The sequence below is a fragment of the Lithobates pipiens genome, unplaced genomic scaffold (genome assembly GCF_037356315.1).
Source record: "Lithobates pipiens isolate NorthernLeopardFrog02 unplaced genomic scaffold, aLitPip1_a1.2 Scaffold_8, whole genome shotgun sequence".
NCBI lineage: Eukaryota > Metazoa > Chordata > Amphibia > Anura > Ranidae > Lithobates > Lithobates pipiens.
In genome coordinates this window covers 561,049,714-561,193,892 of record NW_027507903.1, presented here as the reverse complement: position 1 = coordinate 561,193,892, position 144,179 = coordinate 561,049,714, and the positions used below count along the sequence as shown (strand labels likewise).

The window sequence follows — 144,179 nt, the reverse complement described above, 5'->3', positions numbered from 1 at the left end:
TTAAACAGGGACAGGAAGGAAGCTGTGTGTGGCAGTGAGGGACAGTCAGTTTAATCAGTAGCTGTTACTATTAGGTCCACAAAGGTTCTTTTCAGGACTGGTATGGTAATAGGCTTGTACACGTATAATATTCTTTCTTCCAAATATAGAAAGAATATTATACTTGACTGCTGCCCTTCTGCTGCAGCAGTCCTTTATCAGTATAGGGACTGAGGTACAGTCTGCTAATCATTCACAACCTACTAGTTCCACAAAGGTCCTTATAAGGACTGGTAAGGTATAGGGTACTACAGTACATAGGGTTGAGTGAGGTACAGTCTGCTATTCCTTAAGGACTGGTATAGGTCCACAATATATAGGGTTGAGGTGCACTACTGCTGACTGCTGCCTGCCCTTCTGCTGCAGCAGTCCTTTATCAGTATAGGGACTCAGGTACAGTTTGCTAATCATTCACAACCTAATAGTTCCACAAAGGTCCTTATAAGGACTGGTAAGGTATAGGGTACTACAGTACATAGGGTTGAGTGAGGTACAGTCTGCTATTCCTTAAGGACTGGTATAGGTCCACAATATATAGGGTTGAGGTGCACTACTGCTGACTGCTGACTGCCCTTCTGCTGCAGCAGTCCTTTATCAGTATAGGGACTGAGGTACAGTCTGCTAATCATTCACAACCTACTAGTTCCACAAAGGTCCTTATAAGGACTGGTAAGGTATAGCGTACTACAGTACATAGGGTTGAGTGAGGTACAGTCTGCTATTCCTTAAGGACTGGTATAGGTCCACAATATATAGGGTTGAGGTGCACTACTGCTGACTGCTGCCCTATTCTGCAGCAGTCCTTTATCAGTATAGGGACTGAGAGTTTTGTCACAGGGTCATTTAAAAAATGACAGGCAGAGGAAGAGGCAGGCCCTTCCGCAGGGGTGGTAGGGGTAGGGCAGGAGCAACAGGCTTGAGCCAAAGAGGGAAGTTGCAGAAGGTGCGTTCAATTACTTTAAAGGACGCACCAGACCTGGTTGAGTGGCTCACTCAGCCTTACTCTTCTGCACCCTCCTCATCCTCTCGATCTGCACCCTCTTCTTCACTCTCTGCTATGTGCACCCCCAAAGACACTACCACCAACAACACCACCACCACCACATACCTTCCCCTTGAGTCACAGGAATTATTTTCCAATCCATATCAAGACATTTCTGATGTGCAGCCACTCTTGGCATTGGATCAGGAAGAGGAGGTAGCAACAACCGCCACTCAACAGTCTGACGACAGTACCCAAATCAGCCCAAGGAGGAGGTTGGTCCCCGGTGTTGCTGCCTACTCCGAGATCTCTACTTATAGCGGTGGGGAAGGTGACGTCGATGATGACGTGTCTAGTGATGTCACGTGGGTGCCCACAAGAGAGGAAGAGGAGGGGAGTTCAGAGGGAAATATGGACCAGCAGATAGGGAGGAGAAGCAGGAATAACTTACATTGCACAGGAGGGACAAAGCAGACTGCTAATGTATCAGGAGCGAGTCATCGACCATGTACGGTCACATCTGGCGCTCCCCGGATGCCGGCACATGGCTCCGCAGTGTGGGCTTTTTTTAACGTGTCCGCTGCTGACAATAGCGTTGCCATCTGCAATCTTTGCAGTCAACGCATTAGTCGCGGTAAGCCCAACACTCACCTAGGGACGACTGCCTTAAGAAGGCACATGAGCAGCCATCACCGAGCCCAGTGGGAGCAACAGAACACACAAAGCCACACTCCAGGCTCTCACTGTCCAGCCTCGTCTTCTACTTCTCCTTCTCCTCTCTCCTCACAATTGTCCTCCACTCCACCTTCCATCACGCCAAGCTCACGTTTTTCTGCAAAAAGGCAGGCTTCCTTGGGCCTTATGTTCGAGCGTGTCAGGAATCCGTCCGTTCCGTGCGATCGGCTCTCCGTTCGCGCCGCGGGTCGTCGTGGGCACGAGCGTCTTCCGACGCGCGTGGGTGCACGTCGTTCGCGTGTGCGCGCGGTACACGCACGCACGGGTGAGCGTTAGTTCGTTTGGCGCCAGTGGCCCTTTTTAAAGGCACAGTTGCAGGGGTTCTGTGCTGTCTCGTCTGCAGCTTGTGCCTGAAGTTGCCTGTTTACCTGCCTGCTACCTATCTGATACCTGACCCGGCTCCGTCTGACCTCGTTGACCTCTCCTGCTCCGACCCCGACTTGTTTGACCCTTCTTGGACTGTCTTCCTGTTGCCGAACCTCTGCTTGTACCTGATACCTCTGCTGTCTCCTGCTTACTTCTGTGCCTGCTACCTTCGCATCCAGAGGATCCATCCATCCTGATCCCTCAGTCTGCGGTCTTCTCCCAGCTGCTGTCCTGCTACAGGGAGTTCCTGATCCAGAGGATTCTTACCTACCCTGCACCTGCTGCTGCACCTGGCTGGACTCTCCTACCCCGCTGCGCTCCGGTCTCCCTGTTCCCATTCCAGTGAGACCAGAACCAGAGCCGTAAGAGAGGTCCCCTTCCACTAAGTCAGACTCTTTACCTGAAGTTCTTAACAGTACGAGACAGCCATGTCTGAGTCTGCGGAAGGGGCCTCCGCCATGAAGGAGATTTGCTCCCACCTTCGGGTCTCACCCAGGCTGTGAAGTCTCTTCAGGATGGCTACACCAGGTTGGAGGAGCGTGTCCAGCATCTCTCTACCCCGGGGTCACCAGACACCGCACCTCAGCCTCCTCCTGCTCAGCCAGCTGCTCATTCAGCAATCATGATGCTCCCACCTGAACCTAGGGTTCCCATTCCAGAAAGATTTTCAGGGGACCGCTCCAAGTTCCGGGCTTTTCGCAACGCCTGCCAGCTTTACTTTGCCCTCCAGCCCAGGACCTTCTCCCTGGAGGCAACCAAGGTGGGGTTTGTCATCTCTCTCCTGCAAGAAGAACCTCAGTCCTGGGCCCACCACCTCTTGGAGAACGACAGTCCCCTTACACAGACTCTCTCTACCTTCTTTGAGGGGATGGCACAACTTTATGACGATCCCCAACGGGCTGCCACCGCAGAATCTGCATTAACTGCGCTCCAGCAAGGCCGTAGGACGGCTGAGGACTATGTCTCGGACTTTAGACGCTGGAGCGCAGATACCCAGTGGAACGAGTCGGCCCTTAGGCCTCAAGGACGAGTTAGCTCGTGTTGGCACTCCTGACGCCTTGGAGGACTTAATTGCTCTGGCCATTCAGATAGACCGTAGACTTCGCGAGCGTAGGGCCGAACGCTCTTCCCAACCATTGAGACCTGCCTGGATGACAGCCAGGACCCCGTCTTCCACACCTTTCTTCTCTCCTCCCCCTCAAAGAGGACCTGCCAGTGTGTCTCCTGCTCCTGAGGAACCAATGCAGCTTGGACTACTCCGACCTTCCCTGTCCCCTGAAGAACGAGCCCGCCGCCGTCAAATGAACTTGTGCCTATACTGTGGCGGCTCCGGACATTATGTGGCCAACTGTCCTGTGAAGTCACGTAAGTGCCTCTCTTCCGTGTCTCGCAGTTCCTTTAACCCGCCTTCCAACTCTCTCCATGTTGCCCTTCTGCTCTCGTTTCAGCTTTCGGGAAGAACGATCCACGTCAGCGCCATCCTTGATTCCGGAGCCTGCGGCTGCTTCATTGACGCGGCCTTCACCGACCTGCATTCCATTCCACTCCAGAAGAAACCTCATGGACTCGCTATCTTTTTGGCCGATGGTTTGCTATGCTAAAGCCGAGAAGTGTAAATTCGAGCAGCAGGAGATCCAATTCCTCGGCCTTGAAATCTCTCCAGCAGGCATCAAGATGGACCCGCAAAAGGTCGCCGTTGTCCTTGAATGGCCAGCCCCCACTGACAAGAAGGGCATCCAACGCTTTGTGGGCTTCGCCAACTTTTATAGAAAGTTCATTAAAGGATTCTCTGCCATCATCTCTCCCATCACCCAGCTCACCAAGCAAAATACGCGCTTCCTTTGGGGTCCTGAAGCCCAGGCCGCCTTCAAGAGACTCAAGGACTTGTTCACCTCTGCTCCTATCCTCAGTCACCCGGATCCATCTAGACCTTATATTCTGGAGGTAGATGCCTCTGAGATAGCAGTAGGGGCGGTGGTCTCCCAGCGCTTAGGTAAAGACGACCTGATGCACCCCGTGGGGTTCTTTTCCCGAAAACTCTCTCCGGCGGAGAGGAATTATGATGTGGGCGACCGGGAATTACTTGCCATTAAGTCTGCTTTGGAGGAGTGGAGATACTTACTCGAGGGGGCGGTACACCCCGTGCTCATCTACACGGATCACAAAAACCTCGAGTACCTCCGTACCGCTAAACGCCTGAAACCTCGGCAGACTCGCTGGGCCCTCTTTTTCTCCCGGTTCTGTTTTCACATAACCTATCGCCCTGGATCAAGAAACGTTAAGCCTGACGCACTCTCCCGTATGTTTGACAGTCCCAAGGACACCGCACCCCCGGATACCATCCTACCTGCTAACACCTTTTTGCTCATCCAGCCAGACCTGGTGTCTCTGCTTAAGAGTGTCTCCTCCATATCTTCCTGTCCCCCGGGAATCTCACTAGCATCCAGGGAGGGCCTGCTTTGGAAGGACAACCTGATCTTCGTCCCTGAAGATGTGAGAATTAGGTCTTGGGTCTCCTCCATGACCATCCGCTCGCCGGGCACTTTGGTGTCCGCAAGACTTTGGAACTGGTACAGCGCTCCTTCTGGTGGCCAGGCATGAGGGAGTTCTGTAAGCAGTATGTTAATTCCTGCCCCGTATGTAATCGGAATAAGGTCCCCAGAAATCGGGCTTGGGGGCTGCTTAAACCTTTTCCCGCACCCGACCGCCCTTGGCGGATGATTACTATGGACTTCATTGTGGAACTCCCCCCTTCTGAGAACTGCACTGCTATCTTTGTAGTTTGTGACCGTCTGACCAAGATGGCCCACTTCCTACCCTTAAGGGGAACCCCTTCCGCGACCGAGACTGCCCATATTTTTATCAGAGAAATAATCAGGCTCCACGGGGTACCCACCAATATTGTTTCTGATAGAGGGGTCCAGTTCACCTCCCGTTTCTGGCGAGCCCTGTGTGAATCGTTAAAGATTGAGTTGGCCCTGTCCTCTGCCTACCACCCACAGACCAATGGGCAAACGGAGCGCACCAACCAGACCCTCGAGCAATATATTAGGTGTTTCTCTTCTTTTGTCCAAGACGATTGGGTCTCCCTGCTACCACTGGCGGAATTCACCTACAACAATGCCAGCCATGCTACCACTGGGCAGTCCCCGTTTTTCGCCAATTATGGTTTTAACTTGTCTTTTCTTCCCGATATCCTTACAGAATCTCATGTCCCAGCAGTACAGGATACGGTATCCTTTCTCCAGCGGAATAACCGGACCCTGCAGGAGGTCATAACCAAGGCTCAGGCTGACAGCAAGAGGAGCTTTGATCGAGGAAGAAGGGGAGAATTGATCCTTCAAGTCGGGGACCAGGTATGGCTGTCTTCTTCTAATTTAAAATTAGCATGTCCCTCCAGGAAATTGGCACCCAAGTTTCTGGGCCCGTTTCCTGTTAAGAGGAAAATTAACGAGGTGTCTTATGAACTGTCCCTGCCTGATTCCATGAGGATACATCCAGTCTTTCATGTAGCTCTACTTAAGCCTGCTGTTCCTGATCCCTTCCCTGGTAGAGAAACTAGGCCACCAGACCCTGTGCTGATTGATGGCAGTGAGGAATTTGAAGTGGAGGCCATTCTGGATTTCAGAAGACGACGGGGACAAGGTCAGTTTCTAATTAAATGGAAGGGCTATGGCCCGGAGAATAATTCTTGGGAACCTGCTTCTAATGTACCTGCCGATAGACTGATCCAGGCCTTCTTTGCTGCACACCCGGAGAAAAGAGTCTCTAGGGGCACCCGGAGGTTGCCCCTTGTGGGGGGGCAATGTCAGGAATCCGTCCGTTCCGTGCGATCGGCTCTCCGTTCGCGCACGCGCGTTCGCACCGCGGGTCGTCGTGGGCACGAGCGTCTTCCGATGCGCGCGGGTGCACGTCGTTCGCGTGTGCGCACGGTACACGCACGCACGGGCGAGCGTTAGTTCGTTTGGCACCAGTGGCCCTTTTTAAAGGCACAGTTGCAGGGGTTCTGTGCTGTCTCGTCTGCAGCTTGTGCCTGAAGTTACCTGTTTACCTGCCTGCTACCTATCTGATACCTGACCCGGCTCCGTCTGACCTCGTTGACCTCTCCTGCTCCGACCCCGGCTTGTTTGACCCTTCTTGGACTGTCTTCCTGTTGCCGAACCTCTGCTTGTACCTGATACCTCTGCTGTCTCCTGCTTACTTCTGTGCCTGCTACCTTCGCATCCAGAGGATCCATCCATCCTGATCCCTCAGTCTGCGGTCTTCTCCCAGCTGCTGTCCTGCTACAGGGAGTTCCTGATCCAGAGGATTCTTACCTACCCTGCACCTGCTGCTGCACCTGGCTGGACTCTCCTACCCCGCTGCGCTCCGGTCTCCCTGTTCCCATTCCAGTGAGACCAGAACCAGAGCCGTAAGAGAGGTCCCCTTCCACTAAGTCAGACTCTTTACCTGAAGTTCTTAACAGTGCGTAAAAAAATGATGACGCCGGATAACCCTCTTGCCCAACGGTTGACGGCTGGCTTGTCAGAACTGATAGCCCGCCAACTACTGCCATATAAACTGGTGGACTCTGAGGCTTTTTGAAAATTTGTGGCCATTGGAACACCACAATGGAAGGTCCCAGGAAGGAAGTATTTCTCAAAGAAGGGCATCCCAGAGCTATATGGCCATGTTCAGCGGCAAGTGAATGTATCTCTGGCACACAGTGTCGGTGCCAAGATACATCTGACCACAGACACGTGGTCTAGCAAACACGGCCAGGGAAGGTATATCACTTTTACTGCCTACTGGGTGAACCTTCTGACGGCCGTCAAGCATGTAATCCGTGGCACCCGTGTAGATTTGGTTTTCCTGCCACGGATTGCATGCTAGCGTCTCTTCTGCTGCGCCGCCCAAGCTCTCCAGAACCTATTCGACATGCCAGGTGAGACGTTGCCATGCCGTGCTGCGTCTGTTGTGCCTGGAAGCCAAGAGCCACACTGGCCCGGCACTCCTTTCAGCTTTGCGTTCACAGGCAGATCAGTGGCTAACACCGCTCAATTTGACAGTTGGTAAAGTGGTGTGTGACAACGGTGCCAATCTGCTTAGCGCATTGAAACAGGGCAAAATTATGCACGTGCCATGCATGACACACGTCTTAAACCTGGGGTCCAGGACATCTTGCGGCAGGCAAGGAAAATCTCGGCCCATTTCAGAAGTCCTTACACGGCCATGGCTCGCCTTGCTGACATTCAGCAGCGACACAATCTGCCGGTCAGATGTCTTATTTGCGATTGCCCGACGTGATGGAACTCAACCTTCTATATGCTTGATAGGCTGCTCCAGCAGAAACGTGCAGTTAACGTCTACCTGTATGAACTCTGCGGCAGAACAGGTTCTTGGGAGCTGGGTTTTTTTCACCGCGCCAGTGGCTGCTCATGCGCGACGCATGCAGACTTCTGCGGCCATTTGAGGAGATCACCAAACTGGTCAGTCGCAGCCATGGCGCCATCAATGACATGGTACCTTATGCTTTCTTTATGGAGCGTGCATTGCGTCGTGTCATTGATCAAGCTGTGGAGGAGCAGGAGCGGGAAGATGAGGAAGTCGCAATGCTGGATGAATTCCCAGGGGGGGCTACTCTATCTGAGACAAGTGAACAACAGGAGTCTAAAGTGGAGTCAGAGGAGGATGGTGCCGGGGCGGATGAGGAGGAGCAAGAAGAGCATGCTTTAAACCTTTCTGGGATCCCTGTTGTTGTGCGTGGATGGGGAGAGGAGAATGAAGAGGATGACATTATCCTGGATGATGAACAGGAGCCAGGCCACCACACCGCTTCCAGTTTAGTGCAAATGGGGGCCTTCATGCTCCAGTGTTTTAATAGGGACCCCCGTATAAAAATCATAAGGGTCAAGGACCAGTACTGGGTGGCAACGTACTTAGACCCCCGGTACAAACACAAAATGGTGGAAATGTTACCGCCGTCACAGAGGGCTGTCAAAATGGAGCACTTCCAGGCCTTGCTTCGAGAAATACTGCATTCTGCTTTTGCGTGTGCTGGCAGAGGAGCAATTCCTACTCCCAGAGAAGGAGTTGCGGGTACCAATCCAACAGCGCCTGCAAGAAGAGGCCGGTTTGAAGATGTGTTGGTGACTTCTGATATGAGGTCATTCTTTCAGCCGACTCATCGACAGATGTCATCCGGATCCAGCATCAGGGAACACCTAGACCGTCAGGTGTCCGACTACATTGGGTTAACGGCCGATGTGGACGCTCTGAGGAGTGATGAACCCCTGGACTACTGGGTGGGCAGGCTTGACCTCTGGCCAGAGCTTGCCCAATTTGCAATCGAACTGTTGGCTTTCCCCTCGTCCAGTGTCCTGTCCGAAAGGACGTTCAGCGCAGCAGGGGGGATCGTGACCGATAAGCGTACTCGCCTAGCTCACGACAGTGTTAACTACCTCACATTTCTAAAAATGAATGAGGCATGGATCTTGGAGGAATTCAACACATGTGGCCAGTAGACCATGTATATGTCTATAAACGATTTTTTTATTCGAGCACACAGGCCTTCTTTCTTCATTTGGCTCACTTCCTTGTCCAAAAAAAGCACACCGTACTATATGCCCGTACCCTCCTGTTTGAAGAGGTTGAGCGGTGTCATATTTCTACTGGGGCTGCTTATTATGAGGGGCTCCCACCATCCCTGTGCTGTGCTGACTTCCTCCTGGGGCTGCTTATTATGAGGGGCTCCCACCATCCCTGTGCTGTGCTGACTTCCCCCTGGGGCTGTACCTCTGCTGTGCATATTATGAGGGGCTCCCACCATCCCTGTGCTATGCTCATTATGAGGGGCTCCCACCATCCCTGTGCTGTGCTGACTTCCTCCTGGGGCTGCTTATTATGAGGGGCTCCCACCATCCCTGTGCTGTGCTGACTTCCTCCTGGGGCTGTATCTCTGCTGTGCATATTATAAGGGGCTCCCTCCATCCCTGTGCTATGCTCATTATGAGGGACTCCCACCATCCCTGTGCTGTGCTGACTTCCTCCTGGGGCTGCTTATTATGAGGGGCTCCCACCATCCCTGTGCTATGCTCATTATGACGGGCTCCCACCATCCCTGTGCTATGCTGACATCCTCCTGGTGCTGCTTATTATGAGGGGCTCCCACCATCCCTGTGCTGTGTTGACTTCCTCCTGGGGCTGCTTATTATGAGGGGCTCCCACCAACCCTGTGCTGTGCTGACTTCCTCCTGGGGCTGTTTATTATGAGGGGCTCCCACCATCCCTGTGTTATGCTGACATCCTCCTGTGGCTGCTTATTATGAGGGGCTCCCACCATCCCTGTGCTGTGCGGACTTCCTCCTAGGGCTGTACCTCTGCTGTGCATATTATGAGGGGCTCCCACCATCCCTGTGCTATTCTCATTATGAGGGACTCCAACCATCCCTGTGCTATGCTGACTTCCTCCTGGGGCTGCTTACGGTGCAGGTGTCAGTACTGTATATCACGGTGCTGGTGTCAGTGCTGTATATCACGGTGCTGGTGTCAGTGCTGTATATCACGGTGCTGGTGTCAGTGCTTTATGTCACACTGCTGATGTCAGTGCTCTCGATCACGGTGCTGGTGTCAGATCACTCTATCACGGTGCAGGTGTCATTGCTGTATGTCAAGCTACTGATGTCAGTGCTCTCTATCACGGTGCTGGTGTCAGTGCTGTATATCACGGTGCTGGTGTCAGTGCTTTATGTCACGCTGCTGATGTCAGTGCTCTCTATCACGGTGCTGGTGTCAGATCACTCTATCACGGTGCAGGTGTCATTGCTGTATTTCACGCTGCTGATGTCAATGCTCTCTATCACGGTGCTGGTGTCAGATGACTCTATCACGGTGCAGGTGTCATTGCTGTATGTCACGCTGCTGGTGATCATCTCCTGCACCCTCTTCTTTGCCTACCCTGACCTTCCCTCTCCTCCATTGCCTTCATGCGCTCCACAGTCCTGAATTGTCACAACAATTTCCCATATAAAAAAAGAATGCTTGTAGTTGTCGATCCCAGATTCACGTCATACATGTGTTATGTCATTGGCCATGTGGTGGGACTATGTTTGCACAGTTAGTAATTATTTTGTGGCTGCAAATTTGACCTTTAGGTTTGTAAAGTTCGCCTCCCATTGAAGTCAATGGGGCCCACCGCGAACGTTATGGTTCGCGAACTATCGGCCGCGTTCACGGTCCGCCTTCGCGAAACGTCCCGTCGGAAGTACGTCCATCACTATTCATTTGCACTAGCTTGGTCCAAACACACTATTTAAAGTGACATGAAACATGGACATCAGCTTTACATTTTTTTTGTACATTTCTTCAGTTGCTTCCTGGTTTCTGGCCTAGGCCAAAATGATGTCATACATTTTAGGAGTCTTCCTAAATGGGCATTTTTTCTTTCATCTGGAGGAGGGGCTTTCTCCATTAAGCACATCCTTCTGGCTGTGTGCCTAAGGGCAGATGGATTCCAGGAAGTAAATGCTACATGAATCATCTGCCCTTACTTAAGATGGCCGTAGCTAGAAATGCTAGGGGGGTGTTTCAAAGTGATTCCTCAACAAAATAAAGCATTGAAACATTGATGGGTGCATTGAAAAAAAAAAAGAATAAATAGCAATTACAATGAAAGTGTTACTAACCCCAGGACCCTGCATTCACTATATCTGGTCTCCCACAGTACACAGAACATGGAAATGCAATTATTTTAGTAAATATAAACTGCTAAATACCTTTTCTTGTCAGCAGCATATAGCAGTCTTGTGACTTCCATCAGTGTTTTGTTAAAGCTTGTAGGAGAAATTTTCATTCTACTCTGACTGTCCTATGAGGATGCATGACACCTGTGTGGACAGTGCTGATTGGCCCAGTGGAAGAAGGGGAGGATCAGAGAAGAAAGGATCAAACAGCCTTTTTACACAATGCGAAGGAATAACCCCTTAGGTTCCACAGTCAGTATAACAAGCATGATTTATACAGGCTGCCTATACAGGCTGATTTTACTGTGGAGGGTTCAGTAACACTTTAAGTTCTGCTTAAAGGTGGTTGCAAACCTGAAATAATAAAATAATACATTACAGACCCCAAATCAAATGGGCCTTCCTATATATGTATGTGTGTGTGTGTGTATATATATATATATATTTCTGCTTTGTGGTAGGCAATGATCTGCAGCTTTGGCTTACTGTGCTTCCTGATGCTCCCAGCTGCCTATGTCACATTCAGCAGACCAGAGCACTTGATTGACAGTGTCTCCTATACAGAACCTTGCTGTCGTTTTTTTCTTGCAGCAGTCCTGTAAAGGTGATCCTCAGAACTAGGCTCACCCTCAGGGATCAATAAACGGAGGACAGATACTGGTCACTGGTCACATGGCTGCTAAAACATCTTCCAAAAAGCCGTGTCTTCTATTTCATTGGTTAGAGCGTAACTCCACTTTTGTTGAGAATAAAATAATTCCCCCCCCCCCCCCCCGTGTGACCTATGTACATTTCACATGGATTATAACAAACTTTGTTGCAGATTCCTACCTTTTGTTATTCTGAAGAAATCCCTGCATGTTCCTCTGTACCTCTGTGCCAAGTGGGTCTAATGGAAGTGTTTTTCATAATTATCAGTCAGCTGTGCAGCTGCAGGGCACTAATGCGGGAAGCTGCTGGGCCTGCATCCCTTTAGACGTGTTCCTATTGTAAATATCTCACCAAAAATGACATTTTTGTTGCAGGGGATGCCTGAAATCTGACTTGTATCTTAGGCAGACTTCTGGGAAAATGACGAGCCAATCACACAAGCAGGAAATGATGTCTCTGGGGAGTGGTCAGTACACATTCTGTGTACAGAACAACTCCAGGTAGCCATATTGCATTGCATATATAGAAAATTATAGCGGCTGCAGATTGAAAAGGAAAGGTCGTTTTTAATAACATTCAATTACAATATGACTTGTATCACAATTGTACACACACTTTTCTTTATTCACAATTTTTTTCAGCCCACAAAAGTGGAGTTACCCTTTAAAGGAAGGTGTGTAAAGGGTGCTTTCTAATTGCCACTCTCTGGGTTTACCAGGGTAGGTACCATGGTGGTTTCATCCACATTCTCAGCCGGGCTTTATGTACTCTGCTCCTAAGTTCAACAAAACTTTGCTTTGTATTAATAAAAAAAATATTAATAATGTTAATAATAATATATTGATCATGTTATTACTAAAAATAATCATTATTCTCAATGGACGTGACTGGCTTTCCAGGCTACCAACCAGTGGCGGAACTACCGCCATAGCGGCACATGCAGCCGCTATGGGGCCCGCAGCTGAGAGGGGCCCGTGGGAAGGATGAGGAATGCATACTGTGGAGGGGGGCATCACCTCCCGCATGTTCCCCCAGCCAGCGGAAGCGAGGAGAGGAAGAGGCAAGCTGTCTGTACGAGCAGAGAGCTGTAATAGCTTTCATTTGAATGTCCTGTGTTCCCGGGGCTCACCGTCACATAGCCCCACCTCTTGGCCCGGCGTCTTTGATAGACAGAACACCGGTCCAATGCGGGACATGTGACATCATCAAAGGCTGCAGGCCAAGAGGTGGGGCTATGTGACGGTGAGCCCCGGGAACACAGGACATTCAAATGAAAGCTATTACAGCTCTCTGCTCGTACAGACAGCTTGCCTCTTCCTCTCCTCGCTTCCCCTGGCTGGGGGACCGTGCGGACGGTGCTCGCCCTCCCCCCCCCCCCCCCACTCTGAGTCAGCCCCACACTTGCCCGCAGCCATTTGAGGGCTCCATACTGGACTGCACTCCACATCCTCCCCGGTAGTTCTGCCACTGGCTCGCCTCTTCCTCTGCACAGGTGAGGCTGCAATTGTGACTGCACATTCATTCAGCATTTCTCTAGTTGTTCTAATTCTAACATTAGTCATTGGTTACATAAAGGAAAATTACAAATGCTGATCTTTTAATTCGTGTTATATGGTAATTTTTTGAATTTGAATTGGCAAAGGAAACTAATGTTTGAAAAAAAATTTATGTCTAAAGAACATGTAATGTACAGTGCATTTTTGCATGTAGGAATTATCTTTACTACATATTTCTGATATCTAAGCGATCTAAGCGATTATTGATTGGTTTGCGCAAAAGTTATAGCGTTTACAAAATAGGGATAGTTTTATAGCATTTTTTAAAAATTTTTATTATTTATTTTTTTACTAGTAATGGCGGCGATCTGCGATTTTTATTGTGACTGCGACATTGTCGGGGACCCATCGGACATTTTTGGGACCATTGTCATTTATACAGTAATCACTGCTATATAAATGCAGTGATTCCTGTGTAAATGACACTGGCAGTAAAAAGGGTTAACCAGTGGGTGGCAGTGTAGGGGTTAAGTGTTCCTAGGGGTGTGTTACTAACTGTGGGGGGGTTGGGCTTTCATTTAGTGTACACTGATCTCTGCTCCAATCACATGGAGCAGAGATCAGCGTCACTAGTTGCTAGGCAGAATGGGAAAATGTTGTTTATACAGCATTTCCTCCATTCGGCCGCTCCGTGAGACGATCGCGGGGATGCCCGCGGCGATCGAGTCCGCGGGTCCCGCGACCGGACTCACGGGGGTCCCGACCAGCGCGGTCAGCACGTCCTGAGTAAAGTCATTCAGGAGGGATCCAGGCCAGGTGTCGGTGAGTGGAAATCACAGTGGAAAGCTCTGGAAGAGACATGCCAGGAGTTGGATGTAGAGCCAGAGCCCCCCCACTGTGAGGCAGCCCCACACTTGCCAGCAGCCATTTGAGGGCTCCAGTATGCATTCCTCATCCTCCCCGGTAGTTCCGCCACTGGCTCGCCTCTCCCTCTGCACAGGTGAGGCTGCATTGTGCTCGGGTCACGCTGCATTGGGCACAGGTGAGGCTGTATTGGGCATGGGTCACGATGCATTGGGCATAGGGGAGGCTGCATTGGGCACAGGTGAGGCTGTATTGGGCACAGGCAGGCCACGCTGCATTGGGCACAGGTGAGACCACATTGGGCACAGGGGAGGGTGCTTTGGGCACAGGCCACACTGCATTGGGCATAGGTAAGGCTGTATTGGGCACTGGACAGGCTGCATTGGGCACAAGTGGGCACAGGTGAGGCAGTATTGGGCATGGGCAGGCCACGCTGCATTGGGAACAGGCAGGCCACATTGGGTACAGGTGAGGATTATTGAAGCGCTAACACCAGCTGTTTGGAGTATCTTTATCTGTTGATTGTTAAACGTTCTGGAATATGTATATTGCTATTGTGGTGTAGGATCTGGGCCTGTTGTCCCTCCATCCCTTTGCTTCCTTCCTTCTTTCCTCCTTCATCTCAGACTCGAACCACACCCCCTTTGAGCCACGCATTTTAAACCACGCCCACTATTTAATTTAAGCCCCGCCATTTTTTTGTGGGGGGGGGGCTGTTTGAGGGGGGGGGCCCCATACAACATTTTGCTATGGGGCCCTGTGATTTCTAGTTACGCCCCTGCTACCAACAATACAGAATTTCCGAGCCGTATCTATAAACAGGCACACACTACAAGCAAGACTAGCATTCCCTCCCTCGTATATATATATAGAGCACGCTGACATCTATAAAATGTTTATATATGGCAAGTCTTGTCTAGTATATGTATGGAGTCAGGCAGCTCTACTGATCTCATTAAACATGGGAGGTCATGGCAGGATGGAGGGAGAGAATGAAATCTATCAACAGACACAATGTGGAATACACAGCCAGACACAACATCCAATGGAGTACACAGGAAATGCTTTATGTGCTTCAGACAAAACTGGGGGCTTCATACCACCGCGTTACACCCAGCCCAAGCCTGAAATAGCATGCCGCTATTACAATTAGACCAACAAAAATATTTCTATTATTGGGCATATGTAAGTAAAATTGTAAAATTGCATTTGTGTCAAGTGTTTCTTCAGATGCTTGAAGACTGTGACATCACTGCCACATATCATCCAATCAGAGAACACCTTGTATAAAAACAAAAAACAAGGTGTTTTGTGAATGGCGTCAGTGCTGAGCTAGCAAACCCCTGTGGTGACTTTGCAGAGGGGAAACTGCTTGACACAAGAACCACAAGTCAGCAGATATCCCTGTATTTTCTATTTCAAATGCTGCTTTCTTTGTGCATTGACATACCTCCTTAGACCCAGACTGTCCAGATAGTATGGTCACCTGCTGACTTGGCACCATCCACAGGCAGCTTAACCCTTTCATGACTAAGCCTATTTTTGGAATTTGGTGTTTACAAGTTAAAATCCATATTTTTTGCTAGGAAATTACTTGGAACCCCCAAACATTATATATATTTTTTTAGCAGAGGCTCTAGAGAATAAAACGGCGATTGTTGCAATATTTTATGTCACACGGTATTTGCGCAGTGGTGTTTTAAACGCAACTTTTTGGGAAAAGGGACACTTTCATGAATAAAAAAAAAACAAAACAGTAAAATTAGCCCAATTTTTTTGCGAAATGTGAAAGATAATGTTACGCCGAGTAAATAGATACCAAACATGTCACACTTTATAATTGCGCGCACTTGTAGATTGACGACAAAGTACAGTACCTAAAAATCTCAATAGGCGACACTTTATAAAATTTTTACGGTTACCAGGTTAGCGTAACAGAGGAGGTCTACTGCTAGAATTATTGCTCTCGCTCTGACGATCGCGGCGATACCTCACATGTGTGACTTGAACACCGTTTACGTACGCGGGCGCGACTTCCGTATGCGTTTTCTTTGCTTCGCGAGCTCGCGGGGACGGCGGGCGCTTTGAAAAATTTTTTTTTCTTTTTTTATTTATTTTATTTATTTTTAAATGACTAAATTGTTTAAAAAAAAAAAAAAAAATTGATCACTTTTATTGCTGTCACAAGGAATGTAAACATCCCTTGTGACAGTAATAGGTGGTGACAGGTACTCTTTATGGAGGGATCGGGGGTCTAAAAGACCCCCCACCCCTCCTTTACACTTCAATGTATTCAGATCGCCGAAAACTGCGATTCTGAATACCGGATATTTTTTTAAAACCGGCGCCATTGGCAGCCGAGTAAACGGGAAGTGACGTCATGACGTCGCTTCCGTGTTTACGATGAGGAGACTGGAACGAAGCCGATTACGGCTTCGTTCCAGTTCCTCCCCAGCAGCCAGAGCCGACGGATGTTTAATCGGTGCTCCCGATCGAGCGGGAGCACCGGTAACAGCGGCGAGAGGCGGCGGGAGGGGGGGACGTCCCCTCCCGCTCCTCCGGCATAACAGCCGAGCGGCTTTTAGCCGCATCGGTTGTTATGCCTGGATAGCCAATCGCCTGCTGTAAAAAACGGTACCGGGATGATGCCTGCAGGTGCGGGCATCATCCCGGTATACCCCCCGGAAGCCGAGTACGCAGATGTGCGTACGCTCGGCGGGAAAGGGTTAAAGTGGTTGTAAACCCTTACAGACCACTTTTACCTACACGGTTTAGGAGATATTTCCAAAAGACAGGTGCACTAAGCATGCCGCTGCTAACAGCGATCATGCAGTGAGTGGCAGCTCCCGTGCGCATGCACGGGAGTGACATCATTGCGGCTCCAGCCAGTCACAGCGCCGGAGCCGCGATACCTGGAAGTCACTCTGGGATAGGTGGCGGCGTCGGAGGAGGAGAATGAGGGTCACTTCGGGGGCTTTCATCTCAGGTAAGTTATTCATAGTGAGCAAGTATGCTATGCATACTAGCTCATTATGCCTTTATCTTGCAGGGTGTATTTTTTTTTTTTTTTGGCTTTACTTCCTCTTTAACTCCTCAATAAGACAAGTTGAATTCAACACCATATTATTACAGCTTATTGGAGTACAGAGGACGTTTTTGACATTTAAAAGAGAAATAAAGGTTTTGGGTTTTCTCCATATTCTTACTTACCTAGGTGGATGTAGCATCTGTCCCCAGCCGCCTCCACACTGAGAACTGAGCGATTGAACATTTCCGATGGCTCGGTTCTCACAGCACTAGAGCAGAGAGCTACTGACTGTCAGTCATAAGCTCTCCTTCTCTGCTACTCCGCGCTCATTGGAGCACTGAGCTGTGAAGGGGATGGGGAGCGGCTGTCTCAGCCTCTCAGCAGTTCGCTGAGAGGCTGAGACGGGTGTCAGTCCAGGACTCCAGGCACCTGGCGTATCCAGACTTTATTGTCGGGATGACGCGGTGCCTGGACTGATTTCTGTGACATCAGCAGGGAGCGAACTTCAGACTGCTCTCTGCTGAGAAAGGGTCACAGGAGTCCAAAACGAATTGCACTCCTGTGACCCATAGGAGAAGTCCAACCAAACGAGCTTAGGCTGGACTTCTCCTTTAAGAGGACAATTACTTTTCTGAGTCCTGTTTCTGGGAATAACTAACACTGACTGAGGGAGCATGGAAGAAATGGGGAGGGTCTAGATAGGACTAAATGCAATAAAGATCATACTTAGTCTACTTTCACACTGAGACGCTTTACAGGCGTTTTTGCTCTAAAAATAGCGCCTGAAAAGCGCCTGTAAACTGCCTCTTCTGCAGTCCCAATGTGAAAGCCTGAGTGCTTTCACACTGGGGCGGTGCGCTTGCAGGACAGGTAAAAAAAGTCCTACAAGCCGTGTCTTTGGGGCGGTGGAGGAGCGGGGTATACATCGCTCTTAAACCGCCCCTGCCATTGAAATCAATGGGCACCGCTGCGCCTGCAAAGCACTTCGGCAGCGGCACTTTGCCTTCGCTTTTAACCCTTTTCAGCCGCTAGTGGGTGTGAAAAGCACGGCTAAAACGACGGCCAGCACCTCAGTGTGAAAGTGGCCTTAGAGTTCAGGTTTAATTTTGTAAAGCACTGCGGTGCTATATGAATCCCGTATAATATTAATATTGGATATTACAATCTCAGAGATGGATGACAATTCAACAAAGTATACAAAGAATAATAAAATAAAATCCCTATGAGTCCCTCCAGAATTCTAGAATCTTCCACTTATGAATTCAATCATTCAGTATATTAGAATCCAGCCATAGCATATCTGCAAACTTCACTGGGACTGCTCATGAAATTAAAATGTTTGTGTAGTCCATTATAACAGCCAGTTGCTTCTGTGATTTGAGCCTCTTGTGTGGTTTCCTGGTTCCCATTTCCTAAACATATGTCTTATAATTGCACTGTGATCACACCATCCTGTAAATCACTGTGCACACCAAACAGCACTACATTAACAAATACAAGTCCATGCCAGGAGAGGGGCACATCGGAAAGGGAGGTGATGAGAAGCAGGTGAAAAGAGGCTGTAAATGTCACAGTGATGGAAATGAGGAGCTCCTTGTGAAGGGATTACAATGCATCTATACAGTGCCTTGAAAATGTATTCATACCCCTTGAAATTTTCCACATTTTGTCATGTTACAACCAAAAAACGTCACTGTATTTTACTGGGATTTTATGTGATAGGCCAACACAAAGTGGCACATAATTGTGAAGTGGAAGGAAAATTATTAATGGTTTTCAAAATGTTTCACAAATAAACATCTGAAAACTGAGGCATGCATTTGTATTCACCCCCCTTTACTCTGATACCCCTAATTAAAATATAGTGGAACCAATTGCCTTCAAAAGTCACCTCTGGTCAGATGAGAGCAAAATTGAACTTTTTGGCCTAAAAGCAAAATGCTATGTTTGGCAGAAAACTAACACTGAACAGACCATCCCCACTGTGAAACATTGAACAGACCATCCCCACTGTGAAACATGCTGGCGGCAGCATCATGTTGTGGGAATGCTTTTCTTCAGCAGGGACAGGGAAGCTGGTCAGAGTTGATGGGAAGATTGATAGAGCCAAATACAGGACAATCTTAGATGAAAACATGTTATGCCCCATACACACGAGCGGATTTTCAGTTGAAAAAACTTGGATGGTTTTTCAGATGGAATTTGACTCTAGCTTGCCTTGCATACACACAGTCACACAAAAGTTCTCTGAACTTTTTCAACCGCCAAGAACACGTGATGTACAACACTACAAAGAGCCGAGAAAATGAAGTTCGATGCTTACGAGCATACGTTGAATTGTTTCCGAGCATGCGTAGGAATCTTGTGCATTAGTATTTGTACATACGATCGCATTTTTGGATAGGAACTTTTCCTGACCAAAAAAATAGAGAACATGCTCTCAATATTTTGCTGGCTGGAACACACTGTCGCATTTTCCGACAAAAAGCTCTCTTCTGAGTTTTGCCGGCGGAATTTCTGGTCTTGTGTTCGCGGCATTAGGGTCTGCAAAAGACTTGAGACTGGGGTGGAGGTTCACCTTCCACCAGGACAACGACCCTAGACATACAGCCAGAGCTACAATGGAATGGTTTAGATCACAGTATATTCATGTGTTAGAATGGTCCAGTCAAAGTCCAGACCTAAATCCAATTGAGAATCTGTGGCAAGACTTGAAAATTGCTGTTCGCAGACACTCTCCTGTCAATTCTGACAGAGCTAGAGCTATTTTGCAAAGACGAATGGGCAAAAAATGTCACTCACTAGATGTGCAAAGCTGGTAGAGACACCCCCAAAAAGACTTACAGCTGTAATTGCAGTGAAAGGTGGTTGTACAAAGTATTGACTTAGGGGGGCTGAATACAAATGCACGTCACACTTTTCATATATTTATTTGTAACAAATTCAAAAAACCATTTATAATTTTCCTTCCACATCACAATTATGTGCCAATAATTGTCCCAATAAAATACATTTACATTTTTGGCTATAACATGACAAAATGTGGAAAAATTCAAGGGCTATGAATACTTTTTCAAGGCACTGTATGTGAGGCCACAAGAATGGATTGAGCGTAGATAGGATTTCATTTGCCCCAGCACGTCTTGTGAATACTGGAGTTTGGATTGTGCTACTAGCCAACCTTGTTCATGTGAGCAGTAACTATCCAAGCTGTCAAACACTCTTCCAGGCAGAAGGACCTTCTGGACTACCTGTAAGATCTGCTGAAATGAATGAGACTGAAACATAAGATTGAGGAACTATCTGCAGGCCGCAAGGAGATTCTATCCAACCTGTAACTATGGTCAGTGGCGTATCCTCAGACTAAAGCCCCATACACACTATCAGATTTTCTGCTGATTTTTGCCTTCAGATTTACCAAATCCATATAATATGAGGTCAAGCCTTAGGAGTTTAAATTTGTATGCAATCAGGCAGGCCCTTGCACTACATGGTTTTGGTAAATCTGAAGATAAAAATCAGCAGAAAATGTGATAGTGTGTATGGGGCTTTAGTGCATAGACTGAGAATTTAGATCAGTTGGTCTCTGCTTCTGATCGATACCCTGATGTAAAGAGGGACTCTGTTATGTAAGGGAGGGGGCTTCTTATGTGATGGTGGGCTTCAGATGTGAATGGAGGACTTCTGATATGATGGTGGGCTTTTATTGTGAAGAGAGGACTTCTGATATGATGACGGGCTTCAGTTGTGAGGGGGGGGGGGGGGGGATTTATGATGTGATGGCGGGCTTCAGATGTGAAAGGAGGACTTGTGATGTGAATGTGGGCTTCAGATGTGAAGGGAGGACTTCTGATATAACGGCGGTCTTCATATGTGAAGGAAGGACTTCTGAAGAGATTGGGGGGAGGGGGGGGGGGCTTCTTCCATTCAGAGAGATTTTCTTTCACTGTTTGTTTTGACAGAAAATGAGGGGGAATCTCCCCAATAGACTCTTACCCTAACCTGAGCTATGGAAAACATAGTAAAACATTGGAGTTGGTCTTGGGTGGCCCACAAACACATAGCTCCCAACTATCCCTGATTTCGAGGGACTGTCCCTGATTTCGAGCAATGCCCCTCTGCCCCTCATTCCTCCTCATTTGTCCCTCATTTTGGTCTGATCTATATAGATATATATATAAAATGCACTTTTTATCTATGAAAAGGTATTTTCCAGTGCTAAACCTTTCATCTGATTTCTAAATTGCTACATTTATAAATTCCAAAAGCCAATATAAAGGAATAGTAGAGGTAAAAAAAGCACTTTTGGGTTGAACCAATCTTTTATTTTTTGTACAATTCTCCTTTAAGGGGGTGTGGCAAGGGGTGAGTCCTATGCCTACTTACTTTTGTTGATAGGTGTCCCTCATTCCCATCTCTAAAAGTTGGGAGGTATGCAAACATAAGATTGTTGCCCAGTCGGACTTAACCCAGTCAGATTTGGTGAATGTTCTTTTCTGTCAGTAGACACCATGAGGCAAGTTCACTCTTATTTAGTCTCTGAGAAGTGATCCTCAGTGGATCACTTTTAGAGTTCAGTCAAGTGGCATGTCGATTACACAGGTACTGTCTGTCAAACTCAATTATTTAAGCCAATGGGGCCACATCACAACCGTGACCCAAACTCATGGTTGCCCGATTGACTTGAATGGGTGAGTTGAACAGGTGGTGGCACTTCCTAACTTGACTCGCCATGTTAAATTTGCCATGAAACAAAGCATGTAAACAGCCCCCTCTGGCTATATTGTAGGCTTTAGATGGACAGTCAGGTGGCAGTAAAACCATAGCTTGATTGCCTGGCTGCCCATGTGAAAGAGGCCTAAGATAAATAATAAAGAATAAAGAGTGAGGGTTGGTTTGTTGGAGGTAATTGTCATTGTGAATGTCACAGGTACGAATATGATGAGATATAAGTGGGATTGTATCTGAAGGGGCCTCACAAAAAAAGTAGGGAGATTAGATCAGCATTCATAACACTAAACACACATATTTGTGAAAAGGGTCATGGAGATGTGGTATAGGAATCTTGTCACTTACAGTATGTTACATATAGTATATACATACATACAGGTATATCGTACATACATATATGCAACAGCTGAATATCCCCATAAATGTAAAAACTACGATTTAACGTGCGTGTATTATATTGCTATAGTCTCATTCACAAAGATGCAAAGAGAGTGGTCATGAAGGGGTTAACGTCACTCATAAAGTTTATGAAAAAAAAAGTGTATTGGTTTTTATTCTGTATTTGAATTTTAGCCAATCACAGCATTCGCAGAGCAAATTAATCTGATGCTGCCCTGAACACACCTTCAGTGACTAATACACTACTACTGAAGGGAACAGTTATATAAAACTAAACCATCTAGCCCAACCAATAAAAAGAACACAAAAATATAAAAATAAAAACTCTATATACACTATCCTACAAGGTATGTCTAAAAAGTTTGGTGAATGGTCCAATATCTCAACGGCAACACAGGCCAGGTGCTCACACATGCACATGGCTATCCAGAGACACGTTGAGAAGCGCCACCTAGCGTGGAGTTCATGCAACCATTGGGATGAACCCCCCGCTGCAGGCAGTCAAACATAATCAGTCTGAGAGATAGGGTCACAGTGCAATGGAGCAACGAATGAACATCAAGTTCTGCTACAAATTAGGGAAAACGGTGATGGAGGCGCATAAAATGTTGGTGCAAGTGTACGGGATGGAAGCTGTGAGCAGAAAATGTGTTTACGACTGGTTCAAACGCTTTTGTGGAAGGAAACGACTGAGGACGAGCCACGTTCCGTTCGGCATTGCCAAGAAGAACGCCAGACATGATGAAGCAAGTGCGACAAATGCTGGCATGAGATTGGCAACCCAAAAAGATTCGCCTGCAAAAGTACAAAGTCAAGACAATGTTGATCGCCTTTTTTTTGACGATGGCATCATCCATACGGAATTCGTTCCTGTGGGTCAAACCGTGAACGCCACATTCTTTAACCACTTGCTTACTGGGCACTTAAACCCCCCTCAGTCCCAGACCAATTTTCAGCTTTCAGCGCTGATGCACTTTGAATGACAATTGCGCGGGCATACAACACTGTACCCAAATGAAATTTTTATCATTTTTTTCCCACAAATAGAGCTTTCTTTTGGTGGTATTTAGTTACAGCTCAGAGTTTTATTTTTTGCTAAACAAACAAAAAAAGATGCAAAAAAAAAAAAAAAAAAAAAATCATGTTTTAATAGTTTGTTATAAAATTTTGCAAACGGGTCATTTTTCTCCTTCATTGAAGTGCGCTGATTAGGCGGCACTGATAGGCTGCATTGGTGGGCACTGATGGGCTGCATTGGTGGGCACTGATGGGCTGCATTGGTGGGCACTGATAGGCTGCACTGGTGGGCACTGATAGGCATAGTTAAGGCGGCACTAATAGGCACAGATAAGGCGGCACCGATGGGCACAGATAAGGCGGCACTGATGGGCAAAGATGGGCACAGATAAGATGGCACGGATGGGTGGCACGGATAAGTGGCACGAATGGGTGGCACGGATGGGCACTGATAGGTACCACAGATAGATGGGACTGATGGGCACTGATAGGTGGCACTGATAGGTGGCTCTGATAGGTGGCACTGCTGGGCACTGATGGGCGGCACTGCTGGGCACTGATGGGCGGCACTGCTGGGCACTGATGGGCGGCACTGGGGTGCAGCACCTTTGAGGCAGATTTTGGGTGGCACTGTGGGTGGCACTGCTGGGTGGCACTGTGGGTGGCACTGTGGGCACTGCTGGGTGGCACTGTGGGCACTGCTGGGTGGCACTGTGGGCACTATGGGCACTGCTGGGTGGCACTGACAGGGGGGCACTTACTTTATTTCAGGATGGCACTGCGGGTGGCAGGTGGGCACTGGCAGGGGGCAGGTGTCCGTTTAAATTGCTGGCCGTGATCGGGACTGATGTCCCGAACACGGCCGCCGGCGATCGGCTTTTTTTTTTCTCCTCGCGCTGTCAGCGCGAGGAGGAATACTAGCCGATTACCGGCTCCGTTTTATCACATGATCAGCTGTCATTGGCTGACAGCTGATCACGTGATAAGGGGTCGGGATCGACCCCTTACACGGATCGGTGATCAGGCGAGTCTCACGGACTCGCCGATCACAGAGCGCGCCGCGCGCGCCCCTCAGGGGGCGCGCAGGCCGCTCGTATCCGGGATGACGTCAATAGACGTAGTCCCGGAAATGTGGGTCCGCGCTATTGCCGTCATTTTGCAATAGCGCGGTACCCAAGTGGTTAAGGAAATTTGGAAACTGTTGCTAGGCATTCGCTGTGCTCGGCCAGAGTTGCATAGGACTGGACAGTGGATGTTGCTGCAGTATAATGCGCCGGCGTACTGTGCGATCCATGTTTGCCAATTCTTGGCTCAGCACAGCGTACCTGTTCTTGATCATCCACCGTACTCCCCTGATCTGGCGCCTACAGACTTTTTTTTTCGCACCTGAAGAGTGTCATGAGAGGCACACATATTCGAATATATATACACCAGACTAAAAGGGACCAAATAAGACAAGTCCATTTTTAGGCTTTACATACACTCTAATGTAGTGTATATTAATGCATGTACAGTAACACACCACAATGCTAGTGTGTGAATCCAACCTTAGAGCTCATTCATACTGAAAAGCACATTATCATGCAAAGTTAATTATCGTATTTATCGGCGTATAACACGCACGTTTTTCCCCTTAAAATCAGGGGAAAATCGTGGGTGCGTGTTATACTCCGATCCCCTGCCGATTGTGAAGCTGTGGGCGGCTTTTGGCCGCCTTCGGCCATTCTCAGCGGCTTTTGGCCGTTCTCGGTGGCCCAGTGCGGGCGAAAGCCGCCGAGAACGGCCGAGAGCGGCGAAAGCTGTCGAAAGCGACCGAAAGCCGTCGAGAGCGGGCAAAAGCTGCCGAGAGCAGGCGAAAGCTACCAAGCGCCGCCGAAGTTACACAGGACATCCGGCTCTGTATTTAAATGACAAAGCTGAACATGAAACTGACAAGGCTGCAAATGACACTGACAAGGGTGCAAATGATGGACAAGGCTGCATGACAAGGCTGCATATGACACTGACAAGGCTGCAATGATGGACAAGGCTGCATATGACACTGACAAGGCTGCAATGATGGACAAGGCTGCAGATGGACACTGATAAGGCTGCATTGATGGGCATTTAAATGTAAGTTTTTTTTCCTTAACCACTTGCCGACCAGCGCACGACGATGTACGTCCCTTTAAATTTGCCGCCCTGCCATCGGGAGCGAGCCGCTGGCGGCACACTCCCGCGCTGGTTGGGACCTCCGTGAGTCCGGTCGCGGGACCCGCGGACTCGATCGCCGCGGGCATCCCCGCGATCGTCTCACGGAGCGGCCGAATGAAGAAATGCCGTTGTAAACAACATTTCTCCATTCTGCCTAGCAACTAGTGACGCTGATCTCTGCTCCATGTGATTGGAGCAGAGATCAGTGTTCACTAAATGAAAGCCCAACCCCCCACAGTTAGTAACACACCCCTAGGAACACTTAACCCCTACACTGCCACCCACTGGTTAACCCCTTCACTGCCAGTGTCATTTACACAGGAATCACTGCATTTATATAGCAGTGATTATTGTATAAATGACAATGGTCCCAAAAATGTGTCAAAAATGTCTGATGGGTCCCCCACAATGTCGCAGTCACAATAAAAATCGCTGATCGCCGCCATTACTAGTAAAAAAAAAAATAATAAAAAATTATTAATAAAAATGCTATAAAACTATCCCTATTTTGTAAATGCTATAACTTTTGCGCAAACCAATCAATAATCGCTTATTGCGATTTTTTTTTACCAAAAATATGTAGAAGAATACGTATCGGCCTAAACTGAGGGAAAAAAATGTTTTTTTATATATTTTTGGGGGATATTTATTATAACAAAAAGTAAAAAATAATGCGTTTTTTTCAAAATTGTCGCTCTATTTTTGTTTATAGCGCAAAAAATAAAAACCGCAGGGGTGATCAAATACCACCAAAAGAAAGCTCTATTTGTGAGAAAAAAAGGACGTCAATCTTGTTTGGGAGCCACGTCGCACGACCGCGCAATTGTCAGTTAAAGCGACGCAGTGCCGAATCACAAAAAGTGGTCTGGTCTTTGACCAGCAAATTGGTCCGGTCTGAAAGTGGTTAAACTTCCCTCCTAAAAAATGTTTTCCTTAAAATTCCCTCCTAAGCTTGGGGTGCGTGTTATACGCTGGCGCGTGTTATCTGCCAATAAATATACGGTACACCCTATCTCCAGTGCACTGCAACACACCTGCTATAAGCCAACCACAATGCACGGATACAAAAAATTGGGAATTTTCATCCATTGACAGAACATTCATTTTAATTGACTGCATAACACAATGCACCTCAATGCACAAAACGCATGCAAACAAGTGCACTGCATTTTGCTGTGAATAAGTCCTTAGCCTAGATTCGCACTGTTACGTTCGGTAATTTTTGCTATGATTTACTAAAATGTGACTCAGGGTTAACTAAAGTCATGTGAACGGGAAAGTCTGTTCAGGTGAACACAGATTCAGTTCACTACCCTCAACACTTTAGTAAATCATTCCCTATTGGTCTGATTTTAGTACTGTATCTCCATTATAACTGGTAAATGCAAATGTGTTTTATTCATGTAGTCATCATCCACATTTATTCTATCAGTGTGAAAGGGTCACCCAACAACGGGTGCTAATTTTCTGCATAGCCTGGGGCTGACCTGAAAGAAAACTGAAGAAGATTCATACATTTTCAAACTTTTATTTCACATTCATTGTGTATTGAAATAAACTTTTTAGAGTTATTCATCCTGTGAAACTTCAGGCACATTCATCTTGTGCAAATATGGGCAAAATTGCATGATAATAGTCTTTTTTTCTCTCCAGGTTCCAATGTTCTTCATAGCCCTTGTACACACGGTCGGAGATTCCGACAACCAAATCCGTCGGAGTAATTCCGACAACCAAATCCGTCGGAGTAATTCCGACAATCAAATCCGTCGGAGTAATTCCCACGGATTAATTCCAGAAGAGGTCCGGAAGTGATGTTGCATGCACACGGTCGGACTAAGTTGTCGGAATATCCGATTGTACATAACGTGATGACGTTATTTCGTTATGACGGGACTATGTTCAGGCTAGTAGCCAATAGCTTTGGTCTAGGAATTTGATCTGAGCATGCGTGCCACTTTGTCTGTCGGAGTAGGCTACACATGATCGGAGTATGTCCGATCGGAGTATTTTGTCGAAAAATTCTACCGGCAAGTTGGAAAAGTTCGTCCGTCGGATATTCAGACGGAAACAGTCCGATGCAGACCACACACAGTCGGAATATCCGACAAAACGCTCCGATAGGAAACATTCCATCGGAATCTCTGACCGTGTGTACAAGGGCATAGAGGGAATCAGGAAAATTCCACATTATGGCTACAAAATGGAAGTAATATAGTAAACAAGTGTTTATTTTTTATGATCATCAGCTTCATCTAATGCACATAATGAAGGATTTTCCTGATTTACTTTATTTTGATTGAAGAGCATTCAACCTGGAGAGAAAATAGGAGACGAACTACAATATTCTGCTGCAAGCAACACTCCATGCTAATCTCCCAACTCCCAAATCTCTCGTCCCTATGAGTAAGCACCAATTGGAATGAGATATGTTAGGGCTTACATACACCAGGTGTCTGTAGTAGACATGTGTATTCGTTTTCTTCAGAATTTTGGGGATTTTTGTGTTCGTTTTAACAAACGATAATGAACACTCAGAATCCGAAAGATCCGAAATGAAAAAATGCTTTATTTTCGTACCGTTGCGACAACAGTTCAATATAGATAGATAGAGGATTAAACATGAGGATGACAATAGCGATCTGTGTTTATCGAACCTGTGGTTAAATGTGCCTAACCTAACTCTATTAGTCCAAGATTATTCAACATAGAGAGAAAAGATTCGACATTATAGACACATGAAGATTCGACTAAGCAGCTAAAACATACGATCCCATAGGCTATAGAAGAATTCTAATGCTGTTTGACTAGTAATAATAATGAATAATTATAATTATTACTAGTCAAACAACATTAGAATTTTACTGTAGCTTGTGGGCGGAACACTCGACCGGAAATGTACGATCGTCGCGTCGTACAGTTTAGCTGCTTTGTCAAATCTTCTTAGAACATCCTACAGATGCCATAAGCCTTCAATGGACAGATTCAACCTTAACCCCTTGCCTCCGAGCGTACGCAGATGTGCGTACTCGGCTTTACCGGGTATACAGCTGCAGGCATCATCCCGGTACTGTTTTTTAGAGCCGTTGATCGGCTTTCCAGCGATAAAAACTGTTGCGGCCAAAAGACACTTGGCCATTATACCGGAGGAGCGGGACGGGACGCCCCCCCCCATCCCACCGCTCTTACCGGGCCTCCCGTTTCACAGGGAGCCCCCCGATCAACAATCCGCCGCTTCCAGCGGCTAGGGACAGACTGGAATGAAGCCGCAAGCGGCTTTATTCAAGTCTTCTGATTATAAACACGGAAGCCACGTCATGACATCACTTCCCATTTACTCGGCTGCCAATGGCACCGGTTTTAAAAAAATATACAGTATTCAGAATCGCCGAAAACGGCGATCTGAATACTTTGAAGTGTAAAGGAGGGATCGGGGGTCTTTTAGACCCCCGATCCCTCCATAAAGAGTACCTGTCACCACCTAATACTGTCACGAGGGATGTTTACATTCCTTGTGACAGCAATAAAAGTGATCAAAAATTCTGGGAACTATGTTTGTCCCAAAACACAGTCGGCCATTCACAAAGCATCGCACGCATGCGCAGTAGGAAACGGGCAGTGAAGCTGCAAGGCTCCACTGCCTGTTTCTCTTAGTTAGGATGGCAGCGCCGCCCCCCAATCCGATGGACGGATCAGCCTCGGGGGGCCGATATCGCGGGTTCGCTGAACAGGTAAGTGCCCTTATTAAAAGTCAGCAGCTACAGTGTTTGTAGTTGCTGACTTTTTTTTTTTTTTTAAATGGCTGGACCTCCACTATAACTCATATAAATTTGAGCCCACCTATAGACTCTGTGTTCTTCTTCCTATGCGCAAGTCCTAGGTGTGCTCCTCTACCTGGCTGGTGTAAAGGGCTGTCCGTCCGTCCATGTGTGTGGATTAGGCTGGACGCAGTCCCTGGTGTCTTGGCTAAATGACCCATAATCCAGGAAGCCCTGCTGCTGGTCCTCGGGGCAGCTTTTATCATGGCTAACAGCCTTGTCTGGGGTCTGCTGGGTCCATGTAAAGTGGGCAGCGGTGTTGGCAGAGTCTCCCCTATGAACCCGTGCTGTGCATTTGTATCCAAATGAATGCTGCATTGGTGGGTATTGTTGTGCCTTGTTCCCTGCAGCCACTATGCATAGCCTGAGCTCCTCCTCTGCATAACAGGTGCACAAAGTAATACTTTGTCTGTTCACACATGGCAATAACCTGTTGGTGGCTTCTTATGTTTGCTTTACTATTGTGCCATTGTGCCAACCCCCTCAAAAGACCAGCATTTCCAGAGAAGGTAGAGGAGTCACCTGCGGATGACTACTGGAGCCAGCTATGGCCTGTTGAGATATGGGATATCCTTTTATATTTCTATGTGCTCCCCAGTTTTTAACCAAAAAAAAAAAAGGGAGAAGCTTGTTTATGATGTCAATTGCCTTGGTTTGTGTACATTGCAGAATATTATTGTAATTCTATTGCAAATTTCTACCTTTTTGCTGCTGTTCTGAACAAACTATTTCATTATGTCCTAGCCTAGCTCCTATGTTTAGCTCATTAACCATCTGGTGAATCAGGGCTGTAGATGGAGGCTTCAGTCTCCCTCAAGCAGCAGTTAACCCTTTAGGGTTTGTTACTAAGCAAACTATTTTACTGTATTTGATTATTTTTATGGGCTGATTTTTTAAATAGCACGCAAAACCCTGTGGCAAGGTTATCTATTGGTTATCACCAGTCTCAGAGCAAACAACCCTCTTCAGGCTCTTCAATAAAGAAGATGTGGATGAACATGGCTGTATGGGTCTTGCTTTTATATGGTTATATGTTCTGGCAATGACCAGTATAATAGCCTTCCTAGGCAAATCAGCTTTTTCAGACTCTGCAAAGGGGAAGATGTGGAAAAACATGACTTGCTCTGATTAAGCAACCAGAGATGAGGCTGATGATACCTAACAGGTTGTCTTATTTATTAAACAAGTGGCCAATACATTCAAAGGAATTATTCCCACTTATCCTGCGAAGGGCTAAATTCTCTGGAAAGGAGCAGTCTCATAGCTTTCCGAAGCAAAACATCCCACTTCAGACTCTATAAGAGGACTACACGGATGGGCATGATAGGGTGTATCCTACTGGCTCAAGCAGCCAGGGATAAGTATGACACCTAATAGGATGTCACATTCAGTAAACACCTTGCCAATGCACTCTAAGCCCCTGTACACACGGTCGGAGATTTCCACAACCAAAGCCGTCGGATTTTGCCCGTCGGATTTTGTCCATCGGATCTTGTCCGAAACTACTGCATACACACGGTCGGACAACGTTGGAGAAAAATCCGATCTTTCAGAACGTGATTACGATGGGACTTTATTCAGGCTAGTAGCCAATAGCTTTGATGTAGGAATTTGATCTGAGCATGCGTGGCACTTGGTCCGATCAAAATTCTCTACACATGATCGGAGTATGTCCGACCGGCCCAGTTGGTCAGGTAATATTTCCAACATGTTGGAAAATTGGGTCCGACGGATATTCCGACGGAATCAGTCCGATGCATGCCACACACAGTCGGATTATCCGACGACACGGTCCGATAGGACACATTCCGACGGATTCACCGACTGTGTGTACAAGGGCTAAGGCCCCATTCACACCTGAGCGTAGCATTTTCAGGCAGAAAGTCGCATCTTTTTGCTGTGATTTTGTACAGGTCAAAAGGTCACCAATGTAATAAGCAGAAAAACACCCAAATCAGCCTAAAAAAAAAGTTCCAGAGCTTGTTTGAACTTCCCATCCCACTGCCTTAAGCAGCCAGGGCTAAGTATGACACCTAATAGGATGTCACAATCAATAAACGCATTGCCAATACACTCTAAAGGAGTGATTTCTGCTCACCCTTTGAAAGGGCTATCTGCTCTGGCAATGAGAAGCTACCCAGCCACTGCATAAATTCTGCTTTGTTCAAGCAACAAAGGATAAAGATGTCGACACCTAACAGGTTGTCACATTCATTATGCCTGTGGTCAATACGCTGTAAAGGAGTGTTTTCATTCACCCTGTGAAAAGGTTACCGAGCAGTCTCCAAGCCTTCCTAGGCAAACAATCTGCTTCAGATTCTTCCAAAGAGAAGACAGACAAACATGACAGCAAGAATATTGCCTTGTTCAAGCAACCAAAGATAAAGATGACAATGAAACCTAACCGGTTGTCACATTCATTAAGCATGTTGTCAATACACTCTAAAGGAGTCGTTTCCACTCACTCTGTGAAGGGGTCATATATGGTGCCAATGAGTAGTCTTAGGCCGCGTACACACGGGCGGATTGTCTGTCCAACTTAGTCCGCTCGTGAGTAGGCAAGTTGGACGAACTAAGTATGGCGCATGCTCAGAAAGGGTTTACACGGCCGAAGGTTGCATTGCAGTGTATTGGACGTCGTTTTTCTAGTCCCGTCGTACGTGCTGTACACGTCATCGCGCACGTTTTCAGCGGACTGTCTGTTCATCGTGTGTGGTCAAGTCCGTTCATTCAAATTTTGAACGGACTGTCTGTCGGATTGTCTGACGAACTTAGTTGGGCAGACAATCCGCCTGTGTGTACGCGGCCTTAGAACCTCCTCAGGCAAATTAACCCTTGTCAGCTTCTTTCCAAGCAGAGGTGAATGAACATGTGATTCCTACATTGTTCAGGCAAGTTGTGATTAAGATGATGGTGACCAAGTTGTCACAATTAAGCATATGGCCAAGACACTCTAAAGGAATTGCTGAATTCATCTTCTGCAAGGGCCATCTATTCTGGCAATGTCCAGTCTTCTATTCAGGGCCTTCTTAAGCCAATGAATCCTCTTCAGTCTCTTCTGAACAGGAAGATGAGGACAACCTTTGTCCAGATTGGTAAATTTGGTGAAATGCCTTTAAATAGAAGTGAAGCTTTGAAAGTATTTTAAGTACCTCCAGAGGACAGCTTATACCCAACAGTGCTGCCATGGAGCTGGTCAGGAAAGGAAAATTACAGTAAGTATTTGATATCAATTTTCCATTTTTGCCCTGACTTGCATAAAACAAATGTACATGCAGTTTTACAGGACAAAGAGATCTGCAAATTATTTTTGTAAATACGCCCCTAATGTACTGTCAGACAAGCATTGGAGATGTCTCTGGGTGGCATATAGATTTGCACATTTATGGATTACTTATATGAATGTGTATGTGCACATCAAGAAAAAAAGATTTAGTGTATATCATTCACAAACACCTTCCTGCTTTTTTATGTCTGCAGAATATGCATACACACATATAACATACCATGACAAAACAAACAATAATACAAATATACTAAAGTGGACCTTCTGCTCATCGGAACCCTCCCCCCCTCCGGCGCCACAATTGGCACCTTTCAGGGGGGAGGGGGGTGCAGGTACCTGTACAGTACAGGTATCTGCACCCACTTCCGGGATAGCTCTCTGCGGAAAGGGGCGTAGATTACGCCCCTTTCCGAAAGTCCCCCCGCTGCCTGCTGGGAAACACACAGATCCCAGAGGCAGCGGGTCCATCCTTATTGCGCAGCGCGACTCGCGCATGCGCAGTAGGGAACCGGGAAATGAAGCCTAAAGGCCGACATCGCGGGCGTGCTGGACAGGTAAGTGTCACTATTTTAAAAGTCAGCAGCTGCAGTATTTGTAGCTGCTGGCTTTTAAAAAAAAAAAAAACGCGGAGTCCCGGCGGACTCCCGCTTTAAGCCTTTTTCTTGTTCCTTCTGTCATCTGATCGGTCTACTGGATTCCAAAATGTTGGCCAATTTCCTGGATGATGTCAGTTCTCTATAGGTGTCTTCATACACAGAAAATAACAGATCTAATAAAAGCATCTGTTGTATCCCTGTTCACAGCGCCCAATGTCCTGCAATGAACAATTACATCAATTGGATACTGGGGATACTCTACTTTACACAAAAGGATGTCTACCTCTTCTCTACCCATACTCAGGATTTCATTCTACTTAATGCGGAACTTACCTGTATCTGAGTACCACAAACAGAAACATGATTCATTTTTATTTTTTAGAACTGACAGTTTTACTTTACTAATTTTTAACATACAGAAAAATGAGTACAGGACATTCAGGTCGCAGAAGTGCAAAATATCTGAGACACAAGCATTTCAGTAGAGGTATAGCAAAGGAACTGCTAGCCAAGGCACTCCAAAAGATATCAACTGGGATTATAGAAACAGAAGGAACTCATATGCCTTGTACACATGGTCAAACATTCCGACCACAAAATCCGTTGGCTCTTTGTCCGTTGGAATTGTCTCCACACGACCAAATTTATGCGATTGGATTTTGTTGTCAGAAAATTTAAGATCCTGCTCTCAAACTTTGTGCGTTGGAAATTCCAACGGAAAAAGTCAGATGGAGCCCACACGCGGTCGGATTTCCCGGCAACATGATCCGATCGCACATTTTACATTGAAAAATCCGACCGTGTGTACAGGGCATAAGGCAAGTTTAATCCCTACTCAGATACTGAATTTTTAATATCCAAAGAAAACTCACCCATCCATCCATGTCTCCATACTTATTTTGTTGAGAAAAAACACCCCCTAGCATTTCTAGCCGTGGCCATCTTGGGTAAGGGCAGATGATTAATGTTGCATTTACTTACTGAAATCTATCTGCCCTTACTGTTATGATGCCCTAGAAAATCAGTATGCATATGCTGCTGGTGCAATTTTGCAAGGTCAGGCGTTCAGGCAGGAGGATGTACATAGCTGAAAAAGTTCCTCCTGCCCTTCTCATGATGAAAAAAAAATGCCCATGAACCATTCCTGGGATGACATAATTTTGGCCTAGGCCAGAAACCAGAAAGCAACGGAGGAAATGCAAAACAAACAAAAAAAAAAGTAAGTACATATATTATCATCTCTTTTTACTAAAGCTGGCTATCCCCTTCCTGCCGAGCGGATGCAGATGTGCATACTCGGCTCCCGGGGGTTATACCGGGATGATGCCCGTACCTGCAGGCATCATCCCGGTACTGTTTTGCAGAGCTGGCGATCGGCTATCCAGCCATAACAACCGATGCGGCTAAAAGCTGCTCGGCTGTTATGCCGGATTAGCGGGAGGGGATGTCCCCCCTCCCGCCGCCTCCTGCCGCTCTTAGCGGTCTCACATCCACCGCTTCCAGCGACTAGGGAGGGACTGGAATGAAGCAGTAAGCGGCTTCATTCCAGTCTCCTAATAGTAAACACTTCCCGTTTACTCGGCTGCCAATGGTGTCAGTTTTAAATAAATATACAGTATTCAGATTCGCCGTTTTCGGCGATCTGAATACTTTAAAGGAGGGATCGGGGGTCTAAGAAAAGGAGTACCTGTCGCCACCTATTACTGTCACAAGGGAGGTTTACTTTCCTTGTGACAGCAATAAAAGTGATCAAAATAGTTTTTTTTTTTTTAAAACAATTTATTAATTTTAAAATAAATAAAAAAAATTAAAAAATTTTTTTTTAAAGCGCCCACCGTCCCCGCGAGCTCACGAAGCAAAGAAAACGCATACGGAAGTTGCGCCCGCACATGTAAACGGTGTTCAAATCACACATGTGATGTATCGTTGCGATCGTCAGAGCGAGAGCAATAATTCTAGCACTAGACCTCACTCTAACCTGGTAACTGTAAAAAAAAATTTAAAGTGTCGCCTATTGAGATTTTTAGGTACCGTAGTTTGTCGTCATTCCACGAGTGCGTGCAATTATAAAGTGTGACATGTTTGGTATCTATTTACTCAGCATAACATTATCTTTCACATTATGCAAAAAAATTGGGCTAATTTTACTGTTTCGTTTTTTTTAAATTCATGAAAGTGTCCCTTTTCCCAAAAAGTTGCGTTTAAAATACCGCTGCGCAAATACCGTGTGACATAAAATATTGCAACAATCGCCGTTTTATTCTCTAGAGTCTCTGCTAAAAAATATATATAATGTTTGGGGGTTCCAAGTAATTTTCTAGCAAAAAATATGGATTTTAACTTGTAAACACCAAATGCCAAAAATAGGCTTAGTCATGAAAGGGCTATACATGGATCAAAATTCAGCTGGTTCAGCAGGGTCTGGACAAATTTAGATCAATGTGTAGCCTTCCCTGTTCAACAGAAGTTGATTGTGAATGTTGGAAAGTTTTTGTTGATCAGTGGCTGCTGCTGCTGATCAGTGTGTTCTGACCTGCTATCAGAAATCAATGTCCCAGCAGAAGGGATTCTGCTATCAGCCTTGATTGTGTGGATGGGGAATATACTGTATATATATTTTTTTGTTAAGCATGTTGGCTGAATGAAAAAAATAAAAAAGACCCATCTATAACCAGCTTTAGACTAGCAGCATAGCTGCATGAAGATTAAAAGTAGTTCATGTTGAATGCGAGTAATACATTTTTTTATTTTTTTTGTTATTGTTTGTTTGTTGGCTTTCTTTTTATGATATTGTCTTGTAACAATGATTTTTTTCCCCCAATCATTAGATGATAAAATTCAACAAAACTAAACAAAACACACTTTTTCCTTTTTTTGAACAGCGTTAGTTAATTTAGTTAATGTTACTGCCCAGAAAATAATTTGCCCTGTTTAAAATTACACCAAAATCATGATTCTGGCATACAGCACTGCAAAGTTATTTACAAATGAAACAAAATGTGTTTTCCCATTTTGTGCTTTTTTAACGACTTAAGGACCAGACCTATTTTTCAAACTTGTTTACAAGTTAAAATCCTTTTTTTTTTTTTGCTAGAAAATCACTTAGAACCCCCAAGCATTCTTTTTTTTCAGACACCCTAGAGACTAAAATGGTGGTTGTTGCAATGCTTTATGTCACACCATATTTGCGCAGCGGTCTTACAAACATTTTTGGAAAAAAAAAAATTTTTTTTATTAAAAAATAAGAAAACAGTAAAGTTAGCCCAATTTTTTTCTTTATATTGTGAAAGATAGTGTTACCCAAAAGAGATCTTAAGTTTTTTTTAGAGGCTTGATGCCCAAAATACTTGTTAGCAATGTATGAACTGTAAAACATAAATAAATTAAATTTTCCCAGTCACTTGACCTATCCATTTACTGCTGTGTGCTTCACTCAAAGTCCCGTCTCTCTCTCTCCTCCCCTTATAAACTATTGATAGGGATGGAGGATGGTATCCCTTTAATGCTGGCCTCATTTAAAGTCCCAAAATGTACTTTTTCTTATTTGATATTTAAATATTAATAATTAATAAAATAGTAACAAAAAAATCAGCAGGAGAATAATAGTTGAAGGGAAAAAGAAACTAAGGAGTTAATTAGGTCTGATCAGAATAACCTAAGGGTTTTATAAGGGGTTAAACAGAGAAATATTTTTTCATTACATTTCATTACATCATCTGCAGACTGAAGTTCATCCTTTTGATTTGAAGATGAATGAACAGAAAGATACAAATGTGACACAATGTTACATTGTATAATTGGGTCTGTAACAATGTTGTTTATAAACACTTATTCAGACTGCTTTTTTGACAGCTGCTGCTACCATTACCTTCTCTGTGTATACTGTAATGCCAGCTATGATTAATCACAGCCGACAATTATGGTACACTGTAAGGGGGGGTCCCAGAAGATGGGCAGAGAGAATGGACATTCTACACACTCCCTGTGTACAATGATGGAGCTTCTTTTTGGCATGTGTAGCACGCCCAAAGTCTGCAACTAGTTAAAGTGGTTATAAAGGCAGAATGTTTTTACCTTAATTTATTCTGTGCATTAAAGTTGTTGTAAACCCCATTCATGAAATCTGGCCTGGGCACATATATCTGTAGTGCTGTCAGGGCTGGCTTAGCCCTTCCTTCTCTGGGCTGGCTGCTCAGCTGTCGGCTAATTGCCAGCTCTCATCTCTCTCCACAGTTACCAGCTGTTCCTGATCATGCTCATCTGTTCTGCCTACTTAAAGCTGTCCAGCTCACTTCACCTCTGCCTTCACCTTGGTCACATCACAAGAAACCATCTCCTGTGGTTCTGTTTAAAGACTGGCTTGCTGACATCCCTTCTGGCTCCTTATCCAGCTTGCTGTTGCTCTAATTGGATCCCTGACTTCTGGCCTGGCTGACTACCCGATCTGGTTATTGAACTCTGGCCTGGCTGACTACTCTGTCCGGTTACCAGACTCTGGCTATGCTTTGACTATGTTTTTCTATTTACCTTTTTATTTTTATTAATAAACAAGTGTGATTTAATTGTACTTCTGTCTCAGTCTGATTCATGGTTTCTGACAAGTGCTTACTTATCTCTCTCCAAAGTTCTAAGTGTCGTGTCATTCTGCTGCTCCATTTCTCTGTTATAAGCAGAGTTACTTCTAATAAGTTCTCCAACATATGAGATAACAGCAGCTAAACATTTGTGTCGGAGCTTAGAGGTAGATTAGCAGAGAGTTTATCTATTCAGATTGCAGCTCTGCATGTTCCTTCCTTCCTGTGCCTATGTGGAAGATGGCCGTGTGCCTTTCCTCCAATCAGCTTTCACACAGCGTAAGCCCAGACTTCACACCCACTGCTGAAAGAGGAAACAAGATTTCTAACACAATGTGCACATTTAAAGAATGTAGAAAGGGAAAGACAGCAGATATACATGTAAAACTTATGTGGGGAGATTTGTTTCATCCCTATGTATCATCTGAGGCTGTTCACTTCACTGGGTATATTTGAGGGTTTACATCCACTTTAAGGTAAAAAAAATCTTTCAAAAGCCCCTCCCCTTAGCCTCCCCTTAAACACTTACCTGAGCCTGATCTCAATCCAGCACTGTGCCCATCTGCAGCAGTTCTTCTCTGCTCTCTTTCTTTTCACAGGAGACTCAGCAGCAGCAGTGGTAGCCATTGGCTCCTGCTGTCAGTCAAATCCTGTATGGAGGGAGTGGGGTCAAGCTGTGCTGTGTGTATCTATGGACACACACAGCCCAGCTTGGGATCGAGCCCACACAAGTGCCCCATAGCAAGGGGCTTACTATAGGGACGCTCAGAGAAGAGGAGGTGCCAAGTTCCTCAATGGGGACCCCAGAACAGGAGGCTCTTGGCTGCTCTGTGCAAAACCATTGCAAAGACCAGATAAGTATAACATATTTGTGGAGCCAGGTGATTGGCTAGAGACAGAGAGTGATTTAGACATTGTTTTGCAGCGCTATCTCTGCTCCCAATAGACTTCAGCTAAATGAGTTAACACTATCTCGCTTCCATCCACCAGGTGGAGCTGACAAGTAGAAGGAGCTCGGGATACTTTTTGGTTGGCAGCAATGAATCATGAGTAATGAAATTTGGAAAAGAAATGTTACTATAGAAGTCTTTGGATTATTGGACTACAATTCACAGTACCAGTCAGGCCGCGTACACACGCGCGGACTGTTCGCCCAACCTTGTTCGGCAAACAGTTTGTCAAACAGTCCGCTCAAAATTTGCATGAGCGGACTTGCCCACACACGAGCGGACTGTTTGACGAACAAGGTTGGGCAAACAGTTCGCTCAACTTTTGAAATGAACGGACTCGCCCACGTAAGGAGGAGGCAAATCCGCCCATTTCGAGCGCGTGTACAGGTAGGCGGGGCCCGCGAAGGAGACGTCGCGGGCTCCGCCGCCTGGAATGGGCTTAAAGGGGAACCCCAACGCCGAAAAAAATCGGCGTGGGGGTTCCCCCCAAGTCCACACCAGACCCTTGTCCGAGCACGCTACCCGGCCGGCCAGGAAAGGGGGGCGAGCGAGCGCGCCCCCCCTCCTGAGCCGTACCAGGCCGCGTGCCCTCAACATGGCGGGGTGCCTTGGGGAAGGGGGGGGGCCGCACGGCCCCCCCACCCCAAAGCACCTTGTCCCCATGTTGATGAGGACAAGGGCCTCTTCCCGACAACCCTGGCCGTTGGTTGTCGGGGTCTGCGGGCGGGGGGCTTATCGGAATCCGGGAGCCCCCTTTAAGAAGGGGGCCCCCGGATACCGGCCCCCCACCCTATGTGAATGAGTATGGGGTACAATGTACCCCTACCCATTCACCTGTGAAATAAAGTACAAATAAAAACACAACACAGGGGGAAAAAATATTTTATTGCACAGCCGGGGGTCTTCCGTCTTCGGGGGTCTTCTCGCCGGACTCCTCCGCTATGTGTGTGTAGCTCTTTTGCCAGCGGAGGAGTCCGGCTTTCTTCCTCCCCGCCGCCGGCCTCTTCTTCCGACTTCGGGGGTCTTGTCCCCCTCTTCGGTTCTTCTGCCGGGCCACCGCGCCTGGTCCGGTGGCCCGGTCTTCTGTCGCCGTCTTCCGTTCTTCTGTCGCCGCCTTCGGTTCTTCTGCCGGGCCACCGCGCCTTCTTGTAGCTCTTTTACAGGCGGTGGCCCGGTCTTCTGTCGCCGTCGCCGCCTTCCGTTCGTGTTCTTCTTCTTGTTCTTCTTGTTCTTCTCCTGGAGATGTTGACTCGACGAGCTCTCCGGCCGGAATGCCGGGGACGCGCTGTGCGGTCACTTATATAGTGACAATGGGGCGGGGTCACATGGTATATGTCACATGGGTTGGTCACATGGGTTGATGTCACATGGGGACTATGACATCGTAAGGGGGCGGGGTCACCATGTGACATCAACCCATGTGACATATACCATGTGACCCCGCCCCATTGTCACTATATAAGTCACAGCGCAGGGCGGCTCTGGCATTCCGGCCGGAGGGAGCGACGTGTCAACATCGCCTGGAGAAGAACAAGAAGAACAAGAAGAAGAACACGAACGGAAGGCGGCGACAGAAGACCGGGCCACCGCCTGTAAAAGAGCTACAAGAAGGCGCGGTGGCCCGGCAGAAGAACCGAAGGCGGCGACAGAAGAACGGAAGACGGCGACAGAAGAACGGGCGCGGTGGCCCGGCAGAAGAACCGAAGAGGGGGACAAGACCCCCGAAGTCGGGAGAAGAGGCCGGCGGCGGGGAGGAAGAAAGCCGGACTCCTCCGCTGGCAAAAGAGCTACACACACATAGCGGAGGAGTCCGGCGAGAAGACCCCCGAAGACGGAAGACCCCCGGCTGTGCAATAAAATATTTTTTCCCCCTGTGTTGTGTTTTTATTTGTACTTTATTTCACAGGTGAATGGGTAGGGGTACATTGTACCCCATACTCATTCACATAGGGTGGGGGGCCGGTATCCAGGGGCCCCCTTCTTAAAGGGGGCTCCCGGATTCCGATAAGCCCCCCGCCCGCAGACCCCGACAACCAACGGCCAGGGTTGTCGGGAAGAGGCCCTTGTCCTCATCAACATGGGGACAAGGTGCTTTGGGGTGGGGGGGCCGCGCGGCCCCCCCTTCCCCAAGGCACCCCCCCATGTTGAGGGCACGCGGCCTGGTACGGCTCAGGAGGGGGGGCGCGCTCGCTCGCCCCCCTTTCCTGGCCGGCCGGGTAGCGTGCTCGGACAAGGGTCTGGTGTGGACTTGGGGGGAACCCCCACGCCGATTTTTTTCGGCGTTGGGGTTCCCCTTTAAGCCCATTCCAGGCGGCGGAGCCCGCGACGTCTCCTTCGCGGGCCCCGCCTACCTGTACACGCGCTCGAAATGGGCGGACTTTCCGAGCGGGAACAGTCCGCTCATTTCGAAAGTACAGCGGACAAGCCCACACACGGGCGGACTGTTCGCTCAAACACAGTTTCAGCGGACAGTTTTTCGGAATTTCCGAAAGACTTTGTCCGTCCAACTGTCCGCTGAAACTGTCCGCTGAAAGCCCACACACGAGCGGACTGTCCGCCCAAACACTGTTCAGCGGACAAGGTTGGGCGAACAGTCCGCCCGTGTGTACGCGGCCTAAGGTGTAAGGAGAGAGAGGATTGTATTTTTTCAGTCTAAACACTGAGGAACGTTCTCTTTTCTGCAAGGAGACTGAGGTGTTCACATCACTGCTCCTGTGTGCACATCAACCTGCCACAAGCCTACGACCATGTGCTGAGGACTGGAGTCATTTTAGGCAAATTCAGAATTGAGCTGACATCTAAACAGTAAGGCCTCTTTTGCTGTATCACTTGGACTGGTGAGAGGACACTGCTGCCATTAACCCTTTGCTGCTAGCAGAGAGACTGAACAAATAGGAACTGGCCATCCAACTAGCAGCATTCAGACTGCACGCATGCAGACTTTGCTGCAACTGTACTTATGTGCACCACTTTAAAGACTGGGCCCCAATGCTAGCTGGCTGAAGAACTAGTGATAAAGACCACTCTCTCAGATACCTGCTTTACAAGAGCTTTGCCTATTGCCCATAGTAAAAGGTACCTCTCTAGGGAGTGTTAAATGTAATCACTGCCATTGATATAGAGTACCTCTAAAGTGGATAGCCTACTGTTTACAGAAGAGTTATCACAGAATTGAGTATCATTGCTGTTACTGTTCTTACTTATTGCAGATTTTGTGGATTACCAAATTTACTCAAATTTAGCTGCATATAACTCCATTCTATGCTGTGTGATATTGGTGGTTGTTTATGTCAAGTGTAGCACCCGCTAGCGAGACCAATCCACACCAGAACTTCAATTTCAGGCCTTTTTGACCCATTTTTATTAAAGAAAGAAAATGTCCATCGAGAATTCCCACGCAGGGGTTTCAATTTCACAGCTGTAATAAAATAAAAATAAAAAGCCACCTGGCTCTATGGTCAGCTCTGCTGCTCAGGCTTTGCTTCAGCCCTCTTGACTTTATAACGGAATTACTGTACCTCAGCACTTTTTCCTAGCTTCCTTGCTGTTCCAGCCCACAGGCTTGGACCCTCTGTCTTCTCTGACAAACAGAACTGGACAGACATGCACACTTCTCCCTTGCTTGCCTGGACTCCTTGGGAGGGTGGAGCCAAGAACCATGGTCAGGTGTCTACAAATAGTCCAACACACATCTGACCAGTCAGTGTGCTGGTGAGTCCCAAAATCTGAACCAAGGACTGGGGATTTCATCCCACCCGGATCGCTACGAAATCCCTGGGCTCCAGATCCCAAAACGGATTTTAGTAAATAATGCGAAAACTGAAAAAGTCAGTTTCCTCCTAACGTTACAAGCTCCCTGGAGCCCCACAACCTGTCCGGTTGAGAATTCTGGATACATACACTGGTGTGGTACCACACTACCACAACTGCTATAGCCTAATGAACATATTGTCTATTGAACTGTGTGTGACCTAGTCATTTACTCCCTCATTTATCGGTATACTGGTTCTTATTGCAACTTGTGACAATTTATTAAGGTCATTTATCACATATATCAGTCTGCTGTTTGGTTTTTGATACTGAACCTTAGTTGTGTACAGGGTATATATATATTTGCTCCCAGTAGCAGTGCAGTACCTATTTGCTTAACCTGGTGTATCTATGGGGCTAAGGTTGGGGTAGAGTTCAGGCAGAAAAACAGAAAACCCAATCTACCAAGCAGCTCCTACAGCGGTAGTGCTACATTTTGGATTAAAAAAATAACCTTTACAACCAATTTAATAGTTCAGCTGCCAGCTACAGATTTTTTCAGGTAAAGCACGGACTATACAAATGATCACTGATGAACTGTGCGCTGCTGAACACGAATCAACAAGATATGAGGGGGAAGTTATTATGTACTCCCAAGGCTTGCTGGAAGCTATGCGTTTTTCCTTCTAGTCTGAGGAGTGTCTAAAAGAAACCTAATCACTAAAAATTTTAAGTACTTGAAAATCTCTATCGTAATTATTAAAGAGGCATTAAATCCAATGTAATATATTGTAACTTACCAATCCTTAAATGTGGTGATCCAGCCAGTAATGCGTTTGCTGTTCTAGGGTCTCCACTCCACCGGAGGAGCAATATAGACACCTTTTAGGTATTGTATTGTCAGTCTAGGGAGAGGTTAGTGGATGCATTAGCAGATTTAGATGGGGATTGAGATGGGGACGGCAGTAGTAGCCATACGCTTCTGCTCCATTTCTTCAGCTGGCTCATGTCTGGAAACTAAAAGTGATCCCTTTTACAGTGTGCATGGCATTTACAGTTAACTGAGCAGATCTGTGTTTGGTCAGCTGCTTGGAGAGCAGGGGAGACCTTGGGGCCAATAGACTCCCATTGTCTCCACAAAGAATACCTGTCACCTGCCCAATGCTATCAAATGGGGAGTTGTTAATCCCCTTGTGATAGCAATAAAGTAAAAAAAAAAAAAAAAAAAAAAAAAGTTAATAAAAACTTAATTATAAGAAAATGTATTTTAAAAAATAAAAATAAATGTAACACCTGTTGCCCTGCACGCACCCACAAATGCAAACACACGAGCAGAGTGCATATGTGTAAACCACAATTGCACCACACATCAAAGTATAGCACCGGATCTCACAGTTAACTCTAAAGTAATGAGCAGTAAAGGCTTTCAAAGCATTGCCTATGGAGATTTTTGGGTACCATAATTGTTTTGCAAAATATCACAGGCGCATGCAATTTTAAGACTTGACATATTTGGTTATTATATTGTGTGCGTTTGTACTAAATAACAGTTTTGTTATATTTTTTTCCCCTGAAAATATGTGTTTAATAAACATAGAAAATTGCAACTACTATCTTTTTATTTTACTGGTTCTCTACTTTCAGAAAATATATAATGTTCTGTGGGTTTTAGGTCATTATATGGCCATAAATACAAACATTTACAATTTATAAAAAATGAAAAAAATGCTCTGGCATCAAACTGGTTAAAACAAAGTAAACGAATTCAGCCACTATATGTAAGAATTTGTCATCTACAATATATTACTTTTTTTCATTTTTTGGGTTTATGGAACTGAACTCAAAAGTGAAGATTTTCTACGTTATAGGGAACATCTAGAAATATTAATTGCACCTATGCAGTATGCTGAAAAATGTGTACCTTTAGCCTGGAATCCCTCTTGAAAAAAGCAATGCCCTTCCTGGTATGTGACGCACCCCTAAGTTCAGCTCTATGCTGGGTGTCTAGTGGACCCCTTTGCTTTTAAGAAGAGGTGGGCTCCCTCCAGGCTCACCTGTCCTCTGCCTATCCATTATAATGGGATAAAATAAGAAATGTTGCTGCGCTAAACATAAATGATGAATAACCAAGTGTCCATAAAGTATGAATCACTTGTGCTGTTCTAAGTAATACAAGTGTAATGCTTGATGAACATTCAATTTAAGTAAATATAATAAATGCACATTCTGGTCACCCAGGTGCACCTCCACCAGTGATCATATAGAATGCCTCCTTATCAGAGGTCTAGACTCCACATTATAAGGGTCTAGACAAACATGGTATGTACGCACAGGAGATCCAATCAGCTTCCTCTATTGTGCTGCAGGTGATGGTACAACCATGGTTGATGATAAAGATTACTCCATAGCAAGGTCCATAAGAAAGATATAAAATGCCACAAAGTGTAAACCTGTTTGACATGTTATTAAAGGTAATAGTGCTAAACAAATAGAGAAATCCAGTAGAAATCAGTGATTTGTAAATCCAAAACATTCCTAGAAGTTGATCGACAAGTGTGCAGGTTTGGCGTGCGTAATAATCTCATGGACATGGACTCCAACCAATGCGTTTCGTTAGAATTAACATCATCTGCCCCAGTTTAGTTATTTATGTTTAGCGTGGCAACGTTTATTGTCTTATCAGGTTTATCACATATGGTCCTGTTGTGTTGTTGCCAGCAGCTTGTATTTATATATTTGGTTTGTCTATAATTTTTTTCTATCTATACTATCCATTATAATGCATGTGCTTCCACTGTGGAGGCTCTCAAAATTTAGAGTTAGGACTGCAGATAATATTGGGGTGCTGTGAAAGCTTGAAAAAGCTCAGTACAGCTTATTTTTTTACTGAGCTCATATACAGCCCATTCATTGTAATGTGCCTATACACACAGGTGCGGCAACAAGTAAAACTCTGCATTTTGGTGAGTAAATTACTACTATATACGCGTGAATGCGCACAAATGTGCACTAATGGACATTATTTACAGTCTGCAGATGAAGAACATGAGAATACGTTTGAGCGAAATTGTGTGGATTCTCTCAAAATTGCGCAAATGCAGATTCGTAAAAATACAAGCAAATACACTAAAAAAAAGGTCTGAAAAAGTAGATGCTCAATCCCGAGTATTGTGTGCAAGAACCTGATGGGTTTTACTTCCTCTTTTGCTCTCGCAAAGTAAAAGCATAATGGGCAAGTAATATGTGCCACTTACCTGCAAACGAAGCGCATCCATCTTCACCCCTCTTCTTTCCAGGGCCATGGAATGTGACTGGCCGGGGTCACGTGACTTCACTCCCACACATGCATGCGGGAGCCACCGGTCACAGCACGGGCCCTTTAGAACCGGCACAATCATGCCCTTGCTTTAGTGCGCATTCACCGATGACGCCAGCACAATTGAATATGGTAAATATCTCTTAAACCGTGCAGGTTTAGGAGATATTTCCAGTACGTACAGGTAAGCCTTATTATAGGCTTACCTGTAGGTAAAAGTGGTGTAACTAGGTTTACAACCACTTTAAAGACCGGCCAAAATTTGCTTCATATATGGTCAACTTAAAGCGGACCTTCAATGTCTCAATGAACAATTTTTAATCCTTAAAGGGGTTGTAAACCCTCACAGTTTTTCACTTTAATGCATTCTATGCATTAAGCCATCAATGAAATCCAGTGACACAGGAGCCTGGGGGCGGGGCTGAGTCTCGGGAGCACGCCTGCACAAGTGCCCCCATGACAAGCATCTCTCTGTGGGGGCACTCAAAAAGAGGAGGAGCCAGAAGCACCTTGGGGGGACCCCAGAAAACCCTTGCACAGAGGAGGCAAGTATAATATGTTTGTTATTATAAAAAAAGAACAAAGCTTTACAATCACTTTAGGTAACATTAGTAAATAGGTAGAGTAGGAAAGTATATCATATTTACGTATTTTAAACCTTTGTTTTTTTTTTTTTTTTTTCATTTCTTCTGTTACTTCCTGGTTTCCAGGTCTAGGTAACTAATGTGATACACCCCTGGAGTCTTCAAGAGTGGAGGAGGGATTTTCTCAGCTAAGCACACCCTCCTACCTGCATGTCTGAGCTAAGGGCAGATGGATTACAGGAAGTAAATGCTGCATAAATCATTTGCCCTTACTCAAGATGGACGCAGCTAGAAATGTGTGTTTTTTCAAAGTGGTTTCTCAGAAAAATAAATCATGGAGACATGGTTGGATGGGTGAGTTTTCTATGAATGTTAAAAATGAATTTGTGTTTTTGATTTGTGGTGCCCAGATGCAGTGTAGTTCCAGCTTTAGGGCTGCTGCCTCTCACTGTTAGTCTCAGGAGATCTGGGATGAGATTTGGTGATGCCACTGACCGATGTTGTCCTTACTTGAAGACTGTGATGAAGAACAGAATGCTTGCCTCTACCAGGTTGACACAGAGACACAGCCCAGAACAAGACGTGGTAGGTCAGTAATAGGGAAAAGATCGGTTGCAGGAAGACCACAGACAATACTGGTGAGTTTTCATTTTTCACCTTCACCCTCTGCCTGACTTTTTTGGGCACAGAATTCAGAGCTCAATTCTACTTCATGCAAAATAAAGATCAGCTTAGAATTAGTTGAGGGTTTGAACTAAGTTTTCTATGCTTAAAGCTGGACTCCAGGAAAAAAAACAATATTTTACTGCATGTTGGTTCCAAGTTACCTCTAATTCTTGGTATACTATAGCTGTCAGATTACAAGACTATTCTGGATGTACAAGAAGAGATCCTGACATTCATCTGCTCCTCCCCTCCTCCTGTCCATTCAGAGAAAACCTTGTATTTTGTGGAAAGAAGAAGACATTTTCTGAATGGCTTTCAAGAGCTGAAGAACAAGCAACCTCCTATGATCATTTTACTACAGATGAAACTCGCAACAACTGGGCCAGGAGATCAAAGCCAAAAGTGGAGTCAGCATTATACCGAAGTAATTAATGCTTGTAACAGACTTCTAGCAGAGGTAGTGAGTCAGTCAACGGCAAAACATTTAATAAAAACACTGGGTGGATTTGGTATTAAACATAGGGACACCACATCCAAAGAGCTTGTGAAAATTCCAAGAGCAACAGTGTGGACTCAATCACTCCCCATACTTTATTAGTATTAACAATAAAAACTAGACAGAGTCCAACTAAGTTGCTAAAAGAAGAGTAAACTTGTTACAATGCAGCTAAGGCCACTATGTAATGCCATTCAATATAGACCAGGGGCGGACTGACAACTCATGGGGCCCCCGGGCAGTAGGGGATCATGGGGCCCCCTTTGTCCCCACCCAAACACAAGCCACACCCTCACAAAGCACCACGTATATATTGCACTGGTGCATCATATGCATTGGTGACAGAATTTCTCTACTGTATGTTCAAAATAAAGGTTTAAAGAGTTAGGAAAAATAAACTCACATTAACCACGTACATTTACTGCGGGGCTGCGTCTCCTGTGAGCAGAATCACATACAGGTACTTGATTCTGCACTTGCGGGTCTGCGCGTTGTTTGATTGGACACACCGAGAGCTAATCAGAGGGTCCGGCGGGCCCCGACGATTGTTTCCAACAAAGGCAGAACGGGGGTCTTCCGATGTAAACAAGTCCCCAGAGAGCCTCCCTCACTTACATCAGGATCCTCAGAGAGCCCACCTTTACATCAGGGTCCCCAGAGAGCCCCCCATACATCAGGGTCCCCAGAGAGATCCCCCCTTACATCAGGGTCCACAAAGAGCCCCCCTTACATCAGGGTCCACAAAGAGCCCCCCTTACATCAGGGTCCACAGAGAGCCCCCCTCCATACAGCAGGGTCCCCAGAGAGCCCCCCACCATACAGCAGGGTCCCCAGAGAGCCCCCCTCCATACATCAGGGTCCCCAGAGAGCCCCCCTCCATACATCAGGGTCCCCAGAGAGCCCCCCTCCATACATCAGGGTCCCCAGAGAGCCCCTTCCATACATCAGGGTCCCCAGAGAGCCCCCTCCATACATCAGGGTCCCCAGAGAGCCTCCTCCATAAATCAGGGTCCCCAGAGAGCCTCCTCCATACATCAGGGTCCCCAGAGAGCCTCCTCCATACATCAGGGCCCCCAGAGAGCCTCCTCCATACATCAGGGTCCCCAGAGAGCCCCCCATACAGCAGGGTCCCCAGAGAGCCCCCCCCATACATCAGGGTCCCCAGAGAGCCCCCCCTTACATCAGGGTCCCCAGAGAGATCCCCCCTTACATCAGGGTCCTCAGAGAGATCCCCCCTTACATCAGGGTCCCCAGAGAGATCCCCCCTTACATCAGGGTCCACAAAGAGCCTCCCTTACATCAGGGTCCACAAAGAGCCCCCCATAGATGTGGGTCCCTAGAGAGCCCCCCATACATCAGGGTCCCAGAGAGCCCCCCAAAAATATGGGTTCCCAGAGAGCCCCCCATACAACAATGTCCCCAGAGAGTCCCCTCATAGATCAGGGTCCCTAGAGGCCCCCCATAGATCAGGGTCCCCAGAGGCCCCCCCATAGATCAGGGTCCCCAGAGGGCCCACCCATACATCAGGGTTCCCAGAGAGCCCCCTCCATACATCAGGGTTCCCAGAGAGCCATCTCCATACATCAATGTCCCCAGAGAACCCCCCATACATCAGGGTCCCCAGAGAGCCCCCTCCATACATCAGGGTTCCCAGAGAGCCCCCTCCATACATCAGGGTTCCCAGAGAGCCCCCTCCATACATCAATGTCCCCAGAGAACCCCCCCATACATCAGGGTCCCCAGAGAGCCCCTCCCCCCATACATCAGGGTCCCCAGAGAGCCCCCTCCATACATCAGGGTCCCCAGAGAGCCCCCCTCCATACTTCAGGGTCCCCAGAGAGCCCCCTCCATACTTCAGGGTCCCCAGAGAGCCCCCTACATACATCAGGGTCCCCAGAGAGCCCCCTCCATACATCAGGGTCCCCAGAGAGCCTCCTCCATACATCAGGGCCCCCAGAGAGCCCCCTCCATACATCAGGGTCCCCAGAGAGCCTCCTCCATACATCAGGGCCCCCAGAGAGCCCCCCCCATACATCAGGGTCCCCAGAGAGCCCCCTCCATACTTCAGGGTCCCCAGAGAGCCCCCCCCATACATCAGGGTCCCCAGAGAGCCCCCTCCATACATCAGGGTCCCCGAGAGCCCCCCTCCATCAGGGTCCCCAGAGAGCCCCCTCCATACTTCAGGGTCCCCAGAGAGCCCCCCTCCATCAGGGTCCCCAGAGAGCCCCCCTCCATCAGGGTCCCCAGAGAGCCCCCCATACATCAGGGTCCTCAGAGAGCCCCCTATACATCAGGGTCCTCAGAGAGGCCCCTCCATATTTCAGGGTCCCCAGAGAGCCCCCTCCATATTTCAGGGTCCCCAGACTTAACCCCCCCCCCGCAGGTTCCCCTGTACCTGGCTGTGCACATCCAACCCCCAGCACGGGGAGGTGGGAGGGGCGATCGGCAGCTCTATGGTGCCTGTGGACCGCGGGATCTCCCTGGGGTTTGTATTTCTCCTTCACAGTGTATAGAGTGGAGAGGGGAGGAGCCTCTGACCCGGGCAGCAGTCGGCAACAGTGTACAAGCCGAGCAACTCACTGAAGAGTGAAACTTATAGCTGCCCGGGTCAGAGGCCCCTCCCCTCTCCACTCTATACACTGTAATGGAGAAATACAAGCCCGAGGGAGATGCCGCTGTAACGACATATTCGATCGCCGCCTCCCATCTCCCAGGCCCCTACTGAACTGAAAGCTAGAGGTGCAGGGGAGATGCTGTGTCTTGCCCCCCCCCCCCCCCGCAGCGGCAGAACGGCTCCACCGCAGCACTGCCAGCAGCATAGGAGCTTCTCACGGGCCCCCTACTGGCCGCGGGCCCTCGGACGGCGTCCGAATGCCCGAATGGTCAGTCCGCCCCTGATATAGACATACATTACATCAAGGCAAAAAATATATATGTATGAGAGCAATAACTCTTAAGCCTAATACATACAGAAGCCAAATGTTGGGCAGCAATGGCCGTTTAATAGAAACCAGCCGACATTCGGCCCATGTGTACTGCAACTGGTCGGACAGAAGCCAGCTGTTGTTGGGGCATGACTGGAAAAGGTCTGCCGATCGTCTCCTGGTCGGTGCTCTCAGCCAATGGCCAATGTCAGAACACAATAGAACAGCAGAGGGGATCACTGTACTGACATCGGATTGTTAGGAGCTGTCAGCTTTTTTTTCTTTCGTTCAACCCTACATGGTAGAACAAAAAAATAAAAAAATAAATAGTGTGTACTTGGCTTTAGCGAAGTACGATATGGCTTTGATTCCTCAACATGTTTCGCAAAAGACTGCCTGCTTCCTCAGGAGGATAATAGCCACTACTAAAAGGCCTTTAAAAAAAAAACCATATATATATATATATATATATATATATATATATATATATATATATATATATGTATATGTATATATATATATATATATATGTATATATATATATATATATATATATATATATATATATATATATATATATATATATATATATATATATATATATATATATATATATATATATATAATATATATATATATAGATAGATATATATATATATATAAAATGATTTGGCATATATGGGTACACAAATATAAACTATGTGCTATAGTAGAACTGGATACACACAAATGTATGCAGTTCTACATCACTCCAAAAAAGAGACTTCCATGCGGTAAAGACCAAACCACAAAGCTCCTGATTCACTCCCTGGTTATCTCTCGCCTTGACTACTGCAACTTCCTCCTCATTGGCTTACCTTTAAATAGACTATCCCCCCTTCATTCCATCATGAATGCTGCTGCCAGACTCATCCACCTTACAAACTGCACAGTGTCTGCCACCCCTCCCGAGCCTCACCCATCCTCTGGAACTTACTACCCCAAGCTGTCAAAATGTCTCCAAATGTATCCACCTTTAGGCTCCCTGAAAATTTTCCTCTTCAGAGACGCCTATCCTGCCTCCATCTAACAACTGCACTATTTTCTCCATTAGCTCATCCCCCACAGCTATTACCCTTTTGTATAACTTGACCCTCCCTTTTAGATTGTAAGCTCTAACGAGCAGGGCCCTCTGATTCTCCCTGTCTTGAATTGTATTGTAATGTCTACCCTAATGTTGCAAAGCGCTGCGTAAACTGTAGGTGCTATATAAATCCTATATTATAATAATAATAATAATAAAGACCAAACCAGATGAAAAGACAGGGAAGACCCCAGTGAACCACCAAATCAGCCACATACTGATGCAGAGGGATTCAAACATGCTGGGCACAAACATGTCAATCAAAAAAGTAAGAAAAAAATGGGGCAGACTACATTGTCTTCTTTTCTGCTGTCACCCTTCTATGTTTCTATATGTTGAAGATTTTAGCATCCACAGCAACCCTCCAAATGTAGTATACCAAGGATTAGAGGTAACACCTCAAAAAATATATTTTTTCCTGGCATTTGGCTTTCGGGCTACATTCACACCAATGTGTTTTTTTCATGCTTTTTGCATAAACGCAGGACATTTTTTTTAAACATGGGTTCCTATGGAACGCATTCACATCAATGCATTTTTGTGCCTCTGCATTTTTGGAAAGGGTCAGGGACTTTTTAAAACTTTTTAACCTTTTTTTTTTTTTTTTGCGTTTTTGGTTCAATAGACTTAAATGAGAAGCTGCAGAAAAGCATGTAGTGTGTTTTTAGTGTGAATTTGCGGCAGTTTTTAATCTGCCCTACAAACAAATTAGCAAAAAAAAAAAAGCATACAAAAACGTAAAAAGCAAATGGCGGCAAAATCGAGGTAAAATCGCAGTAATAACTGCAGAAAGCACATCAAAAAGCACTGCAGAAACGCTTAAAAACAAACTACATAGGTGTGAATCGAACCTCAAAAAGGTCTACCCCACACCATTGTCCTTACTGGCTTCAATTGATTTGTTGATGTGTAGTCAAGGCCTGGACTCAAGCCTCTTTGCCACTAGACCTCAGATGAATGATTTATCCACTGCATAGGTTTCTTCAGTCTTCATGCATGGTGCTGCATAATTGCCGATGGACTACATCCTGCCAGAGTATTGCTATCACTTACTACATTGTTCATTGCTATGTCCAATATCTGTTACTACTTCTCTCATCCACATACCAATTGTGGTTGTCTTCCAGTTGGCCATATTGGACTAACTCATGTTTGAATGCCAGTCTACGTGTATTTGACTCTACTGTAATTCTCAAAAAACTTTTTTTCCATAAAAAGACACAAAACTAAAGTGTCATTTATTTGGATGCTCGTATAATATACAATAAGCTGTATATACGTATGTTTTTCCAGGTGTTTTCTGATATACCACGACTTTCACCGAGCACTATATCACTCTCTGTTGGTCCAGCTAAGTTTTTCGTTAGAATCACTTTGTGAAAGAATGTTTCTTCTTGGCAGGTCTGTGGATTATAGAAGCCAGGGAGAATTATGGCACAGTGTGTTGGAAGGGCATGGATAAACTTCAGAGAGCTCAGGGTGAGGGGAGGGCAGAGGAATAAAAGAGAACTTGTTGTGGCCACTTTAGATTCCAGCATCCTGACCACAAGAACAGGCATCACTCTGTGCTATTATCTCCTGTACTCTCCTCTTCCTCCTCCGACACACCTTCCTCCACCCCTCCTCCTCTGATCCATCCGTTTACTTTTCCATGTGCGGAATTTTCCATGTGCATACCAGAACAGCCACTAGATGTCCTATAAATTCCCACACAGAGCGACAACGACTCTGTACAGTGCAAGGAGCAAAGCACTATGTGCAATATACAATACCAATAGCAACCAATCTGAATTCACTGTACAATACCAAAAACAAGATGTAATCACTTTATTTTGCCTTTTTTTATATAGTGAATAAGGCGAAATATTCTACAGGTAGGGCCTGTATTTTTTTTATCTATTAACAAAATTGAAAATAAATGAACAGAACAGAAATCCAAATCAAATCAATATTTGACCATCCTTTGCTTTCAAAACAGCATCAATTCTTCTAGGTACACTTGCACACAGTTTTTTGAAGGAACTTGGCAGGTAGGTTGTTCCAAACATCTTGGAGAACTAGCCACCGATCTTCTGTGGATGTAGGCTGCCTCTAAACCTTCTGTCTCTTCATGTAATCCCAGACAGACTCCATGGTACTAATGTCAGGGCTCTGTCGGGGCCAAACAGTGCCAGGACAAGGTCATCTAGAGCCCAGGGCAAACATGCCAAATTGCGTCATCCCCCCAAGATTTATGAGCTTTATTTGTCAGCAAAAGTCCCCTCTCCCAAAAAAGAAATTGAACACCAATCTGCATGCTTACCCCCTAAGCATACCCCCCCCCCCATACAAATCTGCACCCTGCTGAAATCCCCTTTCCCAACACGGATCTTTGCCCCCAGCACAAATCCACCCTGTCCCCCCCCCAAAATAATCCCCCTTCCTTAGTACAAATCGTCCACTGTTAAATTTCCTCTGTGAGCACAAATCCTCTCCCCCCACTCCAAACTCCCCTCCCAGCACACATTCTCCCAGTTGCCCATCCTAGCACAAATCCCCCCTAAATTTCCCCTCCTAGCACCAATACCCCCAATCATTCTCACTAGCACAAATCCTCAACCCCCCCCCCAAAAAAAATCCCTCCTAGCACAAATCACCTCCCACCCATCATCTTACCTTTTCTATTACAAACCCCAAAATGTCCCCCTCCTAGCATAAATCTTCTTCCCCCATCCTCCGTCCGAACACAAATCTCCCCAAATCACCACCCCTAGTACACTTCCCCAAATTTCCCCTCTAAGCCCCTGTACACACGGTCGGAGATTCTGCCAACCAAATGCGTCGGATTTTGTCCATCGGATTTAGTCAAAACTGTTGCATACACACGGTCGGATAAAGTTGTCGAAAAATCCGATCTTTCAGAACGTGATGACGTAATTTCGTTACGATGGGACTACATTCAGGCTAGTAGCCAATAGCTTTGATGTAGGAATTTGATCTGAGCATGCGTGGCACTTGATCCGATCAAAATTCGCTACACATGATCAGAGTATGTCCGATCGAACCAGTTGGTCGGGAAATATTTCCAACATGTTGGAAAATTGGGTCTGACGGATATTCCGACGGAATCAGTCCGATGCATACCACACACAGTCGGATTATCCGACGAGGCGGTCCGATAGGACACATTCCGACGGATTCTCTGACCATGTGTACAAGGGCTTAGAACAATTCGTATCCCCTGCTGCCCCTCCAAATTTCCCCTCTCAACACAAATCTCCTCCCCCAACCTTGTTGTGGTGCGCACCCCCCACCTCACATGATACCACAGTGCCCAGGGCAGCCGTCCCTCCTGCCCACCCCTTGTCACGGCCCTGGGGCCAAACCATCAGTTCCAGGACTCTTTGTTCTTCTTTATGCTGAAGGTAGTTTTTAATGACATTGGCTGTATGTTTGGGGTCATTGCCCTGCTGCAGGATCAATTTGGGGCCAATCACACTCACTCCCTGATGGTATGGTATGATGGATAAGTATCTGCCATTGAGGATTCTGGCCAAATCTTTAACTCTATTTGCAGAAATGCAGCCCCAAATTTGCAAGGAACCTCCACCATGCTTCACTGTTGCCAGCAGACCCTCATTATTAAAAAATTGGGGTTCAGTCAGCGCAAAATAAATCCAACCCTAAAAAAACATGCAGCTGAACACTGAAGGCAACTATAATAAAAACCTCAGAGCAGTACTAAATATGTAACAGTGCAGCGCTAATAAACATGTTACTGATGACATATAGTATTTAAAGTCCTTTGCAAAATAAAAGAAGCAAATGGATGGAAGAGAAAAGGTTGATAGTGACGTTCTCCTCTGTGGTGGTAAGCGTGATCACAGATATTCCTATAGTGCAAGCTTAATCAGTGATTCCACCACCAGCTATCCAAACCGCTCATCTCAGGTATCAGACCCCTGAGCTAACAGATGGGTCAAATATGCATTCTCCACTAAGCCCTTGTACACACGGTCGAACATTCCGACCACAAACTCCGTCTCATTTTTTCTGACGGATTTTGTCCGAAACTGGTGTTGCATACACACGGTTGGACAAAGTTGTCGGAAAATCTGATCGTTCAGAATGTGATGACGTTCATTCGTTACGGCGGGACTACTTTCAGGCTAGTAGCCAACAGCTTTTGTCTCGTAATTTGATCTGAGCATGCGTGCCACTTTGTCCGATCGGAATGCTCTACAAACATTCGGACAAAGTCCGAACGGATCATGTTGTCGGAAAATTTTATATCCAGCTCTCAAAATTTGTTGGTCGGACATTCCGACAGAAAAAGTCCACACACCGTCGAAATTTCTGACCGTGTTTACAAGGGCTAACAGTGGTCGTGACTGGAAGTCTGGGTAGGCAGATGGATAGGATGAGACGTCTTGCCACTTTGCACAACCTCATGCTGTTAATCTCACTTTCCAACCATGGGGCCATAAAATACAGTAAAAAGTATATAGTGCACACTGTATGGCTAAAACACTTATTAAACACATTAAATGAATTATTAAACACATTTATTAAAATGACAGGTACTCAAATACATAGCACTATAACCCTAGTACTGGGGTGAATGGCGTACAGTTTTATGTCTGGAAAGACTGTACTCCAATCACTCCAGCACTAGGGTTATAGTGCTATAACCTCGATGGTCTCCTGCGCCCCTCCTGATATCAATATTGAGTATTACATATGTATTGATGTTTATACATTTTTGCATTATGCTTTGATTTTAATTGTATGTCAATAAATCTTCTATATTTGTATATACATGTTAGAGGTGTGACTAATTGGGACTCAACCCATCTCTCTTTCTTTTTATCTATATTTTTTATTGTTTTCGGTGAATGCCATATTCACCTGACTGCCATCCCAGGCCTAAACATGACCTTAACCATATTCACCGACTCTTCAATCTCTCACTAGAATACTGACAAAGACTGGGTACTTTTTTGTGTGGGGCCCATGTATCAATTCCCTGCCTCTCACAATGCAGCCAGCCAATTGCTGGAGCCAATCATGTCATGTAGAGGGTGGAGGGTGCAGGGTGGAGGGAGCAGGGTGTGCTTTGTCTTTTGCAAATATCGACATTTGGAAATGGGAGACTTTGTATGTTTCCTCTGCTGATTTTCTTGGTCTGGTCAAAGATGCTGAACCCAGAACACAAGTAGGCAAAAATGTCAGCAACAACAACTTGCAATGAAGGAAATTTGGGCTTTCAGATCAATGCGGAGGTGGTGGGGATGGCACTTTTTTTGCAGGTAAGTCTGCCAAAATACGAAAAAATGCTTTAACCACTTAAGGACCGGAAAGATTTGCCCCCTTATGACCAGACCAGTTTTTGCGATATGGCACTGCGCTGCTTTAACTGAAAATTGCGCAGTCGTGCAACATTGTACCTAAACAAAATTGACGTCCTTTTTTTCACACAAATAGAGCTTTCTTTTGGTGGTACTTGATCAACTCTGCAGTTTTTATTGTTTGCGCTATAAAAAAAAAAAAGACCGACAATTAAATAAAAAAAACTAATATTTTTTACTTTTTGCTATAATAAATATCCCAATATTTTTTTTTTTAAAACAAAGAATAGGTATTCTTCTACATATTTTTGGTAAAAAAAATAGCAATAAGCATATATTGATTGGTTTGCGCAAAAGTTATAGCGTCTACAAAATAGGGGACAGATTTATGGAATTTTTATTATAAATTTTTATTTTACTAGTAATGTCGGCGATCTGAGATTTTTTAGTGGGATTGCGACATTGCGGCGGACAGATCGGACACCTTTGACACTTTTTTGGGACCAGAGACATTTATACAGCGATCAGAGCTATAAAAATGCACTGATTACTGTAGAAATTTTACTGACAGGGATGGGGTTAACACTAGGGGACGATCAAGGGGTTAAATGTGTTCCCTGGGAGGTGTTTCTAACTGTGGGGGGGGGGGGGAGTGGACTGACTGGGAGTAGAGCGATCGCTGTTCCTAATTACTAGGAACAGCAGATTGCTCTCTACTCCCGTGTCAAAACGGGGATCTGTTTGTTTACATTGACAGATCTCAGTTCTGCCTCTCTGTGGAGCAATCACGGGTGGCTGGCGGACATCGCAGCCGTCGGCTACATGCATCGGCTCTGGCGGCCTGCACGCGCCCACTGTATCTATTAGACGGACCGCCCTACCAGTACGGTGATTTGCTAAATAAAGTCGACCTGCCACCATATATCGATGGTGGCTGGCCAGCAAATGGTTAACTAACAAAGTTGTTTATATTGTACTAAACTGTCACCCATCCTTCAAATTTATGTCCTGGTTATTTATATATGCTGTGCACCCCGGAGAATGGCATTCCCATCAGTGCTGCTATCCCTCCGTTCAGCGACAGGAAAAAGCGCTTTTTCCAGTCTCTAATGCCTTGTACACACGGTAGGAAAGTCCGACGGAAAAGGTCCAATCAGATTATATTATATTTATATTGTTGGAAAATCCGATCATATGTGGGCTCTATTGGACTTTTTCCGTCAGAAATTCAGACGGAAAAAAATTGAGAGCAGGATCTCAAATGTTCCGACAAAAAAATCAGATCGGACTTTTTCCGATCGTTTGTAGAGAATTGCGATTGGACAAAGTGCCACGCATGCTCAGATCAAATTATGAGACCAAAGCTATTGGCTACTAGCCTCAACGTAGTCCCGTCGTAACGAACGAACGTCATCACGTTCTGAACGATTGGATTTTCCGACAACTTATGCCGCGTACACACGATCAAACTATCGGGCGGAAAAGTCCGGCGTGTGGGCTCCGGCTGACTTTTTTTACCCAAAAGTCCGGCGGAAAGTAGTTTTGACTCAAAAACTGTCCGCCGGACTCGGTGTTCTGTGAATGGCGTCCATGTTGAGTGAGCGATCCCCTGTGTTCACTATGCAGAAGGGCAGCTTCCATTGCCACCTTCCATAGCAGTCCCACTTTGTGTGCGTCCAACCACAATCACTGCAGGTAATCCATGGCTGTGTGAACAGTCACAAATAGCTGTGGCTACCGACAGCCTGTCATTGCACTGTATGGGCTTGGCAGCCACCCCTTTCCGCACACCGCTGCCAATCCCAGCTGTGGGAATCCCTAGATTCTTACTGCTGGGATTGGCAGCATGGCTAAATGCCCATAAAAGTGAAGCCTTATGCCCCATACACACGAGCGGATTTTCCGCCGGAAAAAACTTGGATGGTTTTTCTGAAGGAATGTTTTTCTGACAACAGAATTTCGCTCAAGCTTGGCTTGCACACAAAAGTTCGCCAAACTTTTGACCATCAAGAACGCGGTGACGTACAACACTATGATGAGAAAATGAAGTTCAATGCTTCCGAGCATGCGCCGAATTGTTTCCTAGCATGCGTAGGAATTTTGCGTGTCGGAATTTGTACAGACGAACGGAATTTCCGATCGGAACTTTTTACGACCGAAAAATTGAGAACCTGATCTCAATCTTTTGCTGGCCGAAATTCCGCCAGCAAAAGTCAGATGGAGTATACACACGATCGCATTTTATGACCAAAAGCTCTCATCGGACTTTTGCTGGCGGAATTTCCGATCGTGTGTACGTGGCATAAGAAATGATTCTAAGGCTGGGTTCACACAATTGCGAGTTGGATGCAGATCCTCCACATCCAATTCGCATAGCAGGAGATTTTGACCGGCTCTCTGTGAAGCTGGCTCACACATCTCTGCTGCAGCTCCAATGTCAATTTTCACAGGAGCCTTTTGCGTCTTTTGGTCCATTTCAGGTCTGAATTCTGCCAAAAATTCGGACCTGAAACGGTGAACGGGATGCACAGGACCCCTGCTGGGAGCCGCATTGGTATTAGGTGTGCACTCACCATAGAGGTTTACTTTTCTTTTCCGTAAAACAACATAACCATGTTATACTTACCTGCTCCCTGCAATGATTTATTGGGCCCCCCACCTGCGCTCCTGGTTCCTCCCCCTTCTAAATCCCCCCAGAGCAAGCATGGTTTTTGGATGGAGTGATTATTATCAGTGAAAGAAAATCACTAATTTGGGTGGTCACCAGAAGAGAAATAGGGGGGAAATCTTCCAATGGGGACACTAATTATGGTGACAACAAGGAAGTAAGTCACTTTGGAGGGATTTTCTCTCATATCCTATTTTGGTTACGGGATCAGAAGTGAAAGGAAATCTCCCAAATGGGCCACAGATAAAAGAATAAATCTGTACAAGGTGGAGAACACATTGAAATTTCTTTATATTATCATCAAAAATGATTATTACAAAATCTTGGAAATCAGCTACCTTGCCATTTGAACAGCTCAAGCATCAACTTTCCTGGATTACGGTAAATGAGCGCATGGCGGCGATCCTGCATGATAAAATATGGGTGTTTGAGAGGGTTTGGGACCCATGGGTCAGATATTTGAATGGAGCTCCTCGATCCATACTGGTTTAGCTCAGACTCCGGATGATGGGATTCGGCACGCGCTGACATACCTTATTCCTTTTTCTACCTTTTCTTTCTCTCCCCCCCCCCCCTCTCAGGACTCTTACACACAATCGTAATTCCGGCCAGAAAAAGACTGATGAGAGCTTTTCATCGGAAAATGCGACTGTGTGTATGCTCCATCGGAATTTAGCTGTCCGAATTTCTGCCAACTAAAAATTGATAGCATGTTCTCAATTTTCCCAACGGAAAAACGTTCTATCGGTAATTCCGATCGTGTGTATGCAATTCCGACACGCCAAAAATAACGCATCCTCAGGTTCAGCTACAAGACGAAAGCTATTGGCTACTGGCTATTGAACTTCCTTTTTCTAGTCCCGTTGTACGTGTTGTACGTCACTGCGTTCTAAACGATTGGAATTTGGTGTGACCGTGTGTAGGCAAGACATCTTGAGCAGAATTCCATCGGGAAAACCATCAGAGCTTTTTCCGACGAGAATTACGATCGTGTGTATGCGGCATCAGTCTTTGCCACAGTCTTGAGTGGGTTTCTTTATTTTTATTTTCTTTCATTTACTTTGATAGTGAGGAATTTATTCCTTGTGAGAACACACAATTTATATAAATACGGTCAAGGTTTATTAAGGTTCTGCCAATTCAATATGTATTTCAATGAAGAGTAATATGTGTTCTATGTTACAACTTTTGTATACCCTTTTGTGAAATACTTCCATACAAATAATGAGACAGAAGAATAAATCTGAGAGGGGTTATAATCCTCCCTTAACTCTATCCAAAATGAAAAAAATAAATAAATACATTTTACCTTTAGTTGTACTTTTATTTAAAAATATGGTCAGGAAAAAAATAAAACGAATGCACCCCCTACATGCAAGAACTGGTTAGTTGTAATCTTTGACGCTTCTGTTGTGGGGTGTACATCCCCTTTAAATCTCTCTGCTGTCTGGGATCTCAGGGTACACTGATTTGTGATGAGGACAGAGGATGTGAACACATGTGTTGTACACCCCCTCCTCTCCTCCTCCTCCTCTGATTACACCGGGTATAGGTTTGCAGTGCTCCTCCCTGGAGTCTCCTCACCTCCTCCTCCCTCCTCTCCATTCTGAGCTCAGCGCAGGACGCTGGGACTACCCTGCCTGGATCCCGGACTCTGCCAGCGCTCCCAGCGCTCCCAGCATGGTCCTGCTCTGTACAGTGGGTGGCATGTGCTCAGTGTTGGGCTGAGATCACAGGTAAGTGGCCCTACTCTCTGTGTATGGGGTGTCCTAGGACCGTGGGATGACAGTCCTCATTTGTCCCCCTCCCTGTACAAAACTTACTATTTACATTGCATGACTTGGAGGAGTTTGTGTGGCAGCCTCCAACTCCATTATATAATGTGTATGGGAAGTTCCTGATCAGGAGGGCCAGTCCTACATTGTGCCTGCCAGGTCCCTGAACAAATCCACCTTCCCTGCTTCATCTGGAGTTATATACGGTGTGTCCTATAATTATATATACTATGGATCCTGAGTTATGCTATGGGGGGGAGAAAGAGGGACTGTGGGTACTGAGCTGTATGTGGACTGTGGGTCCTGAGCTGTATGTATATTGACACACACACACACACACACACACACACACACACACACACACACACACACACACACACACACACACACACACACACACACACACACACACACACACACACACACACACACACACACACACACACACACACACACACACACACACACACACACACACACACACACACACACACACACACACACACACACACACACTGTGGATAGGCCATGGAGGGTTTATGGTTCTTTCATAGGATGCTGAACGTTTAAATCAAATATTTATTCTGTTCCTAAATAATATTTGTATTGTGCATTACAAAGAAAACATTGTTGCAGCTTGTGTCTGCTCTGTAGCTTTGTTTAGAGTTGTAAATATTTTATACAGAAAGATCATTATTTATGGTGATGGAATCATAGGAGACTGCACTGTACTTCCTCCAAGGACTACAACTCCCAGTGTGTCCGCTGTGCAGTGCCTCTCTGTACCGGTCACATTGGTCCAAATCTAAGATCCTGGATACTTCCTGCTTGAGTCATGACAGTCGCTGGATTAGAATAACTGTTTATGTCCTGTACAGGATTAAGTATAGTATGGCTGATAACCTTTCTTGTTGAAAGAAAGTCCCATTTGTAGTTTGTGAGGAGCCATGTGGGGGTCACAGCAAACATGTGGAAGAAGGGGCTCTGGTCAGATGAGACCAAAATGTAACTTATTGGCATAAAAGCAAAACGCTATGTGTGGCGGAAAACTAACACCGCACCAGTGGCGGCCCTTCTGTTGTGGGCGCAAGGGCGCCACCCTCCCTGTACACATGCCCGGCCCCTTTCACGATGCCAGGCGCATGAATTACTATGGCAGGGAAAGGCAGGGGTGTGTATTTTGAAGCACCTGATTAGAGCCAGAGGCTCTGATGGGCTTTAAAATAGGGCGGGCTTGGGGCACAGGGCACTACATCCCAATCCCACCCTGATGTGTGACGATAGCGAATTCATTTTCGCTATTGTCACACTACAGTTCCTCCCTGCCAATCGGGAGGCAGGTCGTGAGACCTGTTTCCCAATTAGCCAAAGCACCAGGCAATCCTAAAGGAATGCATGCCACACTTTTCCCATATTTATTTGTAAAAAAAAAAAAAAAAAAAAAAAATTATTTTGAAAAATCTTCTCCCCCTTTTTTTTTTTTTTTCATTAACTGTTTTTTATTAATCATAAAAACGTATAAATGGACAAAGAGTTGACACTGTAATACACAAATTTCAGCATAGCAGCAGTAAAACCAGTGTATATCCAATAATGTTGAACCATAAAACAAATAATGAGTCACTGTTGGCTCCACATAGAAGTCCCTAGGTATCACATGGGATCCGCTATGAATCACATCAGAATCTAGAGAAGAAAGTAGCAGGTATTCCTTCCACTTCACAATTATGTGCCACTTTGTGTTGGTCTATCACATAAAATCCCAATAAAATACATTTATGGTTATAACATGATAACAATTGGGAAAAGAGGTATGAATACTTTTTTAAGGCACGGTGTAAAATATATATCATAAATTAGCCATGACCCATCACCAAAAAAAAAAATCGTATATTGGGGGCGGGCTATCTGAGCACCTCTGACCAATTCTTTTTTTGCGGATGTTTTATTGCATTTGTATCCTCTAAAATTCACTTAAGTGTAGTATTAAAAAAATATATATTTTCTGACCTTTTGCTTTTCCTAATCCCGAGACCTTTGCGGTAATATCACGTGACATTTTTTTTTTTTTTAAATCATGCGTGCAAAACCAAATGCACAAAAAACATCTCTGGCAGGGATGCTAGCAGGCTTCAGCACTTTTTAGGCCTCATGCACACTGGATGTTTTTGGAGATTTTTACAGCAGCTGTTTTTGGCAGTAGACTTATTTTTTTTTTTTTTCCCCCCCTCCTAGTTTTTAAGCTCTCCATGTTATCCTATGTATCCATGCACACATAGGCTGTTTATCAGCAGTTTTGGGCAGTAACGTTTTTGAGCAGTAAAAAAAAACCCAAAACTAGTGGGTTCTGAGAGATGTTTTTCAGCTGTAAAAACGCTCTAACGCTGATGAACGTTGTTAAGTGCTCAAAAACATCACTCATCGGCGTGTTTTTTTTTTTTAATACAATGGATCAAAAAATATAAAAAAAAAAAAAAAAAAAAGTTTAAAAACTCACTGCAAAGCTACTGACGTTTTTATAACATAACATTATTTTAACATCCAGTGTGCGTGAGGCCTAAAGGCTTCATCAAGTTTGCTGAAACTCCTGCAAATGCTTTGGCAAAACTTGCTGTTCACACTTCTTATACAAGCCAAAGCCCATGTGAAGCGGGCCTTACTGAGTTACCAAGCAAGTTAATACTGTGCCAATCGCCACATTATGTGATTGGTTCTCCCATCATTGATACGAGGCCAGTAGCACGCTTCCATAGCAAATGCTCCATTCACATCAATGTGTTTTTTGGAAACAGTCAGTTTTTGGTCCAATATGCTCCAATGGAAAAGCTGAAGAAAAGCATGTAGTGTGTGTTTGTGTTTTATTTTTTATTTTTTTTACCTTGATTTTGCAATTTATCTGCAATTTATTTCTCTCCAAGGAAGGTTTCCTTCAAAAATAGATGTAACAGGCTTTAATGCTATTACTGTAAACTTCCTGTGATTCCTACCCCCTTCATGCATGAGAACTGCTTCAGTTCCTGTACATGGCCTTTAAAGTAAATCTGTCATTTACTTGAGCCTAGTTTACACCATTGTGGTGCATCATTGATAGGCATAGTGCCCCGTCATTGGTATCGGTGGGAGCAATAGGGCCCCATTTTTGGTGTAGAAGGAACAGTGCCTTGTATCAGCAGAAAGAATAGTACCCCCAGGGGCCTGATCAAACTGCAGCCTGGGGGCCAGATGTGGCCCTCTGCTTGCCTTTGAGATCACTGGTCTGGCGGATCGGATTGGATCAGATGAAAATGGACAGGCGGTTGGTTTTCATTCGATCTCCCATAGAGGAGAGCGGAACTCTGACAAATCCACCTCTGCACAGGGATCAGCGGATCGATCCCTTCCCTCGCTGAGCAAAGTGGAGTCCACTGGGCGGATCGACCGTGTGAAAGGACCCAAAGTGTTCCAGTCGCCCAATATAATGTGTACTTGCCCATACTCTGGCAGATATTTGTTATGCGTTATATCATTAACCGTACACCGGTTACCATGGTTCAGGTTACCATTCCTTTGTCTTTGTACCAACTGGAGTTTGTCACAGCTCCGTTAGGCCTCTAACACTGGTGGCCAAGGGGTAGTTTAAAAAAAGGCGGTAGAGGCAACTTAAAGCCCACAGAGTGGGCTGTTCACATACCATGGCCACCAGTCTTCCGTGCAAATAATTTGTCCTATTGTGAATTGCCAAAGAAAAAGAAAATGCATGCATTTAGAAGCTGGAGGATCTGCTTGGCCATACTCTGAAAAGTGATTCACAGTGGATCAAAGAATGGACATTAAAACCTGACAGGGGTTCTAATCCTTCCCCCACTCCAGTCAAACCTAAAAATCTTTGTCTATAGATGCATTTTAGGTATTGACATAGGTGACAAGGGCTGTTAGGGACAGATGACAGTCTTCATTATTGCTGTACAGAAATTCACGTGTTTCAGCACCAATAGTCTCTCTGACCAGGGAAGAAACATAATCTGCACTCCCATTGGCTTCAGTAGAAGACAGGCAAGACATCCGGGCTGCTAAATAGACCCCTGATGTCTTATTAAAGAAGACCTTTCTAAACAAAATGTTATTACATGGAGGACTATTGGTCCCCTATATGAAAATAATGAAGTGGTGGTCCTACATATTGCTGCATGCACAGGAGCAAAAGCAATTTTATTCTAGGCCCATTATTCATGGTTTGACTGTAAACTGATGACTGGTAAATTCTTTTAAAGCTCTGCCTGTTTAAAAAAAAAAAAAAAAAAAAACAATAAAAAAAAAAAAAAAAAATGGGTGCCAAAGACCATCCATCCTTTCACAGGCACATGCAGTTTTAAGGCTTGACCCTTTCCCTTTTTTTTTTTTTTTTTTTTTTTTTTCCCTGATCCTTTTATTTGCTGCAATCTCATCTCTTATATTTTAGTGCAAATTGGGTAACAAATTGCATTTCATACCACAAAGCTATAAATTGGTAGATCAGCTTTTTTTATTTTTTTTGTCTATGTGGGTAAAACCCCACTCGGCTTCCCCAAATAATAAACTTTAAAAATAATGAAACTGAGGCGTAGTGGTGGCACCCCCCTCCGTGCCTAATTATCTTCAGTAATGTACCGTTAAACCCTAAGAGCCCGTTCACACAGGGGCGGCACGACTTTCAGCGTGACTCAGATGCGACCTGCAAACGACTTCAGCGGCGACTTGCAAAACGACTTCTGTATAGAAGTCAATGCAAGTCGCCTGAAGTCGCCACAAAAGTAGTACAGGAACCTTTTTTTCTAAGTCGGAGCGACTTGAGTCGCTCCTATTAGAACGGTTCCATAGAACAGAACGGAGCGCGACTTGTCAGGCGGCTAAGTCCCCTGGACGAGTCGCCCCTGTGTGAACGGAGCCTAAAGGCCTCATGGTCACTGCTGCTGGTAAACAGACGTTTAGGAGCAGTTGGGGGTTTTTTTTTTTTTTTTTCAGTTGCCCCTGAACTCTCCTCTGTTACCTTTATCACTACATGTACACAGGGTCGTTTACAGTCATTTCTAGGCAGTTGAATTTTTTAGAAGCATTTTTTTTTTTTTTTTTTTTTTTTTTTTTGGAAAGCAAAAAAAAAATGCATTCAGGACTGATGTTGTAAAGCGCAGTAACTTGCATTTAGCCGCATTTTCATTTTACAGGTGTTTTTTAATGGAGATACATTTTTGACTATTTAACTTTTTTTTTTTTTTTTTTTTTTAACGTCCTCTATCTGTAAAGTTAAATCGTTCAGGGGAGGTTGTAAATCTTCTTGTGTACATTAAGCCTAAACATGCTTGCGTATCAAAGTATTTTTGTGTCAACTATAATATTTTACAGCAATAGTTTGTGTGTGTGTGTATATACAGTTGTGCGCATAAGTTTACACACCCTGACAGAATTTACGATTTCTTGGCCATTTTTCAGAGACTATGAATAACACAAAAACTTTTCTTCCACTCATGGTTGGTGTTTTGGCTGAAGTCATGCAAGTGCTTTTAGCCAATTTTGCACAAAACACACTACCAAGTTGACTATTGTAACAAGAATTGTAACCCAATTAGGTGTAGGGTGACAATGCTGGCAGCTACCCATATTAAGGAGAATGGTAGTTTATTATTTAGTTTTTTTTTTTTATTTTGCATTTTATTATATTGCATTTGTGTGCCCCAAAATTAACTTAAAGTGGTGTTGGGGGGGGGGGGGGGGGGAGAATTTAAAAGCCAGCAGCTACACATACTGCAGCTGCTGGCTTTTAATAAATGGACACTTACCTGTCCTGCAATCCCTCAATGTCGGCACCGCAGCTGATGTTTTCTTCAGATGTCGGGTGCTGCCCGGCAGTGTAGGATTTCGGCTTCACGCCGGGAACCCTACTGCGCATGCACGAGGCCCCGCTCCTCTCTCCTATTAGTCCACCGGCCGAGGAAGGAGGAGGAGCCGCAGCTGGACTCCCGGAAGTGGGAAAGGATACCTGTCAAAGACCGGTAACCTGTCGTCTTCCTCCCCCCGAAATTTGTTAATTGTGACACCGGAGGAGGGAGGACTCCGATGGGTGGAACTCCGCTTTAAATGTATTATTAAATTAAACATTTAGAATTACCACTTCTTTTTTTTTTTTTTTTTTTTTCTCTCCAGGGTTTCTACTTTCATAAAATATATACTGTTTGGGGGTTTTAAGTTATGTTGAGGCCTAAAATAATTTTTTTAACGTGCAAAAATATGCTGCAAGGGTTAAAGTGATTGTAAAGTATTGTTTATTTTATTTTTTTTAAATAACGAACATATCATACTTGCCTCCACTGTGCAGCTTGTTTTGCCCTAAATATTCTCTTCTGGGAACCTCCGGCGGCTCTCCCCCACATCAGATAACCCCCCTAGGAGAAGCGCTCTCCTGGGGAGGTTACTTTGTAGGCACGATCCCGAGTCCAGCATTTGCGTCCACAGACACGAATGCTGGACTCGGCCCCCGCGATAGCGATGGTGGCTGCATTCATGGGTGTGGTGGGGTGTGTTTTTTTTATTATTTTTTTTTTTGTTTGTTTTAGGCCTTTTCCCCCTCTGTTTTCACCTGCTGATCTGGCCTCCTGTATTAGAGAGCCTGAACTCTGGGTGAAGGAGCACAGGGGACACCTTTTTGGACAACAATATTGTTAGTCTGGGGAGAAGGGGGAGTATTAAATTTACTAGGAGATTTAGATGCACTAACAAATTGAAGCTGAACTCCAGTTAATACTTTATAATCAGTTACATCAACAGTTTGTTCCTTTTTGGGATAAAGGTTTTACGTAAAAGCTGATCATTGTAAGCATCCCTATCGGTGTTAAATGGTTTGTCTCATCCCTGTAACTTATAACTTTTTTGGAGGAGAGCTGGAACAGATCCCCAGACAAAAATGAAAAGTAAGAAAGCATAAAAAAAAGAAAATGCATCCATCACATTTAAGAATTCGAGAATTGGTAAGCTCCATTACAATGTTTGTGGTGTGTGTGTGGTGGTTATTTTTTTTTTTTTTTTTTTTTTCAGAAAACAGACACGGCAGCCCATTCGTTTTTAAATGAGGCACCATGCCTGCAAAAATGCTGAATGGAATGGTGATAGAAATGACATGCTAGTACTGGTCACACCTCTGACAGAGGCCTTCCTACATGTGTACAGCTATGTGCGTGACTGCTTTGTGTAACCAGACACTGACAGTCTGCTGCTAATGGGGATGACCTGATTTGTCAATAAAACCGAGCTGAAAGTCTTCCTTATATTCAGGTGTACTGATGTGACACCGAGGGAAAAAAAATCTCTCCGCTGACCTATAAACTAGCTGTGATTCAACAAAAGGCTTTGTATGTAGTCTGTGGGTGGGGTGGAAGCTGCTAAAAGTCAACCCGTCCTTTAGTTCTACTTTAATTTGCAGTAACAGAGGGCAAAACTTATTATATATTATTTATTTCATTTTGGATATAACTTTTCAGTGTTTCTGTTTTCCATCTCTGTCCAATTTGTGGAGACTTCCTTTCACTTCCTGTCCCATATCCTAAACAGGAAGTAAAAGAAAATCCAATCTAGTGAGGGAATCCTGTGGTATCACCAGAACTAGTGTCCCTATTGGAAGATGTGCCCTCTATTCCTGTTCTGGTGTCAATCCAAATCTTCGTTTTTTCGTTTAGTTTCACTTTTGATGATATTGGTAAATGGCACAAATGGAGTGAATCCTCCTTTTCCTGGACTTTGGAGATATCTGAATGTCTGATGCCATGATATATATTGTGTGTGTGTGTGTGGTTTTTTAATTTTTTTTTTTTTATGAAAATTTAAAACCAGAACCCTTTTTTCTCTTCTTTTTTTTTTTTTTTAACAAGTGCCCCTATACCCTCATCTTTGCACACAGAAGCGAACACATACGTAGCTCGCACCCGCATAATTTAAAGGACGTTCAAACCACACATGCAAGGTATTGCAGCGAACGTTGCAGTGAGAGCAATAATTCTACTGCAAGACCTCCTCTGTAACTCCACACGGGTAACCTGGAAAAAATGTATTAAAGCGTAACCTACAGAGATTTTTAAGTACTGAAGCTTGGCGCCATTACACGAGAGTTTAAAATGTGACATGCTGGGTATATATTTACTCAGCGTAACATCATATTTCATATTTATTAAAAAAAAAAAAAAAAAAGTTGGGCTAACTTTAGTGTGGGGTGTTTTTTGTTTTATTTTATTTATTTTAATCAATGCAGTTTTGTGCCTCTGAATTTTTGGAAAGGGTCAGGTACTTTTTTTTTTTTTTTTTTTTTTTTTTTTTTTTAACGTATCCACAGAGAAAAAGACCATGTAGTTCCCGCACCTGTGATCGTGCTGCAGCCTGGGATGCATTGGGGTGACGTTCAGAATGAAAGGCAGCCCAGCGCGTCTCCCAAGAGCAGCGTGATTCAGCTGCGGGTGCGAGAATTTATGCGATTCCCGCAAACTGTAACTTACGGCCCACACTAGTGTCAACCGAGCCTAAGGTAAGTTAAAGTGCTTTTAATGGGTACCCTGTAAAAATGAGTATTTAACCCTTGCAGTGCAGGGGAGCCTCACTACAAGGGTAGATTTTTTTTTTTTTTTTTTTTTTATTTCCCTGGAATTCAGCTTTCAAAGAAACAGGTTACTTGCCACCCTCTCCAAAGCCCATATTTTATTGATCTATTTCTTTATTACAGTTCTTTCTATAGCACTGACAATTTTACACTGTGCTGTAAATACTTTACTTTACATTCACATCAGCCTCAAGGAGTCTATAATGAAAGACTTGCATGCATACACGGGCCAGTTTAGACAGGAGCCAATTACATATTACACCCATATTTAGGATGATGTGTAACGTGGTCCGAAAAGTGGAATTGACCTTTAAGGGTGCTTTTAAATCTGTGTGCATAGGGACCTTTTTTTTTTTTTTCCCCCCTTGTAGCGTTAGGAACATTGTCATGTGTCAGTGAATATTTCCTTTGTGCATTGGCATGCATTATTGATGTGCGTTGACATGTTTTTAATGTGTTTTTACTTTAGGATTAGGAAAACATGGTTGTCAGCCTTGGCTTGTTAAAACCTGTTGCCAGCACATTAAAACGCATGTCACATGCTTTTTGAAGCATTGCTGTTGACTTCTATGGGCCTCCCAATGCACTAAAACACAGAAAAAAAATGATGTATTTTTCAAGCACTCTGCATTGCAGAGATCAGGTAATTCTGATCTAGAGAAGTTGAACACATAAAGCGTGTTGCAGTGTATTCATACAGATACTCCTTCCTCACAGATCTCTCTCCATATTGACATGATAGGATCCAGGGGCGGACTGACCATTTGGGGCCACGAGCCACTAGGGGGTCCCATCAGGGTTGCCAGCCTCAGTAAAACCAGTGACAGTATGTAAAAATCTTTTTTTTTTTTTTTTTTTTTTTTTTTTTTTTTTTTTTTTTTTACATCTGTCTCTCAAATGTCCCTTACCAACATCCTTTTGGTCTAAAAATCCCAAGATTATAGCTGCCCACCTCTCCAGTACCTTCTCAGCCAATAGAAACATGTCTGTGTATACTGTGTGTGTGTGTGGCCCCATAATCTCGGATTGCCTCGGGGGGCCCCATAATCTCCTATTGCCCGGGGGCCCCATGAGTTGTCAGTCCACCCCTGATAGCTGCACATTTGTCGCCTGCAGATCCATGATGCGAATCTCCCTTTCCATGCCATCCCAAAGGTTCTCTATTGGAAGAGATCTGGTGACTGTGGAGGCCATTGGAGTACAGTGACCTCATTGTCATGTTCAAGAAACCAGTGGTGAGATGAATGGAGCCATTGGAAGATGGGGACACTGTAGTCATAAAGGGATGGACATGATTAGCAACAATACTCAGGTAGGCCGTAGCATTTTAAACCGTGCTCAGTTGGTACCAAGGGGCCCAAGGTGTGCCAAGAAAATATCCCCCACGCCATTTATACCACCACCACCAGCCTGAACCACTAAAACAAGGCAGGATGGATCCATGCTTTCATGTTTATGCCAAATACTAACCTACCTACTGAATGTCGCAGCTGAAATCAAGACTCATCAGACCAGGCAATGTTGTCCAATTTTGGTGATCCTGTGCGAATTGTGCCTCAGTTTCCTGTTCTTAGCTGACAGGAGTGGCACTCGGTGTGGTCTTCTGCTGCTGTAGCCCATCTGCTGCAAGGTTGGATATGTTGTGCATTCAGAGATGGTATTCTGCATACTATGGTTGTAACGAATGGGCATTTTCATCCACACAACTGCCGCTTGCTTAATATTTTCTCTTTTTCAACCATTCTTTGTAAACCCTAGAGATGGTTGTGCGTGAAAATCCCAGTAGATCAGCAGTCTTTTGAAATACTCAGACAAGCCCATCTGGCACCAGCAACCGTGCCACATTCAAAGTTACTTAAATCCCCATTCTTCACTATTCTGATGCTCAGTTTGAACTTCAGCAGTTCATCTTCACCGCATCTAGATGCCTAAATGCATTGAGTTGCTGCCATGTGATTGGTTGCATTGCCAAACAATTGAACAGGAGTACCTAATAATAAAGTTGCCGGTGAGTGTACATATTACACAATATAGCTCTACCCAATCAGTGTATCGTAAATTACCAGTGTTTAGAGGTTCCAGAGCCCATTGGTGGAGAAGATGTTATTGGTAATACCTGACCAGTAAGCATTAAGTTCATAAAATATCTGCCTAAATAATGGTCATGATTACCATTGGGGTCCTGTTAACTGAAACTCAAAAGTAGCACATAGACAGCATTCTGTTATTGAAGTAGATCAGTGCTTCCGCCCCTGACTTCTTCAACTTCTGTATAGACGTTCCCTCAGGTCATATAAAGTTGTATGGGGGAAGGTAAATTGATTATAATTCCATACACACTGAGATCACATTGGGGGTTCCTAAGTGCGATCTCTGGGTTGATAAGGATTACCTTGTGGCGTCTCTCTTGCCTCTTTTGGCAGGATATTGATGGATGCTTCAGAGATTGGGGCACTGCTTCTAGAACAATGTCCTGTCAATGGTTTGGACATTGGAATGGTAATAGCAAATCGAGGATCAGCCATGTATATGTGGAAGAGGAGGGTCCTTTCTTATGTAAATCCCCCACCTTTGTGTAGGCTTTGTGGCTTTCATTCCTATTATCACTGCAGATATCCTTTGTCTGATAACAATGCCCACCATTCACCTATGGCGGAGTGTCAAATGGCTCCTGTTTAGCTCTGCTGGGGGGGGGGACATATGAATGGGATTATTCAACTATTAAAGGAAATTTGCACTGAGAAAATAAGTTGGGTACATTTTGGTTAAAAAAATAAATTAAAAATCGAATTTTGAACATCCTGGTTGCTTGTGGTAATTCATTCGCTTCAATACCTTTTAAGTCCCTGACCTGGGCATGGAGGCAGATCAGGAGTTTTGACTTTTAGGATTTGTTATAGGTCTATGAATCAGAATATTCTGTGGACAACTCCACAAATGCCTCCTGTCTAAGTGACCGTAAATCCATGCCCAGAGTCTTCTCTCTTCCTCAATGAGGCGAGGGAAGGTCTTCAGATGTCCATGTTGCTGCTTTGTAACATGGACCCTTCCATTAGCAGAGTCTTTACAGGTCCTGAACGTTGTGTCCATACTGCGGTGCTGAGCTACTGATTTCTTTTAGCAAAAGAGGTTTCAGAATGGGCCATCTAGAGTTGGATATGGAGGGGAAAAAAGCACCCTGGAGGGCTAAAAAAAAAAAAAAAAATAGAAAAAAGAAAAGAAAAAAGTGGGACGGGTGGGGGGAGGGGATTGGGGTTACGATGAGTGGAATTTAACCACATGCATCAGATTGTAATTGAACACCAAAATAACATTGTAAACACTATTTCTGCCTTTCTAAAGCTGGCCAAGATGGATGTAAAGTTGGCTTGTTCAGCAGGGACCAGCTGAAATTGAATCCCATGTGTGGCCATCCCTGTTAGACAGAATCTGATGGATTCCTGTTGAATGGACAACTTGGAAAGCTTTTGTCAATTTAGCGGTAGGAATATTCCTTGATCCGCCTCAATTTTTCTTTTTTTTTCTTTTTTGTGTGACTGGAGGAACTCCTGTATGGCTAGTATTGTAGGCCAGGATTGTAAACTCTTAGGCCCCATTCACACCTGAGCGTTTTGTAGCCAGAAGCTACAAAACGCTGGAGGGTAAAAAATCTATTCTCAATGGAGATGGTTCACATCTCCACTCCAAGTCGCCTGAAGCTGAACACCTGAAGCTCAAACAAGTTCTGGACCCTTCTTTATCGCTGAAATCGGGCAGATTTGGGCATTTTTTCTTCTTTTTAAATTGGTGACCTTTTGCCCTGCACAAAATCGCGGTAAAAAACGCTGTAGAAACGCATGATTTCCTGCCTGAAAACGCTATGCTCAGGTGTGAATGGGGCCTTATGAGCAGGACCCTCTTGTATTTTACTGTATGGTAACTATACTGTCTCCCTTTATACTGTAAAGTGCTGCTTAAACTGTTGGCACTATATAAATTATGAATGATACGATCTTGAAAAGGTGCTTGTAGATCTCAGTGAGTAATCACAGCGGAGTGCAAGGTTTCATTCATTCAGGCACATGGAGCCCAAAAGCTTTAGCTTAAAATATTGTACACAGAGGGCCCAAAAACATGTTAGATTTATATAAACATTAAAGGGTAGCTGTAAGTCATGTTTGAATTATGCAGTCCCATAAGTACTCAAAGTGGTCACCACTGGCGTCCAGACACTTTTTTTTGATTTTGGAGAACTACTGTATGAAATAACATTGACCGGAGTGTCCACAGGAATTGCTTTGCATGATTTTTCAATTTCTTCCCCCTAGTACAGGCAGTGTAGGTGGCTTTCTATGGTACACCGCATACTTTAGTGTTCCCCACATATAGAAATTGAGGGGTGTTAAGTCCGGTGAACGCAGAGAGAATTCAACAGGACCACTACATCCTATCCAACGTCCTAGCAGAATGTCATTGAGAGAGGCTCTCATGTCTTGGCGGTAGGGTGGTGGTGCACCATCTTGCTGAAGAAGTAAAATTGCTCAGCCGCACAAGATGGCACAAGCATGGCCGGTAAGATGATATCAACAATGGTGCGACTACTGACATCTTTAGGGGAAACCTAATACAATTTGCTGCCATACTTGAATTTGAAGAATATATATGTGCCAATAAAGCTCATGTGTGTCCCAATGCTTTTGAGAAAAATATTTTTCTCAAAAGTATTGGGACGCACATGAGCTTTATTGGCATCCCAGTCTTGGTCCGTAGGGTTCAATATTGAATTGGCCCACCCTTTGCAGCTGTAAAAGCTTCAACTCATAAAGACACGGATGAGTGATTTGGGGTAAAGGAGCTTGACTGACCTCAACCCGAAAGAACACCTTTGGGATGAATTCAAGCGTAGACTGTGAGGGAAGACCTTCTCGTCCACATCTGTGCCTGATCTCACAAATGCGCGTCTGGAAGAATGCCCAAACATTCCCATAGACACACTCCAGAACCTTGTGGACAGCTTTCCCAGATGAGCTGAAGCTCTTTATAGCTGCAGATGAACCCTACAGACTAAGACTGGGATGTCATTAAAGTTCGTGTGTGTGTGTGTGTGTAAAGGGAGGCGTTCCAGTAGTTATCTTAGTCGATTGATAGAAATCTATTGGTTTCTCCCTTTTGTTTGGCCTTGTTACACTTTTCTATTCTACCACTAGGTGGCCAGGTACTTGGTGGTACTAGATAGAAGGGCAACCCAAGGTTGGGTTATGGGTTATTTTTGGAATCCCTTGGTTTGCTAGGAGAACCTATATATTTGGGTAGAGTCAGGTGATCTATGTTCTGTGCCACCTGGACGGTTGTCTGGGTGGACCTGTGTCATACGCCCCGGGCTGCTAGGCTGGAGATTGGGCCTATCCTGGGGACCTCTAGCTTCTAGGCTGTGTGAGGGCCTATCCAGAAGTAATGTGAGCAGCGCAGTGTTGGAATTGCTGCTTGCAGTCCAACCAGAAGTGAAGGTTCCACCGGCTGGAGAACCTGTCAGTGGTAGAATGGAAGCTGTCGCCACAAATGGCCCAACCACCTTTACCAGGGACCACAGCGAGTAACTGAAGCAAGTCCTGCAACCACATTCTCACTAAAAGGGCATGTTAGAGAATTGGGAAACTTCAAGTGGTGATCAAGTCAGGGACCCAACTCGTGGAGGAGACATTTGCAGAGCAGCCTTGTGACTCAAGTCATGGACCTTGCAAGTTAGGAGGCAGGGGTGAAGCTTGAAATATCTGGAGTGCCAAGCTAGGGACCCAGCAGGGAGGCTTGGGTAACGCTTGAGGGGATACCACCGCAAACCTTGGAGAAGCTCAAGGGATTCTGTGAATCAGAGGCTCTGAGAGGCCGGTAGCTCAGTGTTGAACTACAAGAAGCAGTTGTGGTGAAGCTGAAAGGACTGTTATGTTTGAGTTAGGAACTGTTAAACATTCCTGCAGGTACAGATTTTTATTCTTTTTGCTGGAGGCCTTTCCCTGCACGGCTGTGCTCCTATTGAAGTCTCAGTCTGCCAATTTGAATTAGCAACTATCTAAGTGTGTCCTGGTCCTAACCCTCTTTTCCCCCCAAAAAAAGACTGTTAAAAGAAATAAAACCTCTTTTACATCCAAGAAGTGTCTGGGGCCCAATAACTATGTCCACCTTGCACCCACTATGCCTCAAAACCCACCACATACAGGAGGATCTTGGCTATCTTTTGGCTTGGAAAGTTCTCATTAGACTGGACGAGGCCAGAGACCTTCTACATATACATAGCTCCCGACTGTCCCAGATTTGGAGCAATGTCCCTCTGTCCCTTATTTTGGCCTGATCAATATAGATGTGTATAAAATGCACTTAGTGTTTTCCAGCACTAAATATTTTTATCTCATTTCTAAATTGCTGCATTTGTAAATTTCAAATTCCAATATAAAGGAATAGCAGTGGTAAAAAAAAAGCACTTTTGTGGGTTTAATCAATCTTTGTTTTGTGTGTGGTTTTATTTTTTTGTACAATTCTCCTTTTTAAGTGTGTGTGTGTATGTATGTGTATGTATATGTGTGTGTGTATATGTGTATATATATATATATATATATATATATATATATATATATATATATATATATATATATATATATATATATATATATATATATATATATATAAAATTTTTATTTACTTCTTTTTTGTATAGGCGTGTAGGTTAATATTTGAGAAGTGATATACAGAGTGCTACTCGATAAGAAACAAAGGTAATAAATGTGGTCTCTAAGTAGAAAGGTCTTTGTGTGTGTGTGTGTGTGTGTATGTATTATGACAAGTGTTTTGTATTCAAGCACATTAATAATTTATGGTTAGTGGACCACACCCATTGGTACTAGTAAGACTCTGATCCTATACAGGTCACAATGTTGGGTTTTGATCAGTGACTCACACTGATATGCTTTGGTAACTGTGTGCATACATCCATTTATAAGATTAGCACTTGAATTAAAATATAATTTACCCGACCTATATAAACCTATAGCATCAACTGCTATTTTGGGTGCATGCTCATGGGAGATTGTGTTCCAAACAGAACACAAAACCATAGGAGATTAGGCACCGATAAAAGGGCTCTGAGTCTTTTGTTCCCCTGAGATAAGAGCACACCATGGTTTGCTGCAGAGCACAAAGTAATCTCTTAAAGGGTCAGTCCACTCTAACTGAAATTTTAGTGCTTTATTAAATGAGTTAAATGAGTTAAAAGAGAAGCATGGGTTTATTTAACTGACAATTGCGCGGTCGTGCGACGTTGCTCCCCCAAAAAAAATTTTTCCTTACAAATAGAGCTTTCTTTTGGTGGTATTTGATCACCTCTGCGGTTTTTATTTTTTGCGCTATAAACGAAAACAAAATTTTTTACCTCCGCACTTCAGCCACTTCATTTTAAAGTCCCAACCTCCTTTCAAATTTGCCTGATACCGGGATGGAGGCGCTAACCCGTGCCTCATTTAAAGTCCCAAACTGTTTTTTTTTTTTTTTTTTTATTTAAACAAAAATAGAGCGACAATTTTGAAAAAAGCTGTATTTTTTTTTTTTTACTTTTTTCTACAATGAATATCCCCCAAAAATATATAAACATTTTTTGTTTCCTCAGTTTAGGCCGATGCATATTCTTCTTCTACATATTTTTGGTTAAAAAAAATCGCAATTAGCGATTTATTGATTGGTTTGCACAAAAGTTATAGCATTTACAAAATAGGGGATAGTTTTATAGCATTTTAATGAATATTTGTTTTTTACTAGTAATGGCGGCGATCAGCTTTTTATTTTTTTGTGACTGCGACATTATGGCGGACACATTGGACATTTTTGACACATTTTTGGGACCATTGTCATTTATACAGCAATCAGTGCTATTTAAATGTACTGATTCCTGTGTAAATGACACTGGCAGTGAAGGAATTAACCACTAGGGGGCAGTGTAGGCGTTACGTATGACGGTATGTGTTTTATTGTAGGGGCATGGCCTGGCATGTGATGTCACGGATCGTCTTTCCCTATAAAAGAGAAGAGATGATCAGTGACAGGCTCGGTAGGAAGCCCAGGGAGAGGTTTGTTTACACAGGCCTCTCATTCTTCAGCTCTGTGACCTGATCGTGGGACACCAGCGGTGATCGGGTCCGCTGGTCCCGCGGCCATGGTCACGGAGCTCAGGACCAGGACCCACGGCTGGGCACTTAAAAAGCAACATGCAGGTACATGCTTGTGCGCAGCTGTGCCATTCTACCGATGTACATCGGCGTGAGGTGGTCCTTAAGTGGTTAAGATTCATATTTTGCCTATGTTGATGGAGCATCAGCCCGATGCTGCAGCTGTCCCCCGGCATCTCTTCACTGAGAACCAAACCTTGCCGATGGCATTTCTCACAGATCTGAGAGAAGAGCTGCTGACTGTCAGTCAGGGTCTCTCCTCTCTGCTCCTCCATGCTTATTAGAGTGCTGAGCAGTGGAGGGGTGGGGAGCGGCTGTCTCATCGGCTCGCTGAAACTGCCATTGGTCAAGGCAGCTGGGGGATTGAGAATTCTGAAGTCGGGATAAAGCGCTGCCTAGACTGATATTGGTGACGTCAGCGGAGAGCCCACTTCAGACTGCTCTTCGCTGAAGATGGGCCCCAGGAGTGCAATTCTTTTTAAAAAGCTCAGGCTGGACTTCTTTTTTTAAGTGTATGTTACCTCAACACTTCATCTTTCTGATCAGTGGCGGCTGGTGCTAAAAAAATTTTTTTGGGGGGGGGGGCAAAAACAAACTGAAAAATTCTGAAAAAAAAAACAAAACCCCATCAAACGCAGCCCCACTGTGCCATATCGCTAGATTACTTGAAGTAACAGCAGAACTGAGCACCAGCCAATACAATACTGTGGGTCACTCATACAAGTAGCAGCAGACCTGGTAAACTAAAACTCATCATACAAGCAATGGAGTTTCGGGGAGAGAGCTACAAGTACCAGCAGACCAGTTATGACACTATTGTAGACTATGAATAGTAACAGTAGGTTTGGTGAGCTCAGTGTACATCAATGGAGTACTTGCTGTGCGGATCGGAGGGGAGTGCAGCAAGGTCTGAGAGACCGAGAGAAGAGTGTCACTGTCTGGGGGTCTGCAGCGCCAGGCCAGCACTTCCCTTTTAATGGCGCCGCTCATCTGGGCGGGCCCCCCACCTGGTGCACGCCATTTGACTCCACCCCCACTGTGGCCAGGAAACCGGAAGTGGCTAGTGTCCTCTCCTTCGATCCCAGTCAACTCCACCCCCACATGTCAATGATGGGGGGGGGGAGGGAAACACCACCCACTGTCCTCTCCTCCAGTTCCTGCTGCGCCAATCCTAGCCAGTTAATATGGTATATTAACCAATTGGAGTAGAGTGGAAGTGTTTGTGGGCCTATTCTGAGCCACATTCCTGTCTGAATAATGTGTCCGGGTTTCAGGTGGACTGAAACCCAGACGCATGATTCAAAACCTGGACTGTTCAGGTGAATCCCAGACAGGTGGTAATACTAGGGTAGGTAACCTTTTGAGCACAGTGTGCCAAAAAAATGTTTTCAAAGAAATTTGACCGTGACTATTTTATAACAAAGATTTGTCAACTTCACACTCTCAATCACAGGATTTTTTTATAAAGTAAATGTTGTAAACTACTTTATTAGTGAGAAATTAACATCCCGCACTCTCACTCCTCAGATCACTGTACCCCTGCAAATCTGCCCCACCGCCGTATCCCCATGCTCTCCTGTCCTAACACTGAACTCATCTGCCCCACCACTGTAAACCACTTTCTCATCTGCCCCACTAATGTACCTCCTGCATATCTGTCCCTCCACTGTACCCCCCCCCCCCCCCCCTCTCTTCTGCCCCTCTGCTCATTTATGATATACAATATGAAGAGTGGTGAAAGGAAGCAGAGCTCAGACACATCTACCAGTCCTGGCAGACTCACCCTGCTGATCCACCTCTTGCATCCAGCCCATGTGCTTGTATACAATGTATGTGATGTCACATACAAGCATCTGGAATGGATGCACAATGATGAGCTCAGGTCAGGGGCATTTTATGAAAGCAGTGGGCCCGTGTGCAGGATCATAAGTTGGGCCTCTGCAGCTGAGGAAAGGTGCGGTGCTCTGCACCGCAGCAAAAGCTGGATGTGCGATTTTCATTGTGCTGAATACTGGCTGAGACTTAAAGGGACACAAAGTGCCGGGGTTCAGTAGTAAGTAGTAACTTTCAGGAATAATTTCAACAAAGTTCCCAGAAGCTCAACGGTAATTCCATAAACTCACCTGATTGTGGTTTTCTCAATCACAGTAAAATCCCTTCTTTCTGAGATTGGTAGTGGCAACCAAGCAAGTTGCCTTCCTCCAGATGGTGTTTGGGGCTAGCAGGACTGTGATTGGCTTTAGTAGTGGCCAATGGCAGTCCTCCTGGAAATGAGGGCCTCCCCCCCCCCCCCCCCCACCTTAGCAGAACTGCACCCAATTTCTTACCCATTTCCGAGAGCATCTTTTACAATGTGTGAGAGGCCAGTGCCCCCCCCCCCCCCCTCAGTGCAGGTGCGGCGCGAGGAATTCTGAAATTGGAATGCATTTGTGTCTCGCTGACACTTCCCTGCGCTGCGCTGCTCTGCTGATGGGAAGGGAGTAGAGTGCCGGCAAGAGGCTTTGTATGCCACTTGCGGCACCAGTGCCGGGGGTTGCCTACCCCTGGACTCTAAATGTGAGAGCGCATCCATCCCTGTGTGATCAGTTTTCTGGCTGTGCTTGATGCATAGCCCTGCTGTCCTCCAATGGCCAGGACTTGTGCTGACACCTTCCCCTGCACAGCCATTCACTGGGAAGATCAATGTACTTCTCTTTCTTGTGCAGCTGTTGACACCCTCCCCACACACTGTATCCACCCAGCTCTCCAAGCCCCTTTTTTATGTAGCTGATAACGTGATCAGATGTGATCAAAAAAATGTATTTATGTATGAATGTGAATCGGGGACCTTTTTTTTTTTTTTTTTTTTTTATATTGTAAGCTTTTTGAGGGGAGCGACTGATGTGAATGTATATTGCTCTGTGATTATTGATGGTGACCTCCTAGGTCTGTACACTTGCTGTGCTCATTATGAGCGGATTCCACTCTGCCTGTTAGATTTTCCTTTTTTTTTTTTTTTATGGCAATGAAAGGGTGATGATCACAAGACTGCAGTTAGTTAGTTGTCGATCGGCATGCTCAGGGCTGTAATGTAAAAGTGATCTGGGTGCTTTATAGTCATCTGATCACCTTTTACAGAGGGTGTGTCTGTGTTTTGATTTTGCTGGAGCAGAGGGCAGACAAGACATGAAGGGTCTAATAGACCCCTATTGTCTCCTTCACCAGTACCCGCCACCTGCCCAATGCTCTAGTCCAGTGGCCATCAACCCTGTCCTCAGGGCCCACTAACAGGCCAGGTTTGCAAGATAACTGAAATGCATCACAGGTGATATAACTTTCTGCTCAGTGATTGCAGTATTCTAGTCTGCATCTCCCCAAGGTAATACATCAAATCTGGCCTATTAGTGGGCCCTGAGGACAGGGTTGATGACCACTGCTCTAGCCCTTCTGCGGTTGCAAAAAAAGTTTAACTGGGGGAAAAAAATAGCGTTACAAAATGTAAAAGTTCTGCCTCATGTGCACACAAGAATGCAAACCTATGTGTTGCGCATAACACAAAATGGGGATACTTGTACAACCTGGAATGAGAAACAATTCTAGGTTCCTTTTTTACTTTAAATTGTTGAGTTGCAAAGACACGAAGTGTTGCCTGTTGCTCATTTTGGGTACAGTCATTTTTCACCATTCTAATTTACTTAACACACCCTCATCTTCTGTGTGTGTGTGTGTGTATATGTATGTATATATATATATATATATATATATATATATATATATATATATATATATATATATATATATATATATATATATATATATATATATATATATATATTAAATTTTTTTTTTTTTTTTTTTTTTTCTCGCACACACTAAGACCTTGGATTGAGAGTAACGTGTGTGGGGTTTTTTTATATGAATTTTTACTTTGATAAACGAGTCATGTCACAACTGAGTATAAAAGGTTAGAGACGCCTCTAAGTGTAGCAATACGGTTACATTTAATGATGATTAAAACAGGCACATCTAAGTATGCAGGAATTCGGGGTAAAGCTGTTCACCTAGACTATCCCCCGCACCGCCATTGACATCATCCCTTCCAAGCTGCGCTCTACGCCTCACTTTTAGATCGCTCTACTGCAGGGTAGTCCTCCCAGTCACGATTTCAGACTGACAGCCATGAGAGCTGGTGGTGCGGAGGACGATCTATGCACTCTATGCTTAACCCCGGATGCCTGCATACTTCGATGTGCCTTGTTTTAGCAACTCGCATGGTTCATGATTAATGTTGTACCTTCGTTAAATGTAACCATATTGCTACACTTAGAGGTGCCTCTCTTCTCTTTTATACTCTGTAGCTCTTGCTGGATTTTGCTTCTAATCCCCTTGTGGAGGCTGCTATTTGTGGATGGACATTTTATGGTTGCACAACCTTATCACATCGCTATAATCTTTTTACATGGACTATAAACGGAAGGACTTATGAATAAATGGTTGTGGAACAAATCATCTGAGTTTCCATTATTTCTTATGGGGAAATTCACTTTGATATACAAGTGCTTTGGATTACAAGCACGTTTCTGTAACATTATTATGGTTGCAATACAAGTTTTTTTTACTGTGTGTGTGTGTGTGTGTGTGTGTGTGTGTGTGTGTGCGCCTCTGTTGTTGTTGTTGTTAGTGGGTGATCTCGGCTCCTCCCACTGTAGCCTTGGATCGGAGTAGCAGAGCAGCCGTGAGTCACGTGACCAGCCTGATTTTAGCTGCAAAAGAAAGTATTTAGAGGCTTTGTTTATTAAAAACACTTCTATAGTGCATTAAGTTTTGTGCCCATCTTAAAGTGAACCTGTGAATAAAGAGGAATGCTGGGCATGGATATTTTATTCATGGTTAGACTGGATTTTCATGGCTTTTTCTGAATAAATGCAAAGTTCTCTCTACTTGAATAAGAGAGGTTGGTGACTTCACACCTCGTCTCATCAGAGAACGCTTTGCATTCATTGAGAACATTCAACGCATTCTCTGAATGGTTCCATGGGCCTCAGAAGCAAATGGAGATTGGCGTAGTGGTGTCTACTTCAGTGATCTCCAGATTCCAGGGGCATAAGCTGTGTGTGTGGTGTGTTTTTATTTTTTTTTATTTATTTTTTTCCCTCTTCTTGCTTTTGCAAGGTTTTGCCCATTCACAACTCCTATCCCAAAAAAAATAAATAAATAAATAAATAAAAAAAAATGGCAATAGATATACCGTATATACTCGAGTATAAGCCGAGATTTTCAGCCTCTTTTTTGAGGCTGAAAGTGCCCCCCTCGGCTTATACTCGAGTCATCGCTGTCTGCCCGCTCGATCAGCGTGTCGAGCAGACAGACAGCGGCCATTCTGATTCAAAAGCCGCGCCTCCGGCTCCCCCTTCGCCTGTGATAGGCGGAACACTGAATTTCCCAGCAGCCTGTGTTCCGCCTATCACGGACTTCGTATCATCCTCGTACTACGGACGAGGATGATACGATGTACGTGATAGGCGGAACACAGGCTGCTGGGAAATTCAGTGTTCCGCCTATCACAGGCGAAGGCGGCGGCGCAGCTTTTGAATTTTACAATGGCCGCCGAACGAAGAGGGCACGGGACGGAGGCAAGGCACAGGACGGCACGGCACGGCACGGGACGGGACCGGAGGCAAGGCATGGCGGCGAGGCACGGCGGCGAGGCACGGAGGCAAGGAGGCTCGGCACGGGACGGAGGCTCGGGACAAAGGCTCAGGACACAGGTAGGCTGGACACACACACACACACACACACACACACACACACACACACACACAGGGATGGATGGATGGATGGAGACACACACACACAGGGATGGATGGATGGAGACACACACACACAGGGATGGATGGATGGATGGATGGATGGACACACACACACACACAGGGATGGATGGACGGACACACAGGGATGGACGGACACACAGGGATGGACGGACACACAGGGATGGACGGACACACACACAGGGATGGACAGGCATGTCTTACCCTCGGCTTATACACGAGTCAATAAGTTTGCCAGTTTTTTTGGGGGTAAATTGGGGGCCTCGGCTTATATTCGGGTCGGCCTATACTCGAGTATATACGGTACTTCAATCACAATAATGGACATTCTAGCATTGCAAATCACTAAACTCAGATGTGGAGAAAACCTTTGTTTTCATAGCTGGGTACAAGCCCCATCATTAAAGGTCCATATAAATGAAGGGGAATGGGGGAAAAAGTGTGTTTGGAGGAGGTAAATACTGGTTTAGCCCCCCCCCCCCCTTTTTTTTTTTAAATATATAAGTAAAACCATTCTTATTGATTTCCCCCCCCCCCCCCCCCCACCCCCATTCCATCTGACATAGGATGTTGCTAAATGTAATTGTCTCCTTCCCGTTAAATGCTTTCAATGCACACATTGTTCCTTTTTAAATGTTATGAGACCAATTAAATATCTCAGGTTACAGGCCCCTCCAGCTCGCTTTCGCTCCCCACCTACAATAAACCAGGAACTGTAATGGTTTGTATGAGCGCTCTGTACTGGGCATGTTGACTTTCCATACTTTGACTACTATTCAGTAAAACAGAACAAAGGACAAAGGTATTTTTTCAGTGAATCGCTGGCAGAGTGAATTAAAAAAAAATATATATATATATAATATCTTTAATGTTCTGTGGGGGTGTGGTTGCTGTGTTTATTTGTATACAGTGTAAAGCTGGCCATAGACGGTTTGAATTTTGGCCAGTTCTTGCTGAACCAGCTGAGATTTGAACATTTGTATGGGCAGGCTGATGGCACCCAAGCTTATAGGTTTAATAAATTTGGGTACAACCAGCCTGTTGGATTTTTCATGTGACTTATTGCCAGGGCTATAGCTTCTAGCAATAATCACTGTGTTGTCCCAGTTGAGAAGGCTCCCCCCTTCCGGGAGAACACAATGGCTCTGCAGGAGGGTTTCCCCCATCAACACAGTCACTGAATCGAGCAATTTGTGTTTTTGTTTTTTTTTGTTTTTCCTTTCCTGGAACCCATGGTTGCAGGAAAGAAAATCGCTCCATTTATGGCCGGCTTAAGTCTTGGTTCAGATGGTGGATTTTGCATGTACGTCAGAGTGTGTGTGTGTGTGTGTGTGTGTGTGTGTGTGTGTGTGCGCGCCACACTGAACAAATTGAAGTAAGTGACCTTGCTGATCCAACAGACCATGGAAGTATTATGATTGTATCCAGTGGTCGGGTCATGATGGAAGTATTATGCCCTATGTCTGTACAGAACTATCAGACTTTTCTGTTTATAACTGTATGTCTGTACTCAATTGTATGATCATTTTCTGTTTATAGTGTCCTCGCGTTGTCCTAGGCAATTTCATACACCCCAATCCCCAAGCGGAGGGGAACAATTCCTGTTTATATCAGATATTTGTAGTGCAGTGGTCTCCAAGCAAGATGAGGCTTTTTTGCTTACCTTTTATCCAGCCCTTGGGCGCTTCTTCTCCCATTTGATACGGCACTATTTCTCCTACTGACCTCAAAGATGAGGCACCATTCCTCCCAGTGATACCAGCAATAGGTAACTATTCCTTCCACGAACTCCTACAATATTGCATATTTCCTCCTCCTAATATAAACAATGGGTAAACTATTCTTTCAACTGACTGGGCACTATTTTGTTCCACTGATGCGCAATGCCAGGGCACTATTCCTCCTCCTACTGACCACAGGCACTATGTCATAATTTTTTTCACTATTTGTTGGACTGGTTCCAATGATGGGGCACTATTTGTTGGACTGGTTCCAATGACGGGGCACTATTTGTTGGACTGGTTCCAATGACGGGGCACTATTCCTCCTCCTACTGACCACAGGTCCCATGTCATATATATATATATATATATATATATTATTTTTTTTTTTTACTCCCACTGATCACAAAGCCTGAGACGTTTACTCTGACAAGGTCTGGGGTATTTTCTACTCCTACTGTCCACAGTTCAACTCCCCCTTAAGTCTAAAGAACAGTAAACTTTTCCTTTCTGTAAAAAGTTTGGAGGCATCTAGTGCATTAGGCACTGTGTTACTGCAATCAAAGCTATCAACATATAGCGTGCTAACACTCGCATAGTAAGAATTCTGAGGCCTGCAACAGCTGTACTAGAAATATAATAGTCTATGTAAGGAGTAGCACAGATTGCTCATGTCAGGCTATCCATTGGCGGGACAGCTGTATAGAGAGCTGCAAAGGAAACGCTCCTATGGAATGGATCCCATGCTATGCAGAATGTATTTTATAGTTAACCATCAACACTGATTTGATGGAAGTGCTGGTCTCCATGTCTCATGCCGTAAAGATTTATAGAGGGGCTGTGATGAAGAGATTTGGAAGGATGTATTTTTGGGATGTCCTAAAGACTGGCAGCTCATGGTGGTAATTATAGATCTGTGGAAATAAGTGATCTCCAGGTTTCCCTCTACATTACCCTGGAGTGGATGATTTGCTCCATGAGGTGCAAGTGCCTTGACAGTTTAACTTGCAAGCTCTGTATTATATGGGGAATTTACATTTCACAGCAAGTTTTAGAGGTTTTTTCAGACTGGCAGGCCATGCGCAAGAGGCTACAGGCTACCCTGGTGTCCTACACAGAGCAAAATGCTATTAGCCTGTCCTTTTTATGCTACAAATCAGTTTTGACTCCATTGAAGTCAATGTAAAGCAGGAGTGCCGAACCAGTGGCCCATGGAGCCCTCTGATGTGGCCCGCAACCCCCTGCTCTGAGATGGTATAGAATACTGTTATTAAAGGTAGGTTTATTACTAAAATCACAGTGTATATTTGGGCATATCTGTTTTGCAGTAGTTACTGGACTGTTTTCAAACTGATCCACAGGTACAGAGAAGTTCACCTGCAGGTTACCTGCACTGAGCCATAGACTTCTATTACCTGCGAGTTTGGTGTGCTTTCTGAAAGTGCACCACACCTACAGGATATAATAGAAGTCTATGGCAAAGTGCAGCTAACCTGCAGGAAAGCCATAGGTGACCTGTGCTGCACCCGTGATACGGGTAAAAAGTGCATCAGTGTGAATGCAGCCTTGGACCCCTCTTCACACGGTCAGTCCAACCCAATCAGACCCTCCATTCACCTCTAAGGAGTGAAAGATGTAAATTGACTTGTGTCCGTTTACAAATTCCTACCTCCAGTCCAATCTGCCATCCACACGCTCCCCTCATTGTGGCCTGTGACCATTTGCCAAGTCGCTTAAAGAGGAAGTAAACCCTGATGAGTTTACTTCCTCTTTGATTCCCTGCAAAGGTAAAGCATAATGGACTACTATGCATTGCTGTCCCTTTATCCTGAATGAACAAGTGACAGTGTCTTTCAGCTAGCCATACGCAAGAGACTGATGGGAATGCAGGGAACGACACTCTCCTCTGCGGGAGACTGATGGGAATGTGCCCTGAGCCCACCCTTTTTTAAAGGCAATTTGAGCCTCAGGCTCTAATCGCGTGATAAAAAAACCCATTGGAATCCATGCATCCAGTGCCCTGCATGTGGTTTAGAGGGGCGGCAGCCCATGTGGATTGGCTGCCACTGCAAACATGGTATAATTATCTAGTTTGGTCAATTTACCAGATTCATGTAATGGGAGTTTTTAGTAGTTGTAAAGGAGATTGTAAGCTTTAAAGTGGTTGTAAAGTCAGATTTTTTTAATGCATTAAGATTAAAAAAAATCTTCTGTGTGCAGCAGCCCCCCTAATAATTGCCTGAGCCCCATCTCAATCCAGCGATGTTGTACGAGAGTTTTGGCAGTCTCCCTCATTTGCTGAGACAGCAGCGGAGTGCCATTGGCTCCCACTGCTGTCAATCCATGTCAGTGAGCCAACTTTGGATAAAGTCAGACAATTAAAAAGTGGTATTCAAGTTCTGTTCCCATTGAGTCATATAATGGAGCTTAGTAGTCAGGTCGGTAAGAGTGATGTACACCAAAGATACCAGTCCCCATAGAAGGCCTTTGGTTTAACAAGATCATTCAAAATGTGAGTGTAAGGGGTCCCTCTAGCAAATTAGGTTTTAGAGCGTACAAAAGAGATCAGCTGATTGTACTGAAATGTTTCACTAGATGGCATGTGCAACGTATCTTTAAAATATTGCAGAGTATGGTCGATTACCATTGATGTAGTCCACCTATCGTAAAAAGCCCCTTCTTAAGCCACCATAGGAATTGCATTGGAGTCAGTCCGGAGAAAAACTTGGGGTTGTAGAACAAGCGGGCCAACGGGGTATGTGGGTATGACACGGGTTTTCGATGTTTTACTCCATCCTAAATCTCTAGTGAATGAAATAGAGTAGGATACAAAATAGGGGGGCGAAGATGGCTAGGAAGCCACGTTGGAGAACCAATGGCAAGTGAGGGCTTAAATAGAAAAGGAAAGTTGAGTTATTTTAGGCACTTGAAAGTTGGCCTGTAAATTAGGAAGGCCAAGCCCCACCACTTGGTTTTGAAGCATACAATGTCACTTTATTCATACTGGGTTTTTTATTGCCCCAAGCGAAGGACTTCTGACTGTAAACGCTGTAGATCACACCTTGGAACAGCAATTTGGTAAAGTTCTAAAATCGTAACATATCCTAGGTAGAAATGTCCTTTTTTAATGGAGTTGATTCTGCCAAACCAAGATAAGGGATAGTCTGCCCATTGTGAAGACTTAGTATAATTTAGTATAATTTTATAATGTCTGTAAAATACAATTGGGGTATATATGGATGTGTATATGTGGTGGCAGGAATCTTACGACTGCTGGGGGGGGGGGGGGGGTTGTTTTTCTTTTTTCGTTTGTTTGTTTTTTGGACCCCCCTCCACACCAGCAGTATGCTGTCTAGGTCTTTGTTGTGGTAATGTTCCTGACCAGTTGGACCTGTGATAAGTCTTCCATAAGATTCAATTGGGTACAGTTGGACAGTGCTTTATTACAGGCTCAACTGGTCAGAAACAAAATCACTACAAACACATATCTAGTCTTAGTTGGGCACCCAAGGATGGCTTAAAGCGGAGGTTCACATAAAAATTGAACCTCATATTTTCGTAAGCTTCCACTCCCCCCCCCCCCCCCCCCTTCAGTGCCACATTTGGCACCTTTTCAGAGGTGGGAGGGGGTGGAGATAGGTATTTGCACCCTCTTCCGGGCATGGAGGAGTCTACACCCCCCCCCCCCCCACGCTGTCTGCTGGGACAGACATGGGTGCCAGGAGACAGCAGGGGAACCGGGAAGTGAAGCCGCAACACTTCACTTCCTGATTCGCTCACCGAGGATGGTGGAGGCAGCAGCCGAGAGCCGAGAGATTGATCGGCTTTGACTGCTGACATCGCGGGCATCCTAAGGTCGCATCTACAAGGCCCTTAAACATCTGGAGGGATGATCTAAAAGGAAAAGCCTGGGAAGGGGAGTGAGAGCCTTGCTGTGATGTGCCAGGCTGAACTGTACCAGACTGGGCTGTGCCAAAACTAAAGAATGGACTTCTGTACTGGATGCCAGGCCTGGGATTTGATCGGGAGCATGGGTATCCATAGCTCCCAACTGTCCCTGATTTCGAACAAAGTCCCTTCTGTCCCTCTTTCCTCATTTGTCCCTCATTCGATTTATGTAGTTGTATATAAAATGCACTACTTGTCTATCAAAATGTGTTTTTACAGTGCTAAACCTTTCATCTAATTTCTAAATTGTTGCATTTGTAAATTTCAAAATTCAAAATAAAGGAATAGTAGTGGTATAAAAAAAGCACTTGTCGGTTTGTACAATTCTCTAAGGGGGCATGACAGGGGGTGTGTCTTATGCCTACATACTTTTGCTGATGGATGTCCTTCATTCCCATTTCAGAAAGTTGTGAGGTATGGATATCTCACAACAAAAATTTTGGTTTGGGAACGTTACCCAAAAGAACTTGATACAAAAAAATATTGTTCTTTAGCAAGGAACCATACATGGGACAGCAGGCCGGAATTTTTTTTCCATAACTTTTGAAATAAGACAAGAAGACAAGTGTTTGGATAATAATGGCCGCGGTTGTTTATTATTGGTTTCAAAATGTTGTACATAACTCATCCAATAAACTTAAAGCTAGCCCAGTCACTACGGCTCAGGCAGCAACACAAAATCCCCAAAAGGGGCTTGTAGTACATATCACAACAAAACTCATCCAATAAACTTAAAGCTAACCTAGTCACTACGGCTCAGGTAGCACATATTTGAACACTATAATTAAAATTCTTAATAACTTGTCCCCCTTTGCTGTTATAATTCAGTATTATTATCATTATATATTTTTTATTTTATTATTATTATTATTATTATTATTATTATTATTATTTTTTTTTTTTTTTTTTGCAAAGGTGACTTACCACATAACAACAACCGCGACAGAATAAATTAACATAACCATACAGAATTAAAATACAATTAAATACAAATTTATTTATAGGGAGGGAGGGAGGGGAGAGAACACCACAGCTTTTTTTCTGAGGCGAATGAGCCCCCTCAGAGGAACCTCCTTTTTATAACCCCAAGAAAACTGGTTTAAACCAGTTCTTCCTGGGCTTTTCACATGTCATGAAGAGAGGTCACCTGTACCCCTTCTCAAAACATGTGACTAACAGCTGTTTCCCCGCTGGCCACAGGCTCTGCGGGGGAACTTGAAACAGCTGATCCAGCCGCTCTCCCATGAGGAAAAGGGGGGGCAAGAAACTGCCCTCTCCCTTTTCCTGTCATGGGACAGCAGGCCGGAATTTTTTTTCCATAACTTTTGAAATAAGACAAGAAGACAAGTGTTTGGATAATAATGGCCGCGGTTGTTTATTATTGGTTTCAAAATGTTGTACATAACTCATCAAAACTCATCCAATAAACTTAAAGCTAGCCCAGTCACTACGGCTCAGGCAGTAACACAAAATCCCCAAAAGGGCAGGAGGACCTAAGGCCAACTGCCCACAGAACCCCAACCCGCGGCCATCTCAACACAGTAACTTAAATTTACATTGAAAATATCCAAGCCAATATCAGACAGATGGATGCCATCCTGTCTGAAAAGGCCAGGGATACCCCCCTCCAGCTCAGTGTGCCTAAAGGATAGCATTCCCAATTTTGATAGCAACTTGGATACTGCCCTATTCACTCTCTTCCTGATTTTTTCAAAAGGACGTACAGAAGGATGAGAAAGCCAACTTATCCTCTGCACAATTTCTGAAAAAAACACTACTGAATTGGGAAATGACAACTGTATCCTCTGTAAATCATCCCTAATCTGAAAAATAAGGTCTAAAGTTTTAAAGTAACCAATATCATTACCACCTAGATGAATAATTAAGATATCCGGAGAGGGAAAATGAAGAAAAAGCTGAGAAATAAAAGAATTTAGGTCTGACCATAACATTCCCCTCTTTCCACACCAAAAAATCTTAAATTTAGAAGCATCCAATCCTAAATTACAAGTATAAACTCGCTGCTGAGCTCTCAAATTCGCCCAATAAATTAAGGAGTGTCCAATCATCCACACAATGCGAGTGTTACCTGAAATAAATCATAGCATTGCGTTAGGACGAATATAAAGCAAGTACCTATCTGACTTCCATCTACCAATTCGCTTAATAGATCTAACATCAAAACCCAGTCTAGCGGCCTCTGTTGCTGCTCCAATCCGAAAAGAATGCGACGTCAAATGTTCTTGATCTAAATTTAAGGCCTGTAAACAGCTCCTAAAAAACGCATAAGAACTGATATTTAGTAAGGGGTAACCCTGATTCATGAATAAAAAACTTGGAAAACCCCAAAGGCCTAATTGAATAATATTGACGTATTAGAGCCACTGGGCAAATGCTAGTACTCATACACATATCTAAAGTTAACCAATTACCTTTTACCTACCTGATCCGTTTTGGATCTGCTAATTAAAATTTTTAATGAACTTTCAAAAATAACAACTTCAGACATGTGTATGTGAACCAGCTCAGATACCCTAAGCGCCGCAAAAAACATGACCGAAAAGGCTGCCCGAAAAAGAACCGATTCAAACTGAGAAAAACTAATTTTATCCGTCACGGAGCAAAGCTGACCCAGCACTAGAGGAGTGATGGGCTTCCTTGAATCAGGCCTAAAATTATTCCTTTTGTAACCTTTTAAAGCTTGTTTTATAGAGAAATACTGCATGCAAGACGGCATGTTATTTAGTTTCAAGAAAAAAGAAATTCCTGACAGTTTTATGTATGTACGACCAAGAATAAGTTTGTTCAAACAAAGAACCAAGAAACTTTAATAACAGTATTTCAGACACCGAACCCAACGGTTCACCTAACTTGTTGAAAAATTCTTGATACATAAACCAAGCAGACTGATATCCTGCCCAAGTAGAAGGTGCCAAAGAATTGATAATAGAGACAGAAATGGGCCTTAGATCAGGTCCCATAAATTGATTGGACAGGAGTGTCCCACTTGATCCGCCTCCGGAAATAGCTTGAAAAAACGCTCCATCTGTGAACGAGACAACGCATCCGCCAAATCATTGTCCTTACCTGGTACATGTACAGCCTTCAACCATATATTCAAACTTAAGCATTTAAATATCAGGTATCTCAAAAGGACAATGACTGGCGGAGACTTAGATGTTAAACAATTAATGGCATACATCACTCCTTTTATTATCTGTACGTATCAAAATTCTTTTATTTTGGAAGAAAGCACCCCAAATTTCAAGTGCAACGATGATAGGAAATAGTTCCAAAACGACTATATTTTTAGTGTAACCCTTCATTACCCAAGAGACATGCCAGCGTTCAGCGCACCAATGCTTCTGCCAAATTGCGGCAAAGCCATGTGACCCTGCGGCATCAGTAAAGAGAAGGAAATCAGAATCAAGAATGAAATCCTTCTGCCACAAAGCCCTGCCATTGAAATGAGAAAGAAACTGCCACCAAACTAGCAAGTCCTTTTCATATCACTGGATAAACGCACATGAGAAAAGGGAGACTTTAAACCAGAAATAGCGATGTAAAATCTCCTGGAAAATACCCTACCCACTGGCATGACCCTTGAAGCAAACGCCAGAAGGCCCAAAAGAGACTGTATCTCTTTCAAGCAGGCTTTTTTTTTTTTTTTTTCTTCCTTACCAGTTTTAACAATAAAGAGCAAATTTTTTTCAATTTTTCTTCAGGTAACCTAAACTCCATTAATTCAGTATCAATAATAATACCTAGAAATTCCAGACAAGTGGAAGGCCATATAGTCTTCTCATGAGCCAATGGGATACCAAAATGGTTGCAAACCTCAAAAAATGTCTGTAATAAGTTAGCACAAATAAAAGAATCCTGAGGGCCTAAAAATAAAAATCGTCTAGATAATGAATTAAAAATGGAGACCCGGAAACGGCAGAAACTACCCACTCTAAAAATGAAGAGAGAGAGACTCAAAATAAAAACAAGACAAGGAACAACCCATAGGTAAACATTTATCAAAATAAAAGTTACCATTAAAGAAAAAACCAAGGGAATTAAAAGATGAAGGATTAATGGGAAGTAAGAAAAAAGCTGACTTGACATCCGCCTTGGCTAAAATAGCTCCCTTCCCCAATATTCTCAATTTAACTAAAGCATCTTCAAAAGAAGCATATGAAACTGATGACATGCTCTCATCAATTTGGTCATTAAGGGAATCTCCTTTAGGAAAAGGTAAGTGATGAATTAGTCTAAAAGAATTATTTTCCTTTTTGGGCACTACACCCAAAGGGGAAATCCTGAAATTTTTAAACGGAGGGAAAGAAAAGGGGCCCGCCACCCTTCCTTCTAAGATTTCAAAATTAACCTTATCTAATACTACCTGGGGAAATTTAGATACCGATTTCAAATTTTTAACTAAAGTACAACCTTGACCCTGAAAGGAAGGCAATAAAAAAAACATCCCTAAAACCATCAATGAGAAGATTTGCTTTCAACTTGTCTGGATACACCTGAAGCCACGGAAGCATTTTTGCTATACTCACTGGTGTGTGTGTTTTTTGAAAAAAAAAATTTCCAGCTTGCAAATTTGCTGCTGACATTTTTTTTTTAAACATTTTGAAACTGAGTGCGCTCCAGCACAAAAGGCGCATTCATGCTTGTATTTACATGAAGTGGGCCATTTACACTGACTATCATTGAAGTTGAAACAAATTCCTCTTTTGTAACCGGACATGTATTGAACTGTTGGTGCTGAAACCGGCCTAGCCACTGTTGGCCTCTGTGGCAGAAAAAGATTCAGCCAAAGGCCCACATCCTTAGCTCCCCAGTGCAATCTGGGATGAACTGATAATTTCTGACGAAATGCTTCATCATAATTAAACCACGCCACTCCACCAAAATTTTTATATGCCTCAATTATAATATCTAAATGCTGAAATAAACCCGTACTTTTCTCAGGTGATTTTTCACAAAGCACACTTGCAAAAATACAAAATGCTTGCAACCAATTATTGAGGTTTTTTGCTATAGGTCTGTGTCTATCATCATCCTCTTTCTTCTCTGACTTATTAATGAAATCTTTAGCGGAAGGGAGAAGAGACAAAATATCCAAAAATTCCCCTCGCCAAATTTTTTCCTTAACAACTGGAGATAAATGTTAACCTAACGGAGAAATATCACAGGGCATGGATTCCTTTAAACAAATTTCTGGCAAGTTCTGTGACCTAGCATTGCTATAAGAAATATTACTAAAATGTTCTAAATTAATTGGTAAATCCTGGTCGCCATTAGCATTAACGCCACTAGGTGGCGACCAAACTCCCATAGCTGAAACATCAGAAGCTAAAAACATTATTAATAGCTGGCTGACAAATCGACTTTTGACTGGCTAATTCCTTAGACACCTTTGTTAATAAATCCACAACACTATTCAATAAAACATTAACAGAAGGATCAGTCATACCTGTATTACCTTGTTGTAAAGCAGGCTCACTATCAGGCCCTGCTTCACTGATATTCAGCATTGACGGTTGCCTAGGAGATGCTTGACGCTGAGGAGAGGGAGACCACTCCCTCAGAGAGGTTGCTCCGCCTCCCATACCGCCTTCGACCCTGCCCACTGTTTCAGTCAATGGAGCTCTGCCGCTCAGCTGGCCGCTCCGCCTACCTGCTCCAAGCCTTCCCCCGCCCGCCTGCCCTCTGCTATGGTCCTGAGAAGGACCAGCTCTTTTATGTACAGCAGGGCGCGTCTGGGTAGGAGAATAGCTCCGGCGGGGGTTGCGCTTTCGTTTCGCCGCCCCATTCGACCGACCTGGGGCGGCGCTTCCTTGTTGGCGCGACGTCTCCTCCTCCACACCTTCGGAATCCTCTTCACCCCGCAGCGACATCTCCGTGGCTTCCACCGCTGGCCACTCTCTTCCTCTCTCCTCCGGACCCGGATAGCTGACAGGCGGTGTAGCTCCCACCGGAGCTTCTTGACACGCTGCGCGGGGTAATTCTAAGCACTGGCGAATCCAGGCTTCTCCGCCGTCCTCTCCCGCCCGCTCTATCAGTCGCCGAAGAAGGCTCATCTGGCCACAGAAGAGGCTGTTTGTTCAGGGAATAATCCCAGAGAGAACACCACAGCTTTTCTTCTGAGGCGAATGAGCCCCCTCAGAGGAACCTCCTTTTTTATAACCCCAAGAAAACTGGTTTAAACCAGTTCTTCCCGGGCTTTTCACATGTCATGAAGAGAGGTCACCTGTACCCCTTCTCAAAACATGTGACTAACAGCTGTTTCCCCGCTGGCCACAGGCTCTGCGGGGGAACTTGAAACAGCTGATCCAGCCGCTCTCCCATGAGGAAAAGGGGGGGCAAGAAACTGCCCTCTCCCTTTTCCTGTCATTCTACATTAATAATGTGGTGTCATAACTGATCACTTGTGCAGCACCATGGCAACCACAGATCAGAGGCTAAGATAGCAGCTTCCTTAGCTGTAAAGGAGGATAGGAGGGTCCAATTCCGCTTCAAGGCTGTCAGCAGATTGGCCTCTACAAACTTGGCAGTGCCCTTAAAATGGAGAGCAGCTGAGCATGTACAGAGAAGGGTGAGATGGTGTATTACTGGATTTTAAACCGTAAAGACACTCTTATTTTTAATGTTTTACATTGCTATACCTGTAAAAGAGGCCAGTCTGAAGTCTTCTAATAGGATTTAATTATTTCATTAAAAGTTCCACTTTTAACTCTGAAAGCACTGACAGCCAGTAGACGTGTGCACTGCCGAAAAAATGTTTAATTAGTGTGTTAATTTTTTATAAAAAAAAAAAAAAAAAAAAAAACTTTTTTTTCGGGTCATTCATTATGATTGCAATTGGTAAATTAAAAAAAAAAATCGTAAAACTTGGAAAGTCGAAAAACCTAAACCTAAAAATTAGAAAACCTAAAACTTAACTATTATAGGTGTTGGCATTTCCTTTCAAATGTGAACGCAACAAATATGAATTTATCCAAAGTTACGAAGTATAAGAAATAACGAATACTGCATCTAAATAAATAGAACGGAACAAATTAAAATTAATTAAACATTATTATTGTAATTAGTTGTTACGATACATTCGTTTAGATACGGCATTCGTTATTTCGGATAATTCGTAACTTCGGATGAATTCATATTCAAAGTGTATGTATTTTTCGCAGTATAGATTGCCGAATGACGGCTACAGCGCGGACCTGCTTTGCCGGGACTATGTCTATTGACGTTGTCCCGTGCACGAGTGGCCTGCACGCCCCCCTGAGGGGCGCGCTCTGTGATCAGCGAGTCTATGAGACTCGCCTGATCACGGATCGGAGCAAGGGGTCGATCCCGACCCCCCTTACCACGTGATCAGCTGTCAGCCAATGACGGCTGATCATGTGACACAACAGAGCCGTAATTGGCTATTTTTCCTCCTCGCGCTGACAGCGCGAGGAGAAAAAAAAAGCCGATCACCAGCGGCCATGAGAGGGACTTTGGTCCCAATCACGGCCAGCTCATCAGTGCCCATCTGCCCCCTGCCAGTGCCACCTATCAGTGCCCACAATCTGCCTCAACAACAGTGCTGCACCTCAGTGCCCATCCATGCCGCCCATCCGTGCCACCTTATCTGTGCCTATCGGTGCCCACCAGTGCCGCCTTATCAGCGCAATTTAATGAAGGAGAAAAATGACCTGTTTTTTTTTTTTTTATAACTATTAAACATTGATTTTTTTTTTTTTTTTTTTTTTTTTTGCATTTTTTTGTTTATTTAGCAAAAAATAAAACTCCCAGCTGTAATTAAATACCACCAAAAGAAAGCTCTATTTGTGGAAAAAAAATGATAAAAATGTCATTTGGGTACAGTGTTGTATGCCCGCGCAAATGTCCTTCAAAGTGCATCAGCGCTGAAAGCTGAAAATTGGTCTGGGCAGGAGGGAGGTTTAAGTGCCCAGTAAGCAAGTGGTTAAAGATGTTAAAAGTAGCCGTGCACCAAGAGCTCCATGTCCTACAATGTCTGTGACAGTCACTGAAAAGGGTTCGTTCTTCAAGGCTTTGGCCTGAACTCTGGACTTATTTACAAAATGTTCTCCAGCCTTTATTTCCCCTTTTATGCCTTTTAATTCTAATCTATAGTTTTGTATGTTTTAAAAGTGTGCAGAAGATAAGTGGCTTTGTTGCCCTTGCAAGCTTGGGTTCCTTTTTGTTTCTAACCAATGCTAGAAAAAGTCAGCAGCGGTCTGGTCACTATGGTAGTCGAGCATTTTTACACATTACCCAATGAAATCATTTGATCAATTCTTGCGGAGCTCCACTGTCTGGAGGTCACCAGATCTGGAATTTGACAGTCCAGCTCATTGTATACCGTGCTGATGATTTGTAGTGCTTTAAAGTTGAATGGCAGTTAAAATGCATATAAGCATGCTCCCCAAATCATGACTGACTGTGGAAACTTCACACTGGACCTCATGTAACTTGGATTATGTGTCTCTCCACCCTTCCTCCAGACTCGGGGACTTAGATTTCCAAATGAAATGCAGCATTTACCACAGTCAGTGATGATATCGGGAGCCATGTCATCTGCTGGTATTGGTCCACCGTGTTTTATCAAGTCCAAAGTCAGTGAAGTCCTCTACCGGGACATTCTAGAGCACTTCATGCTTCCCTCTGCTGACTAGCTTTATGGAGATGCTGATTTAATTTTCCTATTTTTATTTTATTTTTCTCAAGTATTGAGTGCATATTGTACATACATATCTGTATTAAAAATCCTTTTTTTTTGGTCTTATGTAATCAAATTTCCTGAAATACTGAATATTGGGTTTTCACTAGCTGTAAGCCACAATCGTCAACATTTAAAAAGAAATGCTTGAAATGTATTCCTCTGTGTAACGCATCTATATAAACTGAGTTTAACTTTTTGAATTGAATTACTGAAATTTTCGCTTTTTGATATTCTTTATTTTATGAGATGCACCTGTATATGGATTTTAAATTCCAAGTGATTTTGTAATTCTGTTCAGCCAGTATCTCCTCCAGTCTGCACGTTTGTATGTGCTCCGCGCCACGATCCAAATATCGTACGACAACTGTCATCCTAGGAAGCATTTACGATTTTCGGGTCGTGTGTACACTACTTTCGACAGCCGATCACGACAGTTCATCCAATGATATTCGATCGGACATGCAGAAAATTTTCTCGTACGATCCCAGATCATCCGTTTTTTTTTTCTTTTTTTTTTTTTTTTCATTTAGTCAGTATAGTTGTCATTTGAAAATACAATACAAATACATTACAACACATGACATCACTTCCGATTATATATTTTTTATTTTTTTTCTGTCGTACGAGAATTTTCGGGACTTTATTTACCTATTCAATTTCTACTTGCGACTATTAAGGGAAAAAGGTCGGAAGATCTGTTGTACGATATTCAGATCGTGTACGGGCCATAAGACTTTTTCTGACATTTGTTGCTTACAAGTTTAAAATCAATATTTTTTGCTAGGAAATTACTTGAAACCACCAAATATATATATTATTAGCAGAGACCCTAGAGATTAATATGGCGGTCGTTGCAATATTTAATGTCACATTGTATTTGTGCAGCAGTCTTTCAAAAACACTTTTTGGGGGGAAAAAAAAATACACTTCAATGAATTAAAAAAATAAATAAACGGCAAATTTAGCCCAATTTTTTTATATAATGTGAAAGAAATTACGCCGAGAATCGTGATCTTTTATACTAAGCAAAAATTTGATTCTCATTTTATCCAGAATCGTGCAGCTCTAGTTTCTGATATTTTGTAAAGGACTCCTTCACCGAGCACTAATGAGGCAGCACTGATAATCTGGACACCTATGTTCAGTGCCCTGATTATCTGTGTGGATTGCCGCTTACCAGCTCTTCTCATGCGCTGTCAGCATGAGGAGAGGACTACCGATAACCGGCAAATCAATTTTTAACACTGTAGACAGCTGAACACATGGTAAAGAGCCACTGATTGGCTCTTTACCCCCATTTGTCATAAGCTGTGCCCGAAGGACGCAGCGATCACTGTTCCCCCAACGATGGGTGCCACAGAGGGCATGTGGAAAGTGCGATCACAGGAGTACATCAATAGATGACCTCCCGGAAATGTGCGACCACGCTGTAGCCATCATTTGACTGTAGCGTGGTTGAGAAGAGGTTAAGATTTCCTTGGAGTTCAACTTGAAGCTCAACTCTGGGAAACTTGAAAATGATCCCTCTCAGTGGGGTTGCACCTATGCTACATGGGTTAATTGCTTCTTTAGTCTCAGGGGGATAGATGCCTACCTGATCCTCCACTCCCACATGCTCCAGTCGTAGACTGTCCCTTGGAGTCCTCGCGTTCAGTGCAGGGCCATGGACTCTGTATTGGTCTAGTGATCTTGGACTATTGGAGCATAGGAGAAAATACTCTGCCAAGAGCAGTCTAGCAGCATTAAGGATTGAGTAAATCTACTTTTACTAGACCTAAACAAGCCATTACCCCTTGCAGTGTGGGCACAACCCAACTGCAATGAAAATTTTTCAAGCTTCCATGGTTGGACTTTAGTCTTAGTTTAAAATATCAGTGAAACACTGCCTGCTATACATACAACTGAAAATTGTAAGGGAGAGGCAGCCACTATGAATCTTGCCAGACGTTTATGTCTTTAATTTGTTTATAGTAAAGAAGAGATGTCCTGCAACACAAATAGGCTAATCTCTGCATACGGCACACAATATTTCTGCAGAATGGGATTAGCAAAGGGATAAAGAATTGCATCAGAAGTTCTCTCTAACCTGCAATGAAGATGTAGTGAGAAGTGTATGCATGTTTTTAAATGGACTGGATAGTACGGAGCTCTCATTTTAAAGCCTGACTTCAGATCAAACTCTTTATATTTTGGAAAGGGGAGAAGGAGTTTGGGAAAAGCCTGACAATGACTAGTCTCGCCCTTTGTGGGAAATCCCCTTGAATCAGTGGTAGGACTAATAAAAAAAAATAAAAAATAAAAGTTTCCTATTATTCGTGTGAGCGGGAAGAATTGTGCCCCATAATTTGTCATTGTGAAGAATGCCTCCTTTTTGGTGATGTTGGGGAAGAATGGTGCCCCCATGTTGGTGGGGGCAGAATGGTGCCCCCCTTGTTGGTGGGGGACAGAATGGTGCTGGACTGCATGCACTGCTGTACAAAACGCAGAGCAACCGGTGCTTCTGTGGCCATTCATTCTGGTGTCGCCAAATGCATTATTTGCAACCTGTATTTGGGGTGTCATTAACAGCACTTGCCTCCACTGCAGAAAACAAGTGCAGTGCATTTCGGCTGTTGTGCAGGAAACTAGCATGGAACACGGGTTTCCCGCATCAAGTTCTGCACTGCATGTTCAGAACTGCATCCAAAAACAAGAATATAAATATGAATGGCCCGTTTAAAAGTTAAAATGAAACCAGATTTTCCTGCAATATTCACTTTCAATCCTAGAGATTTCCCCCACAGTATCAGATGTCCTCAATTTGGTGGTGGGATCCCCAGCTGTTCAGCCTCCTATGAACTCTCCCACTACTGAAACATGCTGATTTTATTCCAGTAGAAGTTCTGAACTATACATCTATATATATATATTTTTTTTTTTTTTTTTTATTATAATCCGATCATGCCACTGCTGTCTGTATACAGGCATGTACTGGCCATTGGGACTACCGGGAGTTTCCCGGTGGGCCGATGGCTCAGTGGGCCACTCTGATGTAAGGGGGTGCTGATGGGACACTCTGATGTAAGGGGGTGCTGATGGGACACTCTGATGTAAGGGGCTGGTGATGGGACACTCTGATGTAAGGGGGTGCTGATGGGACACTCTGATGTAAGGGGGTGCTGATGGGACACTCTGATGTAAGGGGGTGCTGATGGGACACTCTGATGTAAGTGGGCCTGTCTGGATGAAGTCCAGGGCCGAATTTCTGTCCCAGTCCAGCCCTGTCTGTATAGTTCATTCTACAGGCAATCAATGGTGGGCCCAGCAGTTGCCTGGTCTACTATGGCTACAGTTGTATCCTTGGATTGGTTTCTAAAGTCTAAATCCAACTTGGAGGACTAGGTGGACACCTAGGTTTATTCGCTGCTCTAGATGACCAAAAGCTTACAGTATATAAAAATAAGACCGCTGCTTCCTCTAGGGAAAACCAGGCAGAGAACCAAGGAAGATTGCAACTTAAAAGGGGAATATAAACTTCTCTGGGGGAACAGGAATAGAGCCTTAATTAGTGAACCTTAACAGGGAAGGGGGTTGATTTGTGTTTTTCCAGGGGATTAGAGTCCCATGACTGATACTACTTACTACTGCTGCTTGGCAGACAGAGGTGAATTAACTTTCCAATTCATTAAATCAATTAAAATATCCATAGTGATGGTAAAGACTAATTTTGATGGTTTAATGACCCTAATCCCTGTTCTTGCAAGAGAATAAAAAGCCAGGATGTTTTCTAGATTTTGAGATGCTATGAATACAAACACATGTAGCATTACTGTTGCATGAGAGGTGATAGGTGCCTTTTTAGTCTGCCTTTATTTACATGCCACCCTAGAATTATACCAGTGTTGCCAACCCCCCAAAGTGAAATTTACTGGCAGAGCGCCAAAATTTACAGATTGCACCAATTTTTTACTGGCAAAAACCATGAAAGTTACTGGTAGAGCTGCATTTTATACTGGCACTGCAAAATAAGTACTAAACAGTGCAAATATCAATATTTAAACTATAAACATGTTGCTAGTGCTATTCGCAATGTGTTTAAGTTAAACCAAAGTCAAACATATTTCTCCATTGACATGGTACAGGCGGGGGTCAGCGGCTGTGCGACATGGTACAGGCGGGGGTCAGCGGCTGTGCGACATGGTACAGGCGGGGGTCAGCGGCTGTGCGACATGGTACAGGCGGGGGTCAGAGGCTGCACGTGTAGTGTTCTCCTATTTAATGGATCAGCTCTGCTCTAGCTGTCCTCCCTCCTTTGGCTCAGACTGATCAGCACAATACAGATCCAGTTTCTGATTGACCTGGAGTGGAATGGATGGTCAGTCAGCGGCGCTCTGTTCAGCACTTCCTCCGTTCCTCCGAGACAGACCGACCAACGGAGTGCCTGACGTTCAAAAATGGTGCCAGGCAGCACCATCATGTCACTGCGCATGCACCCACCTGGCTGAGCATGTAAGAGTTTTCCCAAGCTCAAAGGCTTCGGCGCGGCGCATCCGCAGTTGCACTGTCGTGTCTTCTCTCAAGGCCTCTGGTGAGCTTTCTGGTCAGTTTGTGTCTACACATTTTCTGTGGCCATTAAAGGGGCCTCAGGTCTCCCTGTTTGGGTTTATATTTTAGAGTTATTCAACAGGTGGAGTTGGAACATGGAAAGGTGGGAACACCCAAAACTCTCTCTATGGCAGTGTTTCTCAAATCCAGTCCTCAGGCCCCCCCAACAGGTCATGTTTTCAGGTTTTCCATTATTTTTCACAGGTGATTTGATCCGTTTCACTGCCTTAGTAATTACCACAGCCGTTTCATCTGAGGGAAATCCTGAAAACATGACCTGTTGGGGGGAGCCTGAGGACTGGATTTGAGAAACACTGCTCTATGGTGAGAATTGAGAATTTTGACAGTGAGACTCCACATCTGGAATATCCAACACACTTAAGTCAGGGGCTAGCCATCAGTGTTCACCTATAATTTAAGATTACATTTCATTGGATGAACTTGACCTATTAAAGAAACTAGATGGTTGGCCTAGTAAAGAACTTCCAACCACTGTTGAATTTCTATGCCAATCCTAAACATAACCTGTTATGAAAGAATGGGGCCTACCATTGTTGGCTTATCAATCTTGTTCTCTTGGTGGTTTGTACTTAATGATCTGAAGCAAATATTCAGGTCAGGAGTTCCAACCTTGGAGTACATGTTTGATTTGAGTTATTTCCACTTGATCACATTTTGAATGGACTGATTTACTAAAGCAGTGGTCCTCAAGTAGGCCATGTTTTGGGTAGTTCTCTAAGGATCCATGCACACTGGGCTTAAAAAAAAAAATGCCAGTTCCCTTGGCAGAAAAAAATGCTCATTTAGAATATAGAACACGGATGCAAAGAACGACTTGGTGAGCACGTTGTTGAATCCTGGGACAGGTGAGTGTCAATTAAAACTCAGCTACAGTTTTTGTAAATAAAACTTTTAAAGGGGTTGTTAACCATTGTGGTTTTTCACCTTAATGCATTCTATGTATCAAGTTGAAAAACCTCCTACGCTGCAGCTGCCCCCCCCCCCCTTTTTACTTGCCTGAACCCGGTCTTTCCAGCAGCGGAGACGAGCCAGTGTCTCTGGTCCTAATTGGATAGATTGATGGCAGCGCAGCCATTGGCTCTCACTGCTGTCATCAAATCCAATGACACGGGATCTGGGGGGTGGAGCAGAGTCCCTCTGTGTCAATAGATGCAGCAGCGGGGCACAGGAGAGCACCCGCACGAGTGCCCCGAGGTAGAGGGGCTCTCCAACAGGGCACTCCAGGATAGGAGGAGCAAGGAGTGCCGCTGAGGGAACCCAGAAGAGTAGGATCGGGCCACGTTGTAACACCAACTGCACAGAGGAGGCAAGTATAACATTTTTGTTTTTTAAACCAAACCTTTAGTTACCCTTTAGGTAAATCATGTCCATTGTCCTGTGCAAGACATGCTTCACCCTGCAACAGGGTAAGACATGTTTACACTGAGTGCTGTTATGTCACCCCCCCCCCCCCACCATAAATTGGGCTTCTTGGGAGGCCAGGCAGCTAAAAACAGAAGAGGGAGAGGCCGTGAGAACAAGTGCCCAGAGCATTTTATAGAATTATAGCTGCTAAATATGACCTAATGAATTTTTATTAATGGTTGAGAGGTTTACATCTAGCTATTACAGGATGGCGTCCTCTGGAATTACACCTCTTGCACATGGTTAATGTTGACCAGACCTATTGCCGTTCTATGTGATGGTTTATAGCTTGATTGTGATGCTTCATTCTTTCCTTGTAATATGGGCTTTTGTCCTTATTTTTTCAGTTGGAACTGATGGGGAAACGTTTACTTACTATGTCTCTAGCAGAGAGAAATAATTTGACACATGCATGCTACAGTTGCAGATCCAGGCATGTTGGCATTCAAACAGACCTTTTTCAGATTTGAACTCCTGTCCTCTGTTCAGTCTGAAAAATCCCATTCTGATTTAAGCCAGAACCATTTAACGTCTTCTTCACGATGACAGTTTTCAGGAGCACACTCTGCACATAATTTCCTTATCGCCGCTAAAAACTTCTCTTCTGGGTTGACGGCTAAAGAACATGGTCACAGGCCCCAGCTGTAGACACATACCCCCATAGTGTGTAGCTTGAGAGAAACCAGAGCACCTCCATTTACTTTTAGGAAGTCTGCTTTTTGATCCTAATCTGCCCACCGCCCCATCCTTATTAGAGAATCAGTCAATGGTCAGGAATTCATGCTTCCTAGCACTGGAGGGATATGTGCTGGTGCCTGCGCTGTGAAGAGGAGGCCAAGGAGCTGTGATGGTGGGCTCAAGTGCTGGGAAGGAAAGATGGCATTAAGTGGCTTCTAACAGAATAGAACCTTCCTTTTTCACCCACAGTAACCAATCCAATGGGCAAATTTCAGAATGACGAAAGAGTTCTGTAGGATTGAAGTGTTCATCTATCTAAATTTTTACGAAGTTCCTAACCAGAATAGGGCTGTCACTTATTTGATCAGGTCCCCCCATGAAAAGCTCCCTTCTTTACCTTTGCGACTCTTAGGCGAGAGGGGTGTCATGATCCTTTCAGCGAGATCCTGGAAATGATGGGGATCCCAGATCTTGCAAGAAGAAGCTCCTGAGCTATGATAAAGGGTCTTCCCATGAGGATTGGAATGTGCATCATTCCCAGGATCTCATTAGAAGCACCATGGTGGTGCACACCAGTGGCGGTACACCCATAAGGGGAGCAGGCGCACTGGCCACCCCCCCCCCCACACCAAAGCTACTCATCAAAAAATAAAAAATAAATGGGTGGGAATTATTGCCCTTTTTAAGTGTATGCAGGGCCCTGGACATACAGCTGCTATGGGAAGCATGACATGTTTGCAATCACATGATTGCAAACAAGAAGCTCTATTGGCTTCCTTTAGAAAGTCCTTGGGCACTGAGCTCTTCACCCTGAACACTCTCTAGCATTGTTCCATCCTGTGGTGTGTGATTGGCGGGTCCTGTGCCTTCACTTCTGGTTTCTCTGACTCATCCCCGCAGGTCCGAAGGTGGGGGCTCTGATGGGGACATCTGCTGTAAAGGGCTACTCTGATGGGTACATCTAAGGTAAAGGACTATGATGGGGACATCTGATGTAAAGGAGGGCACCTGCTGTAAAGGGGGACTCTGGTTGGGACACCTGATGTAAAAAGGGGCTCTGATGAGGACACCTTTTATGTTAAGTGGTTTTATTTTACTTGCAATGTGCATGCGATTGACCTACTGGTGATGGGCACAGTGATCCTGCATATGATGGGCATAGTTTTATCTAGCAGTAATAATGCATAATCACCTTATAAATGACTATTTACAGTCCTACATTACCAACAGTTACATTTTTCAGTTTGTTTTTTGTTTTTCAGACTAGGTGTATGGGTTTTTATTTTTTATTTTAGAGGAGGGGTACCTGTGTAAGTTCACCTTTTTAGAGTTTTCTGTAAAGGTGAACTTGCACTTTAACTTCAGCTCTCCACCCCTGGCTTCTCGGAGCTAAGAGATCCTGTGTAAATTCTGCACTTTCAATGGTTCTAGGGTAATCGTAGCTGTAGATAAACAGGTACAAGTTTTGTAGGAGGATTTGTTTCATCTCTGTATATTACCTGAGGCACTTCACTTGTTATATGGGAGGTTTTACAACCACTTTTAAGTTTTTTTTTTTTTTTTTGATATCCATAGATGGAATAATTAATAATGGATGGAATAATTTGCAGTGTCATCTATTGTATTCTGTCAGCCAGCCCTGTGGATGTCGGAATACCCAAACCGTGCTTGCATCTGATTAGATATGATCTGTTCAGCCAAGATTTTTTGCTGGCCAAATTAAAAATCCACATTTGTCAAGCTGAACGCACCTCATGTGGCCAGCCTAAAGAGCCCATAAATTAAATAACCTGGGCCAAAGCTACATATAACCCATGACGGACATGTGCACTTTAAATATGTCTGTCTCAGTCCTTCTGCCATTTACGGAATTGGAAGCGATCACATATAAAGAATGTTAATCTTTTTGAGATTGGATATTCAGGGTTACTTAGTAAGCTGAGGCAGAGCACGGTAATATTTAAAGTATAACTAAAACAAAACTTTTTTTTTTCTTCAGATTTAGCTAGAGCAGCAAGGTTAGAACCACTGTTGGGCTTTATTGTGACCTGTGTCCTCGTTTGCGAGATTTGCTCTCTGTAATTGTCCTGATTGCCAACTGTAATGGGTAAATACAAATTTTGAGTTGTCACCAAAAGAGGAATAGAGTGTAAATCTGTCTTTGGGTCCATGCACAATATAGGGAGATTGTAAATGGCGCCAGTATTTCTTTTTCATAAATCATGGAACACAGAGTTAGGCTAATATTCATTACCTGCTGGGTTATACTTTCACCTGGAGATAATGGACATTGGTAGACCAAAGGTCTTTAGACAGGAAGTGATCCCTATATAATCCTCCCATACAGGAAGTACTTCAGTTTTTTTTTTTTTTTTTTTTTTTACCAGTGTCTGCAAGGTAGATGGCATGGTTGTTTGAGCTCTCTGAGCTCCAGGTCTCTAGTCCCATAAACGGTTCTTAAATGAATCAAGGGATTGACCGATCGGATCCATTTGAGACGGGCTTTATATGCTTAGATAAATGTTACCCGAGCCTCGCAAAGAAGACTCAAGATCCTGTGAGGTTTTGTCTGTAATGCGGCCTCTGGGCGTTGGACCCTGCGAAGTGGAATCCTGGACACCACAGCGCTAAGGAATTCCTGCAGGGTGCTGTACAGGTCTAAGGAAGTAAACCTAAACATTACCCTAAACATGAAAAGGGTACCCAGTCCTTGAAGGTCCTCAAGTGACAGGAACCCACCATGAAGGGTCAAGATTGGTCTATTGGTTTCTAAGCTGCCCTGCGCCTGGACGGGTAAGTAAAAGCCCCTTTTTTATTATTATTGTGGGATGTCAGAGTGATTTTTACAATCAAGCTAGCTAAAGGCTGGACACCTGTGTGCGGTGACCCAGTTGATGTCTGTCTCTCAATCTCAAAGGCTTTTGATCCTGACGCTTACTGAAATGGTTCGTTCTGCCTTTATGTTCCCTCTTGCAGAGGTTACAGAGCCTCCCTGGTCCTCTTTGGGATCCTTGAGGCCACACAGGCTTTCCCTTTACACCCTATTTTCGAATGGGCGGTGTATGCTGATTGGGAACATCCTGACAGGATTTTTGTTCCCTTAAGAGGTTTTCCCTTTTATATCACATGGATGAAAAGTTGAAGTGGAGCATGCCAGCTGTAAATGCAGCAGTGTCTTCCTTTTTAAACAAGTACTTGAATTGTCCGATAACGCACAGGGCTTGAAAGACCCTGTTTACAAGAAATTTGAGTTATTAAAGGCTCCCTTTTTTCTTTGGCCGGTTCAGCTATTCAGCCAGCTGTTGCAGCATTGGTATCTGCCAGTCTGTAAAGGATCAGTTTAGACTGCCTTACAGGTCTAACCAGGAGGATGATCTGCCTGAAAATAAGGCAGATATTCCTTGAGCACTGCGTTTTGCTGTTGACTCCTTTTTAAAGGATTAGATACAGCAGGTTCTCTGTTCTGTACATATGCACAGACTTTTGTGGCTTAATCACTGGTCAGCCGGGCTTCCTTGTAAAAACTTTTGGCAGGTTTCCCCTTTCATGGGGAATGTTTATTTGGGGATCGCTTGGACAAATATATCCAAAATATTTACGGAGGGAAGAGTTCTCGACTTCCCATGAAGAAAAGCACCAGGCTTCCCTCATTTAAAACCTAAGGGACTGCTTCCTCAAACGTCTCAGCGCCAAGGCAGTTCTGCTGCCAACAGGGCGCTAGAGCCAGGGTCAAGCCGCAAGGCCAGGACCAGAAAAAGCCTTGGGCCCCAAAATTATTCTAAACCCAGGCACCAAGCTCTACTTATCAGGGGATGCCCCCACTCCATCGGGTGGGGGGAAGGCTGTGGCACTTTTTGGTGAATATTTGGAGAACAATAGTTCAGGATGCGTGGGGGTTACCTCAGCTATATCCTGCAGTTACAAGCTGGAGTTGCAGGGGGTAATTACACGTACCTCTTTCAGCCTCATCAGAGGTTCCTACGATTTGCAGTAGAGGAACATCATTTTAAGTTTGTGGCTTTACCCTTCGGGCTTGCTACAGCTCCCCGGGTGTTCACAAAGGTCCTAGCACCAGTACTGGGTCTTTTAAGAGCCCAAGGGATCCGGGCATTAGGGTATTTGGACAACCTCTTGCTCAGATCACTCACTACAGGCTCTAGAACAGAGCATAACAGTGCAGTATTTGGAAAGCTTAGACTGGATCATAAATACCGAAAAGTCAACCTTGAGACCAGCTCACAGTCTAAAGTATTAAGTTCTGATCCTAGATACGTCCAAGCAAGAGTAATCTTGCCACCCGCAAGGATCTGTGCCCTGAAGAATCCGGTGCATCACATAAGGGGCATCAGACAACCCTCCATTCGGCTTTGTATGAGTCTTCTAGGGAGGATGGTATCCTCCTTCTTCTTTTTTTTTTTTTTTTTTTTTTTTTTTAGCGGTGCCCTATACCCAGTTCCATTCCAGGCCTCTACAACAAGACATCCTGGCTTGGAACAGGAGAAGACAAGCCCTGGATTATCCACTGTTCTTATCTCCTCGGGCACGCTTAAGCCTAAACTGGTGGTTGCAGGATCAGAACCTGCGAAAAGGAAGTTCCATCCTTCCTGATAACTTGGAGTACAGATGACAATCTCTGAGGCTGGGTACCAACCCTAGAGGGGCTCACAGCGCAAGGGAAATGGTCAAGGACAGAACAGATCCTGGAATTACGGGTAGTACGTCTGGACCTACGGTCATGGATGGTGGAGCTTCAGGACTGCCCTATCAGGGTTCAGTCTGACAATACCACTACAGTGGTCTATATAAACCACCAAGGCAGTACCAGGAGTCATTCAGCTCTGAAGGAGGTGAACCGCATACTAGCCTGGGCAGAGGGACATGTGCTGATTTCTATCGGCAGTCCATATCCTGAAAGTAGAGAACTGGAAGGCAGATTCTCAGACACCAGCAAATCCTGCCCAGGGGAAAGGTCCCTACACCCAGGAGTGTTTGTGGAAATTTGCCAATGTTGGGGATGGACAGAGATCGACAACAAGCTACAGCAGTTTGTGTCCCGAAAAAGAGATCCTCTGGTGTTCTTTAGGTGATGAGTTGGGTTTGCGCCAGGCATAGCATTTTCTTTGGCCAAAAAGTAAAATTTTAGCCTCATCAGACCAGAGCACCTTCCGCCATACATTTTGGGCGTATCCCACATGCCCTTTCGCAAACTCTAAACGTGACGATTTGTTTTTTGCTGAAAGTAATGGCTTTCTTCTGGCCACACTGCCATAAAGCCCAACTCTATGGAGCGTTCAGATACTCCAGTCTCTGCTGTGGAACTCTGCAGCTCCTCCAGGGTTACCTTGGGTCTCTGTGCTGCCTCTCTGATTAATGCCCTCCTTACCAGGTATGAGTTTTGGTGTGCGGCCATCTCTTGGCAGGTTTGCTGTTATGCCATGTTCTTTCCATTTGGTTATGATAGATTTGATGGTGCTCCTAGGGATCATCAAAGATTTGGATATGTTTTTATAACCTAACCCTGACTTGCACTTCTCAACAACCTTGTCCCTTACTTGTTTGGAGAGTTCCTTGGTCTTCATGGCAGTGTTTTGTTAGTGGTGCCTCTTGCTTAGGTGTTGCAGCCTCTGGGGCCTTTCAAAAAGGTGTGTGTGTGTATGTAATGACAGATGAGTGGATACTTAAGCCGCGTACACACGGGCGGATTGTATGGCCTACTTGGTCCGTCATACAATCCGACGGACAGTCCGTCATACTTTCGAATGAACGGACTTGACCACACACGGATGCACAAACAGTCCGTCGAAAGCTTGCGCGATGACGTGTGCAGCACGTACGACGGGACTAGAAATAGGAAGTCCAATACACAGCAATGCAACCTTCCGCCGTGTAAATCCTTTCTGAGCATGCGCCATTCTTTAGTCCGTCGAACTAGCCTACTCACGAGCGGATTGTCCGCTGAAACCAAAGTATGACGGACAGTATTACGGAAATACTTAGTACGCCAGACTGCACGCTGAAAAAGTCCGCTGAAGCCCACACACGAGCGGACTGTCCGCTGAAATGTGTTTCGACGGACTAAGTTGGCCATACAGTCCGCCCGTGTGTACGCGGCTTTAGATTGCACACAGGTGGACATCATTTCATTAATCACGTGACTTCTGAAGGTAATTGGTTACACCAGGGATTTTTATAGGCTTCATAACAAAGGGTGTGAATACATACACACATTTCAATTATCAGTTTTTTATTTCTGAAAAATGGTTTTATGTATATATTAAGTTTACTTCACCAAATTAGTGTTCTGATCCATCACATAGAATTCAGATTGAAGAATATTGACCTAAAGGCTGTTATGTAACAAAGATAAAAAGCACTGTATATCCTGCCCCTTCCTGTTGAGTCTACTGGACAGAAAGTAAAGAGAAATCTAATGTTTTGGGGAAAAGTTCTAACCTTCCCTTGCTCCTATCCAAAATTTGGGAAAAGGTGTGTTTTATTTTTTTTATTTTTTTATTTTTATTTTAACAGCTAATCGGAGATCACCTGTTACAGCAGTAAGCTAAAATCTGATTGCTGAGTTTCTGAATTTTGCCTATAAATGTTGGAGGGAATTTATCAACCCTGGAGCTGCTGTGTATGACAACCAATTGGCTTTGATCTTTCATTTCAAGGCTTGACTGAACAAGCTGAAGATGAAGAAACTGATTGGTTGCCATGTACCGTTGCTCCAATTTTGAAAAATGTTCCCCCTTGCACTGCCTTGTTGGCTGTTAGCCCAAGTTTACCTTATTGCGGTTGCAAGAAGGCTGTTTCCATGTGGCTGTGGCCTTGGTCAGGGATCGTTTCTCTGCGTCTCCCGCAGATACAGCAGCCCATTCAAATGAATGTGCTTCTGTGGCCACACAAACGCAGTCGCAGAGGAATCTCGTTGGCGTGAACCTGGCTTTAGGGCTATTTCAGACAGGCAGCAGCAGAGTGGTAAAAATAGGCAGCTGCGGTCTTACTGTTGTCCCCACTGACTGCTCGTGCCCCCCCCCCCCCCCCCCAAAAAAAAACTTTTAAAATACAAATAGCTAGGTCTGTACAATTGCTGTGGCATTTATAGCTCTGGGTGCAGAGTTTGACAGGTTGACACCTGTCAAACTCGCCCATTGAGTTGTGGCGTGATCCCGCCATGTAAAATTTGGCAATTTTAAAAGTCAAAGTATTAAAAAATAAAATAACATAAATAAAAAGCGTTGGAGTAAGCAGTACTGCCTTCTGAACAATTGCCGCACGTCTGAAAGAGCCTGGGTACTAGACATGCTGGTAGGTTCATTCATTGGCTTATAACTAAATTGGCCCCAGTGTGTGTGCATGTGATAGTGGCCTTAGATTGTAAGCTGTTTGAGGGTGAGGGCAAGGACACATGTGACTGTACAATTTGTAAAGCCGTGTGTGTATATGTATATATGTGTATGTGTGTGTGTGTGTGTGTGTGTGTGTGTGTGTGTGTGTATATATATATATATATATATATATATATATATATATATATATATATATCTATCTATCTATCTATCTATCTATCTATCTATCTATCTATCTATCTATCTATCTATCTATCTATCTATCTATCTCAGAAACATGCTTGTAATCCAAAGCACAAATGGAAGCCTCCACAAGGGATTTAGAAGCAACATCCAGCAGGAGCTACACAGTAGGGAAGCAAGGCGCCTCTAAGTGTAGCAATATGTTGCTAAAATTTTCTACCTTCATTAAAGCGGAGTTCCACCCAAAAATTTAACTTCTGCTTTTTGGAATCCTCCCCCTCTCTGGTGTCACATTTGGCATTTTCAGGGGGGAGGAGGAAGCAGATACCTGTGTAATACAGGTATTTGCTCCCACTTCCGGGCATAGAACACTGTGGTGACCTACACGGCATGCGGTGCCTAGACCGTACACACACACCCCCCCCCCCCCACCCCCACTGTCTTCTCGGAGATGCACAGGTTCCAGAAGACAGCAGGGACCAGTCAGGACATGCAGAGCGACTCGTGCATGCGCAGTAGGGAATCGGGAAGTGAAGCCGCAATTAAAACCGAAGATGGCGGTGCCTCCACCCGAGAGCCGAGGGATAGATTGGCTTCGAGTGCCAACGTCGTGGGCGCCCAGGACAGGTAAGTGTCCATATATTTAAAAGTGAGCAACTGCAGTATTTGTAGCTGCTGACTTTTTAATTATTATTTTTTTTTTGGCGCAACTCCGCTTTAAATGTAATCATATTGCTACACTCAGAGGCGCCTCTCTTCTCTTTTATACTAAGTTGTGACATGACGCTACTTGTATAACAAGACATCGCTTGTATACCAAATCTAGATTTATTAAACAATTTTGCTTGTCTTGCAAAATGCTCTCAAGCCAAGGTTTTATTGTGTGTATAAAAATATAATATATATTTATATTTTCAGAAATGAAAGTAGAGGTGTTGTCCTTGGCAATCAGAAAGTGAGGAGGTAGCATTGTTATAGAGCCGGCCCATGTCCAGAATAGAACATCTGTAGTAGTATTATGTCATTCCAGCGAGCAGAGCGCCAGTGCGTCAGCAAATTACTCTTAAGGAATATTGTGGCTGGAACATGATACATAAGGGTGGTGTGTGTAATAGTTTCCAGATCTGTGCAGAGGAGCTGAAAATAGCCATTTTCTCTCCCAGCCCATTTCCTGCTTTGTGTAGCGCAGACACCACAAGACCGATGTATAGAACCTGCAGAGTGGTGCTTGTTACCATAACCTTATTTCTATGGTCCCTTTTGCATTGAACATTCTGATTGGTTATTATAGGTGACAGACTGGAGGAAAGTGTCTTTCTTTAAATCTATGCAACGTTTTGTCATGGAAGAAAGAAGGCGTTCTTGTTGCCCATAGCAACCAATCTGATTTATTTCAATTTCAAAACCCAGCAGCAAATAATTATCACATGTTGGTAGCCCTAGTTCTAGGTCGGTGATGGCGAACCTTGGCATCCCAGATGTTTTGAACTACATTTCCCATGATGCTCCATTACATTTTGTAGCTATTGTGAAATATATAATTAAATGAGCATTTTTGTGCCCATGGTTCAGCTTTTAAATCTTACAATACTTTATTCAAAACCTAAAAAAGCATAATAGAGGAAAAAACCTTTTTATAATGTCAATCCTGGAGCTTGATACTATTGGTTAATACAGACATTCGCTTGGATCTTTTTCCTTTCTCTTCACAGACCAACATATCCGGGTTCAGGATGCATATAGAGGTTTGAAATACTGCTTCTCCAAGTCCCAGCTGGAAAGAACATCAGGTAATCATTTTCTATACATTTACTACCATCAAGGGGATAAAATACTGCTGGATTAACTAAAAAAACCCACAAGAAATGTCCCCAGTCCTAGACATTACCAAGATTCATGTGTAGTTGAAATTTCTTCTATAGAAATTTAGTTGGTACATTTGGAAAGTGGGAATTGCTTCTTGTACTACACTGTAGCTCTAGCACAGCACCAAGTACTGCCCTTGTTGTTTTAACTTTGGCCAGTAAATGCCTTATACAGCCACTTCCTGTTTTCTTGTCTAGTAAAAAGCCTAGGCTTATGGCATCATGCACAGCTTGCTCTCACACTCATGAGTTTGCCAGGAAAGGAGGGGGGGGGGGGGTGAGTCATAAGAGGGCCAATGAGAGCTGCAGAGCTGGAGGTATGCCTCTGTGTAAATCCAAGAAGTGAACAGGCAGCAGCTTCAGCTGCCCAGAGTTAAAATGGTTGCAGACTCAGTGCACTGAGGGAGATTTATGCAGCATATTTGGCAAGTACAGAATCACAGTATATATAAAATAATAATATGCAATATTGGAAGAAAGCTTCAGAATAGCAAAGATGTTTTTATCACAAATTATGTGAGCAGACTGCAGTTCCTCTTTAAATCGATCTCCATGCATTTTCCCAGATGTTTTTGGGCTGTGTCCTCCACCCTGTGTTATATAAATAAGGAGATGGCTCTGCTTGATGTGTCTGTGGCCTGCATGGGATGGTATCGAAAAGCCAAGCCTAAAAATGTAACCGCCGGCAACATCGAGAGCGCACTTTAAAAGTCTGCCTGAACCAGCAATCCACCATTTATGGACTCTTCTTTTGGGGAAGGTATGCGCCAGACATCCTGGGTCTATCTAGTTGGGTATGAACTATTATTGCACTGTTGGATTGTATTACTGAGCTGTCCAGTAAAGCCTGATCAACTGTTTAAGGGCTAGTTTACACTTGCTTTAAAACATGGCTTTGTTAAAGCCGTAGACAGCGGGCACTCAGGCGCACTGGGCATGCCACTGCTAACGGTGATATGCCGTTAGTGGTGGCTCCCGTGTGCATGCACGGGAGTGACGTCATTGCTGCTCCGGCGCTGTGAGTGGCCGGAGCAGGGATACCCAAAAGAAGATGGACGCTCCGTGCTACAAGGGACAGCGGTGACATCGCTGGCTCCTGTGTCAGGTAAGTGACACATAATGGGCTACTATTCGATGCATAGTAGCCCATTATGCTTTACCTTTGCAGGGAGACAAAGGGTAAATAAACCCTTTTAAAGCTACATGGGGCATATTTTTTGAAGCAAAAGCAAGGTGTAAACAGGACTGTAAGCTAACCATTTTATTTAGTGACAGGAGCTTTGACTGGCATTCGGAGAGCTGTAACAAAGCCTGTCCGGAGCCTTGTTTTGAAGCAAGTGTAAACTAGCCATTAATGTGTTGAAGCCCAAGCAAGTGTAAATGAGCCCTAAAAGAGAGGTATGGGTTTTGTTTTTGGAGATTCTTCCATTCCTAGGTGGATGTAGCATTGGTCCGATGCTGCATCTGTCCCCCGACGCCTCTTCACTGAGAACTGAGCCATTGAACACCGGCGAAGGCTCGGTTCTCTCACCTCCCCGAACAGAGATCCTGTCAGTCAGCATCTCTCCTGCTCTGATCCTCCATGCTGATTGGAGCTGTGGAGGGGTGGGGCATGGCCGGCTCAGCGGTTTTCTGAGACTGCAATCAGTCCAGGCAGTTGGTGGATCCAGACTTCCTAAGTCGCGATGACTCCCTGCCTGGACTGTTTCCAGTGACGTGAAAATGGGTCACAGGAGTGCAAAACGAATTGCACTCCTGTGACCCATAGGAGAAGCCCAGCCTAAAAAGCTCTGGCTGGACTTCTCCTTTTTAATGCCTTGTCTGAAGTCATTCAAAGGGGTGCATGGAAGTAAATGGCGTATCTAAAAGAACAGGGCCTGTGAAGCACATACGGAGTGAGAATGAAGGAATAGAAGGCCACCATGAAGAGTTACCTCAGCAGGGAAGTGTTTAATTGCTATGGGTAACCATAAACTGGTGGCAATGTATTAGTAGCCAGAGAGTAAAAGTGACAGGTCTTTCTGTAGTGAGGGGGTTGATGCTCTGGCTCCCTCTCCTGCAGTCTGTTCCCCAAAGTATCCGGGACTGAACCCGCAGTATGGAGACCTCATGGACCAAACCGCATGGTACAGGAGAGTTGAAGGATCTAATTTAAACATGGGGGAACCACAATCTGCCACTGGGAGAGAGGCGGCAAAGTAATGCTGGACTGGTGGAGCGGGACACAAGCACGGCGGTGTTCCCCCCTCCAAATTATTTATGGTCATGCTGCATCTCATGCAGAAAGAACAGGAGATCCGAAATTATGGTGAAATGGATATGGGATCAGCTGAGTAATTTCACTTGATCAATACAGTAAAAAGTCCACATTTTAAAAAGCTACATTATCTGTTAAGGATGGGATAAGGCGCTGGAGCCAACTGGCAATCGGGCAGCCTGGAGCAGCCATGATGATTCTAGGTCACAGGATAGCAAACGTAAGCACAGCAAGAAAAGTATGGCCAATATGTGATAGACTCACCTGGGACAGAGGCTTTTGGAGGGCACTGAATGCTAGCTTCGTGCATTCTGACTATGGGCCCTGGCATTTGAGGGAGCTACAAGCATTTAGGAAGATATTCTGTTATGTAATGCAAAAGGCCACGATGGTCTCTGCCAGTGTGGGACTCATAGCAGATGTATGTGAAAGGAATGCTGATTGAGATGTGTTAAGCCCTGGATCTCCTACTAGTCTGGAGGGTCTTTCACCCATTGTTAATTGTGCTCAGTTACACACCTTTGTCTCCTAGCAAACTATTAGGGGATGTGTTTCTACTTATGTGTTGTGTAAGCTGTGAGTTAGATGGCAAGGCTCACCTGAAAGGTACGTTGGTGTAGTGGTTAGCAGCAAAAGGGTTGCTGGTTCGAATCCCAACCATGACACTACCTTCCTGGAGTTTGTGTGTTCTCCTTGTGCCTGCGTGGGTTTCCTCTGGGTACTCCAGTTTCCTCCCACACTCCAAAGACATGCTGGTAGGTTAATTGGCCCCAGTGAGGAAAAACCTAAGCAGGCAGGCAACTAGCATTTTCAGGTGGTGGGAGAGGGGGTGTCCATAACTACAATTTGCTTATAACCCCTTTGTGCCTAAGGGTAAAACAAATGTTAATACCTTAGCACAATTTTGCAACTTAGATGTGTTTGTAAAGCCGTACATATTATCACAACTACTTTGTGCATCCAGATGGCTTGTACCTTGTTTTTTTCAGGAAAAAATTATAATCATTTGGTGGTAAATGGTAATGGATACAGTGCCTTGAAAAAGTATTCATACCCCTTGACATTTTCCACCATTTTGTCATATTACAACCAAAAACGTAAATGGATTTTATGTGATGGACCAACACAGTGGCACATAATTGTGGTGGAAGGAAAATTGTATAAATGGTTTTCAAAATGTTTTAAAAATATGTAAAGTGTGGCGTGCATTTGTATTCAGCCCTCTTTACTCGAATACCCCTCACCAAAATCCAGTGAAACCAATTGCTTTCTGAAGTTACCTAGTTAGTAAATTGAGTCCACCTGTGTGTAATCTCAGTATAAATATGGCTGTTCTGTGAAGCCCTCAGAGGTTTGTTAAAGAACCTTTAGTGAACAAACAGCATCATGAAGGCCAAGGAATATACCAGACACGTCAGGGACAGAAGTTTAAAGCGGGGTTGGGTTATAAAAAATAAAATAAAATAAAAATATCCCAAGCTTTGAACATCTCACAGAGCACTGTTCAATCCATTATCCAAAAATGTAAAGAGTATGGCACAACTGCAAACCTACCAAGACATGGCCGTCCACCTAAACTGACATGCTGGGCAAGGAGAGCATTAATCAGAGAAGCAGCCAAGAGGCCCATGGTAACTCTGGAGGAGCTGCAGAGATCCACAGGACAAATATTAGTCGTGCACTCCACAAATTTGGCCTTTTATGTAAGAGTGGCAAGAAAAAAAAGCCATGAGAGTCCCGTTTGCAGTTTGGGAGAAGCCACATGGAGGACACAGCAAACATGGAAGAAGGTGCTCTGGGATGAGACCAAAATTTAACTTTTTGGCCTAAAAGCAAAACGCTATGTGTGGTGGAAAACTAACACTGCACATCACCCTGAATACGCCATCCCCACTGTGAAACATGGCATGTTGTGGGGATACTTTTCTTCAGCAGGGTCAGTTGATGGATGGAGCCAAATACAATCTTAGAAAAAAAAACCTGTCTGCAAAAGCGGAGGTTTACCTTTCAGCAGGACAACAACCCTAAACACAGCCAGAGCTATAATGGAATGGCTTAGAACAAAGCATATTCATATGTTAGAATGGCCGTCAAAGTCCAGACCTAAATCCAATTGAAAATCTGTGGCAAGACTTGAAAATCGCTGTTTGCAGACGCTCTCCATCCAATCTGACATAGCTTGAGCTATTTTGCAAAGAAGGATAGGCAAAAATGTCACTCTCCAGATTGCAAAGTTGGTAGAGACATCCCCAAAATGACTTACAGCTGTAATTGCAGTGAAAGGCGGTTCTACAAAGTATTGACTCGGGGGCTAAATACAAATGCACGCCACATATTTTGCTTATTATTCGGGATTTATATAGTGCCGACAGTTTGCACAGCGCTTTACAGCAGTAGGGTAGACAGTACAATTACAGTACAATTCAATACAGGAAGAATCAGAGGGTCCTGCTTGTTAGAACTTGCAATCTAGGAGGGAGGGTCAAGTGATACAAAACAGTAATAACCTGTGGAGGATGTGCTGATGAAGAAAATAAAAGGTGACACCAACCCTAGTGACGCCACAGCTTTAGTCTTAGTCGCAGGGCTGATTGAGTGGGTACCGGCAGCACTTTCTGCTTACCATCTCCCAGCTTTCCCCCTTTGATTATTGCTGAATGCCAGTAGCTCCACTACACCTACTCCGACCTCTACACACCGCCCTACCTATGGATGACCTCTACACACAGCCTTGCAGTTGTGGGGAACTTGTAGTGTAGACCCTTTTTATTTAAATGGGTTGCGTTTGGTGGGCAGTAGTGCAGGCTTGAGGGGGCCCCAGTGCATTACTTTGCCCACAATGCTATTAAGATGGCCCTGGAGGAGAGAAGTGTTGACGTGGCAAAGGTTTCTATGGGTGATGGTTAGGCAATTGGAGGGGAAAAGTGGTGGAAGACAGGGAGAGCAAGAAACTAATAAGGTGGTGATCAGAGAGAGAAAAAGTATTGTTGGAGAGGTTGCATGGAGCACATAGGTAGGAGAATACAAGGTCAAGGGTGTTGCCATCTAAGTGAGTAGAAGACTGTACCCATTGCTTCAGGTCAAATGCGGAGGCTAGACTAAGGCCGCGTACACACGGGCGGACTATCCGTCCAACTAAGTCCGTCAGACAATCCGACAGACAGTCCGTCCTACTTTTGAATGAACGGACTTGACCACACACGATGAACAGACAGTCCGCTGAAAGCTTGCGCGATGACGTGTACGGCACGTACGACGGGACTAGAAATACGACGTCCAATACACTGCAATGCAACCTTCGGCCGTGTAAATCCTTTCTGAGCATGCGCCATACTTAGTCCGTCCAACTTGCCTACTCACGAGCGGACTGTCCGCTGAAACCAAGTTTGGACGGACAATATTACGGAAATTCCGAAAGACTTAGTCCGCCAGACTGTCCGCTGAAAAAGTCCGCTGAAGCCCACACACGAGCGGACTGTCCGCTGAAACACAGTCCGCCCGTGTGTACACGGCCTAAGAAGTTTAGCAGTAGTAGGAGTGTTTGTATTGACAGGGATGTTGACCCTGAGCAGGATTATGGGAATTTCAGAAGAGAAAGTAGGGTAGCCGAAGACTCCAAGTCCAGAGGGGGCAGGAGATCACAGCAATTCTTAGGGAAGTTGGAGAGAATAGGTGTATACAGTGAACGTCAAATGATAGGGGGGAGAGTGGAGAACCTGGAAGGTTCCCCCCCCCCCCCATTATTATTATTACTATTCAGGATTTATGTAACGTCAACAGTTTACGCAGCGCTTTACAATATAAAAAGGGAGACAATACCAGTTATAATACAATAAAATACAAGATGATTAAGAAGGCCCTGCTCAGAAGAGCTTTAAACCTAATAGGATCTATCACATAAAATCCCAATAAAATACATTTACGTTTTTGGTAGTAACATGACAATGTGGAAAATTTCTAGGGGTATAATTACTCTTTCAAGGCACTCTCCTGAGGTGTGGGTTTTTTTTTTTTTCTGTATATTTATTGCTACTACCATAACCTTCCACCAAAGAAAACCCTAAATAAATTCTCCTGCTTCTGACGATCACAGCAATACCACATGTGTACAGCTCAAACAAAAGTGCGCATATTATTATTATTATTATTATTATTATTATTTTTTTTTTATATCCCACCTAAAACACACTGATACTAATTTACCAAAACAAATCCTGCCCAAAACAATAGTGACCTTAACCTTTGACCCTGACCTCGACCTAAACACTAACCCTTGCACCTAGTGACTATGTCAATGTGAGGCTATCGCCGCGATCAGATGACCCGGAAGCCAGAGTTCTAGGTCCCGATTGTTAGAACAGCTTTCAGGGAGACCCTGGTCCCTGTGCTGGAAGCGTGATGTGTGGTGCTCGCAGCAAAATACAGATACGCAAATTATATGGCCTTCTGGAAAAAAAACAGGCCAGTGGCGCCAAGGGGTTAAGATCTGGCAGTATCTGCAGGTGAAAAGCCTTGGGCGCATTCTCTGTGGTTTACCATCAGCCTCATGTTACATTGTGATCAGGAACACTTGTGAGGCTCTACACTTGCTGAGCTCTGTATCTACACAAGGGTCCTATTGACAGCTTCCCATCAATAACTATATCGGTATTCAGTCTGACGGTTACTGTGGGACCAACCTACATGAGTATCTTTACAAAGGATGCTGAGGTCACAGTGCACAGTTTTTGTGCCAATTCTCATAAGTATCAGATTCCAATCAATATAAATGTGGAAATGTAATACAGTGCTTTGTTATCCCTGCAGATCATTGCTACAGCTCCGTAATTGCAGGACTTGCAGAAGCTTTCTCTTGTTAACCCCTCCTTTACCAGAGCGAATAGAGAGCAATGGGTGGGGAATTCTGCAGGTCTCAGATAAGAGTTATGGGCTCATTATGCTGATAACAAGTGTACTGTTTGTGAGGGAGAGGATAGAGGGGGAGTCCCAGGGCTGTGTGTTCTTCTAGGCGGCTGTGCAAATCTGATCCAGGGTGTGTGGTAATGGTGGCTACGTGGAATGACCGGCAAAAGCTTGACAGAAATCAACAACTTTATTGTTTTTCTTGTTTCAGGTTAGTTTGCTACCATGATTCCTGTGGCAGAGTTCAAGCAGTTTACGGAGCAACAGCCAGCCTTTAAGGTCCTGAAGCCCTGGTGGGATGTCCTGGCTGAATATATAACCGTTGCAATGCTGATGATTGGTGTTTTTGGATGCACCTTGCAGGTAGGTTATTCTTATGAATACTAAATGGGGCTTCATGTAAAAAAACTTAAAGCAGTCGGTACAAGCAAACTAACGAGGAGGACCACACCAAAACTTAATTTTATAACCGTATGGAGCCCTATAAGCTTGCAGAGTGCTGTGAAGGTGCAGTGGAGGCCTGCCTAGGTCAGCTTCTTTAAGCTTGTGGCCACAACCCCAAAACCTAACCTGCAATCGGTTTTGTAGTGTATGTGTTGAGCATCTCTAGATTTTAAAGAGTGGCTCCACTTTTTCTGAGGGGGAAAAAAAACCACCCCTCTGGGAGATCAATATACATTACAGGGATTTTAACAAACTTTGTTACAGGCTTCTTGTATGTCTTGGTGGCTCCAGGGGCCTTAATGCCCAAGTCTGTTCTTGCCCAGCTGGGAATTTTGGTTATTCCTGCATTTTCTTTGTGTTCCAGCTCCTCCTATTAACATTCTTCATAGTATAAAATAACTCAATCAGGGAGAGTGAAACCCTGTATAATGGGCTCAGGAGGTATGCCATTCCTAAAACTTGGCACAGAGGTCTCATGGCGAGTAAGTTCCTGAGAAGCAGTAGCAGCTGGTGCTCCCTTTTCAAGGGGGGGGCGGCAAACAAACCAAGTGCCAAATCACCCCCCCCCCCCGTCGCTCGGTAAGCCAAACACCACCACTTCGTCCACCCAGGGTCACTGATGAGGGGGGGGGGGGGACCAGCCCTTCTGTACCAGGCCCAGATCTGCCATCCCAGAAGGGGGGCCCGGAGGTAGAGCAGGCTGAGACTCCCAAATCCACTCCATCAATAAATGAATCCCCCACTGTGCAGCTATTTATAAAACAAACCTCTCCGGGCACCCTGTGTTGTGTGGGGGCTGGGGAACGGTAGGCAAACTTTCTTCACTTTCAGGTTTAGGCGGATTTATCCACCACAGTGTGGTACACAGTTGAAGCCCTCTTCAATAGGAATACATCACGACCGGCGGTGCTGTGGCGGATTAATCTGCCTAAACCCGAAAGTCAAGAAATAGTCCACTTGCTGTCCCCCACTCAACACAGGGGGCCCAGAGGCATTTGGATTCTAAATGGCTGCACAGATGCACACATGAAAAGCCTACACTCCTGCTCAGGGTCTGTGGAAAGCACCTGGGTAGAGCTCCATGTGACAAGATCTGAAACCCCAAATGATAAATCGGCTAACTTTTTTGGCTGAGGTTTGAGGTAAAGGGCGCATGCGCGAAGTTGTCTAATCTGAGTGCTGGGGAGATGGTGAAACCGGAATGAAAAGGGGATTGAGAGAGTGAAAAAGAGATGGGGGGGGGGGGTCATAGAGAAAAGCTCCAGCAAACCATCATCGAAGAGCTGTCGCCATGAGATCCAAAAGCCAGGCAAGAAAACTGGCCACAAGTAGGTGCAATCTGTCATCTTGTAGAGGTCTCTGATCTCTAGGACTGTAGGCTTCCCATCCAGGCACAGTGGCAGGGACCTGCATTCCCCTGGATTGGTAGCTCCATGCAGGGACTACAGGGAGATGATGCCCTGATCTGGGGGCAACCGGTACATACCACAGCTGCTCTTATTGGGCGGCTGTGGCTGTGCGAGCGTTTCTCGCATTATGCAAAGTGTCAGCGAGGGGAGAGATCCCCCCCCCCCGCAAGAGCTGAAAGGGATGCTCCTGTGTTGTTCCAGCGGCGGCCCGAGCAAGATTCGGAGCCACGGGGCACTCGCTACAAATACAAAAAGTGTTTTAATTGGGGGGGCACATTGGGAGCACAGTATAATGTTGGGGTTGGGTCATTGTCCCCTCTGCCCCCCCCCCCCCCCCGTGATGCTTCTGCCACCCACTCTCCCTTCAGGCCCCCCCAGTTCCCTTCCGTGCTAGTTGTCCAGCTCAGTGGTGTCCAGGATGTAAGGAGAGGACCAAATGTACCAGCAGTGCTCAGCTGGTCCCAGGCCCCCATCTCCAGGAGGAACCACCAGAAGGAGGCACCAGGCCCCAGGTAGAAGAAGCTGCACAGACCAGGTACTTGGGAGGGGGGGTGGGGGTTGAGAGGTACGACTAACAATGCTGCATTTGAACTCTTGGGTAATGCCAAGCACGTTTGGAGTGACACATCTGAGGGACACTGCTGTATATTAGGCTACACTAGTGTTGCCTTCTGAACAGTGAGCCACAGTTGATCTGTTTTCAGAGGGTGTTTGGCAGGCGGCAAGTAAGCATTATATTAACATATTCTTGACACCTGCATTTTGTAAATTGTATACATACACCTGATACCTGCCCTCCCACTGTTAGTGCAGTTTTGCCACATTCTTATTTCTCCACAGCACACAGTGCATGCTACCTCCATTTTTATTTATTTTTTGTCTGCTTGCTATCTGCGGGCTAGGAGGAGCGGTTGTGGGGCTCAGGCCCTGTCAGGTAGACTGTATGGGCCCCCATGATTTCTAACAGCAGCCTTGTGCCTGCCCACTAGCCCCTCACTTATCCCACCTAGGTTGCAGGCATCTTCGGCTCCAAACGCCCCCCCCCCCCCCCCATTCAATGCACCTCCTTGGTGGCTTCCCCCTGTGTCTTCTCCTGCTCCTCTATGGCTTCCTCCTCGGTGGCCAATACAGCTGCTTTTCCTCTCGGCCAATAGGGTCTTAAGGTATGGCTGGGAGGAGAAGCAGGAAGACAATGGCAAATATTCGCTATTGTCTTCCAACTGGGTGAGCCCACCCTTTTTTGAAGCCAATTAGAGCCCCTGGCTCCAATTATGTGCTTTAAAAAAAAAACAAAGCCCCGCCTGGTGCCCTGCATATACATCAGGGACCAGGCGCATGGTTTAGGGAGACGGTGCCCCTAATGGAGCCACTGCTGAGAAGAAGTTTAGGAAAACAGTCACATGAAAAATGGTACTTTGTGGTGGATCTTTTTAATAACTAAAAAGATGCAAGCTGGTTCTTCTAATCTTTAAACGTATGCCATGCATGCCAACACGTTTACATGTAATGGAAGATGTGTACACTAAACAGCATTTCCGTTCATTATTATGGATAGTAAGAGAGCAGTAATCCCATTAAATGGTCTCCTTACTCCTGGATAAATTTGGACCAGGTTCCTCCTTTCCTTGCAAGTAAACTGTCATTTAGCATTGCTTTCATATACATTCATGCTGATGTTCTATTATCTCTAGTACAGAGCTCCATATCTCCTTGTTAATCTGTCTTAATGTATATCCAATATAGGGTGCTTAAAGGATTGTGGAGCAATGTTATTTCTTCCTATACATCCATATTCATGTAGACCTGTCTGTGCACAAACCATTGAGCTGTTAGCTGTTCATTGTGTTTTTGTTTCTGTTCCTAGACGCTAAAGCTAAAAAAAAACGCTAATAGCCTAAAGCAGTGTGCATGGACACATAGGATAACACTATTTAGCTTCTAGGAGCAGAAAGAAATGCTAATAACCGTGTCTATGAGCTTAAAGCGGACCTTCAGTCATTTTTTTTCAACTTTCCATCTATTAAATCTTCTGCCCTTGTTGTTTTAACTTTTAGATAGTAAAACCTTTTTTTTTTCTGCCAGTAAATACCTTTTTATATAGCACCTGTTTCTTGTCTGGTAATTAGCCTAGGCTTATGAAATCATGCACAGCTCTCTCTAGTGAGAATTTGCCAGGAAGGCAGGGGGATGAGTCATAAGAGGGCCAATGAGAGCTGCAAAGCTGATGGTGTGCCAGGAAGTGAGCAGGCAGCAGCTTCAGCTGCCCACCATTTTAAAATGGCTGCAGCCAGACTTGGTGGAGGGAGATTTCTTCAGCACATTTATTTGGCAAGTACAGAAACAGAGTGTATATATGTGTGTGTGTATATGTATGTATGTGTGTGTGTGTATGTATATATGTGTGTGTATACATTTTTTCTCTCAAAGTGGTTGGAGGGAAGCTTCAGAATGGCAAATATGTTTTTATTACACATTATGTGAGCAGACTGCAGTTCCTCTTTAAACCACCATGCGCACATATTACATATTGGCCTAAAAACTGATGAAGACATTTTTTTGTTTGGATATTTACTGTAGCAAAAAGTAAAAAAAAATTTTTCAAAATGTTCTGCCTTTTTTTGTTTTATAGCACAAAAATTAAAAATCGCAGAGGTGATCAAATGCCACCTTAAGAAAGCTCTATTTGTGGGAAAAAAGTGTCAATTTTGTTTTGAGTACAGCGGCGCACGACCGCGTAATTGTCAGTTAAATCGACACAGGGCCATATCACAAAAAATTGCCTGGTCATTAAGGGAGACAATCTTCCATTCCTTAAATGGTTAACCACTTCCCGACCGTGAGTTCGGTCGTGGGTTCTGCGGACTCTATCGCCGTGGGGATACCCGCGATGGTCTCATGGGGAGGCTGAATGGGGAGATGCCGATGTAAACAGCATCTCCGCGTTCTGCCTAGCAACAAGTGACACTGATCTCTGCTCCCTGTGATTGGAGCAGAGATCAGTGTTCACTAGCACACAGCCCAGCCCCCCACAGTTAGTAACACGCCATTACACAGGAATGAGTGCATTTGTATAGTACTGATTGCTGTATAAGTGACAATGGTCCCAAAAAATGTGTCTATCCCCTATTTTGTAAACGCTATAAATATTGCGCAACCCAATCAAGCGCTTATTGCTATTATTTATTTTTTTTAACCCAAAAAATGTAGAAGAATACGTTTGGGCCTAAACTGAGGGAAAAAAAATAATGCGTTTTTTTTCCAAACTGTCGCTCTATTTATGTTTATAGCGCAAAAAATAAAAACCGCAGAGGTGAACAAATGCCACCAAAAGAAAGCTCTATTTGTGGGAAAAAAAACAAAGTCAATCTTGTTTGGGAGTCACGTCGCCCGACCGCGGAATTGTCAGTTAAAGCAACGCTGTGTCGAATTGCAAAAAAGTGGTCCGGCCTGAAAGTGGTTAAAGAAGTTATAAAGGCAGAAGTTTTTTTTCTATACATTAAGATAAAAAGCTTTGTGTGTGCAGCAGCCGCCCTCCAGCACCTCCTAATACTTACCTGAGCCCTATCTCTGTCCAGCGATGTCTATGAATCGCTCGGCTGTCTAGTACTGTCCCTCCTGATTGGCTGAGACACAGCAGTGGTGCCATTGGCTCCCACTCTTGTAAATCAAAGTCAGCCAATCAGGAGAGAGTGGGGCTGGGCCGAACAGCAGCTCCTTGTCTGAATGGACACAACGAGCTGCAGCTCGGCTCGGGTGACCCCATAGCAAGCTGCTTGCTGTGGGGGGGCACACAAAGGGAGGGTGGGGCCAGAAGCAGCGAAGAGACACCCAAAAGAGGAGGATCTGGGCTGCTCTGTGCAAAACTACACAGAACAAGTTTATTAAAAAAAAAAAAAAAAAATTCCAATCACTTAAAAAAAAAAACACTAGTGTGCATGGAGCCTAAATGCTCTGAAATGCTACTATAAAAGGCTATTGTGAAAGTTTTTTGACGCCTCGCCAATTCAAAAATAACCACTTGCCAACCAGATAACCTAGATATACGGCGGCAAAACTGCTCTGCTGCACCAGATCACGTACCCAGTATGTAAACTGGAACTTCTGGGTAAGGGGTGCGCGCTAGAAGTCCCTGCTCGCCAGCATTACTAGTAAAGATTAATTAAATTCCAGTATATATCCCATAGTTTGTAGACGCGATACCTTTTGTGCAAACCAATCAATATACACTTAATTGGGGTTTTTGTATTTGCCAAAAACATGTAGCAGAATACACATTGGCATACATTTAGATTTTTTATTTTTTTTTGTCTGTTTTTAAACCATCTGTTTTTTCTCTTAACAGATCACTCAGGACAAAATCATCTGTCTTCCCAATCATACCTCAGCTGACAAGGTTTCTCAAATACATTGTCAACAGTTCACCCAGAATGTGGAAGCCACAAATGCAAGCGAAGATGATGTGCCTGCATTCACTCCAACCCCAATTGCTACATCTTCACCTCCACGTGAGATGAGTGGACTACGGAACAACTTGGACCTTCAACAATATAGCTTCATCAACCAAATGTGCTATGAGACAGCCTTGCATTGGTATGCAAAATACTTTCCATATCTTGTAGTGATCCATACCCTTATCTTTATTATCTTTGGCAATTTCTGGTTCAAGTTTCCTGGTACAAGCTCTAAAATAGAGCACTTCATCTCCATCTTAGGCAAGTGTTTTGATTCTCCATGGACAACTCGAGCTCTTTCTGAGGTTTCTGGAGAAACTAACCAGGAGAAGACCGTGGACAGGGAGATTTCAAAGCCTAATTTTGAGGAGAACAGCCCTGCAACTGCTGACCTTCCAGTTCCAGAAAAGCTAGTGGCACAGACTCCTTCAGCTAGTGTTTTGGACAAAAAGGAAGGCGAACAGGCTAAAGCTCTTTTTGAGAGAGTTAAAAAGTTTCGATATCATGTAGAGGAAGGAGATCTTCTTTATTCCATGTACATGCGTCAGACAATACTGAAAACTTGCAAATTTGTCCTCATCACAATCTATAATGCTGTGCTGGTAGGAAAAATACATTTTATTGTTCCCTGTAGTGTACACACTGAAGATATGACTGGATACAACAGCTTTTGCTGCAACCACACCAAAGCTCACCTCTTCTCTAAACTGGCTATCTCATATTTGTGTTTCTTGGGGGTCTATGGATTGACTTGTCTTTATACACTGTATTGGCTCTTTCGTCGTCCTCTGAAGGAATACTCCTTCCGATCTGTGCGGGAGGAAACTGGGATTGGAGATATCCCTGATGTCAAAAATGACTTTGCATTTGTGCTCCACTTGGTGGATCAATATGATTCTCTTTACTCTAAGAGGTTTGCTGTCTTTTTATCAGAGGTAAGTGAAAGTCGTTTGAGGCAGCTTAATCTTAACCATGAGTGGCCAGCTGATAAACTTAGACAGAAACTTCAGCAAACACCAGAAGGCCGCCTCGAGCTACATCTCTTTAAGCTTCCAGGCTTGCCAGATACTGTATTTGAGGTGACAGAGACAGAATCTCTAAAACTGGAAATGCTGACTGAAGCTTTGATCCCTCCGCTGGTCTCGAAGTTGGTCAGATTGGAAGAATTATCCTTGTTCAACTGTCCAGCCAAAGTGCAACACGCCTCCGTGGTTTACCTGCGAGATCACCTCAAAGTTCTTCAGATAAAGTTTGACGATGTTAGAGAAATTCCCCTTTGGGTGTTTAGCCTTCGTGCCCTTGAGGACCTTCACTTGATTGGATACTTGTCTCAAGACCTCTCAAAAACGGCTACACTGGAAAGCTTGCGGGAGCTAAAGGGCCTCAAAGTTCTTACTCTGAAGAGCAATCTTTCTAAAGTCCCCCAGACTGTTACAGACGTGGCTAGCCACTTACAGAAACTTAGTATCCAAAATGATGGGACAAAGCTTGTCACACTTAATGCTTTAAAAAGGCTTTCTTTGTTGAAAGAATTAGAGTTGATTCGATGTGATTTAGAACGCATTCCTCATGCAGTCTTCAGCCTTACCAATTTGCAGTTGCTGGACCTAAAGGAGAATAACTTGCACACCATAGAGGAGATCATAAGTTTGCAGCACTGTCGAAAACTAAGTGTTCTTCGACTTTGGCACAATCAAATTGCTTACATCCCTGACCACATCCGTAAACTGAAGATACTAGAAGAATTGTGCTTAAATCGTAACAAGATTCTTGTTTTGCCATCTCCGCTCTTCCTTTGTACCAAACTCCGCCACCTTGACCTCTCCCACAATGAGATCCGTGAGTTGCCACCAGAAGTCGGAGTCTTACAGATGTTGCAGTTTTTGGCTTTGACTAAAAACTTTTTAGAAGATCTTCCCAATGAGCTTTTCTTCTGCCAAAGGCTTAAGACTTTGAAGTTGGGACAGAATAAGTTGACAAGTTTATCCCCAAAAATTGGGTCTCTTGTATCCTTAGTGAAGCTTGAATTAAAAGGGAACATGATTGATGTTTTGCCTCAGGAACTTGGAGATTGTGTTGCTCTTAAGAAGTCAGGTCTTGTTGTGGAGCATTCGTTACTGGACACTTTACCACTTAATGTGAGGGAGAGACTAAGTGAAGAATGATGAGGGATAACATTTAGGCATGATAAAATATTACAACAAACAGGAAACTAGCTAGAAACCGGGAACAAAATGGATAAGTCAAGAAGATATTTCTGTGGGATAAAAACAGAATTGAAAGAAGTTATCATATGAACACTCCACAAATGGTAAAGAACTCTTAGAGTTGGAAGGCTTTGTCGTCCACTTCTACTTTTCTGTCTTGTATGTAGCTGTAATGCATAATTTTTACCTCAACAATGGCTTTACTACAAATCCAACTTTTGAAACAAAAGCCATAAGGCTCATGATAACCAAAGAATATCTATTGGCAATTATTTTTGGATATTGTAAGAAAGGGTAAAACCCCAAACTATTTTATTTTGGCTTTCTGTGTCTCATTGGGGAATTTTCTCTTCGCTTTCTTTATCGTAGACAGAAGAAGAGATCTGTCCAAAGCGTAGGAAATTCCCTCATGGGGTTTTCCCTTTTAATTTCTGGTCCAGTAACCACCAGTAACTTTAGTTCTGGGGATAATGGTCACTAATACAAATAGGGTGAATCTCCTCAGTGGTGTCAGACAACAATCAAAGCTTGTCAAGGGCCGTAATCCTTCCTTACTCTATCCAAAACAATTTGGCTTTAGATACACAAAGTTAAGCCCACCCATAAGTGACACTTTTGTTACAAGTGCATTCTGTTAGTCACCCACTTGATGCTTTTATTTCTTGAGGTTGATGTTCTTTTTGGATCTCTTCCTGCCCACCTTTTTAAATGCTCCCATAACTCTTATTGCATAAATTTATTTTAATAATGGAGTAGGTATATGCAAAGGTTGATACAAACAGTGTCACAAACTATAGAGTGGAATTTCATTAGGTAGAGCTTACAAGAAGTACTGTATATAAAAGAGACAATGGGTGACATTGCCCTCTCTAGATTCCTGTAGTTTAAAATCCGTCTTTTTGGGTGGACTGTCCCTTCTAGATTATCCTTGTTTAATCACAAACTGGTGTTTATTAAACCAGTAGCTTTGAGTATGTGCCCATGAATTTTGGCATTTCTCCCTGTCCTTAATGACTCTGCATATGTGGCTGTGCACTCAAATTTTTTTGTCAGAGGACAGTAATTCTTCATTTAGGAGTGGATCTCCTGTCTTCACTGCCACGGGGCCTAATGGAAAGTTCTGGTGTTTGTTCTATCTCTATGTGGAATGGTGTACCATGGTTCCCTGAATGTTTGTATGTCCTGGCACATCCTTGGTTTTTGTTAAAACGTTAAAATCAAAATGATTATGTACTGGAGTAAAACAAATACCTGGACAAACTTACCTACACAATTTGTGATACCAAATTAACACCAGAAAGTAGACGTATAGTGTGGCGCTAAATCAAAATAACAATCCCAAAAAACAGCCGATACAATATGTAACACAAATATCTACTAAATTTTCATACATATCAGATAATTTCATAATAAATAGAAAGTCCCATTTCATAAAGTGCAAGATGGTGAGGAAATGTTTATTTGTTTTAGAAAAACTCCAACATGATGGAAAATATGATTCTGTGCCAATATAACTGCGGGTAATGGCCTCTAACCCTATAATAAAAACCATATAAAGGTCAACAAAGCATAAAATAAAGTACTCAGCCAGCAAGATGCTCCAAGTGCTTGTCACCACCACTCCATGCCAAGTAAGAAAATGAGCCTCTTACCAAACTCTATGGACCATTTATACACAAAATGGTCAAAAACTCCTGTTAAAATCAGAGTCTTCGTATGCTGCTTGTCATCCGATTTACTCCGGTGGCAACCAGTTGCGGGATGAAAAGAGGCAAAGACATACTCCATAGCGTAATATGTTTTTACAATAATGCCTCTTTAATGTTATAATTGCACTTACATAGTCTCCATTACAATGTCGCTAAACATCTCAGGAGCTGTTTCCAATCGGGTGGTTTACGGGTGCCAAACTCTGGCGGATAGATAGTGTGATGACGTCATGCATAGGCCACAGCTGTCGCGTTTCATCAGAAGATGATGTCTTTATGGGAATTGGCCAAAAATTGGTTAGATTGGGATTGGCTGTTTTTTGCTATTTTTGTAATGATTTTGATTTAGCCCCATACTATACTTACACTTCTTTTGTTAAAACGTGACTGAAAACAGTCATGTTTATTTTATCCTGTTTATTTTTAAATCTGTGTGTCTGAGACAGATGAGAAATGGTATTGGATGATATAGAAACCCTACTTGAACGCCATAAACGTCCATAATTTTAGTTTTACTAATAGAAAACATACCTTGCATTACTGTTGTGTGGTTACTGTTTGGTGTAACGACTGTGACTTTCCACTTCATCTGTTTAGCTTGAATAGGAGCTGTGCAGTTCCCACCCTACCAACAAAGGCCAAGGTGCACCCTCACATTTTTATCTGATTGTACAATCCCCTTTTAGATATGACAACTTTCTCTAATGTGAGGACCTACCTATTGAATGTAGATGGTTTGGATTTTTAAGGAAGCCCCTCTTACTACATAGTTGTTGGAATCTAATGGAAATTGTACAGTCCAGATTGTAATGAGTGTGGCTAAGTTTAGATAACCAAAGGCACCTAACTACAATCAATCTGCCTGACCTCAGCACTGTGCATATTTTGTATGCTCCCAAATGCTAGCTGGTCACCACAATGATACCATGTGTACCTACCTAAATTTCTAGGCAAACTGGAGAATCTGCAATAAAATAGGTCTGAGAGTTTCTCCACCATGTAAATTGATAGACAGCATGACGTCCCCATTCATAATGGTTAGATGCAGCCATTAAATGTGCAGTCTCTCCACCGCATAGTGACCACACTGAATGCAGTTTGTCCATGCACCTCTACCAGGGGCAATTTATTATGACTTATGTTTTTTATGGCCTTATCAGCATCTGATGACCCTTTTAGTTGATGTACAATTTTGTTTTAAGTGTTATTTAAGGAAAAAAAATAAACATTTCATTAAAATAGTGTGTATATATTTTTTTTTCTATTGCACCATTTTTAGGGTTAGGGTTTATGCACAGGGATGCATTCTCTAGTACAACATAAACAAGTGCATTTAGGTGCCCGGGAGCTCATTGAGCTGCATCCTGCCACGCTTTTGTTTTGTATACCTTTGGGAAAGCTGTGAATCTGTCTGCTGATATTTCCCCTTACACCTTTTTTTGATACTTGGCACCAGAACAGGACGTGAGGGGGGAAATCTCCCCAGTGAAGGCACACTAAGTCTGCAATTAAAACGGTGATTGAGGCCAGGTTCACACCTATGTGAATTGGATGTGGGTTTCCCTGCATCCAATTGCAGGAGAATGCGACTGGCTCCCTATGGAGTGCGTCTTCGTCTTTTGCTCAGTTTCAGGGCCGAATTCAGGCATAGATTCGGCCCTGAAACGGGCAATAGGGATGCACAGCTCTCCTGTGCGATCCACAGCCGGTTCCAGTGTGAACTGAGCCTAAAGGCTCTAACCCTTTTCTATACTACTGTAAAGTTTTTATAAACGGTGCCCCTGTTATGGAGATTTCTGCTTTGGTTGACACCTGTTAAAGAATGTTATTTCCGCATTTCATATACCTGATATATGCCTGCTGTACTGTGTACTTGTATGAAAAAAAATATCCTGTTCTTTGTGTGCAATACCTGATGATGATCCTTTTTTTCTTTTTTTTTAAAAACACACTAGGCATGAGAGCACAGCATGGTCAGTTTTCTGGATGTGCTGTGAACTGAGCCTGCTCTTTAACCACTTTCAGACCAGACCATTTTGCTGGTAAATGACCAGAGGTCTTTTTACAATTTGGCACTGCGCTGCTTTAACTGGTAATTGCGCAGTCATGCAATGTTGTACCCAAACAAAATTTGCGTCCTTTTCTTCCCACAAATAGAGCTTTCTTTTGATGGTATTTGATTGCCTCTGCGATTTTTATTTTTTGCGATATAAATGGAAAAAGACCGCAAATTTTGTAAAAAAAAATATTTTCTACTTTTTGTTATTAGAAAAATCCAATAAACTCAATTTTAGTCATACATTTAGGCCAAAATGTATTCAGCCACATGTCTTTGGTAAAAAAAAAAGTCAATAACTGTATATTTATTGGTTTGCGCAAAAGTTGTCACATCTACAAACTAAGGTACGTTTTCTGGAATTTACGCAGCTTTCAGTTTACGACTGCCTATCTCATTTCTTGAGGTGCTAAAATGGCAGGGCAGTACAAAACCCCCCCCCAAATGACCCCATTTTGGAAAGTAGACACCCTAAGGAAATTGATAAGTGGCATGTTGAGCCCATTGAATATTTTATTTTTTTGCCTCAAGCGATTGAATAATGACAACAAAAAAATTTTTTTTTTTTTTTTTTTACACAAAGTTGTCACTAAATGATATATTGCTCACACATGCTATGGGCATATGTGAAATGACACCCCAAAATAAATTCTGCTGCTTCTCCTGAGTACGGGGATACCACATATGTGGGACTTTTTGGGAGCCTAGCCGTGTACCGGGCCCCGAAAACCAAGCACCGCCTTCAGGCTTTCTAAGGGCGTTACAGTTTTGAAGGCCATAAAATGCCAAGATGGCACAAACCCCCCCCCCCAAATGACCCCATTTTGGAAAGTAGACACCCCTAAATTTAGGGGTACACTAGTGAGACTAGGTAATAAATGGCGGGTGCCCTGAAACTATAAAAAAATAACTAACCAACCAGCGTCACCTGTAACAGTTATATGGTGATCACTGGTGAAAGGGTTAACTAGGGGGCAATCAGGGGGCTTTATGCGGTAGTATATGGGGGTCCCTGGCGCTATAAAAAGCTGCGGCGAACCTAAATGCCTAACTAGCATCACCTGTGACACTAATACAGCGATCAGAAAAATGATCGCTTATTAGGCTGGGTTCACACTGGAGCGATGCAGGAACGCCACGAATCCGCAGCGGGTTCCCGCATCGCATGCCTCCCGGCGGCAGTTCACACTGCCCTATGCGAACTGCTGGGAGTGTCAGTGAAATGTTAATGACACCCCCAGATCAGTTCGCATATCGCAGTGCGATCTGCAAACTCGGATCGCATGGTGTGAACACCCATGCGATCAGATTCTGCTGCGGACCAAAAAAAGGGTCCCGTGCGAGTTTGCGGCGGGTGCGACACGAATTCAGCCATACTATCTGTATGGCTGAACTCGAATCGCACAGAGATCGGATGTGATTTGCACTGCAGTGCGGTGCGAATCACATCCGTTCTCATAAACCGCTGCAATGTGAACCCAGCCTTAGTGACACTGGCGACGGGGGGTGATCACGGGGTTAAACCTTTATTGGGGGGGTTAGGGGGGCACATTAGAACTAAAGGGGGCTAACCCCAACTGCCCTAACAGTTATTACAGTCACAAATGACACCAATGCAAAAAAAAAAAAAAAATGCAATTGGTGTCACTGTGACTGGGGGGGCAGGGGTGATCGGGGGGTAAAGGGGGGGTGTGAGTGTGCCTGGCATGTTCTACTGTGTAGTGTCGTGTTGGTGCAACTCACCAATCCTCTCTCCTCGGTGCCGGAACGAAAAATACCGACACGGAGGAAAGATTACATCACTTCCTCTCCTGTGTTTACATTACAGGAGAGGAAGTGATGTCACGGAGCATTTCTATTTGTCGGGAGCGATCGCGAGGGGGTGGCCATGAATGAATGGCCGCCCCCTCATCCCGGATCGCTCCCGAACGAATACCGACCGCCGTAGGCACCGGGGGGGCCGATCGGGCCCCCCACCCGCGGGAAGGCAGGGACGTATATATACGCCCATATGCCTGCCCGTGCCATTCTGTCGACGTATATCGTCGTGCGGCGGTCGGCAAGTGGTTAATGATTAGACTTGCACGGACAGGCCTCACATGCACAGCCAGTCACTGGAAAGATTAGTCTACTGCTGTTTCTCCTCCCCTAGCTCTTTCCTTTTTATGCAGCTGTGAACCGAGGGTATGTGATCACTTATAACAAAGGGGGAAAAAGGTATTGTATGTTTTGTTTTGTTTTTATATGTATACACAAATGGTGTGCCTTTTTTTTATTTTTTTGTGATTGGGTTGTTTTTACAAGATGAGAGTTTACCTATATGGATGAGAAAAGGGAAAGCAATAAGTTGACAGACATTCTAACATTCCCTAAATCTAAAACCTTTTGCTCCTTTGAAAAAAAGAAATAAAAATTCAGGCTATCACTGGGTTTTCCATTTTGTCAATGGGAGAAACACCTATGTTAGGAAGCAGCATAGCTATTTCCTGACTTCCTGTAACCGTTTTTGGGGTAGAAATTTCGCTGAACTAAGTTGGTTCCAGTACATTATCTCAGAACTATTGAGAGAAGTATGGCCAAAGCTTGTTTGGCCATATTTGTGGCTCACAGAAGTGCACTTTCAAGACCACGGTCAGTTGGTGTCAGAGCTGCTCTACCTAAGAGCCTGAGCCAGCTGCTCTACAGCACGGGGCAATCCAGTGAGCACTGGAGGGGCAAAGCAGAGAGTGATGACTGATATTTACCACTCTCTGCTCAGTGTGGACCGGAGAATTGAGCGATCAGTTGGCATGTGTTTGCTCAGTTCTCCAGCTTGGAGCCAGCAGGGGACAGCTGCAGCATCAGCCTGATGCTGCAGACATATAAGTGCGTATGAGTTTGTGTTTTTTTTTTTTTCCCCTCAAACGTCAACTCTTTTGATGTGTTGCTGCTTCTAATGCAGTCTTCTCTCAAGGTGGTTTGCTTAGAGGCATCCTCACCAAAGGGTCCTTTTTACTTGGGCTTTCCTATAAGGTCCACCTGTCTGTTTTTCAAGTGGACCTGATCGGACCTTGCAGTCTCCTCTATGGAGTGGCTAATGTCAGCAGTGACATGTCCACTGACACCCAATGCCATCCGATCCTGTCGGCAAAATCAAGGTGGATGGTGGTCCTATTTTACATCCGCCTGGTGGGAGGGATCTGATTATGATTGGATGAAAATGGACTGGTGGTCCGTTTCCACCCAATTTCCCCATAGAGGAGGGTGGAACTGTGTCTGTTCCGCTTTGCACAGCGGGGATCAGTGGAGCAATTCCCCCGCTGAGCTAGTCGAATGTGTTCCATAGAGGCACCCATGTGAAAGTTGCCTTTTTATTCCCCAAAAAAAAAAAATCTTTTTTGTTTTAGCATTGAACAAGGATCAAATCAAAGGGGGGAAAAAAAGGGAAATGAGATGGGATAAAATAAAAAGGGGAGTCATTCGCACTCTAGGTAACAATTAATAGTTATTATAGAGAAGCCAAGGTCTATCCTTGGCGCTATTAAACCCAGGGCGACTCTCCTATGTCCTGGACATTAGGTGCCAGTGGACTTGTCCCTTCTCTCTACTGACAGAAGGGCGAAGAGACCCCTTCTCTGGGAAGTACACTATAAAATGTGCATAAAGCTCACAGAAAATTACTCTATTGGTATGAGTTACTAGGCCCCCGTTCACACTCCAAGAATGTAGTCGCAGTGTTCACAGGTAATGTGGTAACCGATTAGATGACATTGGATGGGTACAGTCTGCCAAGGCTAGTTGTTTAAATATGGGGTCTGCCAGTGCTAGAAAAGCTATGTCTAGGCTGGAAGAAGTTAAGGTTGATCCAGATGTATGCTCCCTCCAACCTGACCATATGGAATCAAACCTCTTTCACTTGTCTTTACAGGTGGCAAGCCATTCCTCCGCTTCCATGATCTCCCTCACCTTCCCCATCCATTTGTTTGCTTGGGACCCATGAGCTTTCCCAAATGAACCGGTATGAGGCGCTTAGCGGCACTGAGAAGGTGAGGAAGAGCACTGCGTTTTATAGCAAGAAATAGATATATGGGGAACCGGGAGTAGAAGGAATTTCGGGGAGTTGGGAAGGTCTATCCCAAGGCCCTCCAATACATGTTTGCGCACCAGCCTTGGACTCTACTGAGCTAGTATGGGTCAGGTATTACAGCCGTTTCTTTTGTTCTTTAGAAAACTCACATTGAAGATCACACTCCCATTCTTTAATGAAATAAGGTTTAGACATTGATTTGACAGCGTCTAGCAGATTATACGGAGCAGAGATTCTATGAGGCAGAGGGTCCTGAGCAGCCCATAATTGTTCAAACTCCGTAAGAGGGGATCTAATCTGCGTCGTACGATGTGTTGAGGCAACAATCTGCCAACTAGCGGTACCTCCAGAAGTCTAAAGGGAAGCTCCCGTCACATTCCTGGAGGATGCAGAGTGGGATCGGGGTGTGGCCTTCTATGAAACGTGCCAGACTTACTATTGCATCTCTCGCCTAGGATCCGAGGGAGCCGCTCCCCAGGGCTGAACCAGGGGAACCCCCCCCACTGGAGCCAAAGGAGATGTTGGAGGAGCCAGATACAAGGACCTGTTGAGCGTATCCCAGACTTTCAAAGAATGGGTGGTCAACGGTGACACCCAGTCAGTGATGTCTGCCCCCCCATCAGAACCCAGGGAGCATACGAAGGGTTGCATTTGGCAGTCGGTCTTTTTTTCTGTGAGACCCATAATGGCATGTAATAGTCCCGGAATAGCGACACAATTTTCGTATTATGTTGTGCCGTTTCTTCTGAGGGGAAATGGAGTTTGTGAACATGGGAGTAGACTCGCTGCTTCCAGACTGCTCTGGCCAATGTTCTGCCACATTTGTTACCATGCTCATAATACTTGTGAGCTACATAGCGCAACCATCGACAGAGTTGTCGATCTAAAAGTTTGGAGAAGAGTGTGTGCAGTTCTGTCAGGTGTTGCCGTGCCGCTACCTCTGCTGGCTGTTTGTGTCTCAGTTCTACTTATTGTAATGCCCCAAAAAACTTGTTGAAAGTCTTTCTCTCCTCCTTCACTTTGGCATCCCATGCAATAAGTGCACTGTGTACTGCCGCCTTATGGCCTTCCCAGAGTATACCCTTCCTAACCATCGTCCTTTTCGGTGAAGTAATGAGACCGTCTCCTCTACCCCTGATACCACTCTTGGGTCATCTAAGAGGTTCTCATTAAGCCTCCACGACCAGGATCTAGATGCTATATGAGGTAAATCGAGTGTAAGGGTCATATGGGCATGGTCAGAGATGGTAATCTGGTAGATGGCGGAGTCTACCAGTAAATCTAAGCTACTCTGGTCTACCAATAACAAATCAATTCTAGTGTACACTCCGTGAACTGTAGAGTAATAGCTGTAGTCTTTCTGAGGCATGGATAACCCTCCAGCTATCAACTAGAGTGTGTAGGGACTTGCGGAAGTGAGTCAGGAAAGCGAAGGCATGCATGGAGCGACACGCCAAGGTGTCCACCGTAGGCTCAGGGCTAACAGTCCCCTCTCACAAGTCTGTTAAGCTATCGAGGACTATGTCCATAAAAAAGAGCTGCTGAGAGTTCAGGGCATAAAGGGTAGCAAATGTATAGGCCTGTCCCATGATGGTTCCTTTCAAGAAGACATGATGTCCTTGGGAATCAGTGTGGTGGGCCATAGACTACAATGGGCAGTTCTTGTGAATGGCAATAGCTGTCCCTCCTAGATTTTGGTTTCGGGGAGTTGCTTAGATTCCATTGGGAGAAAAAGTGGTTGGGGGAAATTTAGGTGTAGAACCATCAGTAAAGTGGGTCTACTGCACAAAAAGGACCTGTTTCCCCAAACGCTTGAGCTCTAGCCATATCCTGTTGCTCTTGTTGGGAGATAATAAGCCACTAGTATTGTATGACACTACCTTAATCATCACCATGGTGGATTAGATACAGGGTGTGCAGTCGAACCAGGTGTGAGCAGCTGTGCTTCTAGAGTGGAAAATCGGAAGAAAAAAAAACATTAACCAAATTGCAACAATATGAACAGTCAGTAATCTACAAAAAGTACCTCCAAGAGCCAAGATCAGCCCCTGGGATTCCATACTCCACTGCATGCCTGACCTGGGAGGATCCGTCAGGGGCCGAGAGCCTCCCGGGAGAGGCATTGCACCCAAATCGGGGCTTATACCCAAAACAGGTAATCTTATGTGGATATACATGAACAAACAAGGCATGTCCAGGTCCCCACTGATTGAAAAAGGCTGTAACTACACCGGGGAGTGTTTAGAAAATATTGCAACCAAAAAAAAAAAATGAGAACAGGAGAAAGTTAACAAAAAATGAACAAGGAACAGCTGGTAAAAACCATGGGCTTCTATCCATTTCTCAGTAGCAGGAGTAGAGAGGATGACATATTGTGGCTCAAGTGAAAAGGAGGGGGTGACGCACCTGCTGGATAGCTTTAGTGGTCACTAAAGATTCCTCCTACAGCGTCAATGCTAGGTAAAGCCCGTAAGGCCACATGGTAAGAGTTCCCAGGTCATGATGAGCCTCAGGAGTCCAAGGAGGAGTATGAGAATTGTTTGCGTCCTCGGGAGCACCGAGCAGGAAGCTAAGGGTCCAATGCCAGTGGAAAATAAACATCCGTGGAGTGGTGCCAATCCATGAATGCCACCAAATCCAATCCTAATTGAAAGTGGGGAAGATCATCCTTGGTGGTGCTCAAGGTAGCTGACTTGCCTTCTTTTTTGGCATGTAAATCGAAAGGGAATACCGATCTATATTTGATGCCTGCCTCTGGCATAGCTTCTAGGAGAGGACGCAGAGCCCTGCATTGCATTAGGGTGTGGCGATACAGGTCCTGGTAAAAGAACAAGCGGGCACCATCAAAATCAAAGACGGGACGTTTGCACATGTGTTGAATAATTTGCTCTTTTGCTGCAAATTTATGCAGTTTGCATATAATGTCTCTAGGGTTTGCTGCATCTTGTGACGGGGTCTAAGAGCTCAGTCAATCTCCACAGTGTCATTGGGGGATAACCCTACAATCTCTCTGAAGATGCCCTGTAAGGTTGGAAGGATGTCCTTGGCTGCCGTTGCCTCAGGCAACCCTCTGATGCAGATATTAGAGCGGGACTACGATTCTCATCCTCCAACTGGCAAGTAAGGGTTCAAATCTCTGATCCTGTGCAGTGCAGGTGTCTTTAAGCTGGGACATGGCTGGGAGGGCTTCCTCAACTCTCTGCTCCTGGGCTTCCAATCTGGAGCCTAGCTGAGTAGTGTCACTCTGTAGCTGCTCAATGTCCTGTTTAAAAGCCTTCTCTAGCTTGCAGGCAAATCTCTCCAGGTATTCCCTAGTGGGGAGAGACCAGATATGTTACTTCAAGTCCCTATCGCTCTGAAGCTCTAAGACGGGCATAGGCAATTAGCGGACCTCCAGCTGTTGCAGAACTACAACTCCCATGAGGCATAGTAGGATTCTGACAGCCTCAAGCATGACACCCAGAGGCAGAGGCATGATGGAACTTGTAGTTTTGCCACAGCTGGAGGTCCGCTAATTGCATATCTCTGCTCTAAGACATCGGACCCCTGGCCATAGCAGGCAGAGGAGACGGGAGGCTGTGGCAGCTGTATCGCTTAGCAGTCTCTGCGATGGGAGAGACTGCTGCTACTGCAGGGAGGCTTGGGCCACGTGAGCTGTGTCCTCCTTGTCCTTGCCGGGTGCTATCTTGGATTGCTCATCACGCTTTCACTAAAGAAGGCATTGATGGGTCCGTGGGTGGATTTTGTGGCACTCCGTAGCTGCGATGGTGCTCGGCGGTGGTACGACATCCTGGGTGAGGCTCTGGGATGCTGTTAGTCCCCTGTGGAAGCTGCGGTAGTGTCCGTTGGTGAGGAGCTGCTGAGACACGCGTCTCTATCTGCTCATGTCCAGACCCCTCGGAAAGGCGCCTTTTTAAAGGTAACCTATCATAAATAAAATTTAGCCATTGCAGAACTTCTTCAAAAAAAGATAGCTGCCTGGCCATCAGGGAGGACACCTGGCTTAAATATTTTAAACCGCTGACCTGGGAAAAAGTCAGGTAACCAGGCAAATATCATTAAGCCCACGTTCACATTTGGCCAGATTGAAACTGTTCAGCTGATCTCGCTTGATTTCTAACCCGCATTAATGTGAACCTGGGCTTATAGAAATGGATCTGCATTAACAGCCATCGTAAACATTTTTTTTTTTTTTCAGTAAATGTCTCCAACAGTTGTTGCACCAGCAGTTGGGTAGAACATCCTCGAGCTGATCTAGTGTACAAGGTCAGCAATAGCTAAAAGCCTGTAGTGTTATCAGAAATGTAACACAAGCAGGGCAGGACTTAGGGTGGTGGGGGCCCCTAGGCTTGAGTCACTTTCGGGCCCTACCTTCTATACGTTACCGTATTTATCTGCGTATAACACGCACCCTAAGTTTAGGAGGGAAGTTTAAGGAAAAAAACTTATTTAAATGCCCATCAATGCAGCCTTATCAGTGTCCATCTGCAGCCTTGTCCAGTGTCATTTGCAGCCTTGTCAGTGTAGCCTTGTCATTTGCAGCCTTGTCATTGCAGTCCTGAAGTTAAAAAAATGGCTCAGTCAAGATAGTCCTGTGTATCTTGGCGGCTCTCGGGTCCTCTCGCAGCCCTGAGCGGAGCCAAGAGTAGCCGAGTGTACTCTGCTCAGCTCACAGTTACGCCCTGTTATGTCCATCATAGGGCGGGACTGGGCGTCACTGTGAGCAGAGCCTAGTACACTCTATGTATCTCGGCGGGGCCCATGCGCTTGAGCCCAGTCAAGCCCAATGGTAAGTCCGGCCCTGAACACAAGTGTAAGGCTGACTGCATAAAGCCTACCCTCCTTTGCCTCTTCCCCTTGTGATCGTAGACTCTCGTGATATTGGCGACTTCGCATCTATCCCTCCTTCTCCGGCTAGGGGGTCGGAGCACAGTAGCTCACCCTCTCTCAGAACCTGGACTGTCCCAAGGGCTCATTGTTCACACATAGCCTCAACTCTTTGATCTGATGGCAGAATTACAATGCAGGGGGTCTGCTTTCCCAGCTTCGGGTCGGAAAGCCCAGCTATTTAGGTTGCTGTTCACTTGTGTGTCGGATGCTAGTGCGGAGTAAGTTACCCTGTGGGACTGTGTGTTTTTTTTTTTTTTTTTTTTTTTTTTTTTTTTTTTCCCCTGTCCCAAATCCACACTACCCTAAATTCCCTAGCTATGTCCTGCCAGGAGTTGTGTAATAGAATGGAGGTGTTGGAAAGTCAGCCTAATGCAGCTCCAGCAGCTTCTACTGGCCCAGAGGCTTTAGTGGATTCCGGAACCCCCTCGGTGCCTAGGCTGGTACCGGTGGGCCCAGCAGGTCCCGGACGAAGATGCCTGCGCCACACCTTCTCCTCAGTTCCAGCAATTAGTGATGAATTAGGTTCCCATTGGGCTGATGCAGCAGCCTTGATCAATAAAACCTTATTTTTGAATACCAGGAAGGCTTATGACACTGCTTGGAATGTTTTCCAAGCTTTCCGGTCGAGGTTTCCTAGTCCTGAGTGTTACAATGTCCAGTACCTATTAGCTTTTACAGCTCATTGCCACTCCCAACTCAATTGGCCCACAGCACTATCAGGACGCATTTGGCTGGGATTCAGCATTTCATGTTTTTGTAAGATAGGCCTTCTTTGTTTTCTGCACACTCTATTAAAGCCATCCTCAAAGGGATCCAGAAGAGTAGCCCCCCTGCTGTGCTCAGCAGACTTCCAATCACGGGTCATATTTTCCGTGATATGTCCGACATGCTCTTGAAGTCTCCTTTTGGGTTGTTACCCAGCTTGGTGCTAAAGACAGATATATCTGGCCTCTTACTTTTTTTTTTTTTTTTTTTTTGAGGCCAGGGGAGTTTACGCTTCCTGGCCCAGGATCTCTCATACGTTTGGCCAATCAACTGTTTAGATACCCCAGCCACTTCTGTTTGGCCACGGCCTTGCAAGCATGCAGATGTAATGGCAAGGCGTGGTGCCCGGTGTTGGTGTTAGACCAGTTCGTCAGTGATACGTCTGATAAACCCAGGGATGGTCCTCTGTTGCCTTTTCCTAGTGCTCCCCTCTCCGCAGCTCAATTCATACTTCATTGCCGTACCCTTTTGGCCATTTTGGGTCTGGATCCTAAGGCATACTCTGGCCTAGGGATGAGCTTGGTGTTAGAGTCGAATGCATGTTCGACTTGAACACCGGCTGTTCGCCCATTCGGCAAAGCCAGAACTCTGTGGGCCGTTCGTGCCAAATTCGCGTGGCGCTCATGGCCCACAATGCACTGCGCCATTGCGGTGCATTGCTGGCTCATGATTGTGATTGGCCAAGCATGCGGGGTCACAGTGCATGCTTGGCCAATCACAGTGCCGGCAGCGAGGAGAGCCATAATTGGCCACAGGCAGGATGCTCGGGCTGTTTAGTACACGCCCCACACTATATAAGGCCACCAGTGCGGCGGCCTTGTGTAGTGTTCCGGCGTCTGCAGGAGTTAGTGGGTGTTGTGTGCCTTCAGCGCAGTATACAGCTGT

General features: G+C 44.7%; 1 protein-coding gene across 5 annotated transcripts; it reads left to right on the top strand.

Moving 5' to 3' along the window:
- The first annotated feature begins 60,850 nt into the window (after positions 1–60,850).
- On the top strand, positions 60,851–132,756 carry LOC143960980 (volume-regulated anion channel subunit LRRC8E-like). 5 transcript variants are annotated; one of them, XM_077470061.1, is made up of 5 exons: positions 60,851–61,032; positions 113,986–114,063; positions 114,705–114,898; positions 121,509–121,660; positions 127,493–132,756. In XM_077470061.1, exons 4-5 carry the CDS (start codon positions 121,523–121,525, stop codon positions 129,764–129,766), a joined length of 2,412 nt encoding a protein of 803 aa, XP_077326187.1. In that variant the 5' UTR covers positions 60,851–61,032; positions 113,986–114,063; positions 114,705–114,898; positions 121,509–121,522; the 3' UTR covers positions 129,767–132,756. The 5 variants fall into 5 exon arrangements, with proteins under 5 accessions (XP_077326187.1, XP_077326188.1, XP_077326186.1 ...); XM_077470062.1 differs by having other exon boundaries at positions 114,705–114,932; XM_077470060.1 differs by lacking the exon at positions 114,705–114,898 and having other exon boundaries at positions 60,852–61,032.
- Positions 132,757–144,179: the final 11,423 nt, after the last annotated feature.

Coding starts and splice junctions, on each gene's coding strand:
- LOC143960980 (XM_077470061.1), top strand. CDS start 121,523: ATGATTCCTGTGGCAGAGTTCAAGCAGTTTACGGAGCAACAGCCAGCC. Junction 121,661..127,492: donor TTTTTGGATGCACCTTGCAG/GTAGGTTATTCT, acceptor TTCTCTTAACAG/ATCACTCAGGACAAAATCAT.